Here is a 144,179-nt window from a genome sequence, read left to right as displayed (position 1 = left end):
GGAATGAGGTTTGTGTTTTTTTGTTACCTCTCTCGATGCGAGCGTCATACCGAAAAACAGGCGAATGCTTATTCGACAAGCTGCAAGTCAGGCATAAGAGGTGTAACAGCACATATTTTGGGCACACACTCTAAAAACTCAAGGAAACTTCCTCAACCCAACATGCTCTTCTTTTCGTTCTCTATCTCTCTCTTTCAGAAAAAAATGAAATCTTCTAAGAAGCTTTTGATACATGTTTTGCTCGTGAGTCAGCTTGAGCCAAGGTGCTCTAACTCACAGCTAGCATGTGGCCAAGATGCTACTCAAATTAGTCTTCATCGGTTGAGCCACATAGGCTAAGAGCCGTTGTCAGGACAAGGGTAAGACCCACCTATTGGTATTCCTTGGATGATTGTTCTCAAGATCGAACAGCTCTACCCAGTGGAGTACACATTGACGTCAATTGACAAGGAAGAGTCTTGTCATTACGGATGTTTAGGGTGTCATTTTTGCACTACATGTTTTCAGTGCGACACTCAAGTTGAGTTTTTGCTAATCTTCAACTCACAGCAGCTGATATCTACAAGAAAGTATAGATGCATCAATCAGTTGTGACAGCATGGCTGTCCATAAGAGCTCGATAGTTCACTTTTGTGGATTTCCTGCTCTCTCTATAGCACTACGGCGTGCCTATGGACATACTGTTTTGGGGTAAGACCCCGCGGGTGATTGTTACCTCACCCCATAGGCATTAAGGATCACAGTTTGATATGCATTGAGGATCACAGTTGATCTCTCCCAATTATACTTTCAAGGAAAGAATTCCGCAATCTACCTCACGTTGTAGCTGACGGAGACACTTTTCAAGTTGATTCCAATCATTTTGTACACGGTTGACTATGTTGGTTACCATTATCTGCTAGTTGAGCAGTTTCTACAAAGAGTCTTACCAAGGGGTTTGACTTCGTAGATTCTAATCCAAGGGCTTGGATTGCAAAGGCAACACCCAGGGTTCCCCGTGCAATGCTGTTTTTTTTTCCAGGTAGGGGAGGTACTCCTCTCCATTTGAATACAGGTAAGTGTACATTACGTTCAAATCTCCAAGTATGCATCTATTCACTTGGTGTTATTCCATTTTTAGTATGCTTTGCTTGGTTTTCAAGACCTCTAAGTACGCTTGAATGTTACAGAGCCATGCCAAGGGCATGTCAGCACAAAGTATTTTGGGCCAAGTGTCCAATCTATCTTTCTGTCTTTATGTTGTTACGAACCTACTTGTAGGCTTCAATTTGGCACATGTTGTCACATGGGATACAACATGGTCTAGGAACTCAAGGAGTTCGGTTTAGCCAATGTGGAGCAAGATAATGAGGGTCCCTCTCACTCTTGTCGTGGAGAGTTTTGCAGTTCCTCCACACACAAGTACATCTTGTACTTGATGGATGTCGCTTTTTTGGCCATCCTTCTTTGAGACATATTCCACATGTGGTGAATATGAGTCTTTGGGACTGACACTGGTGCCTACTTCTTAATGATGTGTCGCGACAAAGTCCCTACGTGCTGGCAAGTGGCCCCAAAAAAACTTCAATTGGCTGCATATCCGCATCGGTGCAAGAGAATGCAACAAGGAAGATTGGAGAGCAGGGGAAAGGACACCTTCTCTGAGAAAAGCTCATAATGAGGAATTGTGCACCTTGCGAGAGAAGGGAGGGGAGAGGGGAGTATTATGTTGTTATGGTGAAGCAATCTTGGATAGCTTTCGACCCTTGGGCTGGCAGCTCTAGAGACAGCGACAGAAGTAAAAGTGATTTTTTGCTCCTGAGATTCCAGGCCATTGTTCAAAAAAAACCATTTTCTCAAACGTACAAAATTCCTTTTCTTGAATTTGTCAACATGAAAATTTTAAAAATTAGGTTATTTTTTATTTTTTTACACTATTTTTATGTGTTTTGGGGCAAAATGTCTCCTTTTGCGCTTGCCCTTAATCGGCATTTTTTAAATAAAATACAGCATGATATAAAGCTAAAACACATTTTTCTTGAACACTGGTCCAGGCTCACGAGTCCTGACTCCTTCCTCTTTTCACCACATCGGAGAAGTGATTCGCCAAGCTTCCTGTAATTTTTATGCATAAACTTCAATAGAGCATGGAGCTTGGTGCTAGTGCCCACCATCAAAGAGGTGGAGTGAAAGAGATGACTGAGAGGGAGTGATAAAGGGATGATTTGATAGAGGAGATCTTGCCTATACATAGTAGTTATTCGGCAACTTTTTTATTTGCTAGTGAACACTATCCATATTGACGTCAATTTAAGTGAGTCTCCGGTCTCCTTCTCCTTCTCTCTTGATGACGAACACAAAAACTCAATCGCTGAACTAGCTCTTTCCCTCCATCCCTCTTTCTATCTCTCTCTCTCTCTCTCTCTCTCTCTCTCTCTCTCTCTCTCTCTCTCTCTCTCTCTCTCTCTCTCTCTCTCTCTCTCTCTCTCTCTCTCTCTCTCTCTCTCTCTCTCTCTCTCTCTCTCTAGTGGCCCCAAAAAAACTTCAATTGGCTGCATATCCGCATCGGTGCAAGAGAATGCAACAAGGAAGATTGGAGAGCAGGGGAAAGGACACCTTCTCTGAGAAAAGCTCATAATGAGGAATTGTGCACCTTGCGAGAGAAGGGAGGGGAGAGGGGAGTATTATGTTGTTATGGTGAAGCAATCTTGGATAGCTTTTGACCCTTGGGCTGGCAGCTCTGGAGACAGCGACAGAAGTAAAAGTGATTTTTTGCTCCTGAGATTCCAGGCCATTGTTCAAAAAAAACCATTTTCTCAAACGTACAAAATTCCTTTTCTTGAATTTGTCAACATGAAAATTTTAAAAATTAGGTTATTTTTTATTTTTTTACACTATTTTTATGTGTTTTGGGGCAAAATGTCTCCTTTTGCGCTTGCCCTTAATCGGCATTTTTTAAATAAAATACAGCATGATATAAAGCTAAAACACATTTTTCTTGAACACTGGTCCAGGCTCACGAGTCCTGACTCCTTCCTCTTTTCACCACATCGGAGAAGTGATTCGCCAAGCTTCCTGTAATTTTTATGCATAAACTTCAATAGAGCATGGAGCTTGGTGCTAGTGCCCACCATCAAAGAGGTGGAGTGAAAGAGATGACTGAGAGGGAGTGATAAAGGGATGATTTGATAGAGGAGATCTTGCCTATACATAGTAGTTATTCGGCAACTTTTTTATTTGCTAGTGAACACTATCCATATTGACGTCAATTTAAGTGAGTCTTCGGTCTCCTTCTCCTTCTCTCTTGATGACGAACACAAAAACTCAATCGCTGAACTAGCTCTTTCCCTCCATCCCTCTCTCTCTCTCTCTCTCTCTCTCTCTCTCTCTCTCTCTCTCTCTCTCTCTCTCTCTCTCTCTCTCTCTCTCTCTCTCTCTCTCTCTCTCTCTCTCTCTCTCTCTCTCATGAGCAAGCCATAGGCGAGCGCTAGCGCTCACTCTTGCCTTGTGCAAGAGAGAGGGAGAAAGAGAGAGAGTGAAAGAGATGATTGAGAGAGAGGTTGAAAGAGAACGGGGTTAGACTTTTGACGTTTTTGTCGGCGAGTATTAACACATCTCCCGCCTCCAATTCCACTTGGTGCTAGCACCCACTTTGAGAGAGAGAAAGTGAAAGTGATGATTGAGAGAGAAAGAGAGAGAGAGAGAGAGAGAGAGAGAGAGAGAGAGTTAAAGAGATGCTTGAGAGAGGAAGGTGTATAAATATGAGTTAGTAGGCTTATTTTTTATTTGCTAGTAATTACTGTCGACATTGACATTGGGTGAGTCTACAATCTTCGTCAAGGTCCAGGGAGGGGGCTGCAGATCTCCATTGTCAAACGTATTGTCATTATATCCCGTAATCAGACTTGCAACCAATGGATTCTAGCCATGTCAGCTGGTGAAATACAACTCATGGCCACAACTCAAAAAGCGACACGTCAGCACTGGGAATGCCATTAGCATTCGACACATCGGCATGTGAAATGCAGCGTTTGTTGAATCTGTTGTATTGTGCACATTGTCAACCCTCAGCACCATTGCGACAAATATTATTGGCCCCCCTCGCCCTGGACCATTGATGGTCGAGAATGGTCGCCTACTGACCATTCCCATAATCTTGACCTCCGTCGGTCACCCATGCTTATTGGGAATCGTTAGTTTGCAACCATTCCCTACTCCGTCAAGGTCCAAGGGAGGGGGGCTACAGATCTCCACGATCAAACGTATTGTCATCATATCTTCTAATCAGACTTGCAGTCGATGGATGCTAGCCATGTCACCTGTTGGAATGCAGCTCATGGATATGACTCATAAAGTGATTGTCAACCATCAACAACACTACAATGAGTATGATTGGCCCCCCTCGCCGTGGACCATTGACGGTCGTGAATGGTCGCCTACTTATCATTCTCGTAATCAGGGCTCCGGACCACTTCCAGTCACCCATGATTAACGAGAATGGATGTGGAGCATTGGCTTTGTTGGGGAGCCAGATGAGTCATATGGTGACCATATTTGAGAGCAACGAAGAGTTCTCCACTAGACTAGGCACTGTTTTGGAAAGGCAAGCCCTTTGACTGAGGGAGATGCAGGAGCGAGACAAGAAACATGCAGATGAGATGGATCGTGCCTTGAAGGCAGCATCTTTGTTGGATCCTTATCCAAATATTGTGGAGTTAGATGTGTCGGTCCATGACTTAGAGTAGATATTTCAAATAGCACCTCGCATCTTTTGGACATTGATCTTTTTTGTAAACCGCTATGTCGATCGCTTTTAACATTCTTTTAGAGAGAGAGAGAGAGAGAGAGAGAGAGAGAGAGAGAGAGAGAGAAGAGAAGAGAAGAGAAATTGGAAAAGAGAAGTTATATGGAGTGTGTGCTAAGTGGCCGAGGGAGCTTTTTGCATGAGATTAGTGAATACAGTCCAAACAAAATGGAGAGATCTTTTTCAATAATTTTACCTACCGGTCCATTTATAAAAACAATCTCTCTCTAAAGCTCCCTCCTTTCCCCTACTCATTGCGCATTGCCCGCTATTTTTTTTCCATTGTACGCCGTTCTCTACAGTTTTGTGGGTAGCCATTGTCATTGGCCCTTCAAATTGCTAGCATAGGTGTATGCATTGGAGAAAGACCTTCCCCACCATAGCTATGGTGAGTATAAGCCACAATCAAAGCTCTCAAAGTGATGACATTCCAAAGAGATTGTCGAACAAAAATGTACTTAAAAACTTGATCTGTTTCTCAAAGTGCATCGCATTTGTCATAAATATTGTCCAAAGCATTGTTGAGAGCACAACATTTTTCTTCAATGGCTTCCACAAAGCTGATTGGCATGTAGCATGCATATTGATCAAGGCTCTGACATTCGTTGTCATAAAATCTAATATCTAATCAACCCAAATTATTTTCCCAAATTAAATTGATCATTTAATGCGGGAGAATAAACGGGAACAAGGGTTAGAATATAGACATGTGTTTATGGATCTACCTCAACATGGGACCAAAGTTAAAGGGGTCCAAATGAGAGACGGTCGGTCAAAGAGCAATGCTAGCTAATGGACCTTAACGTCCTTAGGATTAGCTTCATTAAATATCTCAAAAGGTTAGTGTTAAAAGTCCTTAAACCTTAGACAAGCTAGGGTTGTGTTTGAGGTGGGAACCTGGCCCAAGCGTGAGGTGCTTGTCGTGCTTGCTGACTAAGGTGCTTGAGGTTCTTGAGGTGCTTTATGACTAAGGTGCTTAAGGTGCTCCATGACTAAGGTTCTTGAGGGGCTTAAGGTGTTCCAAAAATCAACCAACATCCCTACTCATGGGGGGGGGGGGGGGAGCCCTAATTGTAGGGCATGAGAGAGAACATGCCCTCACACAAGGTAAGCCTTGTCTAAAGAAGCAACAAGGACAGATGTCAAGTTCCTCTCCATGTTGCCCTCATAAGGTGCCTAAAGCCTATTCGTTGGCCTCTCAAGGGGTCCAATGATAATTTAGCTAATTAAATTAATTGTTTATGCATTTATCAAGTCCTCTCTCTCAAAGGGGAAAGGGGGACACTTGTCCTAAGGCTAGCATGGTTGCTTAATATGCACTTTGCATGTGATTGTCTAAGCTTGTAGGGGTCCAATCAATTTGAAGCTTGAGCTACAATGAGGGGTCAACCATGGAAGCTAGGGGCTTGCTTGTAGGGTATACCCCCCCCCCCCCCCCCCCCCCCCCCCTTACACACACACACACTCTCTCTCTCTCTCATTGTGTGAAGTGCAAAGTGCAAGAGCTCCATCTCCTTCTCCAAGCTTGTTGAGAAGTTGAGAGCCTACACCAACACTCTTGGCTATGGAATGCAAATCCAACCAAGATCCATGCTTCAATGCTTAAGCTTTCCATCTTCTTCATCATCATTATTATGCTATGCTATGCAAGAAGAGTGATGATAAGTGAGGAACTATCTCTTTCTCGCATGTTACTTCTTCTTCCTCTTCCCTATCCTCATTCCCCGCTAGCTCTTTCCACCTTCGAAGGTGTTTGAGGCCTTGGGATTGAGGCCAGGGATGGTTAATGCTTTTACAAAGTTTATGTTATTCTCGTGATGCATGAAGCTTTACATCTTCAGTGCATCACCTCGGTCATAAGGAACATAAAGATTGTATTGTACCAAATCTCTCTTTATGGGAGAATCTATAATACAAAAGCCTATTGGAGGGGGGACCGGCTCCATATAAATCCGGTCCTCAAATGTTGTCATGTTCTCTAATTCTTTCTCTTGCGAAATTATTGTTCATGCCAAGTTAATGAAGTATAATGGTTGTGTTGCTACCTCTAATTAAGTTTATTCTCTATATTCTCAAAGTGGTCTCATAAAAATGCTCACTATAATTCTCTTAATTTTGATATTCTCAATGTTCATAGGCCATTTCCATTACATTGGTATCAGAGCTATTGGTTTCTCTTTTCTTGCTTAAGAAGAGAGGTCCTTAAGTTTTCCATAAAAGGTTAGACATGTTCATTGCAATAGGGTAAGTGGGACAAGGATCTATTATCTTGATTGAAAAGGACTTAGTTTGAGGTACACCGTTGGGAACTATAGTCTTAATAATGGAGTCTCTTGGGGCTTGCCTTTGGCTTAACCATTATTGAGCTACTAGCAAGCTCAATTGGAACCATAATCAACCGAGCAATGTTAGACCCTCTTCACTAGTCTTTGCAATCAACGGTCTCTAAACCATGGGTGTGGCTGCTTGAGGATTGATTTTAAAAGGTAAAGAAGAGTAGCGACTAAGGTTTTTGAGGGTACCAAAGCACAAAGTAATTTATATATAAGTTTAATTAGAATGGCTAACAATAACCAAGAGAGTAGAATGAATATTGACAACTTTGACTTTGCACATGAAGGTGCTAATGATGATGCCCCCATGTTTGTTAATTATCTTGTTACTAGGTTGCAACAAGATATAGGTTACTAGCCGAAGTTACTCAACAATTTCATGCTTATGGGATTTCCCTTCCTCTCCAAGAGGAGAGAGAGCTTAGGAGGCCTCTTGATGAGACTCACAAAAGAAGACTCTCTCCCATAAGAGAGGAGGAATCCAAAGAACGAGAAAGAAGCGAATCACTAAGTTCCTCTGAAGATGTGGCTCCATGAAGACGGCAGTCTAGACGATCGCCAACTCCTTCCAAGAGAAAATGGACAACCCATAGTCCTTCTCCTCGTCACTCCGAAAGGGAAGAGAGGAAGCAAAGGAAGAAAAAGGTCACCCACTTCTCCTTTTTCTTCACCTTCCTCCTCTTCCAACGAAAGCAGCGCAGCTATTCTCCTAGAGAATACAAGAGGAGAGGACATCACAAATCCTACCCTGCGTGGAGAAGGTCCCAAAAGCTCAAGAAATTCAAAGAGAGAGGAAAGAGTGTCTCTTTTCTCACCTATGATGGCACCTTTGGTGCTATTGACAAGGTATTGGCCTTCATCAAGCAATTTGATGCGGCCTTTGGAGATGAGGGCTTCACAAAGTCCTCCAAGCTACGTCATGTAGCTGTGCACTTCCAAAAATATTCTCATCAATGGTGGGCTAGCCTTCATGGCAACGGAGAAGCCCCAAAGACATGGAAAACTCTATGAGTTTCCATCATGAAGCAATTCCTTGCAAGCGATGCAAAGGACAAAGTGCTTAACGAATGTCGGAGTTTGAAGCTTCTCTCTAACGACTGTATCCACAAATATGTGAAAACGTTTTGGGATTTACATCTCAAGGCTATCGTCTTTCAAAAGATAGACTTTCTCGAGCAAAAGCAACAATTTTGTGCGGGATTACCTCAAGAAATGGCCGAGTAATGTTAACTCCCAACGGCTTGGTTTTATCACCGAATTAATCCACAACACTATGGTTGCTTCGTGCATTGATTTCCAACAAGGGGCTAAAAGGAATGCCAAGCCCCTAGAAATCAAAGATTGAAATAATGCAAAGGGGAAGAACAATGCCCAAAACTCTTCCCAAGGCAATTCCAACAACAACAACAACAATCGGTCCAAGGAGAAGGGAGATTACAGAGGTAAAAATAAACTCACTCCTGAAAAGCTAGAATCTTTTTGTAAGGACCACAAATTCTTTAAGTGTGGGGAGCAAGGATATGGCTATCGTTCTTGCCCCAAAAGAAATTCCCGCAATGAGACTCCTGGAGCTTCCATGATTGAAGCTCCAAAAGGGGATTCTCATTGCAAAGCGAAGGTATGGAAAACTTTAGATGCAATATTCAGGTTCTGCAAATTGAATTCATGGACTGATGGCGACTATACAAATTTCCAAGAAGCCGTGGAGACCTACCACAAAACATTCATAAGTGCATGGACAAATCAATATATTACTCACTACATGGTACTCTAATTTGTTTGAAGACATGATAATCTTTTGATCAGATAATACTCATACTTATAATGTATGAATGATTTGTGTGTAGCACATTATCTATAACCACATGCCTTGGTTTGCAAGGCAATATGGCAGATTGGGTGTTTGGTCTACACAGGGCATGGAAAAAACCCAGTATCAATGTGAGGTCCCCATCCCGCCTATACCAAGATCGGGATGGGATCCTTGACAGGTCTCTAGGTCTTAATAAAAATCAGAGTATCTAAACAAGAAAAATCCAAGGAATAAACCTTTACCATTGACAATGGCTTGGGTCTATAGCCTAAGAAGAAGACCTAGTCATGTCTCGCAGCAGAAACGGGACAACGTATTAAAAGTCCAAAAAACTGTTTCGGCCCTATAACTGCCACAATTGGGCTAAGATATCCTCAACCAACGCTTTTTTTCCCCTAACAGATGTGAGGGCACAGCCGCTGGTGGACTCCTCTTCCAAGTGAAGAAGATTTCTAAACGTTTTAGTGCGCAGGGATGGATAGTTACCTGGCTAATCAGGTCCACCCGTCCATGATTGACAACCTTAGTCAATCCCCACTTACCACCCCGCACTCATACATGTTGTTTTGTTATTTAATTACTACCACATTCTTGTCACAATTAAAATAATGATTTCTTTTAACTTTCATAACTAGATTTCATAAAAACAGCCCTTGAAAACAGTATTGAAAACATTCTTTTAGCAAACAAACATCTTTAAACTTAAGACAGGGTGCTGTCAATCAAAACATTGTCCATAATAACCATGACCAGTACTCTTCTTGTCTCAAGACCACCTAAGGGTGAAAAAACGGCATCCATTCCTTATTCATAATCCGGAGTGGATAAACCCCCACCCAAGGTTCCGGGTGCCCATACACCAAAACCAATTGCCCATACAACCAGGCGGCTCCCCTAGGATAAAAAACGGTATCCTAACTTATGTAGAAACATCAAGACATGATATGGAGTAGAAACTCATTGTTCATGGGGGTAACCAACTTATCCGTGGCTAGAAATCCATCATTATCATCAAAATATACTAAGGAGTCAGAGGTGTCTTGAGACAAGCTGTCTTAAGGATGATCAATCATATCTTTTCTAATTCAACCAGTTTTAACCCAAACAATTCTTTCCTACAATATAAACAAATGCACGTTGGAAGTTATCTTCCTTTTACAGCCAGTTTATCATTCCTAACCTTACGTATGCAATGTTAACTTAAAAATGAACTTTAAAAGATTTTAAGTGAACAAAATAGAAATCCACCTAGGACTGCTCGTCCATGTGCTGTTGGGCGGGAGCCCGTAGACTTTCCTCCGTCGGCCTATGGCTAGGCCCAGCCTCATGGTCATTAGTGGCTTTATTTCTTTTGTTGCTAACATCCTCTTCCTCGGTAAGAGGATTTTCCGTGGTTCTCTTTGGAGCCATGTCGGCAGCCTTATAAAAAGACTTAATCAATTAGAAGTTTAATTGAATAATCTTCTTTTTTTCCTTTTTTACCCAAAAATAAGGATTTTTGGAGTAAGTAGGTATCCTTGATAGTTAATTTGACGAGATATTCCTCCTGTAACTTCTTTATACTATAAGTAATTTCCCATAATTACCATTTAGTTTGGGAAGCCCTTTAACTAGGTTTATCCTTAGTCTATATTCCGTTTTAACCTTAGTGATTATAAATTTATATCGGCTAATGGATTACTCACCCTAAACTGTAATTGAATATGTTCTATCTTTAGGAATTTCATATATTTGATTTATAACGTTTTCCTCCTATACCTATAGTCTAATTTAAGCAGAATTTTACTGATAGTAATTTGTTATACCAACCATTTATGTTGAGGTAATTTTCCCACCCTTCAATAATAATTTTGGACCTCACGTATTTATCTGATAATTAGATAAATTCATTTACTAATTTCCTTTCTCTATTTTATACTCAAAATCGGTTACTTTTATTGAAGATAAATACTTAAACTATTTATCTGAGGTTGGGCTGTTTATCACGGATTTCTCAAGGTGTGTTCTACCTCTGATATTTATATCAAAGGTTTTTGGATTAATTTACTATTTTCCCCCTTTTATTTTTCATAAAAATAATGTAATTTTAATGGGATAATTAGGTAAACTAATTATCTGAGGGTAACATAATTATCATGGTTTTCCTAAGGTGTAATTAATTTTGATAAAGAACTCAAAGCATTTTGAATCAATTAGCTAATTTCTCCCTTTTAATTTGTTCTAAAAGCAGAGTAATTATGCTAAAATAATTAGGTAAACTAAGTATCTGAGGGTAACATAATTATCACGATTTTCCTAAGGTGTAATTAACCTTTGATAAATAGCTCAAAGTATTTTGAATCAATTTGCTAATTTCCCCTTTTGAATTTGTCCTAAAAATAGAGTAATTCTGTTAAAATTAGGTAAACTAATTATCTGAGGTTAACATAATTATCACAGGTTTCCTAACATATAATTAATCTTTGATAAATAACTCAAAGCAATTTGAATCAATTTACTAATTTCCCCCATCTAATTTGTCCTAAAAACAGAGTAATTCTACTAAAGTAATTAGGTAAATTAATTATCTGAGCTTGAAATAATTATCACGGGTTCCATTGCATGTAATTATCCTCTAATAAATAACTCAAAACATTTTAAATCAATTTGATTATACTCCCGTTTAATTTTCTCTAAAAAATAGTGTAATTTTGTCTAATTAATTATGTAAATTACTCATAAAATTATAAGATAATTTTTCTAGCTTAATGACTATCTAATACAGCTCTGATAATTACATCAACTTAATCTAAACATTATTAATATATTTCTCATTAATTTATGGTTAATTTGGATAATTCAGCCCTAATATGATAGGATAATTAATTAGCTTCATATTCCCAAGCTTAATTACAACAATCAACATAGAATATTTAATTAAGAGAGGATTTATGAGTATACATAGACTTTATCTTTAATTTATTAAAAAAAATAGATTAATCTAGCCTTGCTAATTAAGAAGGATTAGGGTAATTATCGTTTAATTCAATCAACTAGAGCTTAATCTCTAGTGATTTCTGCGTAGCAGTCTCTCTAGATGAGAGAGAGAGAGTCAAGGCTCCGAGTCTCTTCTAAATTGTGAAGCAAGGGTCATATTTATAGGTTTCTGGGCACTCACATGCTGGAAAATGACAGTAACTTGCAGCCCTGCAGGTCAAAAAACGCCCCCTGCTGCTAAATCTAGTATGGGAGAGTTCATCATTACCCCACATAGCCCCCCTCAACTTCCAGAATCGATTTTACTATTTTCACTGATTTTTAATGATGAAAATTGGAAATATCAGTAATTTCTAGAACCTTAGGATAAGAAAGTCTTTGTTAATAATAATTACTAAAACCATCTAATTTTACTTAACTAATTAAATTCATAGTGTAACCTTTCAGAGCCCGTAAATTCTCCAGATTTTATCGGAATTCTGTTCTGAAAATTTCTAGCCCGGTGTTTGCTGTGCTTAAGATTCTAAAAATACCAATATTTGCCACGGTCGGACAATTCTACATTGATTTTCAATAATCATATCAGTTTGATTAAGCTTTATACAATCTTTAAAGTTTCAAAAACTGAAAACCCTTACAATCAAGCTCGTACTGGTTATTCCAGTCACACTCGACATGGAGGTGGTGCAGACAAAGCAAATAGCTTAGAGGAGCTACACCAATGGAAGTATCAAAAACTAATGCACAGGTCACATCGCAAGGAACAAGTCAAACAAAGTCAAATTGGCCATGCGGTGAGATTAGCCAAACAAACGGCGAGAAAGGAAATATGGGAGTATCGTTTGCGACTAGGCAACATGCCGATTGGCGGCTACAAAAACAACGCGTTGAAAGGGTTTGGACAACACCGTTGCAAGTTATTCCATAACTCTTAGCCATAGCAAGATCCAAACATCAAACTTAATGTATCTAGAAGAATCGATGTAATTTCAACTTTTCATATTGTGAATGATGGTTGCAACAAAAAAAATACATTGCAAGACATTGTTACATAATCAATCTAACTTTGATGCATAAAACAAATACATTCTATTTATTTCTAGTCATCTGGAAATGATACATAATATTCTGGCCTCTTGCCCTTATCTGAAGGACCCTCTTCCTCATGCCTTCGTCTCTTTGAATGACGTGTTTCATCATCAGCATCCGTCACAAGCACGTTGAGGTCGAGCGATTGTGTCTCCTCAGTTGAGCCTCAACCTGTGGGGCCTCTTCTATAAGTTGAATGATTGGTTTCTTTTGTACCAACAGATCATGTTTTCCATATTGCAGCAGCTGGTGTGGGTCTGTGATTCCACAAGCTAGACCATACGTAGCATGTGTCAAAAAGTAGCGACTGTGCAGGCCATACATGCCAGGCCCTACACCAAAAATTGAGACCGATGCTTGCTTTTCTAGTAGCATCACCTTGTCTGCATTCCATGTGATAGCCGCACCTCCTAGCTATCTTGAGAGTGTTTTCAATACAAAAAGGGGAAATTCAGCCTTGTCTTTGAAGAAGTTGGAATGGAAGCAGAGGAAATTTGGAGCGTTCAAATTCTCCAAGTACTGACCAAGAGAGGAACTCTTTCCCAAGTCTCCTTTACCTCGTCCAAGGGGATGAGGAATGAACTTATCATCATAGACTACGAGCTATGAGAAATAAAAGCCAAGTGTTGGTATATACATATGAAACTCTCATACAGGGAAGCAAAAAAATATTTATACAGGAGTATACCTTCTAATTTTTGTCTTCTTTGAGTAATGCAACATTCCATAAGTCAAGTGTACTCTCGTTTGCAGAGGATGAGGACGACGTCAATGTTGTTGATGGAGCACTTCTTCCCATCTCTATGATTCCAAGCCTTTCCTATACCGCCCTGAACTTCGACTCCGTTGGAAGCGTCGCGGCACATGCGGCTGCATTCTTGTATGTTACCATATACATGTGGTAGTGATATGTGTGAACACACTAGGACCGCCAGGGCATTTTTTCCCTCTTTAGGAGGTTTTTTCCCTCAAGCATTGTATATAGCCCATCACTCTAGGGCTATCTATCTTTCCATTGCACACTAAGTAACACACTCTCTATTGTGTGCCTTGAGCTTCCTTCGTCTTCTCCAATCTGTGTGCGTTTCTCTGCAACCTTAATTCCAACAATTGGTATCAGAGTAGGTTACGTCCTCCCGGGCTTAGTCGCCAGCTGCTCCAGCACACACCTGCTCACTTTCTCTGATTTCAGTGAGCTTTGGCAAGCGTTCGCAGGTCGACAAAAATTTCGGGCCACATGCAGTTTGCAGCTTGTGCATAGTGATGTTTGTGGGCCCATGCAAACTCCGTCCTTGGGCAATTACCTGTACTTCATGACTGTCATTGATGATTACTCCAGGCATGGATGGGTATTTCGGCTTAAAGCGAAGTCCGAAGTTTTTATGTGCTTCACACAATTTTTGGCTATGGCTGAAAATGTATCGAAATGTACTATGGGCACCCTCTGTTCCGATCGAGGGGAGAGTATTTGTCTCCTGAATTTAATGCATTTCTGGCTAGTCATGGGATAAAACACCAATGTACAGTGCCTTATACACCTCAGCAAAATGGTGTTGCTGAGAGGAAAAACAGGTCACTTACGGAAATGGCACGATGTATGGTCAAAAGTCAAGCTTTGCCGCATTCTTTTTGGCTTGAGGCCATCATGTGTGCCACTTATGTACTTAACAGGTGTCCTGCGAAAGCTTTGCAGTCTATTACTCCATATGAAGCATGGCATGATAGAAAGCCTTCTATTGAGCACATGCTGTTTTTGGTTGTTTGGCATATGCTTTAGTGCCACAAATACAGCGCAGAAAATTGGATGATAAGGCGATCAAATGTATTTTTGTTGGTTATAGTGCTGAAATCAAAGGTTACAGGTTATATCATCCGCAAATAAAGCATATTCTGGTTTCACGGGATGTAGTGTTGTGGAAGATTCTGTTCAGCCCTTGCTGTCATGTACTAGAGACAGTAATGTAAGCTCACAGGACATTTATGACACTTTGTTGCCTCTTTTCAGTGGTGGAAATACGAATGTAATTTCCAATGAGGCACATGTACAGCCTATGGGGGTTTCTGAAAATGTTACAGATCAGCCTATTACTGATGCAGATGTACATGATGTACTTGATGAGGAAAGGGCTGAAAATGAGTAGGCTAGAGGTATGCCAAAATGGTTGGTGCACACTGTTACCATATACATGTGGTAGTGATGTGTGTGAACACACTAGGACCGCCGGGGCATTTTTTCCCTCTTTAGGAGGTTTTTTCCCCCGTGCATTGTTTATACGCCCATCACTCTAGGGCTATCTATCTTTCCATTGCACACTAAGTAACACACTCTCTATTGTGTGTCTTGAGCTTCCTTCGTCTTCTCCAAGCTGTGTGTGTTTCTCTGCAACCCTAATTCCAACAATTGGTATCAGAGCAGGTCACATCCTCCCGGGCTTAGTCGCCAGCTGCTCCAGCACACACGCCTGCTCACTTTCTCCGCTTTCAGTGAGCTTTGGCGAGCGTTCGCAGGTCGAAAAAAAATTAGGGAGGGCTCGAGGAGCTCGGTCTGCTCAGAATTTTGATTTGGGCTCATTTCGGCCTCCGTTTCCACTACAGGCAGTACTGCACAGGTTATTTCGTCATTTTGTGCAAAATTTCTGTCAGTGCTGTTTCCTGCATTACAGGTGACTTATAGTCTTCTACGGTTTGTGCTATATAGCACAGGTTGTTCCCGCTCCGTTTCTCCTATTTTCGGGCAGTTTTCACATCAGGTGCAGCATTTACCATGGTTGACAACAATAACACAGATGTGTTCAAGATGTTTGTTGCTGAGGACAGGTTGGGTGGGGACAACTACCCTATGTGGGCTTATATGATACAACATGTTCTTGTGTCAAAGGGTGTCTGGAACATTGTGTAGGGCATTGATGTACGTCTTGGTTCTAATGATGTAGGCGATGTTGAGGATGTTGCAGGTCTTGCTGCAAGGATTGCAGCTGTTAGAGTTGTTTTGCCTACAGCAGAACAAGCTTGTTGGGATGTTAAGGATGCACAGGCTCATGCATTGATTGCGTTGTCTATAAAGCGCACCATTGTTCCTCACATCCGTTCAACAAAATCTACAAAACAGGCTTGGGATATTTTAGCAGGTCTTTATGCAAGCCGCCATGAGGCTAAAATTGCTTTGCTGCGTAAAGAGCTGGAGTCGAAGATTATGCATGAGGAAGATGATATGGACACTTTCCTTGCTAGTGTCAAGGATATCAATGAGCAGCTTATTTCTGCAGGTGAAGTCATTTCAGACAGTTCCCTTGTGCAGACTGTTCTTCAAGCCTTACCAGATTCCTACCAGACTTTTGCTAGTACTTGGAGACTAATGACCCAAGGAAATCTTGAAGTTGTCAAGTTTGATGCATTATGCACATTGCTATTGCAAGAGTCACTTTCTAGAAAAAACAGGACGTAGTTACTTGTTTCTTGATTCTGCAATTTCGATGCAATGTGTGGTCACCATATGTTATGTATTGCAAGTCTGTTTAGAAGCTTGTTGCTGAATGGGAAGCATTGACCCAAGACAGTGTTTGGGAAGATATATTGATTTTGAGTTGCAAGGTTCCAAAGCAAGACGATGCGCATTCTTGTGGATGGAGAGTTCTTGCAAATGCAGAGCTTCTTCTGGAATGCATTTATGCTGAGGAGAGTAGAAGTGTAAGTGCAATGTTTCGCTTTTGTAATCCTTGCACACATGATTCCTTTAAATTACATATAAAAGCTATGGAATTCATTGCAAGTAAGGAACCTGGGCAGATTATTTGAACTTGCATGTGGAGGCATTCAGGACGACGATCATCCAGAATATGATCAATCTTGTGGAGACTCGTCCTGAAGGAGTCGCCGATGCATTTGTCGTGCCACCGCCACGACCACAACCTCGGCCTCCACCTCAAAGGTGCGAAGCAGCACCTCCACCAACGACAGACCTAGCACCCGGACTTGCCTCCCCTCGTGTTTCTGGCCACTCGACCTCTAGTCTTTACTGAGGAAGACGAGGCCATTGCACAATATTTTCCTCAACCCCAAGCCCATGACCCAACCCCTAGACCGTCTCATGAGCCTTTGCATCCTAATCATGATAATCAAGCCAGGGGGATCTCCCCTCAATTGTAAATGGGAGCTACTAAGATTTAGTACAGTGCACATTCTTAAACGCAATGTAAAGACAACTTGAGTCGATTTTGAAAAGATAATTGTCCTCAGACTTTATTTGCAAGAAATCCTTAACAATGCATTTTTGCATGAATGTAGATTGCAAGCTAGATGTCAACAACTTTCTATAATATTTGCAGTACAAAGCAATGTGATATATTGTGTGAGCTGCTTTCTTCAATCAAGAGTTGCTTTGCACTAGAAACGGTCAGTCATCCTTTATCTCTACGCACAATGTCTTCCTCTCCTTTATTTGAGGCACCTGCACGACAGTTAATTGAACAGTTAGATTAGACCTATATTTTGTGATGATAACCAGCAGGGAAATAATTAACACAGTATAAATGTTTACATACAAAACATACTACCTTTTGCATGTTGCACTGAAAGAGAAATTTTGGAGGCAAGCTGAGGTCAACCTCATTCTCCAAATCCTCACGCACTTGTCGTAGTGTCACATTGCCTTGAATGTTAAGAACACTTAGTAAATCAGGTCCACACCATACCTCAAGCATTCTCAAAGGATTGTTAAGGTCATCAGTTAAATCTTGGTCCAAAAGCTATCAGATGACCATTCACTCAATGCCACCTTATGTAGTGGAAGGAAGCTATGAAATTTTGAGAAGCTATCATACACTTACACACAATAGACTTCTTATTTACCTTGCATAAGACGCCATCAAAATCATGGACATCCCAAGATTCATCTAGAAAATCGAGGCATTTCTCTGTCTTGGAGAGTAGCATAGTTCCTGTCTTCCTAATCTCTTCATCATGGAAAAAGTTGATGAACACATGCATGGGCATGAAAATTGAAACACGTACCAACCGACTAGCAATATTTGGTCTTAAGAACTTTTGTATTTCCTGATGGAGCTTTAGTCTGAAAACTCAGAGGTTTTCAAATGAAGGGACTGGACACTCTGGATTGTCCTTCGGAAGAATCGGGAGATATTCTAGAGTGTCAAAGCCAAGCATAGAACTCGGAGCATTATAAAAGTGTTCAAAGAAAAAAAAAACCCTTTCAACCAACACTCTCCGCGCGCTGGTGTTATAGAGTAGCTCTCCCCCAGTTACATGGAATGCATCAAACATGCCAATAATGCAATCCATCGGCTGTCAGTCTTCTCTGTTGGAAGAATGAATATTTGCAACTGGCAGGTTAAACACACAATACACGAGTGACCATTGTGGATGTCAGAAAACTTACAATTAAGTAAACTTACAATTTGGTCGGTTTGTTCGAAATCCTATCGGTGTTGTTCGTAGACGCAACTCTGAGTACATATATGCGTGTTTAATGAGAACCTCTTTGACTGTTTTGCCCGTTTGTGACAAGCGAAAGTTTTTCACCCTACCTTTATAACTGTTCACAAACTCGTTGCCCGTGCGCTTTCTCTTCCACATCTGTAGGATAACCCAGCTTCCAACTGTAATGGTGGTGGAAAGCCATCAATCATTGTCAAAATCGAAGCTATTGAAAAATTTGACAGACTTAATACTTGCGAATGGTCGTCGAGGTTTTTTGTTCTTCATTAGTGATTCATCTATGTATGGCAAGATACACAGCACATATGTGAGAGGGGGAGTGTTTCTGAATGCAAACACAATACAGTCAAATGCAAGCAGAATAGTTAGTTGAGCGCAAATAAATGAGAATGAGCGGGAATACTATGAAGTCTCTCCTATCGAAAAAGTGCGCACAACTGCATTGAGTGTGACTTATGGTACATTTGTCCTATATTCGCTCCTGACAAGAAAGATTCGAGCAAATCACAATGTATATTATTATTAAGGTTTTTTATGCAACTAAAAATTGTTTTATGAAAATGCCAAAATTTGAGACAAAAACAAGGAAAATCCGAGCTACCATTACGGTAGCCCGCCATCATTGGTCACATTGCATTCTTTCTCTAGCGCTAAAAGGACCAAACTTGAGTCCAAACTCTTCATAATGTATCCCTTTGGACTTATCTCCAAAATGAGGGGATGATGATCATCGAATTGAGCTCCTACCAGGAAGCTCACCGCCTAACAAACCTCCTTATCAAGTTTCCGAAGCTCAACAAGAGGAGATCATGAGGCAAGTACAAGAATTAGTAGACAAAAGGATGGTGAGGCCTAGCTCCTCTCCCTTTTGTTCTCCACCGGTCCTTTTAGTACAAAAGAAAGATGGTACATATCGTATGTGTGTGGACTATCGAGCACTAAACCATATCACTATCAAAAATATATTTCTTGTACCTTGGGTAGAAGATCTGTTTGATAAGCTACAAGGATTGACCTACTTCAGTAGGATTGACCTAAAAAGTGGCTATCATCAAATAAGGATTTTGAATGAAGATATCCTAAAGATCGCGTTTCGTACAATGTTTGGTCTTTATGAAAATCTTGTCATGCCTTTTGGTTTGACAAATGCTCCAGCCACGTTTAATCATTTAATGGAGAAAATCTTTAGACCCTACCGCAAATTCACTAGAGTGTTCTTTGATGATATCATCATCTACTCCAAGTCCTTGGAGGAGCACAAGCAACATCTCCAGGTAATTTTTCAAGCTTTAAGGGAGAACAAGCTTTTTATCAATCAAAAGAAGAGTGAATTTTTCCTTCAAGAGATTCAATACTTAGGTCATATTATCTCTCAAGATGGTATCCGTATGGATACATCAAAGTTGGAGGTAATAAAAGCATGGCCTAATCCAAGGAATCTACATGAGCTACAAAGCTTTATTGGTTTGTGTACATACTATAGACGCTTCATAGCAAAATTCTCTCAAATAGCAAGTCCATTACATGACTTAACAAAGAAGAACGTTAAGTACTCATGGAATGCTAAAGAACAAAATGCTTTTGATAAGCTCAAAGAGAAGCTTACCTCCCAACCAATCTTATGCTTCCGGATCTCTCAAAGCCATTTGAGGTCCAATGTGATGCTTGTGGTGATTGCCTTGGAGCACTTTTGCTTCAAGAAGGGCATGCCATAGCATATGAGAGCCAAAGGTTCAATGTCAATGAACGTGTCTCGAGCATATACAAAAAAGAGCTTTTAGCTATTCTACATGCCCTAGACACATGGAAGCACTATCTATTGGGGACTCCTTTTATTTTGCGAACTGACCACCAAACTCTCAAGTATTTCATGACACAAACCAAGCTTTCCGACAAACAAATGAGGTGGGTAAATTTTCTTTTGCAATTTTATTTTCATATTTCTCACGTTGCTAGTAAGCATAATCAAGTGGCCGATGCACTTTCACGATGACCAAGAGTCAATGCGGTGTCTATAGCAACTCATAATGATCTATCTTATATGATAGATGAGTATGCTGCTGACCCTAACTTTAAAGACATAATGTCAGCCCTTGCATTGGGGAAGAAAGAAGAACCATTCACCTTGCAGAATGATTATCTTCTCCATGGCAATAGTCTATGTGTTACCCACTCCCTTCATGAGAAGTCATGTGTGAATCCCATGCTCCTCCCTATACCGGGCAAAGAGGCATTCGACCTACTCTTCGAGGAGTAGAAACATACTTCTATTGGCCTACTATGAAAGTAGATATACAAGAGTATGTTTCAAAATGTGTGGTATGCCAAAAGACCATGTATGATAGAGGGAAGCAACCTGCGTTACTCCAGCCATTGCCAATCCCTAATGCACCATGGGAGAGTATATCCATGGATTTTATCTTTGGATTACCTAAGTCTATCCATCGGAATACGGGAATATGGACAATAGTCGATAGGATTAGCAAGCAAGTACACTTTATTCCTGTCAAAAAGACTATTAAGGCACACCAAATGGCAACCTTCTTCATATCCTAGACTTTCAAACACCATGGATTGCCAACCTCCGTCGTGTCGGATAGAGATCCTAGAATAACCAGTAATTAAAGGTCTCTTTGAAAATCTAGGTACAAGATTGAATTTCTCTTCGGCCTATCACCAACAAACAGATGGCCAAAGTAAGATAGCCAATCTTACGATTCTTGATCTACTAAAGACTTATGTTAGAGAAGTAGATCAATGCTCACAATGGGAGAAATACTTACCCCTTGTAGAGTATGCGTACAATAATATTGTCCACACTACTACAGGAAAGACACATTTTGAGATCATAGAGGGAAGACCTAAAAGTCCCTTGCTACTTAAAGTACATGGGAAGATCTTCGCTGTTGATCAGTATAGCCGTGACCTACAAGAAACTTTCAAAAAGATTAAGGAGGCTATATCCATCTCTTAACAAAGGCAAAAGGTTGCTCTGGTGATAAGCACAAAAGGGCCTTAACATTCAAAGAAAATGATTGGGTCTTACTCAAGTTTCCCAAGGCTCGATTAAGGCAAACGACGCACAAAAATCCTACGGGCCATCAAAAGTATTATGCTAAACTAGCAAAAAGATACTATGGTCCTTTTCAAATCTTGAAGCCAATCAATAACATGGCTTATCAACTCAAGTTGCCCAACCATTGGGTCATACACAATGCTTTTCATGTGAGCCTACTTAAGCCTTACAAAGGAGAGCCACCAAGAGAACCAATTGTTGAAGACCCGCCAGAGATCAAAGATCAAGAAGAGGTGCTACAACCTGAAGCTATCCTTCGGCATGAAGAGAAGGTACTACGACATGGTAAGATTATCCGATGGTACCTTATTAAGTTCAAAAATTATCCTTTTGAAGATGCTAGATGGATGCAAGGAATACAACTTAAGGATAGTATGAACCTTGTCAATGCTTACAACGCTACATTAGAGTAAGCAAATATACATGTTTCTTCTAAATGATCAATGTTTTTGTCTTATAAGACTAATTCTCTTTTCCTTGTGCACAAATTTAAGTAGTATGTATGCTTAGAATCATGTTTGTGATGACGATGTCTCTCAAACACCAAGTAGAATTTATCACTCTACTTTGGAAGAATGAAATGGACTCAAGAGCAGACATGCTTGCGGCAGCTAAGTCTCCCAAGCACCAAATGGATTAGTCATCCATCTTGGAATGATGTCGTAGGGTAAAAAGGGATCCTCTACCCGCTAAGAAACATAGACTAATGACCAAGGCTTTATCTCTTCTACCTCATAGTCGGGGACGACTATGATTTCAAGAGAGAGGTAATGTCAGAAAATCTAATATCTAACCAACCCAAATGATTTTCTCATATTAAATTGATCATTTAATGTGGGAGAATAAATAGGAAAAAGGGCTAGAATATAAACATGTGCTTATGGATCTACCTCAACATGGGACCAAAGTTAAAGGGGTCCAAATGAGAGGTGGTCTGTCAAAGAGCAATGCTAGCTAATGGAGCTTAAAGACGTTAGGGTTAGCCTCATTAAAGACCTCCAAAGGTTAGTGTTAAAAGTCCTTAGACCTTAGGCAAGCTAGGGCTATGTTTGAGGTGGGAACCCGGCCCAAGCTTCAGGTGCTTGTCGTGCTTGCTGACTATGGTGCTTGAGGTGCTTGTCATGCTTGCATTTTAAGGTGCTTGAGGTGCTTTATGACTAAGGTGCTTAAGGTGCTCCATGACTAAGGTGCTTGAGGGGCTTAAGGTGTTCCAAAAGTCAACCAACGTCCCTACTCATGGGGGCGGGGGGGGGGGGGGGGAGTCCTAATTGTAGGGGCATGAGAGAGAACACACACACCCTCACACAAGGCAAGCCTTGTCTAAAGAAGCAACAAGGACACATGTCAAGTTCCTCTTCATGTTGCCCTCATAAGGTACCTAAAGTCTATTGGTTGGCCTCTCCAGGGGTCCAATGATATTTTAGCTAATTAAATTAATTGTTTATGCATTTATCAAGTCCTCTCTCTCAAATGGGAAAGGGTTGTCCTAAGGGTAGCATGGTTGCTTGATATGCACTTTGCATGTGATTGGCTAAGCTTGAAGGGGTCCAATCAATTTGAAGCTTGAGCTACAATGAGGGGTCGACCATGGAAGCTAGGGGCTTGCTTGCAGGGTATACTCTCCCACACACACAAACACACACACTCTCATTGTGTGAAGTGCAAAGTGCAAGAGCTCCATCTCCTTCTCCAAGCTTGTTGAGAAGTTGAGAGCCTACACCAACACTCTTGGCTATGGAATGCAAATCCAACCAAGAGCCATGCTTCAATGCTTAAGCTTGCCATCTTCTTCACCATCATTATTATGCTATTATGCTATGCTATGCAAGAAGAGTGATGATAAGTGAGGAGCTATCTCTTTCTCGTATGTTACTTCTTCTTCCTCTTCCCTACCCTCATTCCCCGCAAGCTCTTTCCACCTTCGAAGGTGTTTGAGGTCTTGGGATTGAGGCCAGGGATGGTTAATGCTTTTACAAAGTTTATGTTATGCTCGTGATGCATGAAGATTTTCATCTTCATTGCATCACCTTGGTCACAAGGAACACAAAAATTGTATTGTACCAAGTCTCTCTTTATGGGAGAATCTATAATACAAAAGCCTATTGGAGGGGGGACAGCTCCATATAAATCTGGCCCTCAACTATTGTCATGTTCTCTAATTCTCTCTCTTGCAAAAGTATTGTTCATGCCAAGTTAATTAAGTATAATGGTTGTGTTGCTACCGCTAATTAAGTTCACCCTCTATGTTCTCAAAGTAGTCTCATAAAAAATGCTCACTATAATTCTCTTAATTCTACTATTCTCAATGTTCATAGGCCATTTCCATTACATCCGCAATATGAGCATGTATATCAACCAAAGCACTGTAGATCAGCACATTAAAAATGACATTCTTTTGGCAAAAAAAAACTAAAAAAACCGTATTATTATTATTTTGTTTTCTCCTAGTGGACGTGGAGAGTCACGACATCGCACCCTTTCAATGGTGTTACAAGGCTGTTATTGACCAAGACATCAAGCATACATTGTATTCATATCGTGAAGTTTGTGCCATCAAACTTCTTGATATAAAATTCTTCTTCCTCAGAAGATCCGGCCATAATTGACAAGAGCAAATGCAAGAGATTGAGACGAAGGATTTATAAAAGAATTTCTGCAAAAATTTTGGAAGAGTCTCCTTTGTACAAAGATCAAAATCTCAAGCCCAAAATAAGAGAATCAACGCATAGACTATAAAAGAGTGCTAATAGGGCATCAAATCACACATATTGCTAAAAAAATCATTGTTGAAAGACCACCAACTAGGCTTCAAAAAGCACCTACACACCTCTACACATATCCTATGGTGAGGCGACGAGTAGGGAGATCTCCACACACACACACACACACACACACACACACACACACACACACACACACACACACACACACACACACACACAGAGAGAGAGAGAGAGAGAGAGAGAGAGAGAGAGAGAGAGAGAGAGAGAGAGAGAGAGAGAGAGAGAGAGAGAGACGCCTTGCTTGAACCCCGTCCACGAGCCTCTAGAAGCTGCACCTAAAGAGTAGTTTCTATTTTTGAATAAAATAGAAACTAATTGCCATTCGAAATTGACCTTTCAAAGTGAACTTCCAAGCAATTTTCCTCAAAACTCCCTACTACCTCACGATGTGGGTGCCACATTGGCTTCTCTCTCCTAGGCATATAGGTGCCCACGTAAACTAGTATGCCTTGATCAACTCGCTGTGGAAATGGTGTGAATTAAACAAGAAGAGAAGTGTTGTACCTTACACCTCATCGCGTCTCTTATTCTGAAGGCTTTGTAGCATCTCTCCTCGAAGCTTCTGCCAAAAACTCTATGACCTCGCATCACAAACGAGATTTTGCATTAAAAGATGTATGGAGGTGAAAATATTACATTACAATAAAGATGGAGAGAGATGCATTTCGTGCATTTGTGATGATTGTGCCCATAAATAACAAAAGAAAAAACCATACGTATGTATGGTGTGGAGTTGGCACCATTCTCCACATTTATAATAATACCGTAGGGAACGTGCCCTTCCCCCGCCATTTTTATCCCCTCCAGTGTTGAAGGGGGACTTATGCTTCTCCTCCAGTGTTGGAGGGACTTTCTTATTGTAAAAATACTACAACTGTACAAAGAAGAACTCATTACCGATGTTTTATGAAGACATGTATCATTCCACATTGCCATGCCGTGGTGTATTGTCTATGTGTCTCTTTGTTGGGCATCCCCAAAAATTCTTCAACCATTGTCACCTTCATCTACAACCTTTAGAATGGAAATGATGTAAATTAATTGCTTTAATGAGTACATGATGTAATCTAAGTACTTTTGAGATCACATAGAGGAAATCAAAGTCAAAATATATATTGGTCAGGTGGATCGACGCACAATCTTGGATGGATCGGCTCCTAGATCTTCCTTACATTGTTCTCTCACCTTGCCTGCAGTATAAAGTTATGCTATCGTCATCCAGTCTGTGACTTCTGCAAAGATATCGACTGTCGCATTCACTTTTGCTATCATGCCTACCATTACCTGCACTACTTATGATGTTCTTGGTTTCAGGGTATGCTGAATCTTCTTTACAGTCTGTTCGTAGGCTCACACGCACACATACACAAAGTTGCAGACTTTGGGACACCCCATATGGCATACACATCGATCAAGACACGACCAAGCACAATATCTTTCTCCAAGAGCCCTTGCTTGGCATCTGCTGAAAATATCCTAGAGAGAGGCCATCACTTCGCATCTGCTGAAAATAGACTAGAGCTTTCAAGCCCTGTCCTTGTGGGGAAAATCCTACAATCAATGCGTTCCAAGAGTCCACACTCCGGACAGAAAGCTTTCTTAGAAGTTATGGTGCTCTTTGAAGTGAACCACATTTAGCATCTTGCGTAAATCCAGATGCCTTCAAAATGCACCTGACTGCGTTTGGAGATAGGCCCTCCCTTCGCATCTCCTCAAAACAGCCTAGAGTTTCCTCACGATACCCCTTTTGGGCAATCCTGCAATCAGACACAACATCCTGCACAAGAATCTCGTCCAAGAATCTCATCAAAGACTTGTGTGCCATGACAGGTGCACTGCACTTGACACACATATTGACCAACATGTTCCCCAAGTATGTGTTCATGTCAAGTAACCCAGTGTCGCAAATATCTACATGAATCCAATTGCCTTGGTACAAATCCTTCTTCTTAGCATAGTCTTTAAGTGAGCTCACAAAAGAAATACTTGTTTCCTAGCCCTACCCCTATTGGGCATATCTTGCAATCAAAGATGACATCCCTCATAGGAATCTCATCAAAGACTTCTTGCACCATGACAGGTGCAACGACCAACATGTTCCTTGATTATGTGTTCATTTCAAGTAATCCACTATCACAAATATTAGCATGAATTTTACTGCCTTGGTACAAATCCTTCTTCTTAGCACAGTCTTTAAGTGATCTCACAAAAGAAATATTTGTTTCTTGGATCTCCCTCTGATGGGCATATCCTGCAATCAGAGACAACATCTCACACGGGAAGCTCGTCAAAGACTTCTTGCACCATGGCAGGTGCACCGCACTTGACATACATACTGGCGAACATGTTCCCCTAGAATGTGTTCGTTTCAAGTAACCCACTATCCCAAATATCAGCATGAATCCTACTTCCTTGAATATCAGTCTGAATTGTATTGCCTTGATACAAATCCTTCTTCTCAGCATATCCTGTAATCAGAAAACATCCCGCACAAGACTTGTTGCGCCATGACAGGTGCACCACACATACTGACCAACATGTTCCCCAAGAAAGCGTTATTTTCAAGTAACCAGCAATCAGTGCATTCTAAGAGACGCCACTCCAAACAGTAAGTTCCCTCACGACATCTTTGTTTGACAACCCCTGACTAAGAGTATCAGCGTGAATTTTATGCCCATACCAGCATCTGCATAGAGCCACATGCCTTCAAGATGCATGCACATGTGATTGCATCAGGAGAGGTACGTAAGCGATTGCATCAGGAGAGAGGCGTGTAAGTGATTACATCAGGGGAGAGGCCCTAAATTTGCATCTGCAAAAAGTAGCCTAGAGATTTCTGGACGTGCTCCTATTGCACATATCCCGCAATCAGTGAACTCCAAGAGAGGACATTCCAGACAGGAAGCTTCTCAAGCACTTTCTGTGCTTTCTGAAGTGCACCACATTTGGCATACATATCAACCAAGGCATTTCCAATCACGACATTTTTTTGCAACAACCCCGGATTAGCAATATTAGAGTGAATCTTTAAAGTGCACCACATTTAGCATACATATTGACCAAGGCAGTTCCAAGAGACCCTCACTTCGCATCTGCTCAAAACAGACAAGAGCATTGTGCCCTGCCCCTCTGGGGAAAATCCTGCAATCAGTGCATTTCAAGAGTCCATACTCCAGACATGAAGCTTCTTGAGCACTTTTTGTGCTCTCTGAAATGCACCACATTTAGCAAACATGTCAACCAAGGCTTTACCAACAGCATCTTTTTCAACAGCATCTGGAATGCAGTGTATCCTTCAAGATGCATCTAGAGGGATACCCTTGCGTTTGCATCTGTTGAAAACGCTTGAAGCTTTCTGGCATGCTCCTGTTGCACGTATCCCAAAATCAATCAACTCTAAAAGACAACATTAGACAACAACCCCTGACTAACAATATTAAATTGAATTTTTAAGCTCATATCGGAATCTTGCACAGAGTCACATGCCTTCAAGATGCATGCGTAGGTGATTGCATCAAGATAGAGGCCCTCACCTTGCATTTGTTGAAATCAGCTTAGAGCTTTCTGGCCCTGCTCTTGTTGTGCATATCTCGCAATCAGTGCACGCTGTTCCGAAAAGTAAGCTCCTCTAGCCTTTGTACTTTGTGAAGTGCACTACATTTGACATTCATAGTGACAAAGGCAGTGCCAAGCAGTAATTCTCTTTTCAATAGCTTGACGTACATACTAACTAACGTGCTGGCTAAGTATGTTTTTTTCAAGTAACCCACTATCACAAATATCAGCATGTATCATGCTGCCTTGGTACAAACCCTTGTTCTTAGCACAGTCTTTAAGTGAGCTCACAAAAGAAAGACTCATCTCTTCCTCTCCATGTTTGCTTGTGTAGTGGATATTGCGTCAAAACGAAACTAGTGCTGCATAGAGAGAATCGAGTGTGTGTGTGTGTGTGTGTGTAAGTGTATATGCGCATACAAAGAGTGCTTTATGTATTACAACACATCTAGCATACATGTCAACCAAGGCAGTGCCAAGTAACAACGTTTCTTTTCTACAGCCCTGGCTAACAATATCGTCATGAATTCCTTTGCCCATATAAGCATCTTGCCTAATGCCACATGCCTTCAAAATACAAGAGTACGCGATTGCATTTGGATAGCTGCACTCTCTTTACATCTGCTGAAAACAGCCCAGAGCTTCTTGGCCCTGCCTCTGTTGGGAATATCCCACAATCAGTGCATTCCAATAGACAACATTCCAAACAGCAAGCACTTTTTGTACTTTATTAAGTACACCACCTTTGGCATACATGTCGACCAAGGCAATGCCAAGCACAAAATTTTCTGTCAACAACCCCCTGAATAACAATATCATCATAAACTCTTTTGCCGATACCAACATCTTGCATGATGCTAGATTCCTTCAAGTTGCACATGTAGGTGATTGCATTTTCTCTCTTTGCATCTGCTGAAAACAGCCCAGAGCTACCTGCCCCTGCATACCTTCAAGATGCACGCGTAGGTGATTTCATCTAGACAAAGGCCAACAATTTGCATATGCTGAAAACAGCCTACAGCTCTTTGTCCCTACTCCTGTTGTGGGTATACCACTATCAGTGCATTTGAAGAGACGTCGTTTCAAACAATAAGCTCCACAAGCTGCTTTTGAAGTGCACCACATTTGGCATACATATCGAGTGTCATTTCAAACAATAAGCTCCACAAGCTACTTTTGAAGTGCACCACATTTGGCATACATATCGAGCAGTGCCAAGCACAACAGCTCATTAAGGACTTGTTGTGCTTGGACAAGTATACCACGCTTGACATACATACTGACTAACGTGTTGGCTAAGTATGTGTTATTTTCAAGTAACCCACTATCGCAAATGTATCCTGCTGCCTTGGTAAGATTTGTGGCCTTGCTTCTATTGTGCATATCCCACAATCAATGCACTCCAAAAGACGACGTTCCGGATAGGAAGCTCCCTAAACACTTTCTGTGCATTTTCAAGTGCACCACATTTGGCATACATATCGACCACACACAAGCAATGGCGATGGCGGAAGGAGCTGCAGTTTATGTGATTGCATCAGGAGAGGTTTGAGGCATTGCCAAGCACAACAACAGCCCCTGACTAACAATAATAGAATGAATTTTTAAGCCCATATCGGCATCTTGCATAGAGTCACATGCCTTCAAGATGCATGTGTAGGATGCGTAGGTGATAGCATCAGGACAGAGACCCTCATAGCCTTGCATTTGCTGAAATCAGCCTAGAGCTTTTTGGCCTCGCTCCTGATGTGCATATCCCGCAATCAGTGCATGCGTAAGTGATAGCATCGAGACAGAGGCCCTCACCTTGCATTAGCTGAAATCAGCCTGGAGCTTTCTGGCGGAGGGACTGCAGCCCTTTTACATCGGGACAGAGGCCCTCACCTTGCATTAGCTGAAATCAGCCTGGAGCTTTTTGACGGAAGGGGCTGAAGCGATTGCCTCCTTGCATTAGCTGAAATCATCGTGGAGCTTTTTGGCGGAAGGGGCTGAAGCGATTGCCTCCTTGCATTAGCTGAAATCAGCCTGGAGCTTTCTGGCGGAAGGGGCTCTCTCTCTCTCTCTCTCTCTCTCTCTCTCTCTCTCTTTTCTTTTTGCCTTTAATACAAAAACCCAATGAAGTGGTGCCAAGTGGCACAGCTCTCCTTGTAGGGTTCCGAAAAACGCTTCTACATAATCAAGGTGAAGAAGTGGCGAATGCGTGCACCCTGCATTATAAAATACAAATACAAAAAAGTAACAAGTCGAGACAAGAAGGAAGGAGAAGCAATGGCAAAATGGGGTGGCAACGTAAGGCAAAGGAGGAGGGTGTGGGTGGCGGTATGTCTCGGAGGAGGCTTGCTTGTTGTTAGCAGCAGGGCTCTTCTCAAGCAGTTGAAGGCACTCCAAGCCCAACAAGCAGCTCTTTGCAGTTCCTCCTTCTCTTTCTCTTCGCCTCCAAAACCCAAGGTACTGCGCGTGGAGAGAGAGAGAGAGAGAGAGAGAGAGAGAGAGAGTGAGTGAGAGAGAGAGAGGGTCGTTGCATTTGCTATGTTCATGGTGACTTCCTACTTTTGATCATTGTCTCTATTGGAGACCTACGACATGTGGGCACACATTCATGCCTGCTCGTGAGTGCGCGCGCGCACACACCCACCCACCCAAAGCTCGATGCTGTAGCAAACTTCACAACTATAGTGAAACAGAACATACTTGATCACACTCTACTTTATCCCCTTCTATCATCGCCTACTTGCAAACGAGTGTTTCAGACTTTAAGCAAGGTTTAAAATGGGTTTTTTGAAGGATTTTTTTCCCCAATTACTCTTCGATTTGTTTTGTTGATCACTTTGAGCTCATTATAAGATTGCATAAATTTTTGGTCTTATCGAGGGAGATCTTTTAAAATATGATCTTGTAGAAGTATTTACAAGAGTGTGCTGTAAGTAAGTGAACTTGGCTCATTTTGATTGTTTTATTTTATTTCTAAATAAAAGGACATTGGAAGTCTATATAATGGTGTGTAAGCTTTGAAGATTTTCAAGTCGTAATTGAGGTGCAATTTTGAGGTTTAGCAAATGTATAAAATCAAAATCTAGTCTATTTTCATCAATGATACTATCACAACTTGGAGTGTTTAAGAGACAAAAAGAGAGTTGACATCAAATTGTGACAAGAAGATAGGCTGGTCCTCCTCCTAAACAAGAAATTTTTAGTTAGCAAGGAAATTCTAGAAGCTAACAAACGAAAGGGTCACAATTTTTGACAGTTGTCCTAAATCTTGAACAATAGCAAGAGGGAAGTAGAGAATGTGGATATTTGGGCTAACGGCTTTTCTTTATTTTATGATAGCATACTTTTCTAATATATGTGTAGCTCCTCACGCAAAGAAAAACTAGGAGAACATCATGTGTAAATACTTGAGGGCAATTGTGCTTGAGTTTTTCGCATAGAGATCATGCCACCTTAGAAGATATAAAACTTTAGAGAGGTAGCACTGTTGTTTAGAACCTCGTCTATGACATCTATGAATTGAGTGAATTTCGATTTCAACAAAAATGGCTCAAAAAGACTTTTCTTTGCATACTTCAATGTCATTAGCATCATTTAGTCGTCTTTGGGCTGCAAATTGAGAAAATCAGCTATCTTTTACTTTATAATGATTAAATTCTTCCATGCTGAGTTGTCGTAAAATTAGGGTTGTGTGTGTCACAAAGTGATGATGTGGTATGACCTTAAGGACGGACTTCGGAGAGAGAGGGTCCAAATCCCTAGCGAAGAATGCAAAAGAAGTTTACCAACTTTTAAAGTCTTGCCAAGTGCCCAATTTTAAAAGTTCAGTTCCTACCAACTTATGGGACCCTGTCCATGGGGCCTAAGGGATACGAGATAATAAAAAAACTTGTGGAAGGTTGATGACGTGGCAATTGTACGGATGTCTACGAATCACACTGATGACATGGCAGTTGTACGAACGCCCGCATTTTACGTTGTTGACGTGGCTGACCGTACGGATTTTCACAATCTGCGTTGGCAGCTTCTAGCGCTAGCTTTTGGGCCCATATGCATTTAGACTTGAAGCTTTTCATGAATACTGCTTTTGGAAGACCCAGGACCTATAAATTGATTGCGAGGGCCTCAGTCTCAGGCAGATTAGTTTGGAAACGCTACTGAGACAAGGACCCTCGGACATTGTACTTTTTGAAGCATCAGTAATAAAGAAATACCAAAAGGGACGCCAATCTTTGGGGCCAGTCTCTCCGAGTATGCAACTTCGCCGTGCTGTGTCGTCTCTCCCTCGGTTTTGTTCAGTACTTTCAGTTTTCTCACGTGTGTTGTGGTAGATTCTCGGCTTGGGGTGTCCAAGTCTGTCAATCGATTCTTCTTCTATGAAGGATTGGATCCCTTTACTCGTAGCACGCATGGATTCAGTCGATGAATCCCGTAAGGAGGAAACTGTGGCATTCGATTACTTGGGTTTGGGAGAGAATAATGAAGATTGCAATGGACATCGTCCACGTTCGGAAGATTCAGAAGAGTACGGCCCGTCTCCACCCACTGAGTATGAAAGGATGGAGATGTAGCGTCAACAGCAGGTTGATGCTTGTGCCCAACAGATGCTTCAATATTACAAGGATCCTGTTGCAAACTGCTGACGTGTCAAAGCCTTGAAGAATGGAGCAAACTTACAGATGCCGGCCGAGGGGCCTAAACCCTAAGAAGGACAAGTAACAGAAGAAGAAGTCCTACCAACTTATGGGGACCCCGTCCGATGGGGCCCCAAGTGCATAGTCACATGGGGATGGGGACGGGTCTCGGGGACGTGACGGGTCTCGAGGACGGGGACGTGGCAAAACAAGGGACGGGTGACGGGTCAGGGGAGGCGTGTTAAAAAACACTTGTTCTATACTAGACAACACTAGGGGCACAAGATTGCAAAGACAAAGTGGGGTTTGCACTCATAAATACTAAAATATAACATGCGGTAAGAACGCGGCGAGCACGGGCCGCACATGTTGACGTGATGATCAATCATCATACTCAAAGGGGAAAAAGTAATGATGTACAAGTGAAGAGTGGATTAGGAGAGCTTGGTGGGAGACATTGGCATATAGCTCAAGACTCTGAAAAGCCTAGAAAAAAGGTGTGGGGTCCCCTATCCGCGTCCCGCTTGCAAGTGTCACCGGGGACCCGCGTCCTGAGACGCGTCCCCTCTGCGTTCTATGTGAGGGACCCGTCCCCGTCGCGTCCCCCCGTCCCCGTGTCCCCCGTTCCGTCCTTACCAAAAAGGGCCACGTCCCCGGATCCCTTGTTTCCATGACCAAGTGACGTAAAGGATTAAAATAAAGCAGGACCCACGCACACACAAAGAAAGACTTGCGCCAAAAACTGATGACGTGGCAGCTGTACGGGCAATTTTTGGATTTTGCGTTGACAATGCTGACGTGGCAGATTTTCGCAAAATGCGTTGACAGTGCTGATGTGGCAGTTGTACGGAATGCCGTGACTTACGCTGACAGCTTTTTGGCATTGCTTTTGGACCAGAAGCTTTTGAGTTTGAAGGCTTTTCATGTGAAACTGCTTTTGGGGCCTAGGGCCTTTAAATATGAGGCCATGGGCTCATTCTCTGGCATGCTTCCTAGAGAAGGTGCAGGGTCTGGAGTACCTGCTTGTACTGTGTTGATGCAATATAAAGAAATACCGAAAGGGACGCCAAGGTTTGGGGCCAATACTCTCTGGGGTGGAATTCCACCACTCCGTGTCGCGTGTCGTCTCTCTCTCAATTCAGTTGAAGTGCTAAAAGTTTGTTCAGTCTGTTCTTTTCTATTGGCACGTGGTGCCCGTCTTGTGACAGATCCCCAATATGTGAAATTTTTGGTCAAGCATCTGCTTTATGAGATGCACTCCAGATGGCGCAACGCTATCCGTTCACCTCTGAAGTCAGCTTTGAAGAAGACGACTACACCAGGAACATCTGCTCAAAAGATGTACTGAGAGGATGAATTCGAGGACGCAATAAAACGGCGAGTCAGCAAACTCATGAAGACCAAGAAGCAGCCGCGGAAACAGAGTCGAGTAGCAGACTATCCGAGCTACTTGGGTTGAAGATCTACTTTTGAGAATGCCAGGAAGGCAAAGAATCCTTTGAGATTCGAGGGTCTTTCCAGTTCATCCCATCCTCTTCTGATAGCTTGAACAATTTTTCTACCTTTGAGTCTAGTGACGAGGAAAGGAAGAGCAAGAAGAGGAGAAAGACTCAGAGACATAGCAAAACCAAGAATAAGGCAAAGAAGAGCCGATCCCATAGAAGATCTTGGAAGTATTTTGATGGTTCGGACAAGGATTCTTCCTCCTCGGATAGTTCGGATTGTGATGAGAAGATGTTTTCAACTAAGAGGAAGTACATTCACAAAGCCAACCAATATGATTTTCTCGAGGACAAGGGCAAGAAGCCCCAAGGATTTAAAGGAGAGTGGGCAGGCAATTATGTTCGATACTTTTTTAGGCTTTAAGGATACCCACAAGGCCCTCGCTTTTATCCAACTGTTTGACATGGCCTACTCCGGAGGCTCCTACTCAGAGCATTCTAAGGTCCAGAGGGTCGCAACTTACCTCAAGGGGAATGCATAAACCTGGTGGTCTATCCTGCCTCCACGGAGGGAGGCACCAAAGAAGTGGTTATAATTCAAGCGAGTTTTTACCTCTTCATGGCTCACTCAGGAATACAAACGTGATGTGTAAGAAACTTGGGCACCCCAAGTTTAGAATCTGTCGCGACACGAGAGAGATTCACTTAAAATACTTCACAACTTTAAAATCACAGTTCAATTTGGTCGACACCGCACGACGTAGTTTCGTGCCCAGAGAGATTGGCCCCAAAGACTGGCGCCCCTTTCGATATTTCTTTTATATTAATCTTTGAGCAAAGTACAACTCCTACAGGGTCCTTGCTCTCAGAGTCTGCGTCCAGATGCTCTGAGAAGTGAGGCCCTTAGGGCTCTTTTACTCTTACAAGGGATGCCAAAAGCAGAGCCCCAAAATCAGTTAAACTCAAAAGCAAAAGTTCCAAAAGCAACCGTTTCCAAAAATCTGAAGTAAAAGCAGTCAGCGTAATTTACGGAATTTCTGTACAGCTGTCAGTGCAAAAAGCGGGCCTATCCGTACAGCCTGCCACGTCAGCCTGTCAGCGGAAAATCCAGGTGTTCCGTACTGCTGCCACGTCTGCGTCCGTACCGCTTGCCACGTCAACATGTCAGCGCAGAATCCGGAAATCCGTACTGCTGCCACGTGTGTCCGGGCAAAACTGCCACGTCATTAATTTGTGACATTATGTGATCCCTACTTGGAACCATTTGAGGATGACCAAGGAAGACACACTGGGTACCCATTGTCAGAGATTTTGGGATACTTTTTTACCGCTCTCTTCTTTCAAGAAAATCATGTTCAAACACCAGATTGAGCGATTTTGCTGTGGTCTACTCAAAGAGATATTGATTATTGTCTGCTGCAAAAGTCTGAGTCCATGCAATGACTGATGGGACACGCAAAGAAAGGGTTTGCAATGCACGGGGGCACTCTTACATACCCCACCGATAAGTTGGTCACAGTCGGGACCGGACAATAATCATACAACAGTAACAAGAGGAAGGGAAAACAACAGAAAAAGAAGCCTTCAGGCCCTCTATTGTTAGCGAAGCAATGCGCCGGATACTTCAACGAGGGTAAATGTTACGGTTGTGGGGAACAAGGGCATGTGTTTGCCTGGTGCCCTTACAAAGCACCTAACGAACAGTCAGAGGACAAGCAAGAGAGTTCCAAAGTAGCGGAGGAGCGAGCAAACAAAGGAAAGACAAAAGCAAGATTGGCAACACATTTTGTGGGGACCAACCCTGAATGAATAGATGAAAGTACTGAGCTTTGCAGATAGTGGGGCAAAGTACGAGATCAAGAAGCCCTCATCTTCTTCGACGGAGGAGTCAAGGCTAATTTCGACTGAATTGGCGGCTCACTCGACTTGGAATTACGCCAGATGAAATGGGACCACCGACTGAGGCAGTTCTAGCGGCACCAGGATGGGATGTTGCCATCACACCTGTCATAGGAAAACTTCGGTTGCGTTGTCAGGGGTATTTAGGGCACCAGGACTTCTATATGATGCCCTTGGAGGGGTGTGACGTCCTTTTGGGAATCCCTTGGTTCGATAAGAACAATATGGTGGTTGATTATAGGGCGAGAAAAGCAACTTTGAAGAATGAAAAGAGTAGAGATATAGTTCTTGATGTAAAATTACAGGGCGAGTCCGTCCCACTTGTGCCGGCTTTGGCCATTTCCAAATTAATGAAATCTAGTCTGTTTGTCTACTCGATCTTCTTACATGAGATAGATGACAAGAAATTGTCAATTTTGTCCGACCTCAAGAAGGAACGACAAGACTTTTTGCAAGCTTAGGCTGATTATTTCTCTGAAGGCTTACCAGGAGAGTTACCTCCTCAACGTCCTGAAGATCACATCGTTAATTTGATTCCCGACAGTACGCCACCGAACCTGCCACTTTATATAGTCAACAAAGCTCAAAACGAGGAAATTATGAACCAAGTGAAAGAACTCTTAGAGAAGGTCTCATTCAACCCAGTACATCACCTTATTGCTTGTCGCCAGTGCTGTTGGTTCTTTATGCTGGTTTTAAAAAAAGATGGATTTTGGAGAATGTGCATTGACTACAGGGCTCTCAACAAAATCACCATCAAGAACAGGTTTCCAATACCCAGGATCGATGATTTATTGGACAGGCTACAAGGTTCTACATGCTTTAGTAGAATCGGCCTAAAAAGTCGCTATCATTAGATCGGGATCGCTCCTGGAGATGTATACAAGACCATATTCAGGACGTCCTTTGGATTGTATGAGTATTTGGTGATGCCTTTCTGTCTCACAAATGCTGTACTGCAACGTTCAACAGGATGATGGACAGGATTTTTCAAAAGTATAGGTCATTTGTGGGCACCTTTTTCGACGACTTCATCGTATTCTCCAAGAATGAGGCAGAGCATTGACACCATCTGTTAAAGGTCGTTCAAGCACTGCGCCAACATCGGTTGGTGGTTAATGGGAAGAAGAGCAAGTTTTTCTTCCTCGAGATCCACTTTTTGGGACACATCTGTTAAAGTTTAGGCATCTCAAGCGAACTGCCCAATGTGATCCCATTATTTAGTTTGGCTTTTAGGTATTTATTTTACTTATTTTTCAAAGTCTTGGGTAGGGCAATTTACTGAGGGTGCTATATAAGCAACCCCTTCCCTCCATTGTATACACATTCAGTTATTCAGTGCCAAGGTTGATTGGTTAAGGAGACTCTCTCTCTCTCTCTCTCTCTCTCTCTCTCTCTCTCTCTCTCTCTCTCGTGCTCACTCCCCTTGGTCTCTACGCTCCGCATCGTCAACTTTGACATGTATTAGAGCGAGGTCGTGCTTGAAGCCCTTGGCGTGTAGGAGCAGCCCGGAGAAGAAGAAGAAGAATTGACAAGTCCCCCTTCGCTGGTCGTCGACATTCCTCGCCACCCCTTTTTGCTCCCAAGCGTTCTAAAAGGTTGCTGTGTGTTAGAACGCCGCTGCTTGCAGCTCCACCCTCCCCTTCCCCGCATTTCGAAACGCACGTTGGAGGGCAGCAAGTGCTAGGCGCCTCCCCTCCCTGGCTCCCAACGTTTTGAAACGCCGCAGTAGACAGGCTCTCCCTTGGCGGCAAGTACATCCCCTACGTTTTGAGACGCCATCGTGTCCAGGGTGCGCTGCGTTTTTTTCAGCGGTGTTCTAAAACGCTATTGGCCTGCAAGTAAGGGGCAACGTGTGTAGCGGGTTGAAACCAGGCCAGTCCTTCGAGAGCATGGCTCCTTTCTTTGATGACCCCAATCCCTAGACAAGGGCATCGGAGGAGACACTTTTGGTGCGACTCGGAGGCAAAGAGGCAGAGAAATTGGAGCTTAAGAGAGGGACAATGTGGGGATTTTATCGGCTTGGTTTGTGCGGCCAACTTTGGAGTGCGAGAAAGTTCCCGGAGTTCCAGATCTTGCAACTTCACCATGGCCCCGCCTTGCTCAAGCGCCAGCGACAAATTGAACGGGAATAACTACGCTCATTGGAAATTGAATATGCGACTTTGGTTCTCACGAAAAGGTTTATGGGATGTTGTCGACGGCTCGGAGCCTCGTCGCACACGGGATTCCCACAATAGGTACACCCGCCTTCAAGATGACGAATATCTCAAATCGTGTGTCGATTGGGATGCGGCTAATGCGAAGGCAATGTTGGCCGTTGCGGAATCTCTTACAAAGGACCTTTCTCCAGCTATTCTGACCTTAAAGAGTGCCAACGAAATGTGGTTCAAGCTCGTAGGAATGTTTGATCGGGATTCTAGAATGTGGGCAGTCACCCTTCTTGGACAGTTGTTTGCCATCCACTTTCCCCGAGGAAGTTCCATGCAATCATTTCTTATGAAGACTAAAGTTATTCATGATCAACTATCAGCTATGAAGAGTGCATTGACGAGTACCCAGTTAGTTGCTTTGGTTCTCACGAAGTTGCCTCAAGAGTATGAAATAGTGGCTAGGACACTACGGCTACAAGTCACGAAGGAAAAGCTGGAATTTGATGATCTCAGCTCTTTTCTCATTGAGGAGGAAGCTGTGGTTGTAACTCAAGGCGAAATTCAGATTTATGAGACACATGGTGAAGCACTTGCTGCTTCAGATTCTAGAAAGAGGACAAAGTACCGCTGTTACAAATGTGGAAAGCGTGGTCATTTGGCCAAGGATTGCAAATCCAAAGGCAAAGACAAAGATTCTACAAAGGACAAAGGTAAAAGCAAGCAACAGGAGGAAAGCAGTGATAGTGACTCGGGGAAGGACAGCAAGGAGGCTGCTAGTGTGGTGGTGACTACACTAGCATGGACTCCCCGCCTTCTAGTCACATGAAAATCGGTGTCACCACTAGCTTCAACCAGAGAGAGGCTTGTGAGTGGCAGAGTGCTATGTGCAGCGGAATGAATGTTTGCGCTTTGCTCAAGATGAGTGCTCCGAACTGTACTCAAGGTTCCTTTTGTTCTTATGCAAGGGAGAGCCTTCCGTTCTTAATGAGAGAATGCTATGATCACAAACAAAGTGAATGGACACTGTGCGTGCAAGTGTATGAGACTGAGAGATAGAGAGAGAAGAGAGATACGACACCAGAGACGTTGTAAAACCCTCCTCCGAAGGCCCCACTCTCGTCGGCGAGAGTTGTCTACTTATTGATTGCACAAAGTGGTACAATGACGATGCAATGGACTGATGCAACCTGGGACTATGCAGATGACGACGACGACTTTAGGGCTGAAATCTGTGGTCTTCTAACTGCTGAATTTCGGGACTGTTTTGGTGGCTGTAAATGACTGTTTTGGCTGCGTTTTTATGGGCTGAAATTGGGGGTATTCTGCAACCAACTAAGGCTGAATTGTCTGCAATCCAAGAAGGCTGAAAATGCTGCTGTTCTGCTGCGGAATGGCTGAAAAACAAAAATGCTGGCAGATCTGAAAAACGCTAGCAACTGGTACTGCTGATGAAATCCAAAAACGCTATGGCTCAGGTTAGGCTGGTGATCATGGGAACTGGAAACGCCAGGCAATCTGTGGCGATCAAGCAACTCTGCAAAACACTAGGTATTGGGGAGGTGCTGAGGGAATTCAAAAACGATGGCTGTTCTTCTATGGCGAGGATGGAGGAACCAAAAACGCCAAGGGGTTACTGTTGGGGTTCTGCTGAGAAGGTGCTTGTTGAGCATGTGCTCCTGCTGCCTCTTCTGCCATTGAGTGCTAAATTGGGTTTGCTTATATACAAACTTAGCAAAATTGCCCTACCTACTTTTGTTGGAAAGTCACTTAAAAATAATAAGTGAAAAATACAAAAAATAGGGAAAATAGGCTAAATGCACTGGAAAATTTCCTAACTGATTCTAATGGATTCTGATGGGAATACTGATGATCATGTTGTGTGCAACCAGAGGATATGCATCTACACTAAGTGACTGGGCATGCACTTAGTGTAGAAGTGACTCACAAAAATGCCAGATCACTTCTAATCTAGAATGGCTGGGCTGACTGAACCCTGATCATGCTGTAGCTTGTGCACGGACACATAGGGTTGGATGTGTCACGTGACATCCCCTCCTTTTCAAAGTGAGGTACTGATACCGAACTGTATGGCGTCGAGGGAGATCGCTAATAGCATCCGGAATCTTGGAAGGGACTCTTCGCTAGCCCACTCTGATGTGTGGGTCGTGCGGTACTTGAACTTCATAAAGGTCTGCAACGCTTGCTTCTTTGGGCCACGCCGAAAGCGACACAAAGTCTTCTGTGGCTGCTTCAACAACTTCGTCTTTAGTCATGCTTCTTTCTTCTTCAAGAATCTCCATGGTTGAAAATTCCTGAAACCATTTCCAACACAAAACCATGAACATACGTATTCCATGTAAAGTGAGTGGAAAAAATCTTGTCTTCCTCAAAGATTGTGCATGCAATGTAGATGAACAAATAGACGGAGTGCCAAACCGTTCACCACACACACGCAAACAATGAGATTGAATCTTTCTTTTATGATCTAGAGCAATCAACTGTGGCAATTCACAACGGAAATGCCCATGCTTGGTGCTCATACTTTCATGCGCTCTTTCTACAACTATGTCGTGCCAAGGAAGAGACATGGAATGTGACTTCCTTGAATGCATACTTTTCAGCTTTTCATGAACAATCCGCATACATGTGTGCTCATTCATGAGTAAAACGTGCTCAACATACAATATGTCATGCCTAGGAAAAGGGATCACATAAAGACGCTGACTAAAATACAAGAAACTATCACGAATGAAACACTCGAACAATGCGTGCGTATGAATCATGCGAACACATAATACTTCCTGTGAGGGTTCTTTGGACCTAGGCTCGAGAGCCAAGATCGCTTCTTCCTGAATGATCGAATTGTCCTGTGGGGGTTCTTTGGACCTCGAGTCGAAAGCCAAGATTGGTTCTTCGTGATGGATCGAATCTACAACGAGGTTAGCTTCGCTAGAAAAAGCATCCACTAACACATCATCCTTGTGAACAATCACATCATCTTCATGCAAATCATCATGCTCGTGAGAAATTACATCTTGATCATGCAAATCATCATGCTCGTGAGAAATCACATCTTGATCATGCAAATCATCATGCTTGTGATTGTCATCCAAATCATCATGCAAATCATTGGCATTCAAATCATCATGCTTATCATTATGCAAATTCTGTGTGTCATGCTTTGGAGAAGAAGAGACTGAGAGAGTCTCCTTTCCCCAAATCTCTTGCATCTGTGCCTGAACTTGAGAATAGAGTCGCCAGAACTCTTTGTTGTGTTGGTCGCTCTTTTCTTTGAGGGCTTTGTTCTTGCGATCAAATTGTGTTTGTCTTGCATTGTTCTCTCGATCAAATTCTGCTTCTCGTGCTTTGGCTTCCAAGCGTGCTTGCTCGCTCTCACGCGCTATGGCTGCCATTCTTTCTTGGTATTTGCGCTCTATGGCTGCTATTCTTTCTTCGCTTTCTAAATTCCTTTCCATCATCCTCTTGTCGAAAGCCTCCATAGGAGTTAGTGCAATCCTTGTCGTAGATGGGGAAGGGGGAGGGTCGGAAAAACCTCCCGGTGGAGAAAATTCTTCTTCGCCTCTCTCATGCTCATCACCTCCAAGCGAAGTATCCATTCCGCTTCGAGTGATGATCATTCTGAAGTCGTGGGTTCTTATGGTTCTTAGGGGTCTTGGGTTCTCAAGTTCACGAGGAACTTGGGTTCTTGCTGGTCTTTAGTTCTTGAGGTTCTTGAGGTTTTCTTTCGCATGCAAATCGCGTTTGAGAAGGATCTTCTCTTCACCCGAGTTCTACTCCTTTCCGCGGGCGCACCCCTTGGCGGCCTTGCGCTCACACCAAGGTTGCTTTTTCCCACCTCACGTTGATTGGCCGGCCGCTAAGTGCACGGTCCGCTCTCAATGAGTGAAAAGAGACACAAGGGGAGGCTGGACAAGCCCTTCTTTCTTGGGATTCCTGTCACTCTTCAACAAACACGATTAGGAATCGAGACGCCCAAGCGAACTTGGGTTCGTGCGACCTCAACAAGCAAAAAAATTCTTGTGATTCTTGTGGTTCTTTCCTTGAGTGATACAGAACACTGCCAAAGCTCTGATACCAATGTTAGGTGTAGCGGAATGAATGTTTGCGCTTTGCTCAAGATGAGTGCTCCGAACTGTGCTCAATGTTCCTTTTGTTCTTATGGAAGGGAGAGCCTTCCGTTCTTAATGAGAGAAGGCTATGATCACAAACAAAGTGAATGGACACTGTGCGTGCAAGTGTATGAGACTGAGAGATAGAGAGAGAATAGAGATACGACACCAGAGACGTTGTAAAACCCTCCTCCGAAGGCCTCACTCTCGTCGGCGAGAGTGGTCTACTTATTGATTGCACAAAGTGGTACAATGACGATGCAATGGACTGATGCAACCTGGGACTATGCCGATGATGACGACGACGACTTTAGGGCTGAAATCTGTGGTCTTCTAACTGCTGAATTTCGGGACTGTTTTGGTGGCTGAAAATGACTGTTTTGGCTGCGTTTTTATGGGCTGAAATTGGGGGTATTCTGCAACCAACTAGGGCTGAATTGTCTGCAGTCCAAGAAGGCTGAAAATGCTGCTGTTCTGCTGCGGAATGGTTGAAAAACAAAAACGCTGGCAGATCTGAAAAACGCTAGCAACTGGTACTGCTGATGAAATCCAAAAACGCTATGGCTGAGGTTAGGTTGGCGATCATGGGAACTGGAAACGCCAGGCAATCTGTGGCGATCAAGCAACTCTGCAAAACGCTAGGTATTGGGGAGGTGCTCAGGGAATTCAAAAACGCTGGCTGTTCTTCTATGGCGAGGATGGAGGAACCAAAAACGTCAAGGGGTTACTGCTGGGGTTCTGCTGAGAAGGTGCCTGTTGAGCATGTGCTCCTGCTGCCTCTTCTGCCATTGAGTGCTAACTTGGGTTTGCTTATATACAAACTTAGCAAAATTGCCCTATCTACTTTTGTTGGAAAGTCACTTAAAAATAATAAGTGAAAAATACCAAAAATAGGGAAAATAGGCTAAATGCACCGGAAAATTCCCTCATTGATTCTAATGGATTCTGATGGGAATACTGATGATCATGCTGTGTGCAACCAGAGGATATGCATCTACACTAAGTGACTGGGCATGCACGGTCTACGAATAGACTCACAAAAATGCCAGATCACTTCTAATCTAGACTGGCTGGATTGAATGAACCCTGATCATGCTGTAGCTTGTCCACGGACACATAGGGTTGGATGTGTCACGTGACACAGAGAGGGGCAACCACATGCTCCCTATAATTAATTTGGACCCTTGTGCTGGAGTTCAAGTTATTGGTGTTTGGACCCGTAGGTCGGAGTTCAATGCACATGCATCTGGGAAGGAACTAATCAGACGTCTAAAACACTATGGATGGGCTAGCCAATTCATTGTTGTTGGTCAGATTATGGACAGGATGTGTTCCAATAGTTTATTATCTTGGAGTTTTATATTTTGGACGCGATGTGTTCACAGTTCATGAATGGGGATTATTGGACGTAGTATGGTCTACAGTTCAAAGTTTCTACAAAGGCAACCGATGCTCAAGATGGCATTACTTTCAGGTACAAAGTTGAGGAGAGCAACACTGAGGTGTATCTAGTATCCCGGCCGGTGTTGGGGTGTCCATGGTAGCTTCTTCATCGACTTGGTCTCACTATTGATGTCCACTATGAGCTGCAGAGAGGGTATTAAAGTTTAGGCATCTCAAGTGAACTGCCGAATGTGATCCCATTATTTAGTTTGGCTTTTAGGTATTTATTTTACTTATTTGTCAAAGTCTTGGGTAGGGCAATTTACTGAGGGTGCTATATAAGCAACCCCTTGCCTCCATCGTATACACATTCAGTTATTCATTGCCAAGGTTGATTGGTTCAGTAGACTCTCTCTCTCTCTCTCTCTCTCTCTCTCTCTCTCTCTCTCTCTCTCTCTCTCTCTCTCGTGCTCACTCTCCTTGGTCTCTGCTTCCGCATCGTCGACTTTGACAACATCGTCTCTGCGGAGGGTATCAAAATGGACCCGACCAAAATTGAGACCATTTGAGATTGGCCAAATTTGAAGAATGTTCACGAGGTTCGAAGCTTTTTGGGTTTATGTTCTTGCTATCGGTGGTTCCTTCGAAAATTTGCGGAGATTGCTTTTGCTATACATGTTTTGACATAGAAAGGGGTTCCTTTCACATGTGGACCATCTGAGATTGCAGCCTTCAAGACTCTCAAAGAAAAGTTGACAACTGGTCCAGTGTTTGTTTCGCCAGACTTGCAAAAACCATTTGAGGTATACTGTGACGCCCGTGGTCGCAGTCCGGGAGCGGTCTTAATGCAAAAGGGCCATGTCGTAGCTTATGAGAGCAGAATGTTTTTACGACCAGAATGGGTTGCACAGATTTACGAGAGAGAGCTTTTGGCAGTCATTCATGCTCTTACTCAGTGGTGACACTTTTAACTCGGAGTCAATTTCACAGTGCTCATTGATCACTAGAGTTTGCGATACTTCTTGTCTCAGAAACAGCTTTTGGACAAGCAGATACGGTGGGCAAACATTTTGTCACAATTTCATTCTCAGATAGTCCATGGGCAGTGTTAGGTGCAGCGGAATGAATGTTTGCGCTTTGCTCAAGATGAGTGCTCTGAACTGTGCTCAAGGTTCTTTTTGTTCTTATGGAAGGTAGAGCCTTCCGTTCTTAATGAGAGAATGCTATGATCACAAACAAAGTGATTGGACATTGTGCGTGCAAGTGTATGAGACTGAGAGATAGAGAGAGAAGAGAGATACGACACCAGAGACGTTGTAAAACCCTCCTCCAAAGGCCCCACTCTCGTCGGCGAGAGTGGTCTACTTACGATTGCACAATCTGGTACAGATGGTATGCATGAGACTGATGCAAGTCTAGGCTATGTTGACGATGACGACGGTGATGACGAAGTCGCAATCTTTCTACTGCTGTCCAAAAACGCTATGGGCTGAAATCTGCGACTAGTCCAAAAACGCTGATTTGGGGGCTGTTTTCTGTGGGTCTTTGACGCTGAAAATCTGCTGGTTTGGGGCTGAAAACAGGGATTCTTAAGGGCTGAAAACTGAGGTCTTTCCGGGCTGAATCTGCTACTTCTTTATGGGTTGAATCTGCTACTCTTCTATTGCTGAAAATCGCTGAAGTTTTGCATGTGCTGAGATCCAAAAACGCTAGGGAAGCTGGTCCAAAAACGCTAGGGGTTGGGCTTTGCTGGCGAGGGTGTTGATGCAAAACGCTAGGCACTAGGGGGTATGGCGATGATGTGATGGTGCAAAAACGCCCGGCAATGGCTTTCCAAAAACGCGAGACTTGAGAGGATCTTGCGGGGGGATCTTGCTTCTTGCTTGGAGGGAAGTCCACCAAGGTCTTGATGAGAAGTGGCCTGCTGAGCCTGGCTCTTGCTGCCTCTTCTGCCATTTAGTGCTAGCTTTGGTTTGCTTATATATTTTCTTACCTAAATTGCCCAACCTACTTTTGTTGGAAAGTCACTTAAATTAATAAGTGAAAAATGCCAAAAATAGGTAAAATAGGCTAAATGCACTGGAAAATTCCCTTGAAGGATTTTGATGGATTCTGATGGGAATTCTTATGATCATGCTGTGTGCAACCAGAGGATATGCATCTACACTAAGTGATTGGGCATGCACGGTCTACGAATAGACTCACAAAAGTGCCAGATCACTACTAATCTAGACTGACTGGACTGACGGAACCGTGTTATGCTATAGCTTGTCCACGGACACACGGGGTTGGATGTGTCATGTGACATCCCCTCCTTTTCAAAGTGAGGTACTGGTATCGAACTGTATGGCGTCGAGGGAGATCACCAATAGCATCCGGAATCGTGGGACTCTTTGCCGCCCCACTCTGATGTGTGGGTCGTGCGGTACTTGAACTTCATAAAGTTTTGCAACGCTTGCTTCTTTGGGCCGCGCCGAAAGCGACACAAAGTCTTCTGTGGCTCCTTCAATGCTTCAACTTCGTCGAGAGTCATGCTTCTTTCTTCTTCAAGAATCTCCATGGCTGAAAATTCCTGAAACCACTTCCAACACAAAACCATGAACATACCTATTCCATGTAAAGTGAGTGGAAAAAATCTTGTCTTCCTCAAAGACTGTGCATGCAATGTAGATTAACAAAGAGACGGAGTGCCAAACCGTTCACCAAACACGCGCAAAAAATGAGATCGAATCTTTCTCTTATGATCTAAATCAATCAATTGTGGCAATTCACAACAGAAATGCCCATGCTTGGTGCTCATACTTTCATGCGCTCTTTCTACGAATGTGTCATTCCAAGGAAGAGATAGGGAATGTGACTTCCTTGAATGCATACTTTTCAGCTTTTCATGAAAAATCCGCATACATTCGTGCTCATCCATGAGTGAAACGTGCTCAACATACAATATGTCATGCCTAGTAAAAGGGATCACATAGAGACGCTGACTAAAATACAGGAAACGATCACGAATGAAACACTCGAACAATGCGTGCGTATCAATCATGCGAACACACAATACTTCTTGTGAGGTTTCTTTGGAACTAGGCTCGAGAGCCAAGATCGGTTCTTCTTGAGCGATCGAATTGTCCTGTGGGGGTTCTTTGGACCTCGACTCGAAAGCCAAAATCGGTTCTTCGTGATTGATCGAATCTACAACGAGGTTAGCTTCGCTAGAAAAAGCATCCACTAACACATCATCCTTGTGAACAATCACATCTTCTTCATGCAACTCATCATGCTTGTGAGAAATCACATCTTGATCATGCAAATCATCATGCTTGTCATTGTCATCCAAATCATTATGCAAATCATTGGCATCCAAATCATCATGCTTATCATTGTCATTCAAATCATCATGCAAATCATTGTCAATCAAATCATCATCATGCTTCACACAATCATGCAAATCCTGTGTATCATGCTTTGGAGAAGAAGAGACTGAAAGAGTCTCCTTTTCCCGAATCTCTTGCATCGGTGCCTGCACTTGAGAAAAAAGTCGCAGGAACTCTTGCATGCGTCGCTCGCTCTGTTCTTGTCTTGCCTTTCTTTCTGCTTCTCTTTCTGCTTTGTCTTCTGCGTGTCTGCGTTTCATTTCTGCCATTCTTTCTGCATTTCTTGCTTTGCGTTCTAAATTCTGTTCTAGAAACATCAACTCCAACTCCTCCATAGGAGTTAGTACAATCGTTGTCGTAGATGGGGAAGGGTCAGAAAAACCTCCTGATGGGGAAAATTCTTGTTCGCCTCTCTCATGCTCATAAACTCCAAGCGAAGTATCCATTCTGCTTCGAGTGATGACCATTCTGAAGTCGTGGGTTCTTGTGGGTTCTTGGGGTCTTGGGTTCTTAAGTTCACGAGGAACTTGGGTTCTTGTGGGTCTTGGTTCTTGGGGTTCTTGAGGTTCTTGCGGGTCTTGAGGTTCTTGAGGTCGTTGAGGTTCTTCTTTCGCTCGCAAACCGTGTTTGAGAAGGATCTTCTCTTCACCCGAGTTCTACTCCTTTCTGCGGGCGCACCCCTTGGCGGCCTTGTGCTCACACGAAGGTTGCTTTTTCCCACCTCACGTCGATTGGCCGGCCGCAAAGTGCACGGTCCGCTCTCAATGAGTGAAAAGAGACACAAGGGGAGGTTGGACAAGCCCTTCTTTCTTGGGATTCCTGTCACTCTTCAAAAACACGATTAGGAATCGACACGCCCAAGCGAGCTTGAATTCGTGCGACCGCAACAAGCAAAAAAAATTTCTTGTGATTCTTGTGGTTCTTTCCTTGAGTGATACAGAACACTGCTAAAGCTCTGATACCAATGTTAGGTGCAATGGAATGATTGTTTGCGCTTTGCTCAAGATGAGTGCTCTGAACTGTGCTCAAGGTTCCTTTTGTTCTTATGGAAGGTAGAGCCTTCCGTTCTTCACGAGAGAATGCTATGATCACAAACAAAGTGACTGGACACTGTGTGTGCAAGTGTATAAGACTGAGAGATAGAGAGAGAAGAGAGATACGACACCAGAGACGACGTAAAACCCTCCTCCGAAGGCCCCACTCTCGTCGGCGAGAGTGGTCTACTTATGATTGCACATGTAACTAAGTCAGACTTTGTAAATAATTAATTTATTTACGAGAAAAGAATTATCTAATTAGTTGTGTGCACACCAGAATAGACCTAGCAGTTCTAAGGTCTCAGGTGAGCCTAAATGCGAGCTAGAACACCTCAGAGGGACCTTAGCAGAAATTACCCTGAAGCCCTAGTGATTGGGAAATCGGGTCTTCAGAAAGGGGTAAGCAGTAGCCTCAGATTTTAGGCTCAGAAAAATACGCGCGTCAGTACAAGCACATGAATGAGATGGGGTCCTTAGAACAGTGACCCTAAGGCTAATAAAGCTAATAAAGCCTTAGGGTAAGTTTCGTGAAATTAAATTTAACGGTCCGTGCCCGGGCAGGCGGCCGGACAAGTGTGAACAGGTAAAGGCGGTGCAGTGCCGGTGTGGCATAGCGCCGACAGACCTTTGGTGTTCTCATAAAAGAATCATTGGTAGCAGTTGTTAGTTAGTTGCACATTTTTAATTAATGAGCTAGAAGTTTTTAAAGTCAAAAGTTGAATGGTTTTTAAGTTTTTAAAGTAAGTGTGCCAAGTGGCACACTTACCAATGCAAACTAACTCTCTCTCACTCACTCTCACCCTCTCTCTCTTCCTAGCGCCCCCTCTCTCTGATGGCTATTTAGGAGCCCCCCCTCCCCCATTTTCAGGGATGGCAGTGCACCTACCCCCCCTAATGTGAGCGTGCTCTACGCGGTGGAGCCCTCCATTGAAGCTTGAGAGCAGCCCCTTGCGACATATGTGGTAGCCTTGTGCTCCCATTGTCAAGAACAAGGGATCTCACAGTCATAGACACCTTCTGGTGAAGTTTCATCGCGAGAAGCTGTCGTAGACGCTCTCTTAGCAGAGTGCGGCTGCTGTAATTCTCTGTTTTCAGCCCCTAATCACCTCGATTAGGGCTGTTTTCAGCAGATCAGCCATAGAAATCCTCTTCTCTCTCCTTATCCTAAGTCTACATCAAGTTTGGCGCGATTCCATCGCGAAGAAGACCTCTGTTTCGGCGTAGGGGTGCGTACAAGTAAGAATTTCAGGTTATGTGCAGAAAATTACAGCAAGCATGTGCGTGTGCATTTTGCTTGTTTCTCTTTTGTGTTCTATGCATGAAGGAATGAGCATGAAGGCAACACATAACGGAAGATGGACTCTCCTCTGTGAGAGCTTCCGATGAGCTGTTTCGGAAGATAGACTCTCTTTTCGAGAGCTTCCAACCAGTCTCGCAGAAGAGGGGAAATCCCCTAAGCAGTAAGAAAGTGGAAACACTTTCTCAGTCAGTAGTCAGAACAGAACAGAAGAAAGAATAGAGGACGGGCGTATGCCCCGTTCCTGTGCTTGTAAAGATTCTCCCTTAGTAATAAAGATATTCTCTTTATGGGGGGGGGACCAGCCCATCTTCTGGTCCCCAATGAAGTGTCAAGTTTTCTAGCTCCCTCTAATTCTCTTGAGTATTTGAAGTGCAATTAAACGTCAGTTTACGCTTCCGTATTTTTGTGACAGTGGTATCAGAGCAAGGTCCTCTCTCTCTTTCTGAAGGGATTGACGACTCTTGGCAGACTGCAGAAATGGGAGGACGCGAGATAGAGTTATCTCTCCTTCAACAGCAGGTGGAAGAGTTGCAGAAAGCTCTCTCCCATCTAGAAGTCCAAAAGATTCTCCATACTCTTGAAAAAGGGAAGGAGAAAATGCCGATGGGGTCGGGAGAAATCCCGCAGAACCCAAAGGCGCCACAACCAAGAAAAGATTCTTTGATTGGAACTTCCCGCATGCACGAGAGGCAGAAGAAATCTCCAGAACGTCATGTGCGGTTTAATCCAAAAGTTCAAGAGCAGGATCCCCCTGATTCCCCTCAGTTCTCTTTCATGAAGGATCTGGAAGACGTAGTTTCTCCGGAAGACATGTTTCTCGACGATCCGTCGCAGCAAGAAGTACATTCAAGGGAAAGGACTCCTGTCCCCAAGGAGTCTAAGCATCGAAAGAAGGAGCACCATAAGAAGAAGCACCACAGGCAGAAAACATTCAAGTCGGGAGATAAAGATGTGAAATTCGACACCTACAATGGACGGCGTGATAATGACAAAGCTTTGGCTTTCATCCGCCAATTTGAAGTTGCATTTGCAGAAGGGAATTTCAAGGAAAGATCCAAGCTTCGCCATGTTAGTTTGTACCTGAAAGGCACCGCAAGCAATTGGTGGTTAACCCTTATCCTGGAAGAACGCAAACCCCAAGATTAGACCGCTTTCAAGAAGGAGTTCTACGCACAGTTCCTTCCTCCAGACTATGAGGAAGAGGTAAAGAAAGAATGGGATTGACTTTCACAGTCAGAGAACGAAACCGTTCCACGCTATGTTGATAGGTTTTGGGACGTTCTCTTGAAAGTCACTCCATTCAAGAAGATTGACGATTCGGAGAAGATGCGCAAGTTTGAAGGAGGTTTGCATGAAGCCTTGCAAAAGGCTATGAAGCTTTACCCTCGAGGTAACTTGCAGATACTTATGGAATCAGCCCGCATAGCTGATGGAATACATGACAAGGGTACTCCTAGGAAGATGGAGCAAAGCACTTACCATGCTAAGCAGAAGGCTCTCCATGAGTAGCCTACCTCTTCTACTTCTTCTCAAAAGAAGAAAAGAACCGCCTCCGAAGCAGAAACAAACCCAAATCAGCCCAAGAAAGGGAGATATCTCTCTCCTGCTGAGTTGCGAACCTACATTAGTGAAGGAAGATGCTTCAAGTGCGGACAAGTTGGTCATATGAAGGGTGACTGTCCAACCAAACCTCCACAACCACCCTCCTCCAATGCAGTCCCAGATGTACAGGGAAATACAACCAAGGATGGAAAAGAAAGAGCTCTTCTCAAAGCATGGGGTAGTATCAACAACCGGCGGGCTCTTATTTTGTTTGACCCTGGTAGTACAGACAACTTCATCTCTACCCAGCTAGCTGATGACCTGAACTTGCAGCCCAATCGTTTTGGAGTCTCTATTCAAGCGCAATCAGCTTTCAAAGGGCAGAACTCAAACTCTACTCCAATCATAGGGAAGTTGAATCTAAAGGTCGACGACTACAAGGATCAAGAGTCTTTCTTACTAGCTTCACTTGAAGGATGCGATGTTATCTTGGGAATGCCTTGGCACTACAAGATGCATCCCATTCCTGACTATGTTCAGAAAACCTTATCTTTTGCTCATAAAGGAAAGGAGTATCTTGTACTTGCAGATGCAGGTGATTGGCGTATTCCTATCGCCAACCACATTGCCATCAAGAAAGAAATGAAAAAGTGTGTTTCAGCGTACTTGATTTTTGCAAGAGAGAGAGATGTGTCTTTTTCACAACTTTCTTCCTCTTTAGAGCAAAAAAGACTTAAGTTAATAGAAAGATATAAAGATTGTTTTGCAGATGAACTTCCAAATGAACTCCCACCTTCGCGACCTGAGGATCATACCATTGATTTGATCCCAGGAAGTTCTCCTCCAAATCAGCCCCCTTATCGAGTTAGTCTAATGCAGCAAGAGGAAATTCTCAAGCAGGTTAACGAACTTTTGGAGAAGGGCTTAATAAGGCCTAGTACTTCTCCATATTGTTCACCTGTCTTGCTAGTACAGAAAAAGGATGGCACATTCCGCATGTGCATAGACTATAGATCTCTAAACAAGATCACAATCAAGAATCGATTTCCAATCCCTCGGATTGACGACATTCTTGACAAGTTACAAGGAGCAAGTGTCTTTAGTCGTATAGACTTGAAGAGCGGTTATCATCAAATCCGCATAGCTCCTCAGGATGTGCATAAGACTTCATTTAGAACAACCTTCGGGTTGTATGAATTCTTAGTGATGCCTTTTGGACTCACTAATGCACCAGCTACATTCAACAGAATGATGGATAGAATCTTCCACTCATATAGAAGTTTTACAGGCGTTTTCTTTGATGACGTCTTAATCTTCTCAGCGACGGAAGACGAACACTATAAGCATCTCGCCTTAGTGTTTGAAGAATTACGCAAACACAAATTATTTGTGAATGCTAAGAAGAGTGAGTTCTTTTTAAAAGAAATCCACTATTTGGGCCATATAGTATCTCACAACCAAGTGAGAATGGACCTTGAAAAGATTCAAGCAGTTGTAGAATGGCCTACGCCAACTACAGTACATGATGTACGAAGTTTCCTTGGCCTCTGTTCTTATTATCGGCGTTTCATTCAAGCCTTTGCCGCGATAGCAGGTCCCCTCCATGACCTGACAAAGAAGCGGATTCCCTTCCATTGGGGGTCTGGACAAAAACAAGCTTTCGAAAAGCTTAAGTATCTACTCAGTCACGGACCTGTTCTCACCGTCCTTGATCTTCGCAAACCTTTCGAGGTATACTGCGATGCATCTGGAGATTGTGTAGGAGCAGTTCTGAACCAAGAGGGTCACGCGATAGCCTATGAAAGTCGGCGCCTTAAAGATGCAGAGTTGCATGCCTCCATATACGAAAAAGAGCTACTGGCAGTAATTCATGCTCTTTCCATTTGGAAACACTATCTATTAGGAGCTGATTTTATTATCAAGACAGATCATCAAAGTTTTTGCTACTTTCTCACACAGAGAAAGTTATCAGAAAAGCAGATGAGATGGGCCAACTTTCTTTCAATGTTTCATTTTCAGATTTTACACACTTCTGGAACAAAGAATGCAGTTGCAGATGCTCTCTCCAGGCGTCCAAAGATCAATGCACTCACAACAATTTATCATGAGGAACTAGAATCTCTCAGCGAGATGTATCCTCAAGATCCAGACTTCGCCACAATTTGGGCAGATCTTCAAGCTGGTCACTCAAAGCCACCTTATTCTATCCGGGATAATACACTCTATCGTCAACAAGCAATATGCATAGCTCAGCCTTTACGACAAAAGGTGATGGATGAAGCACATAATTCTCCTTATGCCGGGCATCGGGGAATTGCTTCCACCACTAGTGCCCTCGAAAGGTATTTCTTTTGGCCAACACTCCGTGCGGACATTGAAAAACATGTACGTGAGTGTTTAGTATGCCAAAAAGTGAAATATGACAGACATAAAGTTTATGGCAAACTTCAGCCGCTCCCTGTGCCTAACACGCCATGGGAAAGTATTGCTATGGATTTTATTACGGATCTTCCTAGATCCAAGAATGGAAATGATGCAATCTGGACTATAGTAGATAGGTTCAGTAAGCAAGCACATTTCCTTCCAGTAAAGAAGACGATCAAAGCTGATCACATGGCTAGAATATTTCTAGCTCAGATTTTTAAACACCATGGATTGCCAAAGACTATTGTGAGCGACAGAGATCTCCGCATGACTAGTCTATTTTGGCAGGCATTGTTTGAAAACTTGGGAACTAAGCTTGATTTTTCATCAGCTTATCATCCTCAAACAGATGGTCAAAGAGAAATCGCTAATGCCACTGTTTTAGATCTCCTCAAGTGCTATGTTTCGGAACGACAATCCGAATGGGAACAGTACTTACCGATAGTTGAGTTTGCGTATAATAATACCATACGTTCCTCAACTGGTAAAGCTCCCTTTGAAATTATTTATGGGAAGCCACTCTTACTTCCTATTATGGTGACCAAAGAAAACATCTTCGCCGCAGATGAATTTGTGCGCAATATTGATATTGCCCATCAACAAGTAAAGCAAGCGATTCTTCGAACTCAAGAGCAACAGAAGAGAAAAGCAGACAAGCACAGAAGGAATCTCAATCTTGAAAAAGGACAATATGTCCTGCTTCGGTTTGAGAAAGCTAGATTGAAAAAGCGGGTCGGCAAAGGGAAAGTTGTCAAACTTTCCCATAGATTTTACGGCCCTTTCGAAATTACAGATAAAGTCAATGATGTGACTTTCAGATTGGATTTGCCTTCTCACTGGCGCATTCACAATGCTTTTCATGTCAGTCTCCTCCGACCATATGTTGGACCTCCTCCAGTGGCGCCAGTACAAGAAGATCCTCCAGAAGTCGAAGAGACTGAGGAAATCCTTCAACCTGAACAGATAATACACCACTCGGAGAGACAACTCAAGTCGGGGAGTCTACGTCGAAAGTATTTAGTCAAGTTCAAGAATTACACTCCTTTAGATGCAAAGTGGATGACTGAGTCCGATCTCAAGGACTACCCTGACATCTTGCACAGTTATGTTGACGCTCTACAGTTGAGGTCAACTGTTTAGAACCAAGAGGGATGTAACTAAGTCAGACTTTGTAAATAATTAATTTATTTACGAGAAAAGAATTATCTAATTAGTTGTGTGCACACCAGAATAGACCTAGCAGTTCTAAGGCCTCAGGTGAGCCTAAATGCGGGCTAGAACACCTCAGAGGGACCTTAGCAGAAATTACCCTGAAGCCCTAGTGATTGGGAAATCGGGTCTTCAGAAAGGGGTAAGCAGTAGCCTTAGATTTTAGGCTCAGAAAAATACGCGCGTCAGTACAAGCACATGAATGAGATGGGGTCCTTAGAACAGTGACCCTAAGGCTAATAAAGCTAATAAAGCCTTAGGGTAAGTTTCGTGAAATTAAATTTAACGGTTCGTGCCCGGGCAGGCGGCCGGACAAGTGTGAACAGGTAAAGTGCAGTGCCGGTGCGGCATAGCGCCGACAGACCTTTGGTGTTCTCATAAAAGAATCATTGGTAGCAGTTGTTAGTTAGTTGCACATTTTTAATTAATGAGCTAGAAGTTTTTAAAGTCAAAAGTTGAATGGTTTTTAAGTTTTTAAAGTAAGTGTGCCAAGTGGCACACTTACCAATGCAAACTAACTCTCTCTCACTCTCACTCTCACCCTCTCTCTCTTCCTAGCGCCCCCTCTCTCTGATGGCTATTTAGGAGCCCCCCCTCCTCCATTTTCAGGGCTGGCAGTGCACCTACCCCCCCTAATGTGAGCGTGCTCTACGCGGTGGAGCCCTCCATTGAAGCTTGAGAGCAGCCCCTTGCGACATATGTGGTAGCCTTGTGCTCCCATTGTCAAGAACAAGGGATCTCACAGTCATAGACACCTTCTGGTGAAGTTTCATCGCGAGAAGCTGCCGTAGACGCTCTCTTAGCAGAGTGCGGCTGCTGTAATTCTCTGTTTTCAGCCCCTAATCACCTCGATTAGGGCTGTTTTCAGCAGATCAGCCATAGAAATCCTCTTCTCTCTCCTTATCCTAAGTCTACATCAAGTTTGGCGCGATTCCATCGCGAAGAAGACCTCTGTTTCGGCGTAGGGGTGCGTACAGGTAAGAATTTCAGGTTATGTGCAGAAAATTACAGCAAGCATGTGCGTGTGCATTTTGCTTGTTTCTCTTTTGTGTTCTATGCATGAAGGAATGAGCATGAAGGCAACACATAACGGAAGATGGACTCTCCTCTGTGAGAGCTTCCGATGAGCTGTTTCGGAAGATAGACTCTCTTTTCGAGAGCTTCCAACCAGTCTCGCAGAAGAGGGGAAATCCCCTAAGCAGTAAGAAAGTGGAAACACTTTCTCAGTCAGTAGTCAGAACAGAACAGAAGAAAGAATAGAGGACGGGCGTATGCCCCGTTCCTGTGCTTGTAAAGATTCTCCCTTAGTAATAAAGATATTCTCTTTATGGGGGGGGGACCAGCCCATCTTCTGGTCCCCAATGAAGTGTCAAGTTTTCTAGCTCCCTCTAATTCTCTTGAGTATTTGAAGTGCAATTAAACGTCAGTTTACGTTTCCGTATTTTTGTGACAGCACAAGCTGGTACAAATGGTATGCATGAGACTGATGCAAGTCTAGGCTATGTTGACGATGACGACGGTGATGACGAAGTCGACCTAAGGGCTGAAATCTGTAATCTTTCTACTGCTGTCCAAAAACGCTATGGGCTGAAATCTGCGACTAGTCCAAAAACGCTGATTTGGGGGCTGTTTTCTGTGGGTCTTTGACGCTGAAAATCTGCTATTTAGGGTTGAAAACAGGGATTCTTAAGGGCTGAAAACTGAGGTCTTTCGGGGCTGAATCTGCTACTTCCTGAATCTGCTACTCTTCTATTGCTGAAAATCGCTGAAATTCTGCATGTGCTGAGATCCAAAAACGCTAGGGAAGCTGGTCCAAAAACGCTAGGGGCTGGGCTTTGCTGGCGAGGGTGTTGATGCAAAACGCTAGGCACTAGGGGGTATGGCGATGATGTGATGGTGCAAAAACGCCAGGCAATGGCTTTCCAAAAACGCGAGACTTGAGAGGATCTTGCAGGGGGATCTTGCTTCTTGCTTGGAGGGAAGTCCACCAAGGTCTTGATGAGAAGTGGCCTGTTGAGCTTGGCTCCTGTTGCCTCTTCTGCCATTTAGTGCTAGCTTTGGTTTGCTTATATATTTTCTTACCCAAATTGCCCTACCTACTTTTGTTGGAAAGTCACTTAAATTAATAAGTGAAAAATGCCAAAAAGAGGTAAAATAGGCTAAATGCACTGGAAAATTCCCTTGAAGGATTTTGATGGATTCTGATGGGAATTCTTATGATCATGTTGTGTGCAACCAGAGGATATGCATCTACACTAAGTGACTGGGCATGCACGGTCTATGAATAGACTCACAAAAGTGCCAGATCGCTTCTAATCTAGACTGATTGGACTGACGGAACCCTGTTATGCTGTAGCTTGTCCACGGACACATGGGGTTGGATGTGTCACGTGACAGGCAGGGACAGAAAAATGTGGTGACAGACGCATTGTCTTGTAAGTCATAGGTTATGTCTATTTCTTTCGGTTCATCACAACACCTTCCAGGATGTGGTAGACCAATACGCCACCAATCCAGATTTTGCAGACATCTTTAACTGATTAAAGAGTGGGGAAGTGGTTGCATGTTGTGTGTGACATAATCGTTGCAGAATAAGGTTTTGACAGAGTGTCAGTGTCCACCTTTTTCGGGCCATCATGGCATAGAGACCACCTTGAAAGGTGTGGAATGGTTCTTCTATTGGCCGGTGCTCAAAAAGGATGTGGACGACTTTGTTCACAATTGTGTGGTATGCCAAAAGGTCAAGCGACATGTATAAGGCACCATGTCTGGCAACCTTTACCTATACCTAGCCGACCTTGGGAAAGTATAGCAATGGATTTCATTTTTGATCTTCCCAAGACTCAAAGTGGACATGATGGCATTTGGACAGTCATCGACAGATTTAGTAAGCAGGCTTATTTTGTTCCTGTCAAGAAGACAGTCAAGCCCGATCGTTTGGCTAAGTGGTTTGTCTCTCAGATATTTCGACTACGTGGTATGCCTGAGTCTATAGTTTCAGATAGAGATCCCCATTTTACCAGTTTATTTTGGAGGGCAATTTGGGAGAAGATTGGTACACTGTATAATTCTCGTCCTCTCTCACCCACAGATAGATGAGCAATTAGAGATAGCGAACTCAGTGGTTTGGGACTTATTAAAGCCATACATCTCTGATGAGAAGGCTCAGTGGTAGAAATATTTTCCCTTGGTGGAATTTGCATACAACAACACAATACATACGTCTATGGGGAAGGCGCCATTTGAGATTATCGAGGGTGCTAAGAAGGTTCCACCTATTCTAAGCACCAAGGATAAGACTTTTGAAGCAAAGTATGTTTAAGATCTGGACACTGCTTTTGCTAAGGTGCGTGAGGCTCGCGAGAAGTCTCAAGCAAGGTAGCGGACAAGCATCGACGTAACTTGCAGCTGAAGAAGGATGATTGGGTGCTTCTACTCTTGAGAGGCATGTCTACAGAAACGAAAGGGTAAGGAGCGACTTTTTCCAAAGTTGAGTATGCGGTACTATGGTCCTTTCTAGATACAAGAGAAGATAAATGATGTATCCTTCAGATTGAAGTTACCAGATACTTGGAAGATTCACAATGCATTTCATGAGTCTATTGAGAACTTTCAAAGGTAAGGCGCTAGTGGACAGGAAGCCAGAGGAGCAACCTGAGGTGGAAGAGACAGAAGAGATTCTCATTCCAAAACAGAATCCTGGCCCACAAGGAAAGGAAAGTGAAAGGTAAGCAGATACTCCTCCAATTTTAGAGCTTTACCTTGAGGCTTTTGGTCTAGCTTCGACTATTCCTATAGTTACCAATGATCAGTAGGTTGAATCTGGTGCGATGCGGACTGCACAAGAGGGGAGTTACTCCTGCTCCTTTGTCATAGATTACCGAGATGGAATAAAGTCACCGATTTCTTTTGTGATTTCAGGGATACTGATAGACTGACAGTATTTTGCTATATGGCTTTATGAAAAGAAGTACTTTGAAATGGGAATTCCTAAAATGAATTTGTTATATGTGCTCTCTCATGTGTGTCGTGTTTGAGTGCATGTTAGAAAGATGAAATGACTGTAGCATTTCGGTCTTGTTCACGTGAGGGGTGATGTGGATATGATAGTAACAAGGTTTAGTGAATCAAAACATTGTTAGAGATCAGTCCGGTCTGGATGTGATTACTAATATGTTACAATGATCACGATTCTTATCTAAGATCTCAACGGGGATAGTGATGTGAATGTTAAGTGAGACTGTCGTCTTCCTGCAAGTACTAGATATGTGTTGTTTAGTGCGTCGGTACTTAAGAGTCAGTGTCTACTGAACTAGTTTTTGTCCTATGTCTGTTTTTACAGGCGTAATCGAGGGCGATTAGAGTTCTTTCAAGACGGGGATATGTCACAAAGTGATGACATGGCATGACCTTAAGGATGGACTCCGGACAGAGAGGGGTCAAATTCCTAGTGAAAGATGCAAAAGAAGTTTACCAAGTTTCAAAGTCTTGCTGAGTGGCCCAATTTTAAAGGTTCAGTTCCTACCAACTTATGGGACCCTGTCCGATTGGGCCTAAAAAAAACTTGCGTGGAATGTTGATGACGTGGCAGCTGTACGAACACCCGCGTTTTGCTGAGTTGATGTGGCAAGCCACATGGATTTCTGCAAGTCGCACTGGCAGCTTCGCACTAGCATTTGGACCCATATGCTTTTAGACTTGAAGCTTTTCATGTATACTACTTTTGGAAGGCCAAGGGCCTATAAATTGATTGCCAGGGCCTCAGTCTCAAGCGGATTAGCTTGGGAGCTCTACTGAGACAAGGACCCTCGGACATTGTACTTTTTGAAGTATCAATAATATAGAAATATAGAAAGGGGCGCCAACAGTCTCTCTGGGCGTGGAACTTCGCCTTGCCGTGTCGTCTCTCTCTCAGTTTTGTTCAGTACTTTCAATTTTCTCATGTGTTTTTTGGTAGATTTTCGGCTTGGGGTGTCCAAGTCTGTTACATTGTGAATGCATACACAAAGCAAGGAGAAGAAAGAAAGGCCAAAGGGGACAAAACAAGAAGTTGTATTACATAGTGTGCAAACCAATAATGACCTAGCCCTAGAATGATGGGAGTGTATTATAGTGTGCCAAGTCCAATAATAAGCTAACCCTAGAATGATGGGAGTATAATATATACAATGCACGGGGAACATTCCTTTGGTGAGGGACAAAGGTGCACTGGCGGTTTAAAGTGCGTTCACACACATTCCTAGAAAAATATGATAACAAATCCCAACTAGGAATGATTTGCTGAATGAGAGCTGACACATAAAGTAAAGGAAAATGCTAGGCTCTATGTATTTGGAGCAATTTACAAAGCGGCAGAAGCCAAAGCTTTTCGAAAAGCTTCAATATTCTCTCGATGCAAAGCCTTCATGAATTGGTTGTCTTGTGTTGACACATAAGCCAAGTTGATCTCTGCTCTAGAGAGTCTTTCCCTCACATATTGATAATGTGCCTCCATGTGCCTTGCGTGAGCATAATCCACAAGGTTGCGTTACGTACACCTCTAAGTTTTAATGTCGAACTGTCACAAATAGTGATGACGTGGCATGATACTCGCTAGCTGGATAAGAGAAAAATCACGTGTTGACGTGACTGATTTTTGATGCAAAAGCTAGGAGATTTTCAAGCGCTTATTTTTAGTAGAGCTTGTGAATCAGCGCTAGCTTTCAGTAACAGTTGCTTTTGGGCCTGGTGCCTTTAAATATGAGCTTTGGGGGTCAGTCCTATGCATGATTGCACATTTGCAAAGTGATGTAGCAGGCTACAGTGTCACTTTCACAGGACAGTAGTATAGTTTGGACTTTACAGTTGGTCTTTGGTCTGGTCGGTTCACACTGGACGGACTCGCTGGGCAGTGACACGTGGCAGGGATACAGTGGTCTAGTGGACATCGTGGCCAGTTCATCACCACCACTTAGTGAAGATAGACTTAGGTGCTGTCATTTATGGGCCGTTGGTGGCTCTTTATGGTTGTATATATGAGTAGTAGCGGTTAGTCATGGGTATCTCTAGGTAGTCATCTAGAGTGAGTTTGGACACACAGCACGTCTTCGCCATCCCTGCACACCTGAGCCTCGACACCCGATTGTAACTGAGAGTCCTGGGCTGGAGCTGAGTGTGCTACCACGCCAGAGTCTGTATCAGTTCCTTGAGATAGTCGAGTCATTTGTTGTGGTGTGTTGCTGCTGTTGTGTCTCTGTGAGCTCAGTTATTGTCTATTATTGCTGCTGTTGTGTCTCTGTGAGCTCAGTTATTGTCTATTGTTTCTTGTTTCAGTCTGTTTTGAGTGAGATTGTCACGCACATTGCACTGAGGAGCACCCACTGTAGAGAGCACGACACACTATCTGTGCTACAAGTGCTCTCACTTTGGCGATCACGGTGGGACCTCAACCGAAGTCTCACTCTCTGAGGTACAAATTTTGAAGCTAGTTGGGTCTATCTAGCTTCTCCTACCTAGCCTTGCACTGTTCTCCTCTCGGCCTGGTCCAACTGGTCTAGCCCTCTCTCGCCCTAGTCATCTCTCGCCCTGGTCCAACCAGCCCTCGTCCCTGGCCTAGTCCTCCTCGTCTCTGGTCCAGCCTGGGTCTAGTCACTTGCCTGGTCTAGTAGAGTCTAGACCATTCTTCAGCCAAGTTCAAGGTTTTCTTGCCCAAAGCTTGGTTGGATTGGTGGTCGTTGCATGACACATACAAGGTGGTCAGTCGAGCGTCGAAGCGCACTACTGAGTCCTCTGAAGTACTACAACAGAAGACGACCCTTGGTACCTAGTAGAAGTCTATCAACCTTATCACCCATACCTCCACATACGACTTCACCCATTCCTCCATCCGGTTCCACATCTTCCAGATCACCTTCTCCAGTAAAGCTTTCTCCTATTCTGCTACAACAGGCTATTGAGCAACGGGCTCCGGAGTAAGAGACCATGGAGGCCTTGGCAAGTGTTTTGGCCAAGGTGAACATCAAGTTCCCTATTTTCAAAGGACTCTCTTCAGAAGATGCTAACGACCATGCAAGGAGGTTTGTATCTCTCTGTAGGGGTCGTGGTCTTAACAGAGAAGATGCTTATTTGGTACTCTTTCCATCTACCTTGGATGGCTTAGCAGACAATTCGCAGAGAACCATTTTGCAACTTGGGTAGCCTTAAGACAACAGTTTTGTGCAGCGTTCAGGCCAGGTGACTACCAGGAGAAGGTTTTGGATGAGTTGGCCAACATGGTGCTCCAGCCAGAGAAGACTTTTGCAGAGCTTATGACTAAAACCAAGTCTCTGGTTGCCAAGCTTCCCCAGCAACCCTGTGAATTTATGGTTAAGAAGTGGGTGGAGAAGGCACTTCCCAAAACTTCTCAGCAAAAACTCCGAGAGAGTCTCCGACCCGACGCCACTCTGGAGGAGTTTATCCGGCTGCTACTAGGATAGAGGGAGCAAGGAAGCTGTTCACCAACTCCTCGCAGGTAGAGACCCCCTCAGTGTTTACGGAAAGTCCTTTTGATCCGTTGACTTCTTTACGCAGGGAACTTGAAGCCCTAAAACTACAACGCGCTCTTCAAGAGGAGAAATCAATCCCATTCAGACAAGAGAAGTTCCCACATCACGAGGCTTTGGATCAAATCAAGAGAGAGCTAGAAGAGCTTCGGTTGCAGCAGGAGACTAAAGCTATGGTATAATGCAGCTCATGTCGCTCTCCAGGACACCCTCCACAGGATTGTCCCCTTCGAGCATATTGCCACTTCTGCGAAAAGTCGGGGCATGAAGACAAGGATTCCTACTATATCAAGGGACTGCGGCAAATACAACAAAGTCTAGGTCCTTCTCTCCAACAAGGGCTAGCACCAACATCTAATATGGTCTCCCCCTATGGCCATCAAAATTACATGCCACCTTTGCTCAATATCCCTACTGTCCAAGGTATGTCAAGTACGTTTCCACATCAAAATTTTTATACTCAGGCTGCTTCAGCTCCTCAGAGCTTCTACACCTCAGCCTCCAACTCCATGCAACAACAAGAGCAACGACCACCTCGTCCCCCGTTTCGTCCGTCTAATCGGCCCATCTTATGCTACAGATGTGGTGAATATGGGTATTACCAAAGTAAGTGTCCTTTACCTGAAGGGTCTCCTCCTTGCAGACACTGTCCGGAGTCTAAGGATCACTACAGTAAGGATTGTCCTAAGCAAAGGGCATTCTCATCTTCAGGCCCGACTCAAAACCAACAAGAATTCACATTCCCAAAGATCAATCTAATCACAGTGAACACCACCCCTCAGCCAGCACCTGCTACTCATATAGTTCGGCCACAACAAGTGGCAGAGCCCGGTGTGTGCTCACTCGGGCACAAAGAGCAGCCCTGGGTCTAAGCTTGCCAACAGGACCATCTTGTCCATCACTTCCGTAACCTGATCAAAATGTCGAACCCTTAAGTGGTGAAAAGAGTAGGCCAGTCTCTATGCTTTTGGACATTGATGGAGCCTTCTTGGCAGTAGTGGCTGACTTGCAACAGGTCAAAGTTTCCGAGGAAGCCCAGACTGTAGGAGCTAAGCCCACAGCGGAAGCAATCTTGAAGAACACCTTTCAACAAGTGTCCCTCTATGAGATGCTCCGGCTAGATGCAACCGTCAGAAGTGACACCCTCTCAGTCATTCAGTCTCTGTACCCGGGTGTGGGGCCTAGTGGCGGGCATCTCCCGGTACAGCCTTCAGAGGCTTACATGATATCTTATCCAGTTGCTCCCCTCACCGACTACAAAAGTCCTCGTCTCACTGTGTCTATTCTTGCGCATCAATTCTCAGGTGTATTAGTGGATGGTGGATCTGGGATAAATCTGATGTCGGAGTTTACTATGTTGGCTCTAGGTCTGCAGCCTACTCGCCCTGCTCCATTCATTGTTACATTGGCGGACCAGAGGACAGTATATCCAGTGGGAATAGTAGATTGGGTGCCTTTGAAGGTACAAGACTTCACATTTAGCTTGGATTTCGTGGTGGTCAGTCTTCCCTAGGTGGAGGGAGGGTTTCCTTTGCTTATTGGTAGACCATGGTTGAGGCATACTAAGGCACTTTATGATTGGGGAAATGACGCCATGTGGATACATACGCCTGGCTCTCCCATGCAACCAATTCGACTCGAAGGTGGTATGGATCCAGTGGTTCATCACAACTCATTGTCAGTACAATTGAAACCGGCCCGTGGGGCGGTGGACTTTGGCTTTCACCCGAAATTCTTTACTTTAGACACACACAGAGTACTTTGCAAAGGTAACCTGTAACGGGGATTAACACCTAAGTACACATATGGCTCGGAAGCTAGAATGCTCCGAGCAGACGCCGACAACCTGTAGGCCCCAAAATTGGTGCCCCTTTCGGTATTTCTTTATGCTTTGAGAGGGTAAATTTACAAAGTAGAGTCCTGGGAATCCTTTGTCTATATCCAACTAGATACCACGTGATTTGGCCAAATTTCGGCAGCATAACAGTCCCAAAACTTGCGCGAAACCAATTCCCCTGCTGGAACTCACTTCCACTGGCATAAACCCTATGATTCCTGCCCAAAAACAGTGAATTCAGCACGCTGTATTTACTGGTTTTTGCCCTGTTTCCAGTCCCAAATAGTCCCCTAACTGTCCTCTACCAGTGGGGCACGATTCCCAAGGGTTCTGGCATCCGTATGGCTGAAAAACAGTCAATTTTCTGCGCATACACAGCACTGAATTTGCACCTGTACGGTGAGGTTATGACCCTCACCGGTGCCTGCTTTGGAGTAGCAATTAGCTACCCCTGTTCTTGCTCAAGGAGGCTCTTGCCTCAGCACAAAAGCATGAACCCACAGCTGTACATCAGTCAAATGAAGTGCCCTCTTGTGGGGCATCACATAACTGCACGTAGGGGAGAGAGAGAGAGTAGTGTGTAGTGTGCAGGTCATCACTCCTAACACCACACTGTACATAGAACGGAAAGGAAGCACTCCATAGCTCTTAACCTGTGACATGTTCTCAATGAAGCATCCCCCCATCATAAATCGAGCGTCCCTAATGCATGTGTGAACAAATAGATGCAAAAACGGAAGAGTTTCCATGGCTGCCAAAACCTGCGTATGGTTGAAAACGCAGCAAAACAGCCCTGCAAACATGCATCTGATGCCTTCCAATGCTGAAAATGAGCTCCTTGGTCCTAGGTGAAGTCATGGGAAGCTCAAAAATGGAGAGAAATGGCTGAAAATCACAGTTATCAGCCTCCAAAACTGCTCCAAAAAGTCAGGTACGAGTTCTGTTCTCCCAAACTTGGTAAATTGACCAAAAAGTGCCACTTGGCACTCATACATGCAATTTTCCCGCATTGGGCTTCTTGCTTAAAAATCTCTCAACTGGTGTATCAGTTGACTTTATAGCAGAGTAATAAAATGTTCCCCTTGTCATTCCGAAGGTAATGATGCGAACACATTTCACGGCCCAAAATAGCAGCTCCCTAATTTTTAGGAGATGCTTCCGTTGGGCTCCCACTGGTCTTCTGACCATCTATCCTCATTGGGACCGCATCCAAAAGTGCAATGTGGCCCAACTATCGGATACTTTCCTTTGGTAGTCCCACCTTGACTTTATGCCTTTATTGAGTTCACTTCCTAGTATCCACCAACTTGCTAAGTGCGATGGGGATACCTACATGATCTTGAACTGAGCCTAGACATCCTTTTACTTTACGAGTTCCAGTGCCGACCAACTTCCAGTCTGCGGGTGAAACTACCGTTCACATTGGCCATACAATGTCCGACCATTTGCAACTTCAAAAAGAGGGTCTCAAAAATTAAACAAAAATCATTGGAAAGAAACCAACAACTAAGGTTAGCAGTTGCCACGTCCTCGTGACAACAATCCAACCTCGCTCCCGAGCAACCCATCCCACCCGACGGGTCGGATGAAGACCTGTTGCAGTGGTTGGAAGCTACTTCATCGATGCCGTGCTATGTGGTCTCCATTCAACCCTCACCTGTGCCTGTAACACTCTCTCTCCTAGCCCTTCAGGCCGACACCAGTGTCCCAAGTCCTACAACAGAGAGTGTGCCAGTCAACGAATCAAGCGTGTTTGTCCCTAAGGACCAGGATTCAAGTGTTCCTATGATGGAAGCCGTCGGCCTTGGTGAGCCTATAACACATCACCGAAGGGGGAAGAAATCTCCTCTGCATGAGCTCGCAAATGTTCCACCTCTTCGTCTAACATCTCCCGGGTCTGACGCCTCGCCCACTCAAAAGCACTCTGCTATGTCTGTGTCTGAAGACTTACCCTTCGAGGAGCTTCCACCAGGATGGCTACAAGAGGAATATGCAGATTTTCCAATCGATCAAACCCCAGTCCATGATGTATCGAAGCTCCAAGAGGCAGCTCACTTCTCATCTTCTGAAGCACCCTCTCCAGCTACACCTCCTGACCCGGTCAAAGAAGTCAACCTGGGAGATCCTGACAACCCTCAGCACGTACTCTTAGCAGCTTGGTTATGGGAGCATCCCGCTTTACTCAATCATGTAGTCTCTTTTTTACACTCTTTTAAAGATATTTTTGCCTGGTCCTACAAGGATTTGGAGGGGATCCCACCAGAATTGGGTGTCTACACTATACCTCTGGTTGAAGGGGCTAAGCGTGTAAGAGGCCAAGCTTACAAGCTCAACCCAAAGTATGCTGAGGGGGTCAAGTCAGAGTTAGAAAAAATGCAAGAGGCAGGGATCATTGTACCTGTGGAGCACTCTCAGTGGTTATCACCCATGGTGATAGCACCTAAGAAGCAGTCTAATAAAATCCGGGCGTGCGTGGATTACCGCGCTCTGAACAAGGTAACTATCCCATATGGCTTTCCCACACCTTTCACTGAGCGTGTGCTAGAAGATGTAGCAGGGCATGTATTGTACAGTTTAATGGATGGGTTCAGTGGATACAATCAGTTGGGCATCCATCCAGGTGATCAGCTTAAAACGGCCTTTGTGACTCCCTGGGTATTTTTATCTACACTAGAATGCCTTTTGGGTTGAAAAACGCTCCACCTCCTTTCAATCGGGCGGTATATCTCATCTTTTGTCCTCTACTTACGGATCATCTTCGCATCTTCATGGACGATTTTTCGACCTTCTCAGGTGCTCAATGTTCAACCCCAATGGAAAATCTAGAGGAACACCTCGCTCAGCTCTTTGCTGTCTTCCTTAAGTGCAGAGAGGCACTCCTAAAGCTAAATCCTAACAAATGTCATTTTTTGGTCACTGAGGGCACACTTCTAGGCCATGTGGTGTCTGCTAAAGGTTTAGCGCCTGACCCAGAGAAGATCGTGGCAATCTTAAAGTTACCACCTCCCATCAACCCAAAACGGGTGCAGAGCGTTGTAGGCCACACAGGCTATCGTAGGTTTATACGCATGTATGCACAGGTGGCTCAACCCCTAACCCGCCTAACCAGTGCTACTGTTCCCTTTCAATGGTCAAATGCAGAGGATGAAGCTTTTGCATACCTCAAAAAACGCCTCACTGAAGCGCCTATCCTAGTAGCTCCCGATTGGTCTCTTCCCTTTCATGTGCATACTAATGCCAGTCAACTGGCTGTGGGTGCTATGCTGACTCAGCCTATTAAGGAGTACAACCTAGATCGCCCTGTTCACTATGCAAGTCGCCTACTCACCAAGGCAGAACGCAACTATAGCACCACAGAAAGGAAAGGTTTAGCTATTGTGTATGCTCTGCAAAAATTTCGCCATTATTTATTAGGGGTCCACTTCACAGTTATTACTGATCACCATGCCCTGCGCTATCTGCCCAACAAGCCGCAAGTTGCAGGTCGAGTATGGCGATGGCTACTCTTATTTCAAGAATTTAATTTCGAAGTGGTACTCAGGCCCGACAAACATCATGTCCTTGCTGACGACCTCTCTGGCATTCACACGGGTGAAGAAGCAACGGGGGTTGCAGATGACTTTCCAGATAGCAGTCTCTTTAAGGTGGATACCACTCCGGAATGATACGGCGATGTTTTGCATCTGCTTTCTACTGGCGTGTACCCAGAGAATGATTCTTCACTGCAGAAGAGACGACTGTTGTTGAAGTCTAGGCCATTCACTCTGATTGGAGGCCAACTATACAAGTCAGGACAGGATGGTGTTCTGAGGCGGTGTCTCTCCCCTCATGAAGTGGAGTACATTTTGGAGGATGCCCACAGTGGTCCCACTGGTGGCCATTACCCTGGTCATATTACTATCAGAAGATTCTCCAGTGTGGCTTATGGTGGCCCTATGTTTTTCGGGATGCAATTACCTATGTAAAAGTATGTGATGTGTGTCAGCGCTATGGCCCTAAACCAAACAAGCAGTCAAACCGTCCTCTGCTGGTCTCTATGGCATGGCAGCCCTTTGAGAGATGGGGCATTGATTTTGTGGGTCCAATTACTCCCTCTGCCCAACCAGGCAATCGGAAGTATCTACTAGTGGCTACAGATTATGCAACAAAGTGGGTAGAGGTACTGGCAACAACGGATTGCACCGGCACTACTGTAGCCAAGTTTCTCTACGAAAATATTTTGTGCAGGTTTGGATGTCCCCTGGAAATCACCAGTGATAGGGGTAGTCACTTTGTAAGTGAAACGATTTCAACCTTGCTTGCCAACTACAAGATTTTTTACCGAAAATCTTGTTCCTATTACCCTAGAGCAAACGGGCAGGCCGAGAGCACTAATAAGGTTCTGATAGCACTTCTGCGGAAAGCATATCATCTCCATCCTGCAACTTGGGCTCAAGCTATCCACGGCACCCTTTGGGCATACCGAACTTCTCTCAAAGCCACAACCAATCACACCCCATTTCAATTAGCTTTCGGCTTGGAATCGATAGCACCCTTCGAATTCAACTCAGGATCTCCGCGAGTCAGTAGTGTGCGTGCCAATGGAGATTTGGGGTCGGCATCTGTCTCTCGTCTTTTCCTTCTGGATGAAAGCCGAAGTTTGGCTTCTCTTGCTCTGGAAGCAGAGCAGCTTCGTCACAAAGCATGGCATGATCGCCATCTCAGAAAGACAAAAATAACGCAAGGAGCACTGGTGCTACTTTATCAAGCTAAGTATCTGAAACAAGCAAAGAAGTTGGTCCCAACGTGGCAAGGACCATACAAGGTGATGGAGATTCTACCCCAAGGGGCCGTACAATTAGCCACCCTTGAAGGAGTTTCGCTGTCTTTAGTCAATGGATCTAAGATCAAATGCTATCATGCTGTAAGCTGACGATCAACAGTCTAAAATCAAGTGTTGATCCTCGCCGACTCCTGAACCCTTAAATGGATCTTCTTGTATCACTATCTTAGACATCCTCTCTTTCTGCTGCTTCTTTTTCATCACTATCTCGTACACCCTCTCCTTATACAGCTCTCCCTCTGCTGACTCTGTTGCGTTCACATTCATGGGCATGATTCTAGAATTTGGGAAACTCTCTCCTTCACTCTCGGGTGTATCTTATGTAACCCCTCTCCTTTCCTGCTTTGGTGAGTATGATTTTAGTCTTGGGCTTAACCTACCCACTACCTCAACCTGACTAATGTCCTTTTTTACAAATAAAAACTTCTGTTGATCTCTAGCGTCTCATGTGACACTAAGTTCCTTTTGCTATGCATATAAATCTTAGTGCTCTTCAATTGGGTATCTATGAGTGTGCCATGTTCATTAGCAATTTTACTTCGCATTTTTATCCACCACGGATTCGTTCAGAGGTTAGATTACCTGATTCCGCATTCCTGTTAATCTTCCCTGCTCTTGCTAGTCCCTTTGCCTGTCTGCTTGATGCTTCTGATGTACTCTCACATGCTACTTCACCTTGCATCTTATTGGTTCGCCCAACTGTTACCTCGCCTGCCTCGCCTTCGCCATGCTGACCTCGCCCTCGCCACCAAGCCCTCGCCCTTGCTGACCCTTGGTCTCGCCCTCGCCCTGGCTGGTCTTGCTTTCGCCACAGCCCGCCTCTGACCTCGCCCTCGCCTCTGGCCTCGCCCGCCTGCTGATGCCGGCCTTGCCCTCGCCTTGGCCATGTTGCCCCTCGCCCTGCTGGCCTGGGCCTCGCCCTCGCCCTCGCCCACGCTGCTCTCCACGTAGCCACATCAAAAAAAATAAAAGCCCATACTTACCTGGCTTTAAATTCCAGTTCAGCGTAAAAATCAGCCTCACTTTAAGAAACAAAAAAATAAAATTCAGCGCAGCGAGTATTCTCTGCAAGCGTTTGCAGCCAGGCTCTCTCTCCATCGCCAGGCGTTCCTCCAGGCGTTCTCTCTCCAGGCTTAATGATTGGTCTTTAGTACCTTCTACTAACTAGCTTGTCCTGATGCTATTTAACTAAGAAGGATTTAACATTGTGCGACTCCTAAAACTAACCAGTCAGCTGTATTGTTTTGATAATTAATGAGTAAACCATTGATGGTTTGGACTAAGTTGGTTTATGTTTAGATTTCATTACAAAACAAGAACATCTTAAAACAATAAAAGGGGGCTTCATGGGATAAAAAATGGGTAAGACACTTGGATCAGAAGGGGTGATAGTCTTTGATTAGAATTTAATCTAATTATTATGTATAATTTCCTTAAAAATTCGGTTAAATAGCTATTTTTACAACCTATTATAAAAATACTACTTGGACTAGAAGGGGTAATGGCCTTCTAATCATAAGCCAAAAAAGAATTTCATAGAATCTTTTTGAAACACACATTTTAGAGCTGATGAAGAGGAGTAAGGTCTCACTGTGACAACATCATTACTTTTTCTGGGAATGGATACTTTGTGATTTAAACTCTTTATGGATGGCTGGTATAAGTTTAAAAAGATTTTAAGTAGGACATGGATAACAACCGATAGGTCCGTTGACACTTGTAATACGTATTCAAGGCTAATGAATTTGTTGTCTTCTTTATATGGATGCAGGTTAGGACTCTATCTTTACTTAGGATCTTTTTGGCTTTGCTGCTATTCGTCACCAACATACTTGGCCTCTGTCACTTTAGTATCAATTGTTCTTAAGTATCTTATGTACAAATCACTAGAATGATACCTCATTCTCATTATGATGTACAAAAATGAATCAAAAACTGAATCGTTTTTGTGCTAATCCTTGTCCTTTGTCTAAAGCCGGCCGTCTTTTGAATTGATATGTTCTGTTGTGTATAAGTATTAGTTTAAAACAACACACACACACACACACACACACACACACACACACACACACACATAGAGGCTCATTGAATAGATGTACAGTCTGTTAACAACGATGGGTCTAAAGGTGGACACATTTACGCGACTTGATAATGTGGGAAAATTTACTAGCTGCATCCTTTAGTTTTTTATCCCTCCTTAATGCTCCAAAGATCTTTTAATGCTGGCATCGTGCAATTTGATTCCCGTTGGTCCCCCACGAAAATGTACCCCATTCTTGTTCCCTTTGTTAGCGTCGTGCATTATTCATTATTCTCTCACTATCATCCTCATCTGAGAAGTAGCACACCGAAAGCATACATGGGACATATCTATGAGCTGCAATTGACTTGCATGTACCTCTCTACCTCATCTCCACTCATCAACTCGAATGCATTATCGAAATTCCTTCCTAAAAAGTACAGTACTTTCTCCTCATGTTGGAGGAGCTGTGTAGGTTAACCACACTCTGGGCAATTCAGCATAACATGATGCTCAACCACGTTTTTTTCCTCCAAAGTTTTGGCAAGCACATTAGTTTTAAAAAGTCTAATATGGAGTGAGACATTCCTGAATGAAAGAGATGGCTGCCTTTTTCTTTCATAAATTTTTGAGAACAGCGGTTTGTTGCAGGTTGCTGTGGATAGCGTTTTTGCAAAAAGGCTTGTTCAAATATTGAAGGTCTGTGTACCTTCTTTTTGGTCAAAAGAGGCTTTTCAGATATTATTGCAAACATGCTTATTGTACAGCCGAACTCAACTCACAGGTTGGGTTTTCTAAGAACAAAAAGATAAATTGCACTGAGGAATTTATAAAAAGTAATTTTCCTTTTGTGCTTCTGTTGCTCAGATGAAATTGCTCATCTAGAGGGGAAATTGGGACAAGCAGTAGTTTCCAAGGTGAGCTTGAGCTTTGAAGAATAAAGTTCAGTCAGGATCTCAATTAAAGACGCTTTTTCTTTCCCCCTTGAGTAGAGCATACACCAAAGATCTCTCCCCCTAAAACTTAATTCACATATTATCATTTTGGTCAATTAGAGCTTGAAAGATTTCAGTGGATTGTTTTAAAATGGCATCCAGGATTGGGCAGAGTTCAGTTCCAATCTTCTGAGGTTTGCCCAGGCTGCTGTGCCAGCTTCAATTGTGAACAGTGGCTTGAAATATTTGCAGGTAGTCCTTTAACTTGTTTATGAACTGCTGCTATATTCTCACAGTTTATATGCTTACATGAGTCTTACACCGTCCTTTTTTTGTGCTCATTGTATTTGTACAGTTGTCCTTTGAATATCTGAAGACTTGGCTTTTTCTCTTGTGTATGCCTTGATCATTATTTGTATTTTGTCCTGCACAGCCTATGTGCTAGTGCAAGTCGATAATGGCGCCACTGAGTCAAAAGACTTCAGTCACTTTTAAATGTAAAAACTCATGTTTCCAGAGGTATTAATTGTTGAAATAATATATAGAAAACACTTGTCCAAAGCGAGCCGGTCCTTGAGTTTTGATTGTTCGTCTCTCTCTCTCTCTCTCTCTCTCTCTCTCTCTCTCTCTGACAACGCCCAATGCCGGGCATCCTCGGGCACTGATGATGATGATGATGATGATGATTTTAGTCTCTCACTTCACTTTATCTTTATTTTTGTCCCAGATGTTGGATTAGATCCACCAAGATTGTATCAGTTTGGTCTCATAGGTCATTTTGGCCTTTTGAAGACGTTTAATATAACATTGCGTTTCATTTCATGTGTGTGTGTGTGTGTGTGTGTGTGTTGAAGTAATATATAGAAAGCACTTGTGCAAAGCGAGCTGGTCCTTGAGTTTAGATTGTTGGTCTCTCTCTCTCTCTCTCTCTCTCTCTCTCTCTCTCTCTCTCTCTCTCTCTCTCGCCAGAGACAAAGTTACATCACATTGTCATTGTCCGGTATACTATGAGATACGAGGCCGCTTTCATTGTCTATTCAGAGAGGGCTTTGGACCGTTGGCTAGAGTCATGAGATATGAGGATCAGAGATGCCTCAAGTTGTTTTTGCTAAAGCTGTGCAAACACAAGGAGAGTCTCTTGAGGAGATTAGGTAGTGGGAGACATTCACAGAGGGAGATCAGTGATTTCTTTAGAGTAGGGACTCTGCAGCTAGATGAGCATGCTTCACCGCAAACTTTGGAGCCCACTTATACCATAGGTATATTAGTTGACAGAGCCATTGAGCTTGGAAGAGCTAGACGCTCACGTCTACGAGGGCGACCACAACGTCGACAGAGGCTCTATCAAAGGATCAAGACTATTCTAGCATGGCATGGGAGACGCCCAGTACGACTAGTTACAGAGGTGGACATTGACGAAGCTCTTCAGCCACCGATGCAATACTTTCTCAGACAATGCCCGATGGCGGGTATCCTCTGGCATTGGTGATGATGATGATGATGATTTTAGTCTTTCACTTTACTTCACTTTTATTTTTGTACCTAGACATTGGATTAGATACCAAGATTGTATTACTTTGGTTGCATAGGTCATTTTGGCCTTTTGAAGAGGTTTAATATAACATTTCAAATCATCTCTCTCTCTCTCTCTCTCTCTCTCTCTCTCTCTCTCTCTACGTGTGCAAGTCAAGCCCACTCTCTTCCTAGTTGTTTTGCTGCTCGATTTCGTCGGGCCGATTTTGTACGCTTGGTTTGAGCATCCCTCCTTCGAACGCCGATTGTCCAACTGGTGCATTTGGTACGTGCAGGCAGAGTGCAGCTCGTAACGCATAGGCATAGCTAGGATTTGTAGGCAGATCAACGCGATAACAATAAACGGGCGACAAAATGCTACGGACGTCAAATTTGCAACAAGGGTTAGTCACGTCGTTTCCTAAGGGGTTTATATTTAACAAGCAGAGGGCCTACGTGCTTCTTCTACAAGCAGGGGGGCTGCATTTTGAGAAAGCAAGGAGTATCTCTCCATCGTGGCAGGTGGAGTCCAGCGCGTGGGTGGTGTCATGATGCGAATCAGTACCACAAGGGACAGGCAGTGCAAGCTAGTGAGGGAACAAGTTCTATAGGGCTGTTCTGGTGGTGGGGGAGATGGACCAATCAGTTGACCTCGAGGACAACGATATTTATGAAACCCTGCCTAAATCGAAAGCGACATTTAGGTGGAGGTTTCGAGAGAGCGCACTATTGCCAGGTTCAATGAGAGCAAAGAAGCTGTCTAGAGTCAAAGATGACTTAATGTATGAGAGTAAGCGTGACGAGATGTACACATCATTGAAGGCTGAAATACAGAGGATTGTGAGGGCAGAAGTGAATGTAATGGAATGCGTGATGCAAAAAAGACTAGAGGATGCACTTGCTGCGTTTGAATCTTGGAAATCAAAAATGGAAAAACGCATGAATGAAAAGGATGCATTGATCGAAGCGCTTAAGGGAGACCTCACAGCTTGCAAAAATACCCCCACAAAGGAGGGAGAAAATCAACCCTCAATGATAAAGGAGCTCGAAAGCATTAAGGAGCAGGTGAAAACTCTACGGGAAGAGGAAGTGCAGAAGGCACGAACAACCTCTTGGTGGGCGGAGCACTTATTCAAAACACAGGAGAAGGTTGATAAAGCTGAAAAGTGGATCGAGGACGCAAATAAGGGAAAAGATAAGATGCCTGAAGCCACATCGACATCCACTATCATCAATATGACAATTGAGGAGGAGCAAAAGAGAGAGACTAGAGCCCTTCATGTGCGTGTTACAGGTCTCAACAGACATTGGAAAAGTAGGAGAAGAAGTGAAGGAGCTCTTGAAGCGCATGGGTATTTCTGAACCCACACATAGAAGTGCTTGGAGAGTTGGCAAGAAGGGAAATGATGAGAAAGGAAGGCTGAAGGAAAGAGCACTCATTATACGTTTCCCTATGCCAGAAGCTAGGAAGGAGAAGAGACCAACACTCAAGCAAATTAGGATATTTTTGGGTGATGACCTCACACTAACACAGGTAGAACACATGCAAGAGCTGATGCCGGAGATCAAGGCGGCGAGGTAGAAAGGGAAAATTGCTTTCTACAGGGGAGGGAGAGTAGTGGTGTTGGAAAAGCGCACCGCATGATGGTGCGAGACCTAATGGGACCAGCCTTAAAATGGCAGCATGGAATTGTAATGGATCAAGGAAGTTGAATGTAGGCGCATTTGAGGATAGCTTTAATGGAAAGACACTATTTTTTACTCAGAAACACATCAGACTTCTGGTGGCACATTACCTAAAGTGACGGGATACCATTGGGAGACTACTTGTAGGCAGAATGTGAGATCCATGCATAGAGGACGGGGGTCAGAAGGTGTGGGAGTCCTATTCAGGGAGGAGCTTTAACCCCTCATTCGTGTTGTTCGGAGAGATGAACATGCCAAATATATGTGGGTCGGGGTGAGAGCAGAGACAGGGGGGCCACTCTACATTGCAATATGTTATTTTGCCCCTAGCACATCTCATTGTGCATCGCCCAGGGGACAGTCACCCTACATGAGGACATATGGGAGTTCTCTAGGGATGGAGATGTCATTCTTTTGGGAGACTTTAATGCCAAGACGGGCCAGTCTTAGATAGCTTTCTACGATATCTGAGAGGAAATGCTGAGAGACTTGGATGTCAGTGATAGGGGATTGGCCAGGTGTTCGCAGGATGAAGAGCACACTGGATATAGGGAATATCTGACAGATTTGGGGTCTGCACATGGACTGGCCATTTTGAATGGCCTCGAGAGATTTCCAGCGTCGAGTGGGTTCGCTTGTTTGCCTCATAGACATGGGGCTAGCACAGTGAATTATGTTTTGGCTCAACCCAATTTCATACCCTCTATACAGGACTTTATAGTCGGGCCCAGGCCTATTGGAGTGTTATAGCAGTAGATCATGCTCTCCTCACGTTTACCGTCTCATTCCAGTTCAACACAGCTCTAGTGGCACAAAGATCTACACATACCCGATACACTTTTACTTCGGAGATTGATTCTGTCTACATAGATGGTATCTACAGACGCTTATGCATAGAGGATCCGGGGAGACCTCTAGGGGACCTCACTTATATATTGACAGAGACACTACAAGATGCAGCAACATCATCCAACTACACAGCCTCGGGGCAGCCACCTCTTCCAGATCCGCTAGAGCCATGCCCACGCACGTGCTTTCTTTACCGCCGAGATGGTAAAGAAAGCTAATGACAGGATGAAGACCAGGAGAGCATATGATTACGATGGCCTGGTAGCAAAGCATTTTATACATGCCAGAGATCTGCTTGCAGAGCTTCTAGCAGTGATGTTCAATCGTGCCATGTACGAGGGCCTACCTGATGCTTGGAGTATGTCCACTATCGTACCTATCTTCAAGCCTCAGGTTGTTTTTGCTAGAGCTACGTAGACACATGGAGAGTCTCTTGAGGAGATCAGGCAATGGGAGACATGCACAGAGGGAGATTACAGCAAGGACTCAACAGCCAGATGCATGCTTCACAGCAGACTTCAGAGCCCACTTATACCAGAGGTATATGAGTTGACAAGTATTGAGCTCGGGAGAGCTAGATGCCCACGTCTACGAGGGCGACCACGACATCGACGGAGGCTCCATCAGAGGATCATGACTATTCTAGCATGACATGGGAGACACCCAGTACGACTATTTACAGAGGCGGACATTGATGAAGCTCTTCAACGAACGATGCAGTACTTTGTCGAACAACGCCCGATGCCGGGCATCCTCGGGCGTTGATGATGATAATGATTTTAGTCTTTCACTTACTTCATTTTTATTTTATTTTTGTACCCAGGCATTGGATTAGATCCACTAAGATTGTATTAGTTTGGTCTCATAGGTCTTTTAATCTACTATTGTGCCTATCTTCAAGGTAGGCGATCCTACAGAACCTGGGAATTACCGCACTATTATGGTTGGGCATACATTGGCACGGTTGTATGCATCCATTCTTGAGCAGCAGTTGAGTAATTGGGTAGAGGGTGAGGGTGTACGAGCAAAGGGCCAGGCCGGTTTTAGGAGGGGTTTCCCCACTCTTGATCATATTCTGACACTCAGTCTTCAGAGCCATCATTCAGGAGGGCAGGTCACATGGGAGACAGATTTATTGTAGCTTTGTGGATTTCCGCAAAGCATTTGACATGGTACCGAGAGCTCAATTGATGCGCAGATTGCAATAGATGGGGGTGCCCATAGTGTTGATTGGGGGATTATGGCTCTATATAGATCAATGATGGGACATGTACGCACCCCGGAGGGGATATCTGATTTAGTTGACTCCACCATTGGGGTGTAACAGGGTTGCCCATTGTTTGCTATTCTATTTGGTATGTATGTTGATAAGGTGTCTGATTACATTGACAGAGAGGGTGATAGAGGTGCCCAGCTGGCAGGGACGTGGATCCCATTGTTGTTATATGCTGATGATATTGTGTTGATCTCTGACTCACTAGAGGGTATGCAACGACAATTGGATGCATTACACAGTTTTGCAGAGGATAGTGGATTGTCTGTAAACCTTGGTAAAACCAAGGTTGTGGTGTTTAACACCACACCAAATTGGATCAGGAGATCAGCACCGACTTTCACATATGGTCAGGAGATTGTAGAGTATACAGATGCATACACTTACCTTGAGGTCGTCTTCATTGGGCCGAGGTTTTCTTTGGGGAGAGCAGCAGAGACTAGACTGACTAGAGCTTATGCGGCCTTGGGAGGCTTGGAGAGGATGTGTTCCCAGGTTTAGTTCCAGGAACCTCGGACAAAGTTATGGCTCTTTGATACTTTAGTAGCCTCAGCTATGTTGTATGCGATGCAGATATGGGGACCTTCTGTAGGCCAAGATGGTTGGAGACGTATGGAGAGGCCCTTGGTATCTATGATCTCTCGATTGATCAAAGCCAAGGCCTCCGTACCCCACGCTATCATTCGAATAGAGCTAGCTGCCCCTCCTATGGAGATTGAGGCGCTTACCAGATCAGTCTCCTTTGCGCACAGCTTGTGGGATACTACTAGAGACAAATATGCTAGACTTGCCCTTGAGTCTTCCAGACAGTTAGCTCTTCAGGGACACACTTCATGCTGATATGCACAGATGACATCATGGTTTCAGATGCATGGCTTCACCATGGACAGGCTGCCCCCTTTCTAGTACTCTCTTCAGACACCCTCGATGTCTCTTACACGGGTGGAGATTACTAGACTCATTCGTCAGGACTTATCCAACTGGACACTAGGAGGACATGGATAGAGCCGCCACAGGAGTTGGGCACGAAGATGGCTTTCTATAGAAAGCACCTTCTCCACCTCACAGGAGATGGGTTTGTGATTCGACCCAGCTACATGGATACACATATGTCTCATTGTTTGCGGTGTGCCATTTGTCAGATACGCACATCCTCACATCAACTGGAGATTGAGACTAGTAGATTCAGAGGGATACCAGTAGACAACAGGATATGCCGCTTATGCTAGCTAGAGCCAAAGATAGAGCTACATTACATATGTCATTGCACAATGTACTATGAGATTTGTGGCCGTTTCCACTACTTATTCGGAGAGGGTTTCGGTCCTTTCTCTAGGGTCATGAGTTATGAGGATCAGAGATGTCTTGGGCTATATCTACTTGAGTTACACAGATATAGAGACACTTTACTGGGCAGGGCTAGAGAGCGACAGTCCCAGAGACGGATTACAAATTTCTTTTCACTAGATATGGGAAAGCTAGAGGAGCAGCCATCACTGCAGAGCTCGCCCCACACTCATTCGACCACTACTGGCACTCTCATCGACCGAGCATTGGAGCTACGGAGATCCTGACGGCCACGACTGAGGAGAGGGGCTACACAGCATCGACGGAGACTACAGCAAAGGATTCGAGCCATACTCTCTCGACATCCAGAGTGCAGATGAGGATGGATTCTAGTAGTAGTAGTATTTTTGTTCTAGTCTTTTTGTACAGATTCACAATTTTGTAACAGTTTGGTCTCATAGGTCATCTCTCTCTCTCTCTCTCTCTCTCTCTCTCTCTCTCTCTCTCTCTCTCTCTCTCTCTCTCTCTCTGGCCCGACATGAGCGACGCTCGGTCAGACTACTGACCATGGAGGAGATTGATGAGATCCGCTAATGACCCATGCTGGATCTCTTGTGATCTAGCTATCCCAACTAGCTGCTTAGTTCACACCTAGCAGTTTAGGATTCCGTAGTATTTTATTTTGTCATTTTGTCATCTTGTTACTCTGACTTTGTATCAGATCCACCACATTGTAACTTTCTGGTCTCATAGGTCACTTTGGCCTTTTGAAGACGTTGATATAACATTTCATTTCATTTAATTTCTCTCTCTCTCTCTCTCTCTCTCTCTCTCTCTCTCTCTCTCTCTCTCTCTCTCTCTCTCTCTCTCTCACAGCCCGACTTCAAAGGGAGGTACTTCTAGGAGGCATCACTCACAGGCAGTCATGGATTGCTTCTCGAGGTTTGGCGCGATGGAAGAAGAGGGCGTTTCTAGCTCGATTAGAGAAATATTTATACGAGCTGTTTTTGAGTACCAGTCATCACTTCTGCAGAGGTATGGGGTCAATATGCATCATCTCGCTACACAGTCTTGGGACAGCCACCTTTGCCAGATCCGCCAGAGCCATGCCCATACATAAAGGCTTTCTTTACCGCCGAGATGGTAAAGAAGGCCATTGACAAGATGAGGACCATGAGAGCATATGATCACGATGGCCTAGTAGCAGAGCATCTTATACATGCCGGAGATCTACTTGCAGAGCTTCTAGCAGTGATGTTCAACCGTGCCATGTGTGAGGGCCTACCGAATACTTGGAGTCTGTCTACTATCGTACCTATCTTCAAGTCAGGGGACCCTATGGAGCCTGGGAACTACCGCACTATCATGATTGGACACACATTGACATGGTTGTACGCATCCATACTTGAGCAGTAATTGAGTAGATGGGCAGTGAGAGAGAGGGTGTACGGACAGCGGGACAGGCGGGTTTTCAGGAGAGGTTTCTCTACTCTTGATCATATTGTGACACTCAGAGCCATTATTGAGGAGGGGAGATCACATGGGAGACGGCTCTATTGTTGCTTTGTGGATTGCCGCAAAGCCTTCGATACAGTGCCCAAAGCTAGATTGATGCGCAGACTGCAGGAGATGGGGTTACCCATAGCGGTGATTTGCGGGATCATGGCTCTATACAGGTCAGTGGTGTGGCATGCACGCACTCTAGAGGGGATTTATAATTTGGTTCACCTCCACTATTGGGGTAAAATAGGGCTGCCCGCTATCTCCTACACTATTTGGAATGTATGTGGATGAGGTTTTTGACTACATTTAGAGGGATGGTGATAGAGGAGCACAATTGACAGGGACAAGGATCCCTCTATTGCTATATGCTAATGATATTGTGTTCATTCTGAATCCCCGGAGACGGTGGAGTATACAGATGCATACACCTATCTTGGGGTAGTCTTCAGTGGACCGGTGTTTTCATTGAGGAGAGCAGTAGAGACTGGACTGACGAGAGCTTATGCAGCCTTGGGAATTCGAGAGGATGTGTTCGCAGGTTCAGTTTCAGGAACCTCGAACAAAGCTCTGGCTTTTTGACACTCTAGTGGCTTTAGCTATGGTTTACGAGGTTCAGATATGAGGATCCTCAGTGGACTACCATGGCAGATCTCGTAGCACTGATGGATGGAGAGACCTTTAGTCTCTATGATCTCTTGGATGATTCACGCAATGGCTTCAGTGCCACATGAGATTATTCGAGCCGAGCTAGCTGCCCCCCTCTCGTGGTAGAGGCTCTTACTAGATTAGTATCCTTCATGCATAGTTTATGGGACCTCCCCAAAGACAGATTTGCTCAGCTAGCCCTTGAGTCATCCCGACAGCTAGCGCTATAGGGGGATACAGCATGTTGGTATGGGCAGATGACATCTTGGTTTCAATCACATGGTTTCAACATGGATAGTCTGCCTCCGTTCCAGTACTCCTTGGATGCACCCTCCCTATCTCTCACACGGACAAAGATCACCAGACTCATAATTCAGGATTTGATTTTGCTAGATACTAGGAGCACATGAATAGAGCCTACAGAGGAGTTGGGCTCGAAGATGGCTTTCTATAGAGAGTATCTTCTCCAACTCACAGAGGATGGATATGTGATCAGAGCGGCCTATATGGAAACTCATTTATCCCATGGGATACGATGTGCTATTGGTCTGATGCGCATATCATTGCATCGTTTAGAGATTGTGACTTGTAGATTCAGGAGAGTACCAACAGAGGCCAGAATTTGCCAGTTGTATCATATAGAGCTAGAGATAGAGTTACATCACACTTGTCATTGTCCGGTATACTATGAGATATGAGGCCGCTTTCATTGTCTATTCAGAGAAGGCTTTGGACCGTTGGCTAGAGTCATGAGATATCAGGATCAGAGATGCCTTGGGTTGTTTTTGCTAGAGCTGCGCAGACACAGAGAGAGTATCTTGAGGAGATTAGGCAGTGGGAGACATTCACAGAGGGAGATCACTGACTTCTTTAGAGCAGGGAAGCGGCAGTCAGATGAGCAAGCTTCATAGCAGACTTCAAAGCCCACCTATACCAGAGATATAGGTATTGATAGAGCCATTGAGCTTGGAAGAGCTAGATGCCCACGTCTACAAGGGCGACCACGACATCGCCGGAGGCTCCATCAGAGGATCATGGCTATTCTAGCACGACATGGGAGCCGCCTAGTACGACTATTTACAGAGGCGGACATTGACGATGCTCTTCAACGACCGATGCGATACTTTCTCAGATAGCGCCCGATGTCGGGCATCCTCGGGCGTTGATGATGATGATTTTAGTTTTTCAATTTACTTCATCTTTATTTTGTACCCAGACATTGTACTAGATCCACCAAGATTGTATCAGTTTGGTCTCATAGGTCATTTTGGCCTTTTGAAGACGTTTAATATAACATTTCATTTCATTTCATTTGCATGTGTGTGTGTGTGTGTGTGTGTGTGTGTGTGTGTGTGTGTGTGTGTTTAGGAGAAGGCTATCTATTGGAGATCCAGCAACATCGGTCAGAGATGTCTTGGACTCTATCTACTGGAGATTCAACGACATCGAGCAGGGTTACTGGGAGAGAGAGGCTCACAGATCAGGAGACAGAGCCAGAGACAGATCATAGTGTTCTTCCATCTAGAGATTGAGCAGAGATGAGAGCAGCCAGAGAAGAGGGATATTGGGCATATCACTAGTAGAGGTATATTAAGTGATCGAGCAGTAGATCTGGGGAGATCTAGGAGGCCCAGGATGAGGGGATGCTCCCATCGTTGGAGGAGGTTGCAACAGAGGATCAATTCTATATTGACAAGACATGGGAGGTGACTTGTGCAGACTCTCACCATGGAGGACATTGACACGATCATGCATTGACTGATGGAGCCATCTCCGGGTTTCGATATACACATAGCCGCCATTTTGTATCTGTTCTCTGAGATACACACCCACCTTTTGTATATGTACCCTTGAGGCTCTTGATACCCACCTTTTACAGCTCTAGTAGTGTTTCCGTTTAGTTAGTTTCTTTCTTTTTATCCAGACCTTGTATCAGATTTTATGGTCTCATAGGTCATTTTGGCCTTTAAAAGACGTCAATATAACATTTCATTTCTCTCTCTCTCTCTTCCTCCCCCCCAACAATACCACCACATTATTCGAGCAGAGCTAGCTGCCCCCCACCAGTGGTTGAGGCACTCACCAGATCAGTCTCCTTTATACACGGCTTATGGGACCTCCCTAGAGATAGATATGCCCGCCTAGCACTTCAGTCCTCTTGACAATTAGCTATGCAGGGAGATACATCATGCTGGTATGGGGAGATGACATCATGGTTTCAGGTACATGGGTTCCGCATGGACACATTGCCCCCCTTCCAGTACTCATTGGATGCACCCTCTTTACACAGTCCGAGATCACCAGGCTCATCTATGAGGACTTGACTCAGCTTGATTCAAGAGGACTTGGATACAGCCGGCACAGGAGCTGGGTACGAAGATGGCTTTCTATAGAGAGTATCTTCTCCAGCTTACCGAAGATGGTTTTGTGACGAGGCCCAGATACATGACACCCACTTATCTCATGGGATACGATGTGCTATTGGCCAGATACGCACATCTTCACACCAGCTTTGGGTCGAGACGAGTAGATACAGCTTCGGGTGGAGACGAGTAGATACATCAGAGTACCAACAGAGGGCAGGATATGTCCCCTATGTCACATGGAGCCCGAGACAGAGTTGCACTACACATGCCATTGTCGAGTTTACTATGAGATACGAGGCCGCTTTCACTACCCGTCCAGAGAGGGCTTTGGACCACTCTCTTAAGTCATGGGGTATGAGGACCAGAGATGTATGGGGCTGTTTTTGCTCGAGCTGCGTAGACACAGAGAGAGCCTGAAACCGGCCCGTAGGGCGGTAGGCGTTGGCTTTCACCCGCAATTCTTTACTTTAGACACACACACAGAGCACTTCGCAAAGGAGACCTGTAGCGGGAATTAACACTTAATCACACACACGGCTCGGAAGCTAGAATGCTCCGAGTAGACACTGACAACCTGTAGGCCCCAAAATTGGCGCCCCTTTCGGTATTTCTTTATTCTTTATCAAAGGGAATAAAACCTGTGATCTCCCACAAGCTGCCCCACACAATCTAGGCTAAGAAACACCTGTTCTGGCCCGATTTTGGCAGCATAACTATACTAGGACGCTTCACAGTCAATATCCCCACGCAATAGGTGACTTTCCCGATGCATACGGACACGTCCTCGATTGCATACCATAAATACACGCCACTGATGATCTTGTGCTATTAACACTCTTTTATCATCGCATGTATCCGCAAGAAAGGTCGTAACATACATAGATACAAATGACTTAATGAGGCCTTCCTACCTTTGCCATTTCCATGTATGGCACTGAACTCATATGTACATTTGATGTCCTAGCTCTATCATTACCCCTCCTTTGCACACGTTGGGTTGGGGCATAAGTAGGCTGTAACCCAAAGGCTTCAAGGTAAAGCTGCAATACATTTGGTGACTCTGACAGTTCATGCTCTTCCATCCACTTTGCATCCATAGGCGGATAGTTCTTGAACTTCACCAAATAGCGTCTTGCAACTTGTCCTTTAACTTTTCTGTCCTTATGTGCCAAAACTTGCTCAGGTACCAGGATCTCATCAAGTTCCTCAACTTCTGGCTGATCCTCATCTGGCATATCTTCTGGCACATCACCCACGAAGGGTCTTAGAAGGCTCATGTGAAACGCATTATGAATCTTCCACGCATCAGGCAATTTCAGCCTGTAAGCCACATCGCTGATCTTGTCAAGCACTTGAAAAGGACCATAGTAACGCATGCTGAGCTTAGGAAACAGCCGTTCCTTGCCCTTCATCTTCTTTAACCTTGCCTTTTCGAACCTTAATAGAACCCAATCACCAGGTGATAGTAGCAATTCACGACGGTGACGATCAACATCCTTTTTCTGCTTTGCCCGAGTCTTCTCCAAGGCAACTTTAATCTTCTTATACATCTCATCCATGTTCTCAACATATCGATCTGCTTCAAAGATCTTGTCCTTTGTATGCAAAATGGGAGGAACCTTTTTGCCGCCTTCAACAATCTCAAAAGGTGCTTTGCCAGTAGACGAATGCACCGTATTATTGTACGCATACTCAAGCATAGGCAAATGCTGTTCCCACTTGTCCTTATTACCTGACACATAGCATTTCAGCAGATCTAAGACAGTAGAATTAGCCTCTTCTGACTGTCCATCAGTTTGAGGATGAAACGAAGACGAAAACTTGAGCGTAGTGCCCATGTTCTCAAACAATCCTCTCCAGAACAAACTGGTCATGCGAGGATCACGATCACTGATAATCGATTGTGGCATACCATGGTACTTAAACACATTGTACATGAACAAGCGTGCCATCTGATCAGATTTTATCTTCTTCCTGACAGGGATAAAATGGGCCTGCTTGCTGAACCTACAGATAATGGTCCATATACCATCACTCCCTGTTGGCGTCCTTGGAAGATCAAAGATAAAGTCCATAGCAATGCTTTCCCATGGCTTATTCGGAATCGGCAGTGGTTGTAACAACCCTGGTGCCTTTTGCCTGTCAAACTTGACCTTTTGGCAAACTATGCATGCTCGCACAAAGGCATCCACATCTCTCCTCAAGGTAGGCAAATAGAAGAACGTCTCTACCGCTTTAATTGTTGCATCAATGCCACGATGCCCTGCATACGGTGGGACATGACTCTCTTCCATGACCTTATGTCGCAGTGGCCTAGTGACACAAAGTCTGCCATGCATCATCATAAAACCATCTCTGAGGAGGTAGTGCTCGTGATGTTGCCCCTCTTGTAACTGTTCAAAGATCCTTGCAAAATCTTCATCAGCAGTATACTGTTCCTTCATGTCATCTAACTCATGATGATAAGGAATTGACACAGCTGAAATTTGTGGCTTTCTTGATAACGCATCAGCCACAACATTCTTCTTGCCTTCCACATGCATAATCTGGAAGTGGAACATGGAAAGAATGTTTGCCCATCGCATATGCTTTTCGGATAACTTTGACTGTGTCAAGAAGTATCGCAAGGTCTGATGATCTGTTTGGACAACAAAATCAGCACCTAAGAGGTAGTGCTTCCAGCTAGAAAGCGCATGAATCACGGCCAAGAGCTTTTTCTCAATAGTCCTCTCTGGCCCTTGCAAAATTCGGCTTTCATAAGCTACTACCCGTCCGTCTTGCATTAGCACTGCTCTGATGCTACTGCCACACGCGTCACACTGGACCACAAATGACTTCCTAAGATCCCGGCAATGGAACCATGAAACCGGCCCGTAGGGCGGTAGGCGTTGGCTTTCACCCGTAATTCTTTACTTTAGACACACACACACAGAGCACTTCGCAAAGGAGACCTATAGCGGGAATGAACACTTAATCACACACATGGCTCGGAAGCTAGAATGCTCCGAGCAGACACTGACAACCTGTAGGCCCAAAAATTGGCGCCCCTTTCGGTATTTCTTTCTTCTTTATCAAAGGGAATAAAACCTGTGATCTCCCACAAGCTGCCCCGCACAATCTAGGCTAAGAAACACCTGTTCTGGCCCGATTTCGGCAGCATAACTGTACTAGGACGCTTCACAGTCAGTATCCCCACGCAATAGGTGACTTTCCCGACGCATACGGACACTTTGCAAAACCTGGCGAGAATCTGCAGCACGCTGAATTCTCTGTTTTCTGCCCCGAAAATGCGCCAGTTCACCTGTACAGCGGTCCCCTTGCGTCCCCGAACCTCCTGGGGGTATTAGGGTCCGTTTAGGGCCGAAACCCTAAACCTGCAAAAATACACAGCAGGCTGTAATTCCCTGTTTTGGGCTCCGTTTCGCGTGCCGGTCGCATCCGTAGCAAGACCTCGAGCTCCCGCACCTGTAGGGCTACTTGCCCTTTGAATCGGACGAGATTTCTGGCGTGAAACCTCTCCGAATTCACCTGTACCTGCGGGGGATTAGCCGCTAGCTAATCCAGTATCTGTGCAAGAGGCTCTTGCCTCGGCAATCGCGCATGAACCCACATAACTGTACATTGGTCAAATGAAAAGCCCACTAGTGGGGCATAACATACTGCTCGTAGGGGAGAGAGAGGGTAGTGCGTAGCGTGCAGGGCATCACTCCTGGCACCACACTGTACATGAGAGGGAAAGGAAGCACTCCATAGCTCTTAACCTGTGACAAAAGCTGAAATGAGGCCTCTCCCAGCTTAAAAATCAGCGCCCATTTTTCTGTAGGAGGAAAGTCCATGAAAAACTGACACTTGGCGCATTTTCAAGCATTTTCCCGTTTCGGGTTTGCCGCTTAAAAATATCCTGACCGGTTGTCGAGTTGACTTCGCGGCAGAGTTGTAAAATGTTCCCCTAGTCATACCGAAGGTAATGACGCGAACACATTTCACGGCCCAAAATAGCAGTTCCCTAAATTTTAGGAGATGCTTCCGTTGGGCTCCCACTGGTCTTCTGACCATCTATCCTCATTGGAACCGCATCCAAAAGTGCAATGTGGCCCAACTGTTGGATACTTTTTGTTGGTAGTCCCACCTTGACTTTACGCCTTAATTGAGTTCACTTCCTAGTATCCACCAACTTGCTAAGTGCGACGGGGGGACCTATATGATCTTGCTCTGAGCCTAGACATCCTCTTACCATACGAATTCCAGTGCCGACCACTTCCCGTCTGCGGGTGAATCTACCGTTCACATTGGCCATACAATGTCCGACCGTTTTCTACTTCAAAAAGAGGGTCTCAAAACAAATAAAATAAGCCCCATTGGAAAGAAACCATCAACCAAGGTTAGCAGTAGCCACATCCTTGTGACATGGTTAATAACTGCCACGTCCTCGTGACAGAGCCTAATGAGAGGAGAGGCTAGTCAGTTTCAAAGATGGATCACAGACTTCTTTAGAGCGGACACTAGGCAGCCGGAGGGGCAGCTACCACAACAAAGCTCACATTCTCCTTTTGCCAGAGGCACGCTGATCGACCGAGCAACCGGGCTAGGGAGATCTTGACGCCCACGGCTGCGGAGGGCTACACAACATCGATGGAGGCTGCATCAGAGGATTTAGGTCACTTTGGCCGGACATGCACGACGCCCGGTCAGACTACTGACGGTTGAGAAGATTGATGAGATCTGCTAGCGACTGATGATGGATCTTTTGTGATTTAGCTCTTTTGAGGATTGTACACCCATCTAGTAGTTTAGGATTCTATAGTACCCCCTTTTTTTTAGTATCTTTTTCATTTTTAATACTCAGACATTGTATCAAACTCACCGTGTTGTAATTTTTTGGTCTCATAAGTCATTTTGACCTTTTGAAGACGTTAATATAACATTTCATTTCATTTCATTTCATCTCTCTCTCTCTCTCTCTCTCTCTCTCTCTCTCTCTCTCTCTCTCTCTCTCTCTCTCTCTTCACGGGCTCAGGCGATCCCATCGCAAGGAATTGTTTGGGTGCTTGGAGATGGACAAACCAGCCGATGTCGGCCTTGACAGCATTTATGAAAGCCCGCCTAAATCAAAAGCGACATTTAGGCAGAGGTTTCAAGAGAGCACACTATCGCTAGGTTTTGTGAGAGCAGAGAACTTTCTAGAGTCAAAGATGACTTAATGTATGAGAAGGTACAAGTGATGATTAAGGTGGAGCTGAGCCTTTTGAGGGGTGACATTGAAAAAGAGATGTATGCAAATGCGGAGACTTACAAAAAAGCTATGTATGCAGATATGAGGAAAGAGTTGGAGAAAGAGATGCTTAGTAAGCGTGACGAGATGTACACATCATTGAAGGCCGAAATGCAAACGATTGTGAGGGTAGAAGTAAATGTAATGGAATGCGTGATGCAAAAAGACTAGAAGATGCACTTGTTGCGTTTGAATCTTGGAAATAAAAAATGGAAGAACGCATGAATGAAAAAGGATGCATTGATCGAAGCACTTAAGGGAGACCTCTCAGCTTGCAAAAATACCCTTGCAAAGGAGGGAGAAAATCAAACCTCAATGATAAAGGAGCTCGAAAGCATTAAGGAGTAGGCGAAAACTCTACGGGAAGAGGAAGAGCAAAAGGCATGAACAACCTCTTCGTGGATGGAGTACCTATTCAAAACAGAGGAGAAGGTTGAGAAAGCTGAAAAGTGGATCGAGGACGCAAAGAAAGGAAAAGATAAGATGCCTGAAGCCACATCGACATCCACTATCATCAATATGACAATTGAGGAGGAGCAAAAGAGAAAGACTAGCACACTAGATATGGGGAATATCTGACAGATTTGGAGACTGCACATGGTGTCACAAGACGGGCACCACGTGCCAACGGAAGGAACAGATTGAATAGACTTTTAGCACTTCAATAACAACTGAATTGAACGAGAGAGAGAACACGTGACACGGAGGGGCGGAATTTCACCCTAGAGGTATTGGCCCCAAACCTTGGCCGCCCCCTTTCAGTATTTCTTTATATTACTTGAATTCAGTACAATGCCAATACTCGCGCTCTGCACCTTCTCGCTGAAGCGTGCCAAAGAATGAGCCCTAGCCTCATATTTAAAGGCCCTAGGCCCAAAAGCAATTTACATGAAAAGCCTTAAACTCGAAAGCAACTGGTCCAAAAGCATCAAAATCCGCCAGCGTGATTTATGGAAATCTGTACAACTGCCACGTCAGCAATCAACGCTAAATGCGGAGATTCGTATAGTTTTGCCACGTCAGCAAGCCAACATAAATTCTGGATTTTCGTACAAGATGCCACGTCATCAGTCAGCGTAAAATCCGGAATTCTGTACAACAGGTGCCACGTCATCAGTTTTCTACTTCTTCCTCTATTGCTTCTGCTTCTAAGGGTTTAGGCCCGTTGGTGGGGATCTAAAGGTTGGCTCTATTCTTTAGTGACTTGACACGTCAATAGTTTGTGACACATGGACTGACATCTTGAATGGCCTCCACGGATTTCCAGCGTCGAGTGGGTTCACTTGCTTTCCTCATAGACATGAGGCCAGCACAGTGGATTATGTTTTGGCTCAGCCCAGTTTCATACCCTCTATACAAGACTTTACAGTTAGGCCCAGGCCTATTGGGGTAGGAGTAGATCATGCTCTCCTCACGTTTACCATCTCATTCCAGTTCAGCACAGCTTGACTAGCATAGATGCCTATGCATACCCTATACACTTTTACTTCAGAGATTGATTCTGTGTACATAGATGTATTTATAGACGCTTATGCACAGAGGATCCGGGGAGACCTTTAGGGGAGCTCACTTATATATTGACAGACACTACAGGATGCAGTAGTAGAGGCATACCCCCATACCGAGACTGGGAAGCGTCGATGTTCAGGGAGCACACCCCAAAATAGCTGGTATGATGAGGAGTGCAGAGAGACGAGAGCCCGACTTCAGAGAGAGGTACTTCTAGGTGTCATTATTCACAGGCAGTCACGGATTGCTTCTCGGCATTTGGTACGACGAAGGAAGAGGGCGTTTCTAGCTCGGCTAGAGCAGGACTCATATCACTTTTTTTTGAGCCAGGATTCAGGCGAGGCATGGCGACTCTTCCATGAGCACTCCCCCCCACCGGTCATCACTTCTACGGAGGTATGGGGTCAGTATGTACTATGCATCATCTCTCTATACCATCTTGGGGAAGCCACCTCTTCCGGATCCACACACGTGCTTTCTTTACCGCCGAGATGGTAAAGAAAGCCATTGACAGGATGAAGACTAGGAGAGCATATGATCAAGATGGCTTGGTAGCAGAGCATTTTATACATGCCAAAGATTTGCTTGCAGAGCTTCTAGCAGTGATGTTCAACTGTGCCATGCGCGAGGGCCTACCTGATACTTGGAGTTTGTCCACGATTGTACCTATCTTCAAGTCAAGGGACCCTATGGAGCATGTGAACTACCGCACTATCATGATTGGACGCACATTGACACTGTTGTATGCATCCATTCTTAAGCAGCAGTTGAGTAGATGGACAGAGAGAGAGGGTGTACGGGCAGCAGGGCAGGCGGGCTCAGGAGAGATGTCTATACTCTTGATCCTATCCCGACACTCAGAGCCATTATTGAGGAGGGGAGATCGCGTGGGAGAGGGCTCTATTGTTGCTTTGTGGACTTCCGCAAAGCCTTCGATACAGTGCCCATTGATGCACAGACTGCAAGAGATGGGGGTTCCAAAAGAGTTGATTTGGGGGATCATGGCTCTATACAAGTCAGTGGCGGGGCATGTACGCACTCTAGAGGGGATTTTTGATCTGGTTCACTCCACTATTGGGGTGAAACAGGGTTGCCCGCTACCTCCTACACTATTTGGCATGTATGTGGACAAGGTTGCTGACTACATTGAGAGGGATGGTGATAGAGGAGCATAGTTAGCAGGGACATGGATCCCACTACTGCTATATGCTGATGATATTGTGCTGATTTCCGACTCCCTGGAGGGGATGCGGTGTCATTTAGATAATTTGTACACATTTGCCCACGATAGTGGATTGTCTGTTAACTTGGGGAAAGCCAAGGTTATGGTGTTTAACGCCACACCACAGTGGGTCAGGAGGTCAGCACCTACTTTTACATATGACCAGGAGACGGTGGAGTATACAGACGCATACACTATCTTGGGGTAGTCTTTAGTGGACCGGCATTTTCATTGAGGAGAGCAGCAGAGACTAGATTGACGAGAGCTTATGCAGCCTTGGGAGTTTGGAGAAGATGTGTTCACCGATTCAGTTTTAGGAACCTCGAACAAAGCTGTGCCTTTTTGACACTCTAGTGGCTTCAGCTATGCTCTATGGGGTTCAGATTTGTGAGTGCGCGTGTGCGGAAGCGTGAGAGAGGAGAGAGAGAGAGACAGTAGACCACAAATGCAAGATATGGTGAAGAGGGGGCGATCAACTCCCCATGACTACCATGAGCAGAAGACCCAATACACAATGACCAGATGAGATCTGTGATCTATGGAAGTGGGTACCCCCTTGGCCGATGGTAAAGTGCTGTCACGAGCAGTGTAGTAAACTTCTGTACTCCGCCGATATAGTGTGAAGATATTGCTTGAAGGTCCCGAACTGAGTGTGAAAACAACTCCTTGTCGTAAAAGAAGTGCCAATAGACCTGCAAGTGTCCTGCCAAATAGGATCTGTGGTGTTTGTAGTCAAACTGTCTTGAGAAAATGGAGAAGTCACTCTCTTTTGATCTATGAATTATTATGAAGTGAATCTCTGCTGTGTCACGGAGGGCTGCATCTTTTCTCAAAGGAAATGCTCGAACATGGTGGTCCACTCTTCTTCTAAGGAAAGAAGCTCCAGTCAAGTGGTTGAAATTCAAAAGGATTTTTATTTCTTTTTGGTTGACCCGGGAGTACGAACGGGATGTACGAACCGCTTGGAACCATCTTCGGATGACCAAGGGAGATTCTTTGGACGCTTATTGCGAGAGGTTTTGGGACTCTTTTCTACCAACCTCTTCATTTAAGAAGGTCACCTTTAAGGAGCACTAAGTAGATTGAGCGGTTTTGCTGCGGACTCCCTAAAAAGATTCGAGATTATTGCCTTGAACAAAAGTCGGATTCTATTCAAGAATTGATGGGTCATGCGAAACGGGGTTTCTTGATACATTCGAGAAATTTGACTTACCCCACTGATGAGATCTTGACTCTAGAAAGAAAAAGAGTTCCCAAGAAAAGAAGGATACATGAGCCCGACTGACTCTTCGAGAAAGGGCTAACTATCTCAAAAAGGGGAAGTGTTTTGGTTGTGGGGAACAAGGGCACGTCTCCGCAAAGTGCCCCAAAAAGGCACAACAAGGATAGACTGAAGACAGGCCAAAGAGTTCTAGAGCAACAGAGGAACGTGGTAGAAAAGGAAAGATGAAAGCAAGATTGGTACCAAATTGCATGGGTAGTGACCCAAGCCAAATAGATGAAAGTACAGAACTTTGCCGAGCTTGGGGCAAAGTGAAAGATCAAGAAGCCCTTATCTTCTTCGATGGAGGAGCCAAAACCAACTTCATTTCACCTGAATTGGCGGTGCGGCTCGAGATTACACCCAACAGGATGGGACCGCCAATAGAGGCAGTTCTAGCGGCGCCCGGACAAAAACATAGCCATTAGGCCTGTCATTGGCAAACTTTGTTTGCATTGTCAGGGGTATTTAGGGCACGAGGACTTTTACATCATGCCTTTGGAAGGGTGTGGCGTCCTCCTAGGAGTCCCTTGGTACCATAAGAACAACGCTGTGGTCGACTATCGGGCTAAGAGAGCGACTTTGACTAATGAAAAGGCCCGAAAAATTGTACTTGATGTAAAACTGAAGGGCGAGTCCATCCCTATTGTATCGGCTACGGACCTTTGAAAGAGTTGAATGATGAACACAAAACGAACATGTTTGAACTTGACAAAGAACGCCAAGATTTTCTCCACACACATGTTGATTGTTTCTCTGAGGGCCTGCCAGGTGAGTTACCCCCATCTCGTCCTGAGATCACACTATTGATTTGATTCCTGGAAGCACACCACCGAACCGGCCACCTTACCGTGTTAACCGAGCCCAAAATCAAGAGATCATGAACCAAGTGAAAGACCTCCTTGAAAAGGGCCTTATCCAGCCGAGTACTTCACCTTACTGCTCTCCAATGTTGTTGGTTTTAAAGAAAGACGGATCTTGGAGAATGTGCATTGATTATAGAGCCCTCAATAAAATCACTATCAAAAATAGATTTTCGATTCCGAGGATTGATGATATTCTTGACCGACTTCAGGGATCCTCTTGCTTTAGCAGGATTGATTTGAAAAGTGGATATCATCAAATCAGAATTGCTCCGGGTGATGTCTACAAGACAGCCTTTCGGACAAATTTCGGTTTATATGAATTTTTGGTGATGCCTTTTGGCCTTACCAATGCTCCAGCGACTTTCAACCGAATGATGGATAGGATTTTTTGAGAGTATCGATCTTTTGTCGGCACTTTCTTTGATGACATTATAGTCTTCTCCAAGGATGATGCAGAACATCGACACTATCTGCTCTACAGGTCTTTCAAGCATTGCGTGATCACAAATTAGTTATCAATGCCAAAAAGAGTGAATTTTTCTTGCCGGGAATACACTTCTTGGGACACATCGTCTCAGCGGCAGGAGTACAGATGGACCCGGCCAAGATTGAGACTATACGTGACTGGCCAGATCTGAAGAATGTTCATGAAGTTAGAAGCTTCTTGGGCTTGTGTTCTTACTACCGGCGGTTCATTTGGTAGTTTGCAGAGGTAGCTTCTCCTTTGCACATATTGACTCAGAAAGGAGTCCCTTTCTCGTGGGGACTGACAGAGGTGATTGCCTTTCAGACACTTAAAGAAAAACTGACTACTGGACCAGTGTTGACTTTGCCGGACTTGCAAAAGTCATTCGAAGTATATTGTGATCCTTGTGGTCGTAGTCTGGGAGCGGTCTTAATGCAAGAAGGCCATGTGATTGCCTATGAAAGCCGATTGTTTTTCAAGGCCAGAATCGACAGCACAGATTTATGAGAGAGCTATTGGCAGTGATCCATGCTCTTACTCAGTGGCGACATTACCTACTCGGTCGATTTCACGGTCTCTACTGATCATCAGAGTTTACGCTACTTCTTGTCACAGAAGCAACTTTCGGAAAAGAAGATGCGGTGGGCTAACATCTTGTCATAGTTTCACTTCCAGATTGTCCATGTTCAGGGACAGAAAAACTTGGCGGCAGATGCATTGTCTTGGAAGCCCCTAGTCTTGGCTATTTCCGCGATTCATCATAGAAGCTTCGAGGACATGGTTAATCAAAATGCCACAGATCCGGATTTTTCTGATGTATTCACTCGGATACAGAATGGGGAGGTAGTAGCCGGATATTCCATACGGGATGGCTACTTGATGAAGAAAACGATGTTGTGCGTCACACAGCCGTTGAGGGAAAAGGTTTTGATTGAGTGCCATTGTCCACCTTTTACGGGTCACCGCGGCATTGACACCACCTTAAAAGGTGTGAGCGTTACTTCTTTTGGTCGAGACTCGAGAAGGATGTCGACGAATTTGTTCGCAGTTGTTTAGTATGCCAGAAGGTTAAGTTTGACAGGCATAAGGCACATGGACTACAGCCTTTACCCATTTCCACCCGCTGGGAAAGTATTGCAATGGATTTATTTTTGATCTCCCGAAGACATAGAGTGGACATGATGGCATTTGGATTGTCATCGACAGATTTAGCAAGCAAGCTCACTTCATTCCGGTGAAAAAAACAGTGAAGCCGGATCATTTAGCGAGACTGTTCATTGCACAGATTTTTCGACTACATGGCATGCCTGAGACAATAGTCTCCGACAGAGATCCTCGATTCACGAGTTTGTTTTTGGAGGGCTATTTGGGAGAACATTGGCACACGGTTGCAGTTCACGTCATCATTCCACCTACAGACAGATGGGCAATCTGAGATTGCAAATACAGTCATTCTGGATATATTGAAGTCTTACATCTCTGATTAGAAGACTCAATGGGAATTTTGTTTGTCTTTGGTGGAATTTGCCTACAATTACACGATTCACTCTTCGACGGGAAAGACACCATTTGAGATCATTGAAGGTGCTCCGAAGGTTCCACCCTTCCTTAGCACTAAAGATAAGATTTTTGAAGCCGATCAGTACACGAGGGACTTGGACACTGCTTTTGCCAAGGTCCGGGAGGCTTTAGCAAAATCTCAAGAACGATATAAGAAGGCAGCAAATCGACATCAACGAGATTTGAAATTAAAGGAAGACGATTGGGTGCTCTTAGGTTTTGAGAAGGCACGCTTAAGAAAACAAAAGGGAAAGGAGCGGTTTTTTCCAAAGCTTAGCATGAGATATTATGGCCCTTTCCAAATGAAAGAAAAGATAAATGATGTCTCCTTCGACTCAAGCTGCCGATACTTGGAATATTCACAATGCATTTCATGTGAGTCTATTGAAACCTTTTAAAGGCGATGTGTCAGTTGATGGGGAGCCTGATGAGCAACCCAAAGTGGAGGAAAGCGAGGAGATACTCGTTTCAGAACAGATTTTGGCACACAAGAACAAAAAGATAAGAGGTAAAGTGATTAGGCGCCGAGGCGGTTCTTGGTTAAATTCAAGAACTATCCTGCATTGGATGCGAAGTGGATGGAGGAGGAGGACCTAGCAGATACTCCTCAGATTTTGGAACTTTACCTTGAAGCATTCGGTTAAGCATAATCTACTCCGATAGAACCCCAAATTCAGCAATGGTGAATCTAGTGCAGCGGGTTTGCACAAGAGGGGAGTGTTGGGGTATAAAGCCCAATGTGGTCGCCCATGTAAGTGGACGGGCCGCCAGGCATGTACACATATTCTTTTGTTAAAACCTAATAAGAACTCACTATGCTCTACACATTACAGTAGAGCGAGTTCACCATATCGTCGTGCTCTTCTTCTCGCACTCTCTCTCGCGTCGCACTTCCGCTCGTACTCCTTCAACTGGTATCAGAGCTCAGATTGAGGCTCGGGGCAGCATTTGCAGGTAGCCAGAGTCACCTGCTCAGATTGGAGTGAGATTCGACAGGCGAAGACACGGCCCCAAATCTGAGGTTCTCAGAATTTCATTCTGAGGTCATCTCGGCCACCGTTCGGCTTCGACAAAGCTCTGTGCAGGCCATTTTCGACTACGTGGTCTTGGCGGGTGCAGATCTGACTCTGCAAATTTGGGGTTTCGGCCTACGACTGCAAGTGCTGAGGAAATCTGCACTTCCAGAGTGCTGATTTGTGGCTGTCTACACAACGAAGGACGGCTCACAGTTCTTGGAGGCGTGTCACATACGACACGGGCGCACCTACACACAGACTGTAGGCGACATCCACTAGTTCATCAGGTTGATATTGGTTCAGAGGTCAGTTTACAGGGGAAACTCTGCCGAATTTTTCCCAGGAATGTAAACTACTGTGAAGCGTAGTTATGGTTGGATCACAGGACATTGCTCTTTACAATATCAAGAAGCTGGATGCAACCAATTTCCCTTTGTGGAAGAAGAAGATTTGGCACGTGTTGGTACAAAAGAAGCAGATAAAACCTATAAAGCTCAAGGGGATAAAACCAAAAGATATGGACGAAGATGAATGGAGCGAAATGGATGAATTGGCACTTTCTACCATTATGCTGACTTTGGCTGAAAGCGTTTACTTCAATGTAGCAGACGAGATGTCGGCTTATCAAGCATGGACAAAGCTGAGTGATCTTTATGAGAAGCAGAGTGCAGCTTCACAGGTATACTGGCTTAAGAAGCTTGTTGACTTGAAGATGAAAGAAGGGACACCTATGTCCAATCATCTGAATGAATTCAACACCATCTACAGTCAGTTGTCAGCTCAAGGTGTCAAGTTTGATGAACCTGTTAGAGCTATGTTCCTGTTGATCACATTATCGGAAAGTTGGGACACTTTTCGCACAACTTTGAGTAATTCTGCACCTCCAGATGGTTTGACCATAGCAGGTGTAGAAGGCAGTCTGCTTACTGAAGAAACCAACAGAAAGACAATGGACAAAGGCAAAGGAACAGCCTCAGTTGTCAGGGGAAGGACCAAAGAAAAGGACAAAGGTGGAAAGAGGAATCAGTCTCGTAGCAAGTCCCGCAGTGCTAAAGGCAAGAGTGACATAGAATGCTACCATTGTAGCAAGAAGGGTCACATGAAAAGAGATTGCAGAGAATGGAAAGCAGAAAAAGGCAAAGAGAAAGCTGAAGACCATGGTGAGAAGAACAAGTCCTCAGTGAAGATTCAAGAAATAAATGTGACAAACATTGTTGCAGAGGATGGCAGTCTAGTGTCAGGAGACATCTACTTCTTGAAGAATACAATGGACTCAGCTCTTCTTACAGCATCTGATGGAAATGCACTGAGTGACTGGATTATAGACTCAGGGGCATCACTTCATGTGTCTCCAAACAAGGAGCGGTTTACCTCTTATGTGACCACTAAAGATCATGTTCGGCTAGGCAATGGGCAAACATGTGAGATCTTAGGTGTTGGAGATGTTCAATTGAAGTTTCAGAATGGCTCTTCTTTCACGCTGAAGACTGTGAGACATGCTCCCGCAATTACAAAGAGCTTGATCAGCACAGGTTTACTTGATGATGCTGGCTACGTCACCACTTTGGGACAGAACATGTGGAAGATATCCAAGGGTTCTATGACAGTAGCACATGGAGTAAAGTCTGGAGGAATTTACACGATTTATGTATCAAATGTCTCTAAAAATGTAATCAATGTAACCGAGCAGCCGAACGTTTCTTTGTGGCATAGCCGGTTAGGACATATGTCCAAGAAGGGAATGGAAATCTTGTCTCGTTCTGGTTATTTGCCTGGCTTTTCATTTAATGATTTTGAATTCTGTGAACATTGTCTGTATGGTAAGCAAACACAGCAACCACATAAGCATAGAAGCAGTAGAAGAGATACACAATTGGCACTTGTTCATAGTGATTTGTGTGGACCTATGCCTAACCTATCTCTAGGGGGAGCTTCTTACTTTATGACATTTATAGATGATTACTCGAGGAAAGTATGGGTTTACTTTCTCAAGCACAAGGATGAAGCGTTTAGTGTTTTCAAAACGTTTGTGACACTTGTGGAGAATCAGAGTGGCAAGAAGCTTATATGCTTAGGCACTGACAATGGTGGAGAGTATGCTTTAAAGGCCTTTCAGGACTTTTGTGAGTCAAAAGGTATAAAACGTGAACTTACTGCTCCTTACAATCCTCCTCAAAATGGTGTTGCTGAGAGGATGAATAGGACCATACAAGAGAAGGTCAGAAGTATGTTGTCTAATTCACAACTGCCAAATGGGTTTTGGGCTGAAGCTGTATCAACAGCTATTCATCTTATAAATAGATCTCATAGCAAGGTTTTGCAGAAGGATTCAGTGCCAGAGATGGTATGGTCAGGCAAAATGCCCTCATACAAGCATCTCAGAGTCTTTGGTTGTGAGGCATATACTCATGTTCCAAAGGAATTTAGGAACAAACTTGAGCCAAAGAGTAGAAATTGCATCTTCTAGGCTATGGTAATTCTGGTGAGATGGGGTACAGACTTTGGGATCCCGAATCTAGAAAGGTTATCCGCAGCAATGATGTTCACTTTAATGAAGCCAAATATCATTCTAAACCAGAGAGGGTTGAGGAGATTAGAAGAGTTGTCTTCCAAGAAGATGGACCTGCACGTGCAAGACAAAATGTCACGGCTCAAGAGGAGCAAGGATAAGATAAAGTGGAACCACAGGTTGTGACTGAGCCTGAGCCACCTATTGTGCGTAGATCTAAACGTATCACGCGACCTCCTGATAGGTTTGTTCCATCTATGAACTATGTCATGTTGACTGATTGCAATGAGCCTTCATGTTACAAGGAAGCAATGCAAATGAAGGACTCCGGGAATTGGCAATTGGCCATGCAGTCAGAGATGACAGCTCTGCATAAAAACCAGACATGGAAGCTAGTTAAATTACCACAGGGCAAAAAGGCTCTACCTTGTAAATGGGTTTACAGGTATAAGATCACCGCTCATGATAGTCAGCCAAAGTACAAAGCAAGGCTTGTTGCCAAGGGCTTTAAGCAAGAACAAGGCATTGACTTTGATGAAGTCTTCTCTCCGGTGGTCAAGATGACTACATTGAGATGCTTTCTTGCATTGGTTGCCATATTAGATTTGGTGTTGCACCAAATGGATGTCAAGACAGCGTTCTTGCATGGTGATTTAGATGTGGAAATTTACATGCAGCAGCCAGAAGGGTTTGTTGAGAAAGGCAAGGAAGATTTGGTATGCCAGTTGTTAAAGAGTCTTTATGGCTTAAAACAATCACCGAGGGCATGGTACTATAAGTTCCACAAGTTTATGCTTTCTCAAGGCTACAAACGTAGTGAGTTCGATCACTGTCTATATACAAAGAAGGCTAAGGATGGCAGTTGGCTGATCCTTATTTTGTATGTGGATGACATGTTGATTGCTGGCAAGCACTTGGAAGAAATTTCAGCTTTGAAGTCAAAGATGGCAAAATCGTTTGACATGAAAGACATGGGTGAGGCAAGTCATATACTTGGTATGCGCATTGAGAGAGACAGATCAAAGAAGTTGATTTGGTTATCTCAAACAGAGTATATTGACAAGGTTTTGCAACGTTTCAATATGGAGAAGGGAAAGGCACTGAGTGTTCCATTGCCACCATATGTGAAACTTAGCAAACAAGATTGTCCTGTGTCTGAGGAAGAACAGGCTGAAATGGATAAGATTCCATATGCGTCTGCAGTGGGTAGTTTGATGTATGCAATGATTGCTACTCGCCCAGACATTGCATTTGCAGTGGGAGTAGTAAGTCGATACATGTCAAACCCAGGCAAGAAATATTGGGAGGCAGTGAAAGGAACATTGAGATACCTGAAAGCTACAAAGAGTATGCGTATATGCTATGGGAGTCAGGAGCTAAGTGTAAAGGGTTTTACAGACTCAGATTATGTAGGTGACTTAGACAACCGAAGGTCTACGTCAGGGTATGTCTTTACATTGACTGGTGGAGCAGTATCATGGCGTTCTAGATTACAAGATTGTGTTACTCAGTCTACTACAGAGGCTGAATATGTTGCAGTATCAGAGGCATGCAAAGAATCAATTTGGCTTAATCGACTAGTAACAGATTTGGGAATCAAAGAAGAGATGCCTGTGTTATATTGTGATAGTCAAAGTGCTATACAACTGGCTCGCAATCCAGTTTATCACTCAAAGACAAAGCATGTGGATGTGAAGTATCATTTCATCAGGGAAATGCTCGAGGATAAGCAACTTCAGCTTGTCAAAGTTCACACCACAGAAAATCCAACTGATCTACTTACAAAAGGACTTCCCTCAGAGAGCTTTGCGCATTTTCGCAAGCAGTTAGGTGTAGGGTAGTACATCACTTCTCTACATCTCTTGTATATTAGCTTGTATAGTAGCTTCTCACACTTAAAGTACCACATTGGACTTTAAGTGGGAGGTTGTTGGGGTATAAAGCCCAATGTGGTCGCCCAGGTAAGTGGACGGGCCGCCAGGTATGTACACATATTCTTTTGTTAAAACCTAATAAGAACTCACTATGCTCTACACATTACAGTAGAGCGAGTTCACCATATCGTCGTGCTCTTCTTCTCGCACTCTCTCTCGCGTCGCACTTCCGCTCGTACTCCTTCAGGGAGTTATTCGCTCTTTTGTTAACAGATTACCCTGATTTTTTTTGAATAAGGTCACTGATGTTCCCTTTGGGTTTCAGGGATACTAATGGGCTGACCAGTATTCTACTATATGACTTTATGACACGAAATTCCCGAAAATGAATATGATTGATTTGTACTATCTCATTTGACTTGTTTGAGTGCAAGAACTGAAAGACGAAATGACTGCAGCATTTTGGTCTCATAAATCTCTATCGACATGATTGCAATAAGTATTAGTGAATCGGGCATCAGTGAGGTCTGGAATGGATCTAGATGCGATTACTAAATACGTTGCCGATGGTCATGGTCTGAGATTTGGAATGAATTTTTCTGTGATTTGTCATGTGATGTCCTGTGATGTTGAGTGATGTCCGGTGATGTGACTGTCATTTTGTACAGATGCTAGATGTGTCGTGTCTAGTGCACCGGTACTAACAGTCATTGTCTACTAAGACAGTTTATGGCCTTTGTTTGTTTTGCAGGCATAATCGAGGGCGATTACAATTCTTTCAAGAGGGGGGTATGTCACAAACGGATGACGTGGCAATGCCAAGAGACACACACACACACACACACACACACACACACACACGTGGGTGACGTGGCATACCGTACGGATTCCCAACATTTACGTTGTCAGGCTGACGAAACAACTGTACAAAATCCCGCGGTACGCATTGACTGTTGACGTGGCAACGTACGGACAGTTTGACGTTGAAACCGGGCCGTAGGGCGGTAGACTTTGGCTTTCACCCGATTCTTTACTTTACTTTAACTCTAAGACTCAAAGGACCATCTCGAATAAGCGTGTGACTCGAATTCAACACTTTAAGACAAACCACGGCCTGGCAACTAGAGCGCTACCAAGCAGACAACGACACCTTGTTCGCCCCAAAGACTGGCGCCCCTTTCGATATTTCTTTATTCTTATTACACTTGAGAAACACCTGTAAACTTCTACAAGCTGTCCCACTTTTATCGGGCTGAAATTTCTCTACTCTAACCCGATTTCGGAAACATAACCACAGTAGAAGTATCCACGGACAAAATCCCAAGTAAACATTGACTTTCCACGCACCTTAGAGCACTTTGCAAAACCTGGTGAGAAATTACAGCTCGTTGAATTCTCTGTTATGCGCTCCGATTCGCGTGCTGATCACTTCTGTGGATAGCCCTCGAGCTCTCGCACCTGTAGGGTCACTTGCTTCTTGAATTAGACGAGATTCCTCGCGAGAAATCTCTCTAAATTGTCCTGTACAAGCACCCAATGCTTTCTCGAGGCTCCCCTGGCAAATAAACGATTCGAATGCTTCCACCTAACCCTCACCAAGCTGTCCAAACCTGTCCATGGCTGTAATTGCAGGATTTTGTCCCAATTTCGCCAACATAATGGCGCAAAAATCCTTGTAGGTCAAAAGTACACGTCAAGGACACTTTCCCTTGCAGTATGGAAGCTTTCTAGTGAGCTGCAGGTCAATTTCAGCATGCTCTAATTTTCAGTTTTGCCATTGTTAGGTGCCTACTACCCTGTACACGCATCCCAAGGCCTTTCCGAGGTTCCCTTGGTGGTTCCTCGCAGTTTAGGTGCGAAACCCTAAACCTGTAGAAAAACACAGCAGGCTGTAATTCTTTGTTTTGGATCGTTTCGAGCGGAGCGAGCATGCCTATGTGTGTCTCAGGTGCTCCCGCATGCAATGGGACAGTTCCCCTGTAAATCGAACGAGTTTTCACGCGAGAAAACTCTCCGTTTTCGCATTCCTTCGCGATGGAACTGTGCGTACGTGAAGGGGATTAGCAATTAGCTAATCTGGTTCCTGTATAGAAGGCTCTTGCCTTGGCAAACACGCATAAAACCTCGAGAATTGTACATGGTCATCTGAGAAGCCCAACTAGTGGGGCATTACCATATGTGCACACTGGAAAGGGGGGAGAGAGATGCACGAGAGCAAATCGTCGTGCTACATAGAGCAAGGGAGAAGGCAAGCTTTCCATTAAAGCTGTGAGCACCTGTACCCACTAATCACACACTGTAGCACACACTTATGGGCAAAAATCAGCCCCCTCTCTTGAAATGGGCGCCCCCAGTTGGGATGAGTCTGGCAATTGGATCTCCAGTTGCCAAGTGTCCAGTTTGCCTCTTTTGAATTAATTTCCTAGTACCCACCAACTTATAAGTGTAGCGAGGGGCCTAAATGACTTTGAACTGAGCCTACGAAACTACGCCGGGCCGTGTCGACTCTCTCTTTTTATCTGTGAATTATTATGAAGTGAATCTCTGCTGTGTCGCGGTAGAATCTTGATGTGGGGTGTCCAAGTTTGTTACATTTTGACCGTTGGCTAGAGTTGTGAGATACCAGGATCAGAGATGCCTCGGGTTGTTTTTGCTAGAGCTGAGCAGACACAGGGAGAGTCTCTTGAGGAGATCAGGCAGTGGGAGACATTCACAGAGGGAGATCACTGACTTCTTTAGAGCAGAGACTCGGTAGCCAGATGAGCGTGCTTCACAGCAACTTCAAAGCCCACCTATACCAGAGGTATATTAGTTGACAGAGCCATTGAGCGCGGGAGAGCTAGACGCCCACATCTGCGAGGGCGACCACGATATTGACGGAGGCTCCATTAGAGGATTAGGACTATTCTAGCACGACATGGGAGATGAATTGTACGATTATTTACAAAGGCGGACATTGACGATGCTCTTCAGCGATTGATGACTTGCTTGAACAATGCCCGATGCCGGGCATCCTCGGGCATTGATGATGATGATGATTTAAGTCTTTCACTTTACTTCATTTTTATTTTATTTTTGTACCGAGACTTTGGATTAGATCCACCAAGATTGTATCAGTTTGGTCTCATAGATCATTTTGGCCTTTTGAAGTTGTTTAATATAACATTTCATTCTCTCTCTCTCTCTCTCTCTCTCTCTCTCTCTCTCTCTCTCTCTCTCTCTCTCTCTCTCTCTCTCATTCAATCCCATCCAGAAGCAGAGGGCTGCTTTTGAATATAAGCAGGGGCCCTGCGGGCCTCGCTTGACTAATGGAGCTTGGTGTGTCGTTTCTTGGCAGGGAGGGCAGTGGTGGTCAACCAGGTGCTTTTGCCGACGATGTGGTTTATTTGGATTTTCTTGAGCTCTTGCATAGGCTTGATCCAGTGGCTTACCAGAAGCAAATTGTGATGTGGTCAAGATGGCCAGCCTGCACACGCCAAGGTTTGGTGGACTTGGCCTCATAGACCTTGCCTTCCAGAGCCGGCCACTACTAAGGAAACTCATCGTTTGTGGTCTCCTTCCAGGTGGTGAGCTCTGGAAGGAGCTGCTTCTGGCAGGATTCAGGCTTCAGCTCCCCTTGCAGGTGGTCCGCTTAGGCCAATGACTCGCTAGATTTTCATGGAGATGCACCAATTCGGTCTGAGCGGAGGATTGTAAGACAGATTTGCATCCTGAGGGCCTGGGTGTTGTGCTGTAGTCATCCATCCGGAACATCTGTTTTAACTCCTATGGAATCTCTAAATTTAATGTGTAAAAACGCATTGTCATATTTACACACAGCAATTTAGCTATGCAGAAAAAGCCAAAATAGCCAATAGTCACTTCCCTTGAATGATCATTATTTAAGTAACCCTTCCCCTTAAGGCTCAAGCAAGCTCAAGCATAAAACACAATCCTTCTTTTAGCTCTCTCTCTTTCTCAAGCAAGATCCAGCCTCTCTCCCTCTGGATTTCCCCCTTGAGTCAATAAAAGGTTTTTACTGAATTTTCCATGCTTACTGTAACTTGCATGATAAACAAAAGAAAATAATGGGAACTACTCTGTATAGTATTGTCCCGTATTCATATTCTGAGGCGACTATGAGCTGCAGGTAATATGTTATCACTCTATCTCCCGGGCACAAGTGAGCATAGGTTATAGATGGTCAGAATTTTATTGAAAAGAGGTAGCAGTAGTATCCATACACAAGCTGTGTAAACTACTTGAATACTTTCTGTCCAATTATTTGTTCACCTCTTTGTACCAAGCACAGTCTAAACACCGTGTTGCAAATTTCTAGGCTGATCAGTATACCATTATTTCCTATGCATCTATTTGATCTGCTTTCAAATGAAGACAACCCAGTAGGCATTCTTTCTTATGGAAACTTTTGTGTGTTTTAGTGATTTTTTGAGGTTGAGGTACAAAAACAAGCGCTTGTAATGCCTTAGGACAAACTGAACTCATGATTCTTTTTTGCAGACTGTTATAAGTTTATCATTCCAGAAGAGGCTTACAGAGCATTTACATCGATGGTACCTCAGCGACCGCGTCTATTATGCTGCCTCTGTGCTTGGAGGCCTTTCCAATCCTGACCAGGTAAGGGTAAAGTTCAGAACTGAATTGATGTTTATGGCTGCACAGAAAGCAGTGTAGATGTATTGATTGTACAATGAGCATTGGCTCAGTACTTCAACAGGCACAAACGTTTTGATTAGTTTATGCTTGGTAAAGACAGCGTCAGATGTTGATGTATGATTGTTTTCTGACAGCGAATTACAGAAGATGTGGCTAAATTTTCAACAGCAATCAGTGAGCTTTATTCAAATACGTTCAAACCAATCCTTGACATAATCCTTTTTACTCGTTCTTTGGCCAGAACAATAGGGTACCATGTTCTTGTAGCCTGGTGCTATTGTCTTTGTAAAAAAAAATGGAGCATTATTGTGATAGCTTTAGTGGTCTGCTGCAGGTACAAAGGGCAGTTTGTGCTTTATGGATATTTTATTTTCTGCTCTATTTTGCTTCGTGGTATAAGTCCACCTCTGGCTCTCATGGCAACCCAGGAGGCAACTTTGTCTGGAAATTTCAGAAATGCTCATCAGCGGTAGGCCCTCTATTCTCTTTAAGACCGTTTTATAAGGCAAGTGTCAGGGCACGATGGCCGCATGACTCTTGACAATCATGCGTTTAAATTTTTGTTCATGGATAACCCACACCTACCAAGTAACTATTCAGAGTAGAGATTGCAGAGGAATACCCTGCTCACCAATGATTTTTTATCACCACAGTAAATAGTTGCAGCAAAGGTCTTCCACTCTGTAAGCTAACTCAAGTTGTGTGCTCTGTTTTGGATAGAGTTGCTCTGTTTTGGATAGAGTGACTGAAGACCTTAAAAACCTGTGCACCAGATATGATGATTTCTGATTCTCGAGCCAATGGCATATGCCTCTGAAGGATATCGAATTTAATTGTGTGCTTGCAATTCACATCATGGCTGGACCATGTCCCAGCTTGTGAAGTGTCAAAATTTCAACATGCATTAATTTAACTTGCTGAACACACTTTAGTGTTTTCAATGAATTGTGATACAGAAGCTGTTGCAGGTTTGAATGGATTCTATGCCATTGATTATGGCCCAGATTTTTTAGTCAGATTTTTTGTATGGGTTTACAAGTGGCTCATGAAAACTTGTTTCCATCTACATATGTTACCCAATTCGTGCCACAACATGAAGCGATGGGGATGCATAAGGGCATCCAAAGATCTTTGGACCCTGATAGTGGAGCATTTGGAGCATTACCATATGACCCTCGCCACTTTTTGGCACTCTGTAGGGTTACCTGAGCGGCCTAAAACTCTTCATTTACTTCCCTGAGCTTTACTACTCCAAAATAGAAAGTGCACATGTGGCATTGTTTAGTTGCATGCAAGTAAAAATGAGTTGTAGGTGTTGTCTATCCTTGTAGAAGTCGGTATTTTGAATTTGTTATTGGTTGTATGAGTTTTCTTACAGGATTCTGCTGTGAGTTCTTGCAGTATAGTGTCACATGGGGAAGAAATTGCTTATAATGATCCCCCTGGTGGTGAGACAGAGCGCATGATCTTAAATAACCATTTGTACAAGTTGATGCGACATGCACGGCTTTCTGCATTTCAAAGATTTCTCCAACAGGTTACATCTTGAAAACAAGACCCTCATTTAGCAATTAATTTGCCCTTCTTTTTGTTGCATGTGGAGTTTAAAGTTGTGCTGCTGATGTTAATTTGTTGACCTTTCGCTCTTCTGTTTGTTTCATAATTGGCTGCTGTAAACTACTGATCTTCTTGTGGTATCTGTAAAATGAGATTCATGAAGAACTGGTCGCTCAATGATACAACCTGTGTCCATGCTAGTCATTGGTGTTGTTATCATGTTTTGCTCCCTAAACTTTATGCCTGGTGGTGAAGTGACTTTTTTTTTACTTTCAAGGACTGAAACTTGCATGGAGCCACTTGAGACTTTGCTTTCATGTTTATAGTACATGCATGTCAATTCTCTACTTGAAATTAAGTCCATGATTTGCTGTGGACCTGTTTTGAGGCTGCTCAGTCTAATCCGCTACTTAAATGTGCTGTGGTCTTGTTGACATATTTGTGGGACATTGGACAAAGAAAGACAATATATGTCACATTTTGAGGAGTTTGCACACAAAACAGATCATGTAGGAATCTCTTTGACATCCCCTGGGCCGTACGCACTCGTACAAGGCCATGACCCCCCATATGAACTCTACCGGCACTCCCAGCTCCTGCTGCCTGTGCATCAATCTGCCCCTTGGAACTATATCAAAAGCTTTGCAGAAATCCACAAAGCTACAAAAAATCCTTCTCCCATGAAATCTGCCCTCAATAATAGCTCGTAGTGTGAGAATGTGATCTAGGGTAGAGAACCCCTCCTGAAACGAGCTTGGCCTGGTGCTCAGATGCCCTCTCTTTCTGCTCATCTGTTCAGCTCATGCTCAATGATGGATACATATAATGTGGCCAGTGTGTGTCCAATCATGATAGTACGGTAATATTCAGGAAAAATAGGGCTTCCAGATTTGAAAATAGGTACAATCATGGACATGCTCCAAGTGGAAACCCTCACACATAGCTCTATCAAACATCAAATCAACAAGATCGGCCAAAAGATTATTGGCTTGTATAAAATGCTGAGCTACCAGGCCATCATGGTCATATGCTCTCCCAATCTTCATCCTACCAATAGTCTTCTTTACCATCTTCACAGTAAAGAGAGCGCAAGTACGTGGGCATGCGTCTGGCAAGAACTGCTGGTCTGGGGCCATGTAGAGAGAAGTAGCATACTCACCCATATGTCTGTAGATATAATAGCTGGTGCTGGTGGGGAGTGCTCACGAAACAATCTCCAAGTCTCACCTGAGTCCTGGCTCAAGAATAATCGATATAAATCTCTCCCCAGCTGAGTTAGGTAAGCTCTCTTCTTCCGTCGCACAAGGCGCCGAAAGGTAATTAGTGAATGTTTGTGAGTGATGACGCCCATGAGCACCTCCCTCTGTAGTTTGACTCTCGTCTCTCTACACTCCTCATTAAACCAACTGTTTTGGGGAATCTCCCAAAACGAGGTCTCTCTGAAGGGTGGCTATGTGGGAAGGCCTGTGGTGTTGCATCATGTAGTGCGTCTGTCAGAACTTGTGTGAGCTTATGAAGAGGGCGCCCTGGATCCTTCACGCCGAGGTGCATGTATATCTCATCAATATAGACAAAGTCTGTCTCCCTCATAAATTTATAGCGAGCGGCCTAAACGGTGCAGCTATCTTGTAAGAGAAACTAAGTGAAAAAGTCAGGACAACATGATCCGCTACCACCCCAATTGTCCTAGGGCAGGGCTCACCACAAAATCATCGATACATGGAAAGAAACTGGGTGTATTCATGACATATCCATTAGACTAGCTCCATGACGATGTGGGAAACAAGTGAAACCGCTCGACTCAAGGAATTTCCGGATACGATTCAGGATGTCTAAACCATGTGCACTACCCATCTCAGTAAGAAATCTGCCATACTCCCTCTGCTCTCTATGATGTGAGACTCCGGCCAGACCCATGTTGGTGGTATCAAGCTCTCTTAACATCTCTGCAGAGGTGTCATAGAAGATTGACTGGCACTGCTCTGTCATCTTGGTGTTGAAATCTCCCAAAATTATGATATCACCATCTCTGGGAAATTCCCATATATCCTCATCCAAAATAGTAAATGGTGATTGCCGACTTGGCACTGCATAAGCTGATGTACAAGGTGCAAAATAGCATATAGCAATATAAAGGTATTTGCTAGTCTCTGGTGTAACGAGACAACACCACGTGCCAACAGAAAAGAAAAGACTTTAGACGCTTCAAACAATTGAACTTAGAGAGAAACACTTCACACGAGAGACACAGAGTGGCGTAGTTCCACCCAAAAGAGCACTGACCCCAAATTGTGGCGTCCCTTGCAGTATTTCTTTATATTGCTTCAACTCAGTACCACACTGGCAGCACTGCTCACCAGCATCTCCCGCGGGAAGGATGCCAGAGATTGAGTCCTTCATTCATATATGAAGGCCAAGGATATGAAGGCCCTTGGACTTCAAAAGGAGTTTACATGAATAGCTTCAAGTCCAAAAGCATCTGGTCCCAAAGGCTAGCGCTAAAAGTACCCAACGCGATTTGTGAAAATCCGTACACCTGCCGCGTCAGCATGCCAACAGAATTTGCGGCCATCCGTACAGCCTACCACATCATTATCTTTTGCGCAAGGTGTTGTGTGAGTGTGTGCTTGCTTTAATTCAGGCCCCATCGGCCGGGGTCCCATAAGTAGTTGGGGGTTAGGATTTTAATCCTAACCCATAGGCTACTCGGTGAGGATTTGTACATCTTCTTCTGCTTCTGCTAGGGTTTAGGCCCCTCGGTCGGGATCTGTAGCTTGGCTAGAGTCTTCAGTGACTGGACACGTCAGGAATTTGTGACATCCCTTCTTGAAAGAAGAGTTATCGTCTGCGATTATATTTGCAAAACAACTCAAGCTAGAAAAATAATATTCGAGGGTCATTCTGTTTCTCATTGCATATCTGAGCTCTTGATATTCTGGCGTAGCAAAAAATCACACCTAGACCGCGCTGATGTGTAACGGGTGTCTCGATGCACTAAAATTTACATATCCAAGCAATCTCACTCAAGTAGGATGGCAAATCACGATGCAACATAGATTAGATGCTTACATATGCATGTTACAAGTCGCAGAAACATAGTCGCCGATGAATACTTCCTGGCAAATAACCATCTAAGTCCGGGCCATGAATTATTCAACGACTCCCTCATCACTCCTCCCGCAAATAACTTAACAAGGTCCAGACCATGAAATATAGAGGCCTTTTACAACCAAACGCTCCCCAGACTGTAACCTGCGTCACTTTGGAGGTTCCAAGAGTAAATACAACTCAAGATTGTTTCCAATTTCCTTTTCAATACTCCTCCCGCAAATAACCAAGAAGGTCCAGGCCATGAGTAAACTCCATTTTGCAATCATTCAATACTCCCCCGCAAATAAACACCAAGGTTCGGGCCATGACTATATTCAGGCACTTTCAAACATCAATTATTCTCTTCGGTACTTCTCCGGGAAAGAGTCCTCAAAGGCTTCTACATCTAGTCTCAGATACCCATTATAGTTCCAAGCAACAATGTTGAGTTTGGTCCCATAAGCCTCACACCGTCATGTGGTACGCCTCTCCGTAATCACAACGTGTCTGTCTTTGTAGAAAGCCACCTTGCCCTTCTCCCTTGCCAGCTTGATCTTTGGCATGACCTCCATCATGTGTGCTAGTTGTGCCAAGGTAAGATCATCTCCTAAAAAGACTCCTATCTTCTTTTTAAAGTTGGCCTCTTTTTCAAGAGCTCCTTTTTTGCTTCCATTGAGGGGAAGCGCAAAATTAGTGCCCTTTCTTTGACCGAGGATGTGCTTATATCTGCCTTCTTTTTCCCCACCCTCCATTTGGTATGTGTGGGTGTTGTCAACCCCATCATTGTCATACGCTCCTTAAATTCCTCATCCACATTATCATGGTCTTTAATACCGGATATGCCTACATGCATGGATTACGTCCTCCTCCTTTGTTCCTCTTCCAATGTCATGTTAATGATAGTTGGGTTGAGTGAATGTTATAGCTACAGGGAATGGCCATTTTCAGGTCTTCGTTCCCCGTTCCCATCTCAATTTCCCATCCTGGATTCCCGTTCCATGTTTCAGACGTGAGTACCTGAAACAGGGAATGGAATTTCATGCATGTTGCCATTCCCCGTTCCCCGTTCCGATTTCCCGTTCCGGGTAACTATGGCGTATGCTCCTTGGTCTTCTCTTTCTTGGCTACTTCAATCTACTTCTCGGCCTCCTCTCTTGCTTCTTGCTTGAGGTTCTTTTTTTTTCAACAAGAAAAAGATCCTTCCATTAGTTAATAAACTTCCCATAGGGCTACAACCGGCCTCTGCTAGAGAGGGCTACATCAGGAACATGGGGCCACATTTTGTTTCTCTTTCTCTTTGATCATTTGTTCCTGTTCCTTGATGACCTTGATTTCCTCTATCCCCGAGAGCTAGAATTCACCTTCCTCTACTCCACTGCTTGCTCTATCAGCAAGCTCTCACTTGAGGGACTGAGACCTCTTCTTTGAGTGCTTGTGAATCTGCCTTAAGTGCTTGTATCTTTGCGTGCAGGTCCGCTTTCTCCTTCTTCCATTGCGTGCCTTTGTTGAGGAACATTTGAAGAAGGTTGGCCTTCTCCTTCCACCATCCTTCCATCTCTGCTTTCCATTCCTTCATCTCCCTTTTCACTTGTGTTATCCGCTTGTTTGTAAGCATGAAGGTTACCTTTGTACAAGACTTGCAAACTGGTGAAGCGCTCATGACCTCCTCATAACAGCCCCCGCAAGCCACCTGGGCGACTGAGCTGGTTACCTGCTAGACTTGCCAAGCACATAACGGTGAGAGTCTGCTCACACCAACATTTGCCTACCTGTTCACAAGGTGTGCACTTGCACAAAAAGTCCAGCTCAAGCAGAGACTGCCACGCATGCTATAGCAGCAGCAACTTGCTGCGCGTTCACACCTCGAAGGCAAGCGTAGGCTGAATTTAGGACTTCGTAAGGTAATAACTTTACGGCAATAAACTTACGACAATGTTGTGCCCGTCGTATGAATGACGGGGCGAGCATGGCAGCAATAGCAAAATGCAAGTCCTCACAGCGTGCAAGTATTGGCGTAACAGTGTGCAAGTGCTGGCGTGCAGGAGTGATGGTGGGCAAAGCATGCGCGAGAGAGAGAGAGAGAGAGAGAGAGAGAGAGAGAGAGAGAGAGAGAGAGAGAGAGAGAGAGAGAGAGAGAGAGAGAGAGAGAGAGAGAGAGAGATGAAATGTTATATTAACGTCTTCAAAAGGCCAAAGTGACCTATGAGACCAGAAAGTTACAATGTGAAGGATCTGATACAAAGTCAGAGTTAGAGTAACAAGATGACAACAATGACAAAAATGAAATGACAAATGTCACAATAAAATACTATGGAATCCTAAACTACTAGGTGTGAACAACAGCTAGCTGGGATAGCTAGATCACAAGAGATCCAGCATCGGTCGTTGGCGGATCTCATCAATCTCCTCCATGGTCAGTAGTCTGACCGGGCGTCGTGCATGTCGAGCCAAAGTAATCCGAATCCTCTGATGCAGCCTCCGTCGATGCTGTGTAGTCCTCCGCAGTCGTGGGCGTCTGGATCTTCCTAGCTCAGTCGCTCGGTCGATCAATGTGCCTCTGGTGTGAGACGACGAGCTCTGCTGTGGTAGTAACTCCTTCGGGTGTCCAGTGGCAGCTCTAAAGAAATCGGTGATGTGTCTCTGGGACTGGCTAGCCTCTCCTCTCATCAGGCTCTCTCTCTGTCTGCGTAGCTCGAGCAAAAACAAACCCAAGCATCTCTGATCCTCGTATTGCATGACTCTGGAGAATGGTCCAAAGCCCTCTCTGAACAAGCAATGGAAGCGGCCTCGTATCTCGTAGTAGACGGGGCAGTGGCATGTGTAGTGCAACTCTTGTCTTAGGCTCGATGTCACACAGGGGGCATGTCCTGGCCTCTGCCGGTACTCCACTGTATCTCCCAATCTCGATCCGCAGCTGGTGTGAAGATGTACGTATCTGGCCGATAGCACATCGTATCCCATGAGACAAGTGGGTGTCCATGTATCTCGGCCTCGTCACAAAGCCATCAACCGTAAGCTGGAGGAGATGCTCTCTGTAGAAAGCCATCTTCGTGCCCAGCTCTTATGCTGGCTGTATCCATGTCCTCCTGGTGTCTAGCTGAGTCAAGTCCTGGCGGATGAGCCTGGTGATCTCGGACTGTGTAAGAGTCAGAGAGGGTGCATCCAGTGAGTACTGGAAGGGAGGCAATCTGTCTATGCTGAACCCATGCGCCTGAAACCATGATGTCATCTCCCCATACCAGCATGTTGTATCTCCCTGCATGGCTAACTGTCGAGAGGACTCAAGTGTAAGGCGGGCATATCTGTCTCTGGGAAGTTCCCATATGCGGTGTATGAAGGAGACCGATCTGGTGAGCGCCTCAACCACTAGTGGGGGGGCAGCTAGCTGTGCTCGAACAATAGCACGTGGTACTGAGGCCTTGGCTCTAATGAGCCGCGAGATCATAGAGACCAGAGGCTTCTCCATGTCCCCCCATCCATCACTGCGGCCTGTCCTCCCGTGATGATCTAATGAAGGTCCCCAAATCTCAGCTCCATAAAGCAATGCAGAAGCCACCAGAGTGTCAAAGAGCCAGAGCTTCGTCCTAGGCTCCTGAAACTGAACTTGTGAACACATCCTTTCCAATCTACCCAATGCTACATGGGCTCTGGTCAGTCTAGTCTCTGCTGCCCTCCTCAATGAAAATGCTGGCCCACTAAAAACCACTCCGAGGTAAGTGTACGCATCTGTATACTCCACAGTCTCCTGGCCGTATGTGAATGCTGGCGCTGGCCTCCAGATCCACTGTGGGGTGGTATTAAATACCATGACCTTGGTTTTACCAAGGTTGATGGACAAACCACTTTCCTGAGCAAACCTATTCAAAGCATCCAAGTGACGTTGCATCCCCTCCGGAGAGTCGGAGATCAACACAATATCATCAGCATATAACAATAATGGAATCCATGTCCCTGCCAGCTGTGCACCTCTATCACCATCTCTCTCAATGTAGTCAGAAACCTCATCCAAATACATACCAAATAGAGTAGGAGAGAGCGGGCAGCCGTGCTTCACCCCAATAGTGGAGTGAATCGGTGTGGATAGACCCTCTGAGGTGCGTACCTGCCCCACTACTGACCTGTATAATGCCATGACCCCCCAAATGAGCTCTATGGGTACTCCCATCTGCTGTAATCTACGCATCAATCTAGCTCTAGGCATTGTGTCAAATGCTTTGCGGAAATCCACAAAGCTACAATATATCCGTCTCCCACACGATCTACCCTCCTCAATGATGGCTCTGAGTGTCAAGATATGGTCAAGAGTAGAAAAACCCCTTCTGAACCCTACCTGCCCGGCTGCGCGTATCCCCTCCCTCTCTGCCCATCTACTCAGCTGCTGCTCAAGAATAGATGCGTACAACCATGCCAATGTGTGTCCAATCATGATAGTGCGATAATTCCCAGGCTCCATAGGTCTCCCGACTTGAAGATAGGTACAATAGTAGATAGGCTCCAAGTATCAGGCAAGCCCTCACACATGGCACGGTCAAACATCACTGCTAGAAGCTCTGCTTGTAGATCTCTGGCATGTGTGAAATGCTCAGCCACTAAACCATCATGATCGTATGCTCTCCCAGTCCTCATCCTGTCAATGGCCTTCCTCACCATCTCCGCGGTGAAAAAAGCACATGTGTGTGGGCATGGATCGGGAGGGTCGGGAAGGGGGGGCTGCTCAGGAACTGTGTACAGAGATGATGCGTACTGGCCCCAGTCCTCTGTAGAAGTGATGGGGGGGGGGGGGGGGGGGGAGAGTGCTCCTGAAAGAGCCGCCATGCCTCACGTGAGTCCTGACTCAAGAACAGCTGATATAGATCCTGCTCTAGCCGAGCCAAAAATGCCCTCTTCTTCCGCCGCACTAGGCGTCGGAAGTCAATCTGTGACTGTCTGTGAGTGATGTCCCCCAAAAGCACCTTCCTCTGAAGTCTAGCTCTAGTGTCCCGGCATTCCTCATCATACCAACTGTTCTGGGGCATGCTCCCCGAACGGCGTCTCTGCTCAGGCTGGGTAGGTGGGTATGCCTGTGCTGCTGCATCATGTAGTGTCTGTGTCAATATAGTAGTAAGCTCCTCCAGAGGTCGCCCTGGCTCCTCTGTGCATAGTGTCTGTAGATCCCTACAATGTATACAGAGTCTGTCTCCCGCGTGAAGGTGTAGCGAGAAGGGGCTGCTGTCTGTAGCCTGTGTGCTACACTAAACTGAAAAGAGATGGTCATTGACACAAGAGCATGATCCACTGCCACACCAACAGGTCTAGGTCCAACCGTGAGATCCTGGATACTAGAGATGAGGCTCGGCTGTGCCATGACATAGTCCATTGTGCTGGCTCCATGTCTGTGTGGAAAGCATGTAAAACCCCCTGAGGCGGGAAATCTCTGTAGGCCATTCAAGATGGCCAATCCATGTGCAGTCCCCATGTCTATCAAGTGTCGTCCATACTCAGTGTGTTCTCCATCTTGTGATAGTCTGGATAGGCCTGTCTCTGCAGGATCTAGCTCTCTCAGCATCTCCTCTGAAGTATCATAAAATACTGTCTGATGATGGGCAGTCCTAGCATTGAAATCCCCTAGAATGATGATGTCACCATCTCTAGAGAACTCCCATATGTCATCATCCAAAATAGAGAAAGGGGATTGTCCTCTGGGTGGTACATACACTGACGTGCTCGGGGGAAAGTAGCAAATAGCAATGTAAAGATATCTGTCTGTCTCTGCTCTCAGTCTCACCCACATGTACCTAGCTTGCTCATCTCTGTGGGCTATATGTATCAATGGCTGCAACTCCTCCCTGAATAACACTGCCACTCCTTATTATCCCCGCCCTCTGCGCTCTGATCGTGTCTCCTGTCTATAGGCAGTCTCCCATCTATATCCACTAATGTGAGGCATAGACTGCCCATGGGCCTGATGTGTCTCAGAGTAGAAGACGATGTCTCTTCCCCTGAAACTATCCTCAACGGCGCCCACATCAAGTCGCATAGATCCATTACAATTCCACGTGGCAACTTTGAGGGTGGTCCCACGGGTCTCACACCGTCATGTGGAGTGCCGCTCTACAATCACAACCCGGCCATCTTTGTAGAAGGCCGTCTTTCCCTTCTCCCTTGCCGCTTGAATCTTTGGCATTACCTCTCTCATATGCGCAAGCTGTGTGAGAGTGAGGTCATCTCCAAGGAATATGCCCGTTTTCTTTAGTGTAGGACGCTTCTTCAAGAAGTCCTTCTTTGCCTCCATGGATGGGAAACGGATGATTAGAGCTCTCCCTTTTGAAGTCTCCCCATTGCCTTGTGTCTTCTTCCCCACCCTCCATGCCTTTGTATGAGTAGCCTCACTACCCACCATGCGGAGAAGTTCTTCAACTTCCCCTTACACATCATCTCGGTCTTTTAGACCGGTTACTCTTATATGCAAAGCTCTAGTTTTCCTTCGTTGTTCTTCTTCTAGAGTCATGTTGATGATTGTAGGAGTGGGGACAGATGTGGTTTCTTTCCCTTTGCCTTTCTTAGCGACTTCTATCCACTTCTCGGCCTCATCCGCCTTCTTTTGTGTCTTCGTGATCACATCCATCCACGAAGACGTCTTTACTATCTTTTGTTTCTCCTCCTCTTTGATCATCCGTACCTGCTCTTTGATGACCTTGATTTCCTCTACTACCGAAGGCTGGAATTCCCCCTCCTCTAGTCCACTGCTCGCTCTATCGGCAAGTTCTCGCCTGAGAGCTGAGACCTCTTCTTTAAGTGCTTTGGAGTCCGCCTTAAGTGCTTGTAGCTCTGCGTGCAGTCCTCTTTCTCTTTCTTCCACTGCGCGCCTTCGTTGAGAAACATTTGAAGAAGGTTGGCCTTCTCTTTCCACCATCCCTCCATATGTGCTTTCCAGTCTTTCATCTCCCTTTCCATTTGTGTAATCCGCTTGTTTGTAAGCACAAAAGTTGCCTTCGGATGGGGCTTACATACCAACGAAGCAGTCATGACCTCCATAAAAAATACAATCTGCACTTCTACCAAGTCAACCCACTTTGTCCACATCACACATACATCCCTGTCCCGCATGATGCATACATGTGTGTTCCCCATATCAATCATACATTTTTGATTTTCTGCAATTTTCTGTCAATGCTGAAAATTATGTAATTCTGAAATTCTGAAAATCTGAAATTTCCCTGCAGGTCTGCAACTCGTAAGAAAATGTAAATTCTGTATTTCTGCAGGTCCGAAAAGTGTGACTGTGCGCTATCTTCACTGTAATGCACCTGCGAGCTTGGGGGGGGGGGGGTTGGGGCGCAGTCCAGCCACGAGTAAGGCCGTGTGGTAGGGGGTTGGGGGGGGGTGGCACATTGTCACAACAGGGGGGGGGTGCAGTCCAGCTGTGAGACCATGCGCTGCTGTGGCGCAGGCAGCAGGGTGCAGCCCAGGTGGCACGCAGCTCAGCAGCAGCAGGCAGGTGGCGCGCAGCTCAGAGAGAGAGAGAGAGAGAGAGAGAGAGAGAGAGAGAGAGAGAGAGAGAGAGAGAGAGAGAGAGAGAGAGAGAGAAAGAAAGAAAGAAAGAAAGATTTTTAACGTCTATGTCAGGCCGAAATCGGCCTATGAGACAAATCAAATGTACATGGTGTGTATGTCATCCGTCTATCGGAAAGACAAATGAAACAAAACTGATACAAAACTGAATTGAATGTAGGTAGTGGGGTATCTGAGGAGGGATGGAGCTCTATCTCTAGGGGTATATGCATGTCTATATGCTCAAGGTAGTACAATCATGAGAATGCATCAAGCTATCTAGCTCCATCCTGTACTAATGGGGGGATGTAAGATGTGGTACATGGGCGGGTCTGGTGCCAAGGCTACCCGGATGAAAGCTGTCGGGTCGGCCCTCATCTGGGCCACTCGCTCCTCAGTGGCACGGCGCTCCCGGGCTTGGATCTCCTCGATCTGTCGGTGGTGGGAGCTCGCGCCCCTGTAGCCTGTGACTCGTGGTCGTCGTCTAGCTCGGCTCACCTCCGCCTGTGGGAGTGTCACTCCCCTCTGAGTGTCTGGTGAGGGAGGGGCGGCAATCCTCTGAAAGAAGTCTGTGAGCTGCGACTGTCTCCCCTCTGTCTGTGTAGCTGTGTGTGGCTGTAGTAGTGTGTCCCGATGGCTCTGTATCTCTAGTAAGAACCGTCCGAGCTGTCTCTGATCTCGAGAGTCCATGATCTCTCGGAGAGTGGGCTGTCCTCTGAATAAGGCCTCATACTTGCCTCTGATCTCAGTGTATGCTCTGCATCTACATACAAAGTGCTCCTCACTCTCCACCTCCTCTGTGCAGGCTCTGCAGACTCGCTCCTCCCTGGGAACACCAGTATGTCTCCCGATCTCAATCTCTAACCTGTGTGAAGCCACTCTCAGCTGACCAATCGCCACACGTGAGCTATGTGGCATATATGTGTCGATGTAGCGTGGTCTCTGTATGAACCCCCCAGACAATATGGTGAGAAACTGGTCTCTGTAATCTGACATCCTCGTCCCCAAGCCAGGTGACTCCCAGACTCTCCTAGTGTATAGCTGCCACAGATCCTGTCTCAATACAAGTTCCTCTCACTGCGAGAGAGGTGAACATATGGTGAGTGGGGGTCGTACTGGAATGGTGGTAGGCTCTCCATGTCAAGACCGTGAAACCATGCTCTGAGAGAGAGAGAGAGAGAGAGAGAGAGAGAGAGAGAGAGAGAGAGAGAGAGAGAGAGAGAGAGAGAGAGAGAGAGAGAGAGAGAGAGAGAGAGAGAGAGAGAGAGAGAGAGAGAGAGAGAGAGAGAGAGAGAGAGAGAGAGAGAGAGAGAGAGAGAGAGAGAGAGAGAGAGAGAGAGAGAGAGAGAGAGAGAGAGAGAGAGAGAGAGAGAGAGAGAGAGAGAGAGAAATGAAATGCTATATTAACGTCTTCAAAAGGCCATAGTGACCTATGAGACCAGAAAGTTACAAGGTGGTGGATCTGATACAAAGAGTAACAAAATAACAAGAGTACAAAACAAAGATATATACTATGGGGTCCTAGACTGGTCGATGTGAACTAAGCAAAAATGGGCGGCTTGCTGGGATAGCTGAATCACAGGAGATCTAGCATCGGTCGTCGGCGGATCTCATCAATCTCCTCCATGGTTAGTAGTCTGACCGGGCGTCGTGCATGCTTGGCCAGAGTGCTCCGAATCTTCTGACGTAGCCTCCGTCGGTGCTGTGTAGTCCTCCGCAGTCGTGGGCGCTTGGATTTCCCCAGTTCAGTTGCTCGGTCGATCAGTGTGCCTCTGGTGTGAGACAAGGGGGGGCTCTGCTGTGGGAGTGGCTCTTGCGGCTGTCCCGTGTCTGCTCTGAAGAAGTCTGTGATCCGTCTTTGAGACTGGCTAGCCTCGCCACTCATCAGGCTATCTCCGTGTCTGCGCAGCTCGAGCAAGAAGAAACCCAGGCATCTCTGATCCTCGTATCCCATGACTCTTGAGAGTGGTCCAAAACCCTCTCTGAACAAGCAATGGAAGCGGCCTCGTATCTCGTAGTAGACGGGGCAGCGGCATGTATAATGCAGCTCTGTCTCAGGCTCCATGTCACACAAGGGGCATGTCCTGGCCTCTGCTGGTACTCTGCTGTATCTCCCAGTCTCAATCCGCAGCTGGTGAGAAGATGTGCGTAACTGGCCAATAGCACATCGTATCCCGTGAGACAAGTGGGTGTCCATGTATCTGGGTCTCGTCACAAAACCATCCTCCGTAAGCTGGAGAAGGTGGTCTCTGTAGAAAGCCATCTTCGTGCCCAATTCCTGTGCTGGCTGTGTCCATGTCCTCCTGGTGTCTAGCTGGGTCAGGTCTTGGCGGATGAGCTTGGTGATCTCTGACTGTGTAAGAGTGAGAGATGGTGCATCCAATGAGTACTGGAATGGTGGCAGCCTGTCTATGCTGAACCCATGCGCCTGAAACCATGATGCCATCTCCCCATACCAGCATGTTGTATCTCCTTGCATGGCTATTTGTCGAGAGGACTCAAGTGCTATGCGAGCATATCTGTCTCTAGGAAGTTCCCATGTGCGGTTTATGAAGCAGACTGATCTGGTGAGCGCCTCCACCACTAGTGGGGGGGCCGCTAGCTCTGCTCGAATAATGGCCCGTGGTACTGATGGTTTGGCTCTAATGAGCCGCGAGATCATAGAGACGAGAGGTTTCTCCATGTTCCCCCATCCATCTGTGCGACCCGGCCTCCCGTGGTGATCCAATGAAGGTCCCCATATCTCAGCTCCATAGAGCAATGCTGAAGCCACCAAAGTGTCAAAGAGCCAGAGCTTCGTCCGGGGCTCCTGAAACTGAACCTGCGAACACATCTTCTCTAATCTACCCAAAGCTGCGTGGACTCTAGTTAGTCTGGTCTCTGCTGCTCTTCTGAGTGAGAATGTAGGTCCGCTAAAAACCACTCCAAGGTAAGTGTAAGCATTTGTGTACTCCACAGTCTCCTGGCCATATGTGAATGTAGGTGCTGACCTCCCTATCCACTGTGGGGTGGTATTAAACACCATAACCTTGGTTTTACCAAGGTTGATAGACAAACCACTTTCGTGGGCAAACCTATGCAAAGCATCCAATTGACGTTGCATTCCCTCTGGAGATTCGGAGATCAACACTATATCATCAGTATATAGCAAAAGTGGAATCCATGTCCCTGCCAACTGTGCACCTCTATCACCATCGCTCTCAATGTAGTCAGAAACCTCATCCACATACATACCGAAAAGAGTAGGAGAGAGTGGGCAGCCCTGCTTCACCCCAATCGTGGAGTGAACCGGTGTAGAAAGTCCCTCAGGGGTGCGTACATGCCCTACTACTGATCTGTACAATGCCATGATCCCCCAAATGAGCTCTGTGGGTACTCCCATTTCCTGTAATCTGCGCATCAATCTAGCTCTGGGTACTGTGTCAAAAGCTTTGCGGAAGTCCACAAAGCTACAATAGATTCGTCTCCCATGAGATCTACCCTCCTCAATGATGGCCCTGAGTGTCAAGATATGGTCAAGAGTAGAGAAGCCTCTCCTGAACCCTGCCTGCCTAGCTGCACGCATTCCTTCCCTCTCTGCCCATCTACTCCGCTGTTGCTCAAGAATGGATGCATACAACCGTGCCAGTGTGTGTCCAATCATGATAGTGCGATAATTCCCAGGCTCCATGGGGTCTCCTGACTTGAAGATAGGTACGATCGTAGATAGGCTCCAAGTGTCCGGTAGGCCCTCACACATGGCCCGGTTAAACATAACTGCTAGAAGCTCTGCTAGGTCTTTGGAGTGCATGAAATGCTTAGCGACTAAGCCATCATGATCATATGCTCTCCCAGTCCTCATTCTGTCAATAGCTTTCTTCACCATCTCAGCCGGTGAAAAAAGCACATGTGTGGGCATGGATCGGGGGGGTTGGGAAGGGGCGGCTGTCTAGGTATTGTGTACAAAGATGATGCGTACTGACCCCAGGTCTCTGTGGAGGAAATAGTGGGGGGGGGGGGGGGGGGGGGGGGACCGCTCATGAAAGAGCCGCCACGCCTCACGCGAGTCCTGACTCAAGAATAGCTGGTATAGATCCTGCTCGAGTCGAGCCAAAAAAGCCCTCTTCTTCCGCCGCACCAGGCGTCGGAAGTCAGTCTGTGATTGTCTGTGAGTGACGTCCCCCAAAAGCACCTCCCTCTGAAATCTGGCTCTAGTCTGGCGGCACTCCTCATCGTACCAACTGTTCTGAGGCATGCTCCCTGATGGGCGTCTCTGCTCAGGTTGGGTGTGTGGGTATGCCTCTGCTGTTGCATCATGTAATGTCTGTGTCAGTATAGTAGTTAGCTCCTCCAGAGGTCGCCCCGGGTCCTCAATGCATAGGCGTCTGTAGATCCCGTCTATGTATACAGAATCTGTCTCCCGTGTGAAGGTGTAGCGAGTAGGGGCTACTACCCGTGGCTTGTGTGCTACACTAAACTGGAAGGAGATGGTCATCGACACCAGAGCATGATCCACTGCCACCGGACCGGTCTGGGCCCAACTGTGAGATCCTGGAGAGATGAGATTCGGCTTTGCCATGACATAATCCACTGTGCTTGCTCCATGTCTGTGTGGGAAGCATGTAAAACCTCCTGCAGCAGGAAATCTCTGTAGGCCATTCAAGATGGCCAATCCATGTGCGGTGCCCATGTCTATCAGATGTTGCCCATACTCAGTATATTCCACATCGTGTGATAGTTTGGACAGGCCCGTCTCTACAACATCTAGCTCTCTTAGCATCTCCTCTGAAGTATCATAAAACACTGTCTGGTGATGGGCAGTCCTAGCATTGAAGTCCCCTAGGATGATAATGTCACCATCTCTAGAGAACTCCCATATGTCATCATCCAAAATAGAGAAAGGGGACTGTCCTCTGGGTGATGCATAAACTGATGTACTCGGGGGAAAGTAGCAAATAGCAAGGTAGAGATATCTGCCTGTCTCTGCTTTCAATCTCACCCACATGTACCTAGCCTGCTCATCCCTGCGGGCTATATGTATCAACGGCTGCAGATCCTCTCTAAATAACACTGCCACTCCCCCCGAGCCCCGTCCTCTGTGCTCTGAGTGTCTCCTGTCTGTAAGCTGTCTCCCACTTGTATCCACTGATGTGAGGCATGGATTGCCCAGGGGCCTGGTGTGTCTCAGATTAAAAGATGATGTCTCTTCCAGTAAAGCTATCCTCATAAGCACCCACATCAAGACGCATAGATCCATTACAGTCCCAGGCAGCCACTTTGAGTGTGGTCCCATAAGTCTCGCACCAACATGTGGAGCGTCGCTCTAGTATTACCACTCTTCCATCTCGGTAAAAGGCCATGAAACGTTTATATTAAGAATTCCTACCATTGAAAAGGGACTCTGCACCATCTAGGGTTGTGTATCCTCCTCCATGGGTAGCTACAATACCTTCTCCAAGAAATTGGGTTTGAAAGATTGTGCTTATGGTAATAGTGAGGTGTGAAGTCAAGTGGTCAACTACTCTCAAAGGTGAATTCCTTATTAAGTAGCCTTAGAATGCTATGCGTACCAGAATGCCCATATTTAAGCTTTAGCTAAATCTGAAAACAATCCCCTTGAGAAGAAATGGTATAGCTGATAATGGGAGATGGGGTCATTGTTGTGGCTCCTAGTGGAGGATTTTAGCCACAAGCCCTTAGTTAAACTGAAACCCACCTCCATTGCCCGTGCTTGTCCACCCTCCAGGCGTTGCCTTGCCTTTTTGATGCATTGGACTCTTTAAAGAGGCTATGGAATCTTGGGCCACAGGAAGGAAAAATTTGCACCAAACAGTGAAGCCAAAGGCGGGACAGGGCCAAAGGTGGTGGCATCATGCAGTGGAGGGGCGAGAGCACAAGTGAAGGCACGGAAATGGCAACATTGTTGATCTTCAATAGAAATGCAAGAAGTGGCAGTGGCTGGCTGCTCTGGAGGGCTAAATTCAGTAAATAAAGAGTCCAACAAAGACAACTATTAGGTATCTTATCAGATTTTGGTACATTTCTAGTATTGTTTTCTCCCAGGGGACAGTATTTCACACTTTTCCCTTACAATCTACTCAAGTTGGCTGTCAAGAGCCTCGACATACTTGCTCACTCAAGTTTAAATTGTTTGAACTGCATCAGCTTTACTTCCTAAGAGTATACACTATATGATGGTGGTTAAGTTTTCAGGTTGCAGATGGGTACCTTGTGAAGTACACAGCTTCTATCGTGGGCCTTTGCGTGTTTGCACTTCCATTTTATTTTGACAAGAAGGTAAAGAGTTTCAAGAGTTCGTTTGAGACAAAGAGCAGGCTGATATTTGAGGATGTTAAGAGAGTCACCATTAATTCAATCTTTTGGTTATTGTTTCTTTCTTTTATCTATCAGAAAGATAGTTTGCTTTCTACCGGCGAGTATATTCGTGCTGTCCGCTTGATGATGGTAAGACATTTTTGCAGAGATTAATCTATAACAAGTAAGGTTTTTCCATATGGTTTAAGAATACCTAAATGTATAAAGGCTAGTCTTCATTTTTTCATATGATTTCAGAACACCTCAAAAGCAATTGGTCAACTTGTATTATTGTACAAGAGAGTAACTTCTCTGGCTGCTTGTACATCTCGAGTTTCAGAGTTATTGGAATCTGTAAGCTCCTTTTATTGGTCATGCACTGAATTCTTCAGTCTCCAGAAATGTCTTGCCGATCTCAGAGACATGTTCTCAGTGTTATTGAATTCTCAGGTAAAATCGCTCAGAGCAGGTCACAGTCAGCGAATGTCACTTGCTCTTCAGAAATCTCAACTTGTGGGAATGGAAAAAAATGAGTCTATGCCAACATTATCAAAGATCACCAGCAGTAACAAAATAGCGTATGTATTCTTTGAACATTTTCACTGTTTTATCATGATGTTGGAAGCGTCACTTCTCCATACTTTCGAACTTGCAGCTTCCAAAATGTGAGCATCTATACACCGGATAACATGCTTTTAGTTCAGGGACTCAGTTTTGAGGTAGTACTAGGTCAGTCCGTCATCATCATGGGTCCCAATGGAAGGTAATCAAACGTCTTTTTCCTTCCTTCGCATTTCTCATTGGTTTTTTTGAAGCCTTGAACTGACACGAACAACCCACATAGAGAATTAGTAAGCATACATAAATGCCCAGCATGAATGTACACATAGTACACATGTCACCATAACTGCAATTTGGGCTAGTGCGTATCCTCATGATTGTAAGAACCTCTAGATTTAAGCTTTAATCATGTTTACAAGCAAAGATGTAGTCATAAAATTAGTTATTTAGTTGGCCGATTGTTGTTGTAGAAGAATGGTTATAGCCATTAAGCAAGTTGTCTAATTAGAGAAGTGCCAGATGCTGTAGAGGCACTGCAGTTCGACCAAGGTATGCCTAATAGCGTGTTGCTTTTGAAATTCGCAGTGGAAAGTCCTCCCTATTTAGAGTTTTAGCAGAATTGTGGCCCTTGCAAAGTGGAATAATTGAGAGACCGGTACGAGAAGACATGTTTTATCTATCTCAGGTAAGCATTTTTTGTATGATTCTCAAAAGAAAAGTAATTTTTCTGCTATAGGCTATTTTTGGCAGCATGCTTTCAGATTCCTTGTGTTTCTTTCTTGACAGAGACCTTACGTAGTGCAAGGCACATTAAGAGATCAAGTCCTTTATCCATCAATAAACGCCAGGGTCTCCAAACGCCAGAAACCTCAACAGGATTGCTCAGGGTCTGTATGCCAACTGATTGATGATGATGATGATGATGCTCTCATAATAAAGGCTCTTCAATCTACAGAGCTTGGATATCTACTTGATCGTGGAAGTGGGCTTGATCAATGCCAGGTCACTACCCTTTTCAAACAATGAGCTTATGTTTTTCCTACAAAGAAATCATACAGGTTCACATGGTACTAATCAATGCAGAACTGGGAAGAGACTTTATCAGGAGGAGAAAAGCAGCGACTAGCTGTGTCTCGTTTGCTCTACCATAATCCTAAGTATGTTCTTCTTTTCTGCATGCAGTGAATGACACAACATGTCGCATTATAGGGGTCTTGATTTTTTCTTTAGGTTTGCTATCCTAGATGAGTGCACATCAGCTGTGAGTGCAGACGGAGAGGAAAAGCTGTACCAGGAGCTGCACAAAAGTGGTATTACAATGCTTTCAATTGCGCACCGGCCAGCTTTAAAAAAGTACGTCTTTTTTGGTTCCCCGTGTGTCGCTTTTATCGGTCCGCTATTGAGAAAATAAGTTCTGATTGCTAGACTGATATTATTGTAGTTCGTATTGCCACGATCCAACTGGTTGGTGCTAGTTTCTCTTTCTTAATTAGCTGCTGTGAGTACGCATGTATTTTTGTGTTGCAGGTTATCTTTGAATCTGCTTTGGAAGAGATGAAGTATATGGGAATTTTGCCCAACCATGAAAAGAAGTCTTTTGCTTTACATGCAACATCTTTTTTCTTTTTGTACTTCCATGGGAAAAAGGTTAACCTCCTGTTGAACCTAACATTTTCTCTTGGAGGCTCCCTTAGCTCAAGGAGGCCATGTGATGAGTGAAGGATAACCACTGCCCTCTTATATGTGGCACCTACATGCTACTTTAATAACTAGCCTCTTGTTGAAACTAGCTTCCGAGCATGTAAGAGGAAGCCAAAGATGGAGGAGCATTACATTTGCAGAGATCCCGTTTATGACGATATTTGATGGAGATATAACTGCTTGTTCCAGGAAAGCTTTTGGTCATCCCGATGAATCATGCAGTTTGAGGACCAGAGATGTTCGAGGTTCTTCCTCTCGGACCTTATGAAACTCTGGACAGCTATTCTGCGAGGGAGTAGACCTGATCAGGTAGGCCCTGTCCAGAGCACGGCTTCTGCTGCTGACACCTCGCTAGCTCACCAACATCAACATCTGCATAATTATTGCTTGCTATCTCTGCTCTGGAGGAACCCTATGTCGAGTGGTGCACTCAGCACTGCCACAAAGAAAACAATTGACATGGCAGCGGAATGGAGGAGACTAGTTCTCCGAATCCTTTTCCAAGGAAGGAGAGGCTCAAATGAAGGGAAACCGTACAGTCTCCCTCTGAGGGAACCATAGGAACAAGACAACATGGCTAATATCTCTCCCAATTTCAGAAACATGAGGCAATAGTAAGGCTAGTAAATAGTTGAAAGGAAGGTGCAAAGTGAGAAAGGAGACGTACTTAAGGCTAACAGTAGGGCTTTGTAGATACTAACCAGGGGGTTTAAATGGAGGGCCGCTTCTTTTTATCGTTGGCCTTGTAATTTGTTGTTGTTGAGGCCAGGCTGTGATACCAGTGTTGGCCAAGGGGATGGGAGAAATCTCTCTAATCTTCTAATTGTGCACGTGCACACACACACACACACACACACACAACCATCTCTATCATTCTTCCCAAGATTGATGCAGATAGCACATTTCAGAATCCAATCATGTACACCTTATCACAAAGAAGAGGACATGGACTATTGCTTGCTCTTTGTGCAAACTAAGAATTGTGGTGACATTGTTTGTAGGCTTATTATTACATTATTGTGTGTTCAGGTTCCATGTCATGGCTTTACATCTTGATGGGAGCCAATCAAGAAATGGCTGGAGGATAGAAATATTAAATGCAGATGCTCACAGAGTTTGAATACATTTACATTTTGTACATAATTTTGAAGACCGCAAAAGGACATGAATGAGATGTAGAGAAAAGAATAGTTTTGACACAATTTTACAGATGGCAAAGCACACAAACGAGAGAAGAATACTTTCAAGTGGTCAAAATGCACCCAATCTGAAGGGCGCATCAATAGGGTTAAGTAGGTTATTTGTATTGGAGGCTTAGAGTGACTAGCTGTAAGCCTTAAAAGACCAAGAAGTATTTGACAAGAATATGTTCGGCGAGAGGTATGGTGATGCCTTCCAACTGCCATGATTTGAGTAGTATTTGAACCTCAAGGCTGTAAGAAGCTTCAATATATCATTATGATTCACATGTGTCGCGTATACATAACTACAAATCGATATATTTGTTTGATTTTTGATCTAGAGGTCATGGTTCGTGTGTGTGTGTGTGTGTGTAGGATGCTTAGGGCACATGATCCATTAAATGCAGATATTTTATCATACTAGTCATAAAATAATGGCATACTACAAGAATTTCTCGTACGACAAGTACAATTAACAAAGGTGAACAAGGGTGGTGGGTAATAGAAAAAGGTGGTGGCTCTCTCTCTCTCTCTCTCTCTCACACACACACACACACACACACACACACACACACACACACACACACACACACACACCGTATAGATCTTTGAGGTCTCTTGGGATAGTTTCCTTCTTCTTCTCTCGTGCTCAAGGTAATGAAATTGTAGATGTTCATTAGAACATAGCAAAATGTGGTAGTCTCGTGATAAAAAGATTTAGATACAATGGCCATTGTATTGAAACTTGTACACAACTAATACATCCAAGAGACATGAACAAGATGTAGACACAAGCTTTAGGATGAAGTGGGTCAAAGTGCACGCCTATAAAGCAAGATGACGAATAATTCACTAGTGTACATAGATTGTGCTATTTAAGTTATAATAGCATTAGCACTTGACAACATTTGTCAACGTTTAGAGCGACATTATCCCGCACAAGCATGATAGGTATCACGTGATCTATTTTTCCAGAGATCCCTTGTAGGGTATGCAAAAAAGCCCTTGAAATAGCCATTAAGCAGATACATTGACACATACAAGGTGGTTGAATGTCTTTTGAAAGCCCTCACTTCCTACATTTTCTAGAGTACTTTAACACTAGGTAAGAGAACTAATAGGACACGAAAGTGTTTTTTTAGCTTTTTGAAAAAAACCTTGCAATCTCATAAGAGACGTACTCACTTTGAGAAATCCATCATTGATCTTGATGTTGAGAGGACACAACTTATGGGAAAAATGAGTAACCCTAAAAATCCCTCACGCTTTGGTAATGGTAAGCCTCCAAAGTTGAAGCACTCATGCATTTTACATATAACAACTTCTTTTTTTTCGTTGAATTGCATATTAAGAAGACTAAGGATTTTCCTAGACCAGAAGATAAGTTTTCCCGTAAACTTCAATGGGGTGGTGATCAAACCATATGTTTGTTTTAACCTCACAATTTTGTTTTTTGGACACCAAATAAGCTACAAAAAAGTCACGATTTTCTCATTTTGTCGACATATCATTGAAGTTCAGGTCCTTTCGGACCTTCAGGATCATAGTAACCATGGACCATGCCAAAAACCATTGGGAAGATCCCATCCGAAACGATACTGGGAACAACAAGGAAGCACTAATACAGTCAATGAAAAAAACTAGGATTTACATTACGGCCGTTTGAATCTCTTAGAAAATGCTCAATATATAGGAAAATTCAACATTTATGAAAAGATATTGATATAAGCTACATAGTTTGCAGGCTTGGCTTATGCTATTAGTACCTATATGAAGGTTACACTTACTAGTATAAAATGCCTCAAATTCTTAGTAAGCTCAAAACAAGAAACTCATTCAAGTAGCTAGCTATATGGGGTATTAGGTGTTCCAAAACTCTACTTTTATGTTATGGAATACATCCACGCAGTCAAAGTTCCCTCTTGATTTTATTGCAGCTACCAAAGATTTCATGAAAGTGCAAAATTTAACCAAAAAATAGGAATACAAGTTTTTAGTATTTAGGGTAAAACTTTCAATTTGAGCATGGAAGTCCTCTTTAAAGCATAGAGACATGTTGAAACTAGTAGGGCTGACACTCTAGACCTCTCAAATATGATTTTGAGGCGTATATTCAAAAGTTAGAAATTGACCAATAACAACACCATTTTTTTTTTTCTCAATTTAGGTTGAGAAATGTTTGTCAAGATTAAGGTTATAGGTGAAATTAGTATCTTAAAAAAATATCAAGTTTTTTCAGCTCATAAGATAACTTTATAGACATAAAAAACTAAAAATTTCATTATGGACCTCTTCAAATACTTAGAGGAAATTGCTCACTTAACAAGACATAAGAATGTCCCATTATCAATCTAGTGTTAATTAACCTTGCTTGAGCCATGCACTTTGTGCAAACTAATGAATTTTGGTGACATTGTTTCTAGGCTTATCATTACATTATTTGTGTGTTTAGGTACCATGTCATGGCTTTACATCTTGATGGGAGCCAATCAAGAAATGGTTGGAGGATAGAAATATAAAATGCAGATGCTCACAAAGTTTGCATACATTTACATTTTGTACATAATTTTAAAGACCACAAAAGCACATGAATGAGATGTAGAGAAAAGAATAGTTTTGACACAATGGTACAAACAGGCAAAGCACACAAACGAGAGAAGAATAGTTTCAAGTGGTCAAACTGCACCTGATCTAAAGGGTGCATGAATAGGGCTACGTACGTTATTTGTATTGGAGGCTAGAGTGACTAGTTGTAAGCCTTAAAATAACAAGAAGTATTTGACAAGAATATGTTCGACGAGAGGTGTGGTGATGCCTTCCAATTGCCATGATTTGAGTAGTGTTTGAACCTCAAGGCTGTAACAAGCTTCAATATATCATTATGATTCACATGTGTCGCGTATTGATAACTAAAATCGATATATTTGTTTGATTTCTGATCTAGAGGTCATGGTTTGTGTGTGTGTGTGTGTGTAGGATGCTTATGGCACATGATCCATTAAACACATAGATCTTATCATAGAAGTCATCAATATAATGCCATAACTACATGAATTTCTCATAGGACAAGTACAATTAATAGAGGTAAAACAAGGGTGGTGGGTAATAGAAAAAGGTGGTGTAATTCTCTCTCTCTCTCTCTCTCTCTCTCTCTCTCTCTCTCTCTCTCTCTCTCTCTCATCTAATAGATCTTAGAGGTCTCGTCGGATAGTTTCCTACGATGTTAAAATTCTCTTCTTGTTCTTCTCCTCTCTCTCTCTCTCTCTCTCTCTCTCTCTCTCTCTCTCGGGCTCAAGGTAATGAAATTGTACATGTTCATTAGAACATAGCAAAATGTGATAGTCTTAGGATAAAAAGATTTAGATACAATGGCCATTGTGTTGAAACTTGTACACAACTAATACATCCAAGAGACATGAACAAGATGTAGACACAAGCTTTAGTTTGAAGTGGGTCAAAGTGTACACCTATAAAGCAAGATGACAAATAATTTAATAGTGTACATACTTTGTGCTACTTAAGTTATAATAGCATTAGCACTTGACAACATTTGTCAACGTTTTTCGCGACATTATCTTGCACAAAGCATGATAGGTATCACGTAATCTATTCTTCCAAAGACCCCTTGTAGGGTATACAAAAAAGCCCTTGAAATAGCCATTAAGCAAATACATTGACACATACAAGGTGGTTGAATGTCTTTTGGAAGCCCCCACTGCCTATAATTTTGTAGAGTACCTTAACACTAGGTTAGTAACCTAACAGGACATAAACGTGTCTTTTTAGCTTTTTGAAAAAAACTTGTAATCTCATAAGAGACACTCACTTTGAGAAATCCTTTATTGATCTTGATGTTGAGAGGACACCACTTATGGGAAAAATGAGCAACCCTAAAAATCCCTCATGCTTTGATAATGGTAAGCCTCCAAAGTTGAAGCACTCGTGCATTTTACATATAATAGCAATTTCTCTCGGTGAATTGCATATTAAGAAGACTAAGGATTTTTCTAGACCAAGAGATAAGTTTTCCCGTAAATTTCAATGGGGTGGTGATCAAACCATATGTTTGTTTTAACCTCACAATTTTGTTTTTTGGGACATCAAATAAGGTACAAAAAAGTCACGATTTTCTCATTCTATCGACGTATCATTGAAGTTTGTATACCCATGCTCATTAGTGACACTATTTACTTCTTCTTTTTTTAGATCGTTTCGGACCTTTAGGATCATAGATAACCATGGACCATGCCAAAAAAACGTTAGGAAGATCCCATCCGAAATGATGCTAGGGACAACAAGGAAGCACTAAAACAATCGATAGAAAACACTAGGGTTTACATTATGGCCAATGGAATCTCTTAGAAAATGCTCAATATATAGGAAAAGTTAACATTTATGATTATATATTGATATAAGCTACATAGTTTACAGGCTTGGCTTATGCTATTAGTACCTATATGAAGTACCTTACAAGTATAAAATGCCTCAAATTCTTAGTAAGCTCAAAAATGGAACGCGCTAGTTATATGGGATATAGGTGTCCCAAAACTCATGGAAGAATACTTTTATGTTATGGAATACATCCACACAGTCAAAGTTCCCTCTTGATTTCATTGAAGCTACCAAAGATTTCATGAAAGTGCAAAATTCAACCAAAAAATAGGAATAGAAAATTCCCTTATTGGCTTGGATACGTGCATTTTGAAATGCCCTCACATTTCCCACTACCCCCTAAGAGTTTTGAAATGCTAGCGCTCTAGGTGGCTTGGGAGGTGGGTACTTTGGTGCCCTAAGTACTTGAAGACAATGGGGATTCTTCTTTTTGGTGCTGCTTGGGGAAACATTTTGAAGCTTAAAAGTGTGAAAAGGGGCTTGGAATGGCGATGAGGAGTTCTTGTTGTGGCTTGCGGATTATCCTTGAGGTTTAGAAAAAGTGCAAAGTCTTGTACTCTTGTGATGGCCCCCCCCCCCCCCCCCCCCCCCCCCCCCCCCAATCCCCTCTTCCTCCCTTCTCGAGCACCAACGAGAAGGTGAACAATGACAATTATGCTCATTGGAACTTGATCATACGGCTCTAATTTTGCAAAAAGGATTATGGGATACCATTGATGGCTCAAAGATGTGGCCTAAAAGGGACATCAACAATAGGTATACCCATTTTCAAGATGAGGAGCACCTCAAATCAAGTGTTGATTGGGATGTGATCAATGCAAATGTGATGTCGCCCATTGGGGAGTCTCTCACAAAGGAAATTTCTCCAACCATATAGACTTTGAAGACTATAAGTGCAATGGTGTCCAAGCTCGTTGGAATGTTTGATTGACATTCTATGATGCGAGCGGTCACCCTCCTTGGACAGTTATTTTCCATCCATTTTGAGATTGGAAGTTCAGTGTAGTCTTTTCTAACGAAGGAAAAGGTTATCTATTATCAACTCTTGGCTATGAAAAGTGCATTGATTAGTATTCAATTAGCTGCTCTAGTACTTATGAAATTTCTTGAGGAGTACGAGATGGTGTCTAGGACATTGCACTTGCAAATCACAAAGGAAAAGTTGGAACTCGATGATATCAACTCTTTTCTCATTGAGGAGGAAACTGTGTTAATCACTCAAGGCAAAGTTCAAATTTCTAGCAAAGGTGATGAAGCACTTGTTGCTTCGGATACTAGAAAGACATCCAAGGCGTTATTATAATTGTGGAAAGCATGGTCATTTGTTTTGGGATTGCAAATCCAAATGCAAAGGCAAAAGCTTCACACAAAGGGCAAAGGCAAAAGCAAGCATGATGAGGACATCAATGACAATGATTTTGTGAGGAGAGTCTTCTAGTGTGGTAGAAACTGCACTAGCAAGGGCTCCAACCTTCTATTTAGATGGCCATTTTTGCCACTTGCTTAAGCAAAAGAGAGTCTTGTAAGTGGTAGAGAGCGGCAAAAAGAGATCCCTATACATGATTTGGACCAATATGTTAGAGTTTAAGTTATCCGTGTTTGAACTGATGGGTGGCGGTTCAAGGCACATGCATCTTGCAAAGTAGGGTGTATAAAAATCACTATGAATGTGCTCTTGAATGTGGATTCTTGGATGTAATGTGGTCTACAATTCATTTTTTTGTGAGAAAAATGGTGCTCAAGATGGGAATTCTTCTTAGGTAAAAGGTTGGTGGTAGCAAATTCAAGGTGTACCTAGTTTGAGGCCTTTGTTGGGGTGTCCATGGTAGCTTCTTCATCGATTTGGTCTTCTTGCATATGCCCACTGGGAGCTACAGAGAGGGTGTTAAAGTTATAGCATCTCATGTGAATAGCCCAATGCATCCCAATATTTATTTTGTATTTAGGTATTAATTTAACCTGTTTTGAAAATATTTTGGGTGGGGCAATTCTCTAAGGGACATAATTAAGGTCCCACATTAGTATATAAGTACACGCAGCCCCCTAGTCTATAAGTACACCTAGCACCCATTGTATTATCATCTATTTCATTGCTTAGTTGGTTGGTTTAGTAGACTCAAGGGGATTGTTTTGGGATTTGGGTAAAGCTTGTTGGGGTATAAAGCCCCATGTGGTCGCCTAGGTAAGTGGGCGGGCCGCCAGGTATGTACACATATTCTTTTGTAAAAACCTAATAAGAACTCACTATGCTCTACACATTACAGTAGAGCGAGTTCACCATATCGTCGTGCTCTTCTTCTCGCACTCTCTCTCGCGTCTCACTTCCTCTCGTACTCCTTCAACTGGTATCAGAGCTCAGATCGAGGCTCGGGGCAGCACTGCAGGAGGCTAGAGTCACCAACTCAGATTGGAGTGAAATTCGACAGGCGAAGACACGGCCCCAAATCTTGTGGGAGAGCCCGAAGGCCCTGGTGTTCTCAGAATTTCATTCTGAGGTCATCTCGGCCACCGTTCGGCTTCGACAAAGGTCTGCGCAGGCCATTTTCGACTACGTGGTCTTGATGGGTGCACATCCGACTCTGCAAATTTGGGGTTTTTGGCCTACGACTGTAGGTGCTGAGGATATCGACACTCCCAGAGTGTTGATTTGTGGCTGTCTACACATCGAAGAACGGCTCACAGTTCTTGGAGGCGTGTCACATACGACACGGGCGCATCTACACACAGACTGTAGGCGACATTCACTAGTTCATCAGGTAGCTTGTGTTTGCTGCTTGATATTTCAGATTTCATCCTGACATTGCAGGTACTTCCACATGGGATGTATTGTCAAAGATGATGTATGTTTGTTGAGGGTTTGCTGGCTGTGAGTCACGCAGCAAACAACCGCCGCAACGGTTACAACATATAGTGGGAAATTTGTGGATGTATGACTTTGTGGGAAGTCTATGTACTGTCAGATTTACTGCAGCCTTTGTTGAGGGTCGAGTGAGGTTTTATTGAGCTGGGGGATTCTCGAATGTTGAGATCCTTTCGGTGATACAGGTCTTGGAGCGATCCCTCGAGCACCCTTAGATAGGCAGCTAGGATGTATTGACTGTGAGTTAGACAGTTGGGATTGCATCTTTGCTTTACTGCCGTTGAGGCATTGTCACAGTCTATGCTTACAGGACAATGACAGGACAGTGAGAGACAGTACAGGTGCAGGACAGGTTTACCCGCAGCTTACAGTGTTAGAGAGACAATGTTTTTTGAGCTGTTTTTTGGTCTGTTTTTAGTACACCAGAGCCATTTTACAAAGGAGACTCTACCGAAATTTATGCAGAATATGAAGCTTTCTTGGTTCATTTGACAGGTTGATATTGGTTCAGAGGTCAGTTTACAAGGGAAACTCTGCCGAATTTTTCCCAGGAAAGTAAATCACTGTGAAGCGTAGCTATGGCTGGATCACAGGACACTGCTCTTTACAATATCAAGAAGCTGGATGGAACCAATTTCCCATTGTGGAAGAAGAAGATTTGGCACGTGTTGGTACAAAAGAAGCAGATAAAACCTATAAAGCTCAAGGGGATAAAACCAGAAGATATGGACGAAGATGAATGGAGCGAAATGGATGAATTGACACTTTCTACCATTATGCTGACTTTGGCAGAAAGCGTTTACTTCAATGTAGCAGACGAGATGTCGGCTTATCAAGCATGGTTAAAGCTGAGTGATCTTTATGAGAAGCAGAGTGCAGCTTCATAGGTATACTGGCTTAAGAAGCTTGTTGACTTGAAGATGAAAGAAGGGACACCTATGTCCAATCATCTGAATGAATTCAACACAATCTATAGTCAGTTGTCAGCTCAAGGTGTCAAGTTTGATGAACCTGTTAGAGCTATGTTCCTGTTGATCACATTGCCGAAAAGTTGGGACACTTTTCGCACAGCTTTGAGTAATTCTGCACCTCCAGATGGTTTGAACATAGCACGTGTAGAAGGAAGTCTGCTTACTGAAGAAACCAATAGAAAGACAATGGACAAAGGCAAAGGAACAGCCTTAGTTGTCAGGGGAAGGACCAAAGAAAAGTACAAAGGTGGAAAGAGGAATCAATCTCGTAGCAAGTCCCGCAATGCTAAAGGCAAGAGTGACATAGAATGCTACCATTGTGGCAAGAAGGGTCACATGAAAAGAGATTGCAGAGAATGGAAAGCAGAAAAAGGCAAAGAGAAAGCTGAAGACCATGGTGAGAAGAACAAGTCCTCAGTGAAGATTCAAGAAATAAATGTGACAAACACTGTTGCAGAGGATGACAGTCTAGTGGCAGGAGACATCTACTTCTTGAAGAATACAATGGACTCAGCTCTTCTTACAGCATCTGATGGAAATGCACTGAGTGACTGGATTATAGACTCAGGGGCATCACTTCATGTGTCTCCAAACAAGGAGTGGTTTACCTCTTATGTGACCACTAAAGATCATGTTTGGCTAGGCAATGGGCAAACATGTGAGATCTTAGGTGTTGGAGATGTTCAATTGAAGTTTCAGAATGGCTCTTCTTTCACGCTGAAGAATGTGAGACATGTTCCCGCAATTACAAAGAGCTTGATCAGCACAGGTTTACTTGATGATGCTGGCTACGTCACCACTTTTGGACAGAACATGTGGAAGATATCCAAGGGTTCTATGACAGTAGCACATGGAGTAAAGTTTGGAGGACTTTACATGATTTATGTATCAAATGTCTCTAAAAATGTAATCAATGTAACCGAGCAGCCGAACGTTTCTTTGTGGCATAGCCGGTTAGGACATATGTCCAAGAAGGGAATGGAAATCTTGTCTTGTTCTAGTTATTTGCCTGGCTTTTCATTTAATGATTTTGAATTCTGTGAATATTGTCTGTATGGTAAGCAAACACAGCAGCCACATAAGCATAGAAGTAGTAGAAGAGATACACAGTTGGCACTTGTTCATAGTGATTTGTGTGGACCTATGCCTAACCTATCTCTAGGGGGAGCTTCTTAATTTATGACATTTATAGATGATTACTCGAGGAAAGTATGGGTTTACTTTCTCAATTACGAGGATGAAGCGTTTAGTGTTTTCAAAACGTTTGTCACACTTGTGGAGAATCAGAGTGGCAAGAAGCTTAAATGCTTACGCACTGACAATGGTGGAGAGTATGTTTCAAAGGCCTTTCAGGACTTTTGTGAGTCAAAAGGTATAAAACGTGAACTTACTGCTCCTTACAATCCTCCTCAAAATGGTGTTGCTGAGAGGATGAATAGGACCATACAAGAGAAGGTTAGAAGTATGTTGTCTAATGCACAGCTGCCAAATGGGTTTTGGGCTGAAGCTGTATCAACAGCTGTTCATCTTGTAAATAGATCTCCTAGCAAGGTTTTGCAGAAGGATTCAGTGCCAGAGATGGTATGGTCAGGCAAAATGCCCTCATATAAGCATCTCAGAGTCTTTGGCTGTGAGACATATACTCACGTTCCAAAGGAATTTAGGAACAAACTTGAGCCAAAGAGTAGAAAGTGCATCTTTCTGGGCTATGGTAATTCTGGTGAGATGGGGTACAAACTTTGGGATCCCGAATCCAGAAAGGTTATCCGCAGCAATGATGTTCACTTTAATGAAGCCAAATATCATTCTAAACCAAAGAAAGTTGAGGAGATTAGAAGAGTTGTCTTCCAAGAAGATGGACCTACACGTGCAAGACAAAATGTCACGGCTCAAGAGGAGCAAGGATAAGATAAAGTGGAACCACAGGTTGTGACTGAGCCTGAGCCACCTATTGTGCGTAGATCTAAACGTATCACGCGACCTCCTGATAGGTTTGTTCCATCTATGAACTATGTCATGTTGACTGATTGCAATGAGCTTTCATGTTACAAGGAAGCAGTGCAAATGAAGGACTCCGGGAATTGGCAATTGGCCATGCAGTCAGAGATGACAGCTCTGCATAAAAAGAAGACATGGAAGCTAGTTAAATTACCACAGGGCAAAAAGGCTCTACCTTGTAAATGGGTTTACAGGTATAAGATCACCGCTCATGATAGTCAGCCAAAGTACAAAGCAAGGCTTGTTGCCAAGGGCTTTAAGCAAGAACAAGGCATTGACTTTGATGAAGTCTTCTCTCCGGTGGTCAAGATGACTACATTGAGATGCTTTCTTGCATTGGTTGCCATATTAGATTTGGTGTTGCACCAAATGGATGTCAAGACAGCGTTCTTGCATGGTGATTTAGATGTGGAAATTTACATGCAGCAGCCAGAAGGGTTTGTTGAGAAAGGCAAGGAAGATTGGGTATGCCAGTTGTTAAAGAGTCTTTATGGCTTAAAACAATCACCGAGGGCATGGTACCATAAATTCCACAAGTTTATGCTTTCTCAAGGCTACAAACGTAGTGAGTTCGATCACTGTCTATATACAAAGAAGGCTAAGGATGGCAGTTGGCTGATCCTTATTTTGTATGTGGATGACATGTTGATTGCTGGCAAGCACTTGGAAGAAATTTCATCTTTGAAGTCAAAGATGGCAAAATCGTTTGACATGAAAGACATGGGTGAGGCAAGTTATATACTTGGTATGCGAATTGAGAGAGACAGATCAAAGAAGTTGATTCGGTTTTCTCAAACAGAGTATATTGACAAGGTTTTGCAACATATGGAGAAGGGAAAGGCATTGAGTGTTCCATTGCCACCATATGTGAAACTTAGCAAACAAGATTGTCCTGTGTCTGAAGAAGAACAGGCTAAAATGGATAAGATTCCATATGCGTCTGCAGTGGGTAGTTTGGTGTATGAAATGATTGCTACTCGCCCAGACATTGCATTTGTAGTGGGAGTAGTAAGTCGATACATGTCAAACCCAGGCAAGAAACATTGGGAGGCAGTGAAAGGAATATTGAGATACCTGAAAGCTACAAAGAGTATGTGTATATGCTATGGGAGTCAGGAGCTAAGTGTAAAGGGTTTTACAGACTCAGATTATGCAGGTGACTTAGACAACCGAAGGTCTACATCAGGGTATGTCTTTACATTGGCTGGTGGAGCAGTATCATGGCGTTCTAGATTACAAGATTGTGTTAATCAGTCTACTACAGAGGCTGAATATGTTGCAGCATCTGAGGCATGCAAAGAATCAATTTGGCTTAATCGACTAGTAACAGATTTGGGAATCAAAGAAGAGATGCCTGTGTTATATTGTGATAGTCAAAGTGCTATAAAATTGGCTCGCAATCCAGTTTATCACTCAAAGACAAAGCATGTGGATGTGAAGTATCATTTCATCAGGGAAATGCTCGAGGATAAGCAACTTCAGCTTGTCAAAGGTCACACCATAGAAAATCCTGCTGATCTACTTACAAAAGGACTTCCCTCAGAGAGCTTTGCGCATTTTCGCAAGCAGTTAGGTGTAGGGTAGTACATCACTTCTCTACATCTCTTGTATATTAGCTTGTATAGTAGCTTCTCTCACACTTAAAGTACCACATTGAACTTTAAGTGGGAGGTTGTTGGGGTATAAAGCCCAATGTGGTCGCCCAGGTAAGTGGGCGGGCCGCCAGGTATGTACACATATTCTTTTGTAAAAACCTAATAAGAACTCACTATGCTCTACACATTACAGTAGAGCGAGTTCACCATATCGTCGTGCTCTTCTTCTTGCACTCTCTCTCGCGTCGCACTTCCGCTCGTACTCCTTCAAAGCTTAAATATCGGCATTCTGATACGCATAGCATTCTAAGGCTACTTAATAAGGCATCCACCTTTGAAGGAGTTGAACACTTGACTTCACACCATAAGCACAAACTTTCAAACCCAATTTCTTGGTAGAGGTATTATAGCTACCCATCAAGAAGGATACACAACCCTAGGTCGTGCAGAATCCCTTTTCCATGGTAGGAATTCTTAATATAAATGTTTCATGGATCAAAACTCCCTCTGTCTCTCTCTCTCTCTCTCTCTCTCTCTCTCTCTCTATTGTGCATTCTCTCTTGGCTCTATGCTTTTGCATCATCAACTTTGATAGGGTCATGGTGAGGCCCTTTATTGCATTGGAAAATGTTTTGAGTGTTGAGATCCCTTTAATGATATAGGTTTGCTAGGGCATCCCTTTTTTGAGGCCTCACCATAGGTTATGTATAGAGAGTACTAGGTGCTTTTGACATTGTGTTGGTGGTCTATTTGGGCCAATTCAATGATCAATTTATACACATAGCTAGTCCGCCATACTCCTTAGGTGTTGATCTTTGATTTTGAGATCATTTTCTTTCTTTTTTAGTGGAGATTTTCGCTACGATTATAGGGGAAACTTTGCCAAAATATCCCCAAAATTCTACCTATAAATTTGTCTTTCTTGACATAGTTTTTACCTCTTCAGTTATGGTCTCTTCTTCTCAAAAAGACATCTTGCAATTATGGTTTCTTCTTGACATAGTTTTTACCTCTTGAAGTTATGGTCTCTTCTTCTAAAAAAGACATCTATGACATCACAAAGTTAGTTGGCACAAAATTTTCCATATGGAAAGAGAAAATTTAGAATGTCTTAATAAAAAAAGGCTAGTTGGCCCATTAACTGGAGCCATTGTTTGAGTGCCAAGAGGGAAATGGCTAGACTGGAAAGTGCTTGATTGCTAAAGCTAAATCCACTATTCATTTACACCTTGTAGAGTAGTGTATTTCACTATTTTTCTTCTACAGTCTTATGGGAGACACTGTGCAAAATTTACTAATGAAGAAGCTATTTGAGCTTTGTATGAAAGAAGAAGGAACAATGTTTGGAGACTTCAATGAGTTCAACATAGTATTTTGTCAATGGATATCACAAGAGCTTGATTTTGGCAAAGAGGTGCAGTCTATATTCTTGTTATGCTCCCTACCTTCCTCATGGAACACTTTTTGCACAACCATAAGTAGTTGCATCAAATGGAAATTTGGTTTATGTAGTCAATAATCTACTCACTGAAAAGATTCATAGAAAATCCATTGATCCTACCAAAGGTGGTGATGGAAATGTTGTTGGCTCACAGAAGTAGCAAGGTCGCACTTATGATCATGCCAAGTTTAAGGATTGTAAGATTTCTCATAGCAAATTTCATGGTTCCATGCAAAAAGTAGAATGCTATTATTGCTGTAAGAAAGGGCATGCAAGGAGAAGATGTCTCAAGATGTTAAGAAGTTTGAGAGTAACACAAAGGGAAAAGGTAAACTTGAGGAGATCAATGTTTTTGAGTCTCTGAAGACCAATGTTTTAGTTATTTTGATATTCTTAGCACATCTTAGCATGGATGTTCTTGTTAAACTGGATGCCACTTTTGCATAGAACTGAGTCATTGATTCTAGAGCAAGCTTGCACGTTACACCGCATAGAGATTGGTTCTCTACTTATGCAAATACTCAAGGACTAGGGAAGCTTGGAGAATATTATGTACTTGATATATTTGGTGTTGGAGACATCAAGTTGGTGTGGAATACTGGCATAGAGTTTATGTTATACAATGTCAAACATGTACCCAAGCTCAACTTGACAAGGTTTTGGTGATAGCATCTGGCACATGCTAGAGCATGTGTTTTACAGGGCTCAAATTGGGCACCAAAATGCTCAACTTATGGTCGGATTAGTTTTTTTAATGTAGATTCGGACATCCATGAATAGGGGAAATTAATATGGCACTCTTCTTGCTTAGCTTAGCATAATAGCATAGTAATGAAGATGGAGAAGATGACAAGCTTTAGCATTGAAGCATGGCTCTTGGTTGGCTTTGCATTCCATAGCCAAGAGTGTTGGTGTAGGCTCGCAACTCCTCAACAAACTTGAAGAAGGAGATGGAGTTCTTGCTTTCACCAAGTGAGATTGAAATCGGTTGGATAGCTAGTTGATTTGGGCTACACTACAATCTTTGGGGATAGGATTTGAATGATCAAGAAGGATAATCTTGTGATTCTCAAAGGTCATAAGCATGGTACTCTTTACTCCATGCATATTTCTTATGTGAAAGATGATTTTATTGCTATAGTCAACCTATGCTCTACTAAGTTGTGGCATAGCCTGTTAGGCCATATGATCCAAAAAAGGAAATGAAGACTCTAACACATTTTGGTTACTTAATTGTGTTGAGTTTTAGTGACTTTTCTATATGTGAGCATTGCAATTATGGAAGCTAAACTAGGTCTGTACACTTGCCATTGGATAGAAAGTGTCTTGAGCCACTAGAACATGTATATAGCGACATATGTGGTCCTATCCCAACCAAGACTTTAGGGGGGCTAGCTATTTTTTGTGAAATTCATAGATGATTCTACTAAAAAGGTGTGGGCATATCCTTTGAAACATAAGGATGAGGTCTTCTTTGCATTTCAAAGGTTTTTTATATTAGTTAAAAATAGTCAGGTTAGAAATTCAAAAGCTTAAGGAATGATAATGAGGGAGAATATGTCTTCAAGGAATTATCAAAGTTATGTGCTAGGAGAAGGATTTAAAGCAATTTATTTTGCCCTACACACCTACCAAAAATGTTGTAGCTGAAAGAATGAATCACACGTTTCAAAAAAGGGTCACAACTATGCTCTCTATGGCAAACTTTACTTTTGGACCGAGGTTGTTTTGATAGTGGTTCAAACTGTAAAAAGACGACTTACTATGCCATTGAATTACCAAATTTTAAAATTTTAGTTGTGGATAGGCAAGAAACCACACTATGATCATTTCTCTTTGGTTGCGAGGCATATGCACGTGTCAAAAGACCTTAGATGCTTGAACCAAAGTCACACAAATATATCCTCATTGGTTATGGTGCATATGGAGGCTATGGTGCATATGGAAAGATGGGCTATCTTCACTGACACCTAAAATCTCATAAGATCATTAGAAGTTTGGATTTTACATTCAATGAGTTCAAAGTGTATAAGAAGCTTATCAAAGAGATAAGAGTATAGGAGAGACACATTCAAGGGTGTTGTTTCAGATTCGGTCAATACTCATAAGTATAGGAACAATCCTTCCACTAACAATTCTCCGGAGAGAGACGAGAGTAATGGTTAGGGATTGGTACACTCTAGTCAAGCCTCAAATTTTTCTGAGCATTTTTAGCCAGGTCTAGATTATCTTACTTTGACTAATTACAAAGAACTATCTTGTTTCTAAAAGGCCACGCAAATGGATGATAGAACAAGTGAGATTAAGCAAGGCAATCGGAGATAGACCGGATTGACTGAAGTGAGACTTGGAATCTAGTTAATGTTACTTACAAGCAAGACAAAATTACCTTTGTAAATGGGTTTACACGAAACATTATACGTCAAGAGATCCAAAGCTTAAGTACAAGGCTAAACTCATAGCTAACGGTTTCAAGCAATAGAAAGGTGTAGACTTCACAAAATCTTCTCACCTTTGGTCAAGATGACTACTTTAGTTTGAAGACGGCTTTCCTTCACATAGATCTTGAGGAAGAAGTGTACATGAAGCTGCCTGAAGGGTTTGTAAGGGCAAGTAGTGTGCATGGATTCAAGAAAGCATTGCATAACTTAAGGCAAGGTTCCATGAAATAGTATCAGAAAATAAAAATTGATCCAAATATACTTCAAGTGAGGTGAACCACCGAGAACATAGACTTCAATGCAAATATAATACCCACACAACAAGTCAATAGCAAAGTACAAAATGTTCAAACCGGGTAAAAAGACAACACAAGTTCAATAAAGGATCGCTGGGACAGGATTAGGATTTGTCTTTAAATTCTCTCTAAAGAGTAACAAAATATCTGATTTATTTCTTTTAGCTTCGGGCTCTCTTAACTTCATCCAACTGTCCACTTTTATCTGAATAGCCCTCATGGCATCTTGATCGAGGTAGTAAAATACTTCTTCTCGGAAATAGACGTTCCTAGCTTCACTCCAAAAGTCTATTAACATGTCAAATAGAAAACCTAATGCATAAATGTCGCTTGCTTTTGAGTATGCATCTGCGCACTGTGGATCATATATTTCTGGAGAAATCCATGGCCGCTTTGCGAGCTCTCGTTCCCTTGCTTCCTTTGCCTCCAAAATTGCAAAATCCAATTGAGTTACAGGATGGCTAGCGTTCTAAGCATCATACCCCAATCAATAATGCCAATGCGGGGTTTATTTGCATGAATAAAATCTAGCATTATGTTGTAAGGATGTAGGTGCACTATACCAGCTGAGTGAGCAACCACAACGCCATCAATCAGAGCGTGTAAGATTTTTGGTATCTGCTCAATCATTGCTTTTGAGCAGTGTAGTCTCTAACTCTGGTAACTGTTGATTTGCTAGTGGAAAATTCCTCCAGTCATATTGTAGCATGTGCATGCAGTGTCTGAATGCTTGTTGGGCGAATGGCAGGCAACACATCATTATAGTATGGGAAGACTGTGATCCAGGGGGCCTTGGTGGTAAAGCCAATGCATCTTACAATGGAGGGGGAAGTGTTTTCATTCCTTGCTCTGACTAGAAGCTATCAAATTTTGCCGCATTCCCTCCCTTGTAGCGTTTTCCTCAAATTTTGCTCTGGAAAGAAAGAAATGATTTTAATGGTGTATATTGTGCATACACCAAAAGAGCATGCTCCAAAGGCTTGCACCTTCCACCAGGGCTTCATGGGTAATGTCAATCAGATGTGTGCACTTGGCATTCAATGTTGTGCACATAATTGTGCTAGTGTCGTTGGCATCTGATCAACCACCTATGGTCGCTTGTGCATCTTGCACCATCTTCAATCGCTTGGGTAAGGAGGCTTGGTCTTGATATTTCACCTACTTTATCTTTACCTGATCAACCACCTACGGACGCTTGCACCATCTTCAATCGCTTGGGTAAGGAGGCTTGGTCTTGAGTTTTCACACGCTTTATCTTTACCTTCTGCTCCTCCCATTGTTTATCCCACCGCTCAATTTTTTCCATATCGCAAGTGGGAGGGAGATCTTCTTTTAAGTCTGTGCAACACACTTTCATATTGCCTAACATTGTCCTAATATTTCACAGACACTCTCACACTAGTTCAAACAAACCATAACCGTGACTTA

General features: G+C 44.0%; 1 protein-coding gene across 7 annotated transcripts; it reads left to right on the top strand.

The window, feature by feature from the left end:
* The first annotated feature begins 30,043 nt into the window (after positions 1 to 30,043).
* Positions 30,044 to 127,073, top strand: LOC147435860 (uncharacterized). Of its 7 annotated transcripts, none has more exons than XM_086488775.1 (19): positions 30,044 to 30,310; positions 71,228 to 71,360; positions 71,444 to 71,493; positions 71,674 to 71,763; positions 104,688 to 104,804; positions 104,978 to 105,093; positions 105,178 to 105,312; positions 106,245 to 106,380; positions 123,213 to 123,296; positions 123,411 to 123,464; positions 123,573 to 123,668; positions 123,765 to 123,892; positions 123,970 to 124,077; positions 124,461 to 124,560; positions 124,662 to 124,877; positions 124,959 to 125,032; positions 125,106 to 125,228; positions 125,766 to 125,885; positions 126,606 to 127,073. In XM_086488775.1, the coding sequence occupies exons 1-18, from the start codon at positions 30,059 to 30,061 to the stop codon at positions 125,842 to 125,844; spliced, it is 2,091 nt and encodes a 696-aa protein (XP_086344901.1). In that variant the 5' UTR covers positions 30,044 to 30,058; the 3' UTR covers positions 125,845 to 125,885; positions 126,606 to 127,073. The 7 variants fall into 7 exon arrangements, 6 of the variants coding, with proteins under 6 accessions (XP_086344901.1, XP_086344899.1, XP_086344898.1 ...); XM_086488773.1 differs by having other exon boundaries at positions 125,085 to 125,228; XR_015185123.1 differs by lacking the exon at positions 125,766 to 125,885 and having other exon boundaries at positions 125,120 to 125,228; positions 126,606 to 126,623.
* The last annotated feature ends 17,106 nt before the right edge of the window (positions 127,074 to 144,179 follow it).

This window comes from Adiantum capillus-veneris, chromosome 18 (genome assembly GCF_014529385.1).
Source record: "Adiantum capillus-veneris isolate H3 chromosome 18, ASM1452938v2, whole genome shotgun sequence".
Taxonomy (NCBI): domain Eukaryota; kingdom Viridiplantae; phylum Streptophyta; class Polypodiopsida; order Polypodiales; family Pteridaceae; genus Adiantum; species Adiantum capillus-veneris.
This window is presented reverse-complemented; position numbering and strand designations above follow the sequence as displayed.

Bases quoted from the DNA above. Each gene is read 5' to 3' on its own strand.
- LOC147435860 (XM_086488772.1), top strand. From the start codon at position 30,059: ATGCGTGCACCCTGCATTATAAAATACAAATACAAAAAAGTAACAAGT. The intron at 30,311-71,227 runs GTACTGCGCGTG...GGTTTGTTGCAG, and splicing joins CTTCGCCTCCAAAACCCAAG to GTTGCTGTGGATAGCGTTTT. The intron at 71,764-104,687 runs GTAGTCCTTTAA...TCTTTTTTGCAG, and splicing joins GTGGCTTGAAATATTTGCAG to ACTGTTATAAGTTTATCATT.